We start from the raw sequence: 144,179 nt of genomic DNA, 5'->3' as shown, positions 1-144,179 counted from the left end.
ATATATCATAGTTGGTTGCGTTATGATATATCATAACTCTTGATTCTTCCTTTTAATTAGATGTATTTCACTTTGCTGGGGGAGTATTCAGCCAAATATTGGAGTTTCTCATATTGCTAGTCATCATGTTTTTGTCCTCTATTTTGTTTTTCCTCTAAAAAGAGTCAAATAAGAAACCTCAGTAGAGACTTTTTATCTTTAAGAAGAAATTAACACATATTTAATTCAGCTGACATTAAAGACTTGCTCTGTCTTCTAACTCTATAATGCATATGAATATTTACTTACATGAAAGAATTTCTCTAGGATAAATACATGTAGAGGAATTGCTGGAATATAGAAAATATACCTCTTTATTTTATTAGATACTGCAAAAGTGTTTTCTATCAGGTAGTTTTATCAATTTACGTTCCCTCGAGTGGTAGATGAGAGCTGCCAATAACTTCACATCTTCATAGCCTTTAGTGTTTTGTGATACAGCATGTTTTCAACCTGAAATATCTCAAATTCTATCTCATTTTGGCTTACAATTGCATTTATCTGATTACTAATGAGACTGAACCTCTTTCCATACAGTTTTTTGGCCATTTGCGCTCCTCTTCTGAGAAATGTCTATTAATAGTCTTTACTTATTTTTCTCTTTCTCCCTCTCTTTTATGTTGATTTCTAGGCTGACAACTAGTATTTTCTAAGATATGTATGTTGCACAAATGAAACTTTACTGGTTCTGTAGCTTGTTTCTAAAGTTTGTCCTTTTTTTCCTAAAAATATTTCATGCAGGTACATTTATCAACATTTTGCTTGTGGTTTGGCCTTTTTGCATCTTCTTAAAGAAATTCTTCCTTACTCTTCTGTCATAAATATGTCTTCATATATATACCTCCAAAAACTTTTGATTTTAAGATGTAAATCTGTACTTCATCTGGTCTTTAACATATGAAATGAGATATGAATCTGATATTACTTTTTTCTTTTTGTGTGGAAAACCAATGTTACTGGGACCGTTTGTTGTATGGTTCAAATTTTTATCTACTGATTTTCTAGTTCAGTCCTCTCATATACCATGTTTCCATAAATGAAAAGGTCAGTTCCATACTCTGAATTATTTTTATTTATTTATCAGTCCCTGTTACCGTATTTGTTTATTCTTTTATCAGTACCATACTCTCTTATTTATTGTGGAAGGGTAGTAAACACATATCTCCTTGTACAAGGGTCCCTTTATTAGTCATTAGCATGCTCTAGCTATTCTTGTCCAGTTAATCTTCCTTGTGAATTATTGGGTTTTGCTTATATTGATCTATAATAAAACTTGTTGGAATTTTGATGAAAATGTATTAAATGTTTAAATTTATCTATTTTAGAAAAATTTTATGTTTTTGATAGTGAATTGTCCTCTCGATTGACATTTATCCAAGTATTTTAGGTCTTTTTAATATCTCAATGTTTTCTGAATTATTTCATAAAAGTTTTATACATTTTTTAAAAATTTAATTCTAGGAGCATTATTCTTTTGTTTCCATTTTTAATTCTATTTTTTTTAATTTTAAACCAGTATATCTTCTAAATATTTGTACGTATGGGTACATAGGCAACTAATTGATTTTCATATTGTTCCTTTATCCAACAACTTTGCTGGATTCTTTGATCAATTCTGATTGTCTATAGAAGAGAAACAAATGTTTCTTGACCTTCTTAAGGTTCTGGCTGGGTCTGAAAATTAAACTAAAAATGATGAACAAGAGAAAAACATGAAAATTTATTTAATGTAAGTTTTATGTGGCACAGGAGCCTCCAGAAGGAAATGAGAACCCAAAGAAATAGTTAGGCCTGACTACTTTTATGCTAAGCTTGATGAAGAAGAACGGACAGTCATATAGAAATATGATAGATCAAAAAATATGAAGTGAGTGTAGTAAACTCAGGGAATCCCTGTTTGTAAGGATTCTGCTTGGGGTCCTTTGTCTTCAGAGATAAGAATGGTCCTTTCCTCTGAGTATCAGGAGGGCACTTTTCACCTGAGGGTTTTATGACCTGTTTCAGAAGAGAATCTTGTGTATAGGGAGGTCAAAGTGAGGTTTCTGCTTCTGCTGTTTTCTCAAATTCCTCAGCTTAACATATTTAATATGCTAAGGTGCACATTTTGGTGTGGTCTGTCCTGAATCCACCAGCCACTTTTCTTGTATATTCTAGGAAGACAATCTTATGGTTCTAAAAAATAAGAAAATATTTTTCTTTCTTTTTCAACCCTCTAAGAGTTGTTTGATAAAATTGAATTTTAGATGTAATTTTAAAATGATTTAAGTGAAACTGTAATATTTCACCATTAAGTATAATGTTTATTGTAGGGTGTTAAGTCAAGGAAGTTTCCTTCTGTTACTAAATTGGTGAGATTTTTCATTAATCGCTGTTGAATTATATTAATGTTTGATTCTATAAACGTGCTAATTTTGACATTTAATATGTTAAGAAGGAAAATTGCATAACTAAATGTTTTATGCTAAAACACTTGCATTCTTTCAAAAACACAGCCCCATTATGATGAAAGTTTATGGGTATATCACTGAATCTGCTTTGAACAGTTGTGAATTTTATTTAGCGTTTTTTTTTCATTTAGTTTTAAAAGATGTGCTTATAATTTGCCTTTCTCATAATCTATTTAATGTAGTATCAGATAATACTTTAATTGTAAAATAAATTGGGAAGTATTTCTTCAATTTCTAATTTCTGAAAAAGCTTAAATAACATTGTATAGAGGCGCCTGGGGCCATAGTTGGTTAAGCCTCCAACTCTGGGTTTTGGCTGGGGTCATGACCCAGGGTCCTGGGATGGAGCCCCAGTCAGGTTCCATGCTCAGCATAGAGTCTATTTATCCCTCTCTTTCCCTCTCTGGTCCTCCCCATCATGTGTATGCTTTCTCTCTCTCTAATGAATACATACATAAAATCTTTTAAAAAATAATATTAAGGGCAGCCCCGGTGGCCCAGCGGTTTAGTGCCGTCTTTGGCCCCAGAATGTGATCCTAGAGACCCGGGATCGAGTCCCACGTTGGGCTCCCTGTGTGGAGCCTGCTTTTCCCTCTGCCTGTGTCTCTGCCTCTCTCTCTGTCATGAATAAATTAAAAAAATCTTTAAAAAATAATAATATTGAGCAATCTTGTTCTGATATTATTTGTAGAATTTAAGTCTGAATTTGGAATTTGTGTGGTATTTGGGCCTAATGTATAGACATTATTACTGACTGATTCAATTCTTTGTTATAAAACTAGTCAGGCTTTCACCTATTCCTTTAATCAGTTACTTTTTTCACCCATAATATTGCCATTAAGGTGATTATGATATTCATGTTGTTTAATCTCTGTTCTAACTATAAGTGTTCAAAATTTTTCTTTGCTCATATTAATTTTAACATCTTTACTACATAGCATTTTACTTACATTATTTTTTAAACTCAATTATTTTTTGTTATTAATGCTTAAATTTTAATGCATCTATATATTTAGTAATTTATTTGTGTACCACTCATCTCAATATGTCTGTACTTCTTTCTGGGTGAGGTATTTTGTTTTTGTTTTTGTTTTTTTTCCTCACAGAAGTTATTTCTTTTAGAAGGTATGTTTTTGAAAATCTGTTGGAGAGGATGCTCAGTTACTGTGAGTTTGAAATCATTCATTCTACTATTGATCTTAAATGCTTATTTATCGGAATGTAGAATTCTGAGTTACTGGCTATTTTTTTCTTGAACACTGAATATATTATTTTTCTATCTTCTTCCTTTTTAAAGGAGTTAGTTGTAGCCCAATTTTCATGTCTTTTCTTTCTCTTTGCTTCCATGATTTTTCTTCTGTGATTTCTAGACTCACTTCTGTATTTGCTTAAAGGTGGATTTATTATACTTACCTAATTTGGTACTCATTGTCATTTCCAAATATATTTTGGACTCTGTGATTTCCCTATTTCTTCTATTCTGGAAATTTTTAATTTATTTTCACCTTAAATATTTACTTGTTCTCCATTAATTCTGTTATTTGACAACTCCTCTTGCAAATGTTGGAGAGATATATTCTATCTTCTATGTCTTTTAAACTCTATTTACATGTTTTATTGTTCTATCTCTCTGTGCTGCATTCTGGATAATTTCCTCAAATCTATCTTTAGCTCTTCTATTTCTTTTTCTGTGCCTATTATGCTGTTTTACCTTCCATTGAATTTTTAATTAATATTGTGTTAATATTTAGTTTTCTTGACAGATTTATTTATTCTTCTGAGAGTCAGGTCAAGGGAGTCAAGCTTCTTGGTGGTCTTCTTGTGTCAAGATAAAGATTTATTTTTACTTTCAGTCCACATTTATTCTGAGCATGTCATCCGTATGTGAGCTGTAAGACATAAAACCAATGTTTTATGCAATGGTATGGAGTTTTGCTCCCTAGATCTTTTAAACCAAAGACCTCATCTCCTGTTTCTGGGTGACATTAAACTCCAAATCATATATATATTTTTTTCTAATAGAAAATTCTCATTGTCTGCCACCTCATTATAATCCCAGTACCAGTTCACATTTATCATTGTGTTTTTGATTCCCTCTTTATGATTTTCCTCTTTATTCTCTTACTTTCTTAAGGATTCAGCTATATATTTAAAAGGAATTTGTTACATTTTATGCATCCTTTCTGAGTATTGTGATGAGCAGGATTTGATCTAGTCTTCATATTGTCATTCAAGCCAAGGAGAGAAAGCCAGAGGGATCAGTATTTATTGAGAACTGCTTTGTGCATGGCATTGTACTGGAACTTTCACATTCATCACTTCCCTTAATCCTTACAGGAAAATGAGAATGGAAGATATTGTTAATAAGAATGTGATAAGATGTGCCCTTTTAGAGAGATCATTCTAGAGGTTATATGAAGAACAAATTTGGGACTTCCTCAATACTTTTCGAGGTTTAATTTCTCTAATGTGGGAAGAGAATTTAAAATATGTTCATTTTATTACAATTCACAGAAACATGGCAAGATAATCAGTGTACCCTAGAGGGCTGTGAAAAAATAAACAACCCCTTATTAAACTGAACATATGTTATTAGATGACATAGTGAAATCTGATATGATAGGTTCATTCTACATTTGAGGGATTGTATTGTCTAAGTAGTGGGCCAAAAATGTTGACAAGGGAGTCTCACTTATAAGGCAGCCCTAAGATCTGAATCAGACATCAAAGCTGCACCATGGTCTTGATGGCTTCACCTAGAGCCGAACAGTCCTGAATCATATACAAATTGAACACATGTAGATAATTGTTACATGACTTTTAAAAATATTTTATTTCTATTTATATATCTGTACATTTTTAACACCTTAGGGGGAAAATGTCAGCTGGCACATCACTCAGCATTTTCTGTGTTTACTTTGATTTGTGACCACTGTGTATGTTTCCTGCTGATGAACTCTTTATTTCTTTGACCTTATCTAGATCATCTCTCTTTTGGCTAACTTCTATGGAAGACCTTTATTGAGCCTTTCACTCTAACCTCCTAATGTTTGTCAATACTTCACCTTGTTACTTTAGTATAGGTTCAGCCTCTTCAGAAGTTACTCAATATGGGCACATTTTTCTATCATAGCCTTTGAACTTTTAAGTGAGGGCAGGACCTATTTCCTCACATGTGCTGCTGCCTGAGTTATAGTGAAAATCTGAAGTCTGCAGCTGTTAGCTCAAGGACAACCCAGGGGAAGTATCATTTTCCTCCTAAACGTCTAAGGAAATTTCATTGTGCTCAGTTTAGGCAGAAGAAAGGGGGGAGGTAAAGGCACTATAATCAACCAATCCACTAAATCCACATATTTCAAGTCTGAAAACCTTTCTTACTTTCTCCTTAAGGAAGCAAATAACTGCAGGAAGGACATAGTATCAAAGTATGCTGTGGTTTCTCTTAGAATGAATGTGCATCTACTTTAAAACAAGATCATTACAAAGACTTGCAAATTCAGGCAAGGAAGAGATCTGAAGTCAATTCTATTCTTTTATAAATCCTTTGCAATTTGTATTCCTGTGCTTCAGAAAGAGAATGATTCAAAGTCAAAATAACAAATGGAAAAATACATCAGAAAGGGGAAGTTTCAGTCTCCTCTGGCAAATCAGTATACCCCTATGATGTCTGGTGACTATATAATCAGCATTTTCTATGTATGGATCACCTTTCTTTGAAGCCATTCTTTTACCCCTTACACTCAAAGAACCTTATTGAGTCGAGAACAAGTCCCATTATCTCTGAGAATGAATTCTACTAAAATGTTCCTAAAGCATTTAAGTTACAAAAGAATAAGACCATACCTTTGGTTAGTGATATGACCACCAGTATGTTCCAGTTCTTTTTCTTGGTTTATCTTCTCATGAAAAATAAAATATATAAAACTCTTTAAATGGTTAGAAATCTTACTATTTACAGCCCATAAGAGAATATGCTCATGTGACGTAAGGACTGGGAAGAGGGAAGAAAAGAATAGAGATTATTAGGCAGCTGTCAAACTCTCACGGAAAAGAAACTATTTATACACAGTTATCAACTGCTAAATTTCTTGTAAGAAGAACTAAGAGACTCTACAGAGTTGCACCAAGAGCTCGTAACTCTCAGTTTCTACTCAGTTGCTCATCTAGTTGGGGAGAAAAACAACTAGAAAAACCAAAGAAACAAACAATCCAATCATGAAATGGGCAAAAGACATGAAGAGAAATCTCACAGAGGAAGACATGGACATGGCCAACAAGCACATGAGAAAATGCTCTGCATCACTTGCCATCAGGGAAATACAAATCAAAACCACAATGAGATACCACCTCAAACCAGTGAGAATGGGGAAAATTAACAAGGCAGGAAACCACAAATGTTGAGAGGATGCGGAGAAAAGGGAACCCTCTTACACTGTTGGTGGGAATGTGAACTGGTGCAGCCACTCTGGTAAACTGTGTGGAGGTTCCTCAAAGAGTTAAAAATAGACCTGCCTTACGACCCAGCAATTGCACTGTTGGGAATTTACCCCAAAGATTCAGATGCAATGAAACGTCGGGACACCTGCACCCCGATGTTTCTGTCAGCAATGGCCACAATAGCCAAACTGTGGAAGGAGCCTCGGTGTCCATCGAAAGATGAATGGATAAAGAAGATGTGGTTTATGTATACAATGGAATATTACTCAGCAATTAGAAACGACAAATACCCACCATTTGCTTCAACGTGGATGGAACTGGAGGGTATTATGCTGAGTGAAATAAGTCAATCGGAGAAGGACAAACAGTGTATGTTCTCATTCATTTGGGGAATATAAATAATAGTGAAAGGGAATATAAAGGAAGGGAGAAGAAATGTTGGGAAATATCAGGAAGGGAGACAGAACATAAAGACTCCTAACTCGGGGAAACGAACTAGGGGTGGTGGAAGGGGAGGAGGGCGGGTGTTGGAGGGGAATGGGTGACGGGCACTGAGGTGGACACTTGACGGGATGAGCACTGGGTGTTTTTCTGTATGTTGGTAAATTGAACACCAATAAAAATTAATTAAAAAAAAAAAGAAAATCAGTGTGAGATCTTATTTGCTCTATTTAAGAGGAAATCACAAAGATGGAGGTAGCATTTTTTGTGGGCTTCAAGGAAGTCTTAATGAGACTTGAAGTGAACTTTTAAAGATTGATGTAGTTAAATTGCTAAGGGAAGAAACACATTTCAGATGATCGTGGGGTTTGTGTATATAGAGGGATGAGGTGAGTAGAGATAAAGCATCAACTAAGTCTTATTGGGAAATAAGCCTTGATGAGATGGAACATTCTCAGATATCTCTCTGAACACATGAGTGAATAAATCTTTATAGAGACTTGACCAAATCTAAATGCAGAATTCATTACTTCCCTATTGTTCTATTTAAATCTTTATAATGAGATTTAATATTAATTATTTCAATCAAGTAAGTACATTTTAGTTGTAAAGAAGTCTCTGCATCCCATCTCAACTTGGTAGTAGCTCCATAAGTCCAGGTAAAATATTTGAAATATTTGTTTAACTAACAATATGCCTGGAGCAAACCAGGTGCTGACTGAATATTTGTCAAAGCCAAAGAGGAAAAGGAGAGGAAGAGAGAGGAAGAATATTTACTGAGTACTAGACAATCACTACTACAGGGAAAACACTTCATAAATTTTTGGGTTTTTTTGTTGTTGGTGGTGTTCCTTTTCTTTCTTTTCTTTCTGTTTTTGTAAATGTAATATAATATATTTTCCATTCATAAAAGTGTTTTAGCCAAACAACCTTCTCCCTCTTTTTTTTAAAAAGTTTTATTTATTTATTTACTTGAGAAGGAGGGAGGTGGGGGAGAGATTGAGAGAGAGAGAGAGAGAGTGCAGGGAGTCTCATGTGGGGTTCGATCTCATAACCCTGATCATGATCTGAGCTGGAACAAGAGTCCAACACCCAACTGAGTGAGCCACCCAGGTGCCCCCAAAAACCTTCTCTTAAACAAAACAGAACTAAGCCAATTGGGAACATTGGTTCAGACAAACAAACTTCTGGGAGATTATTTCTTTTTCAATTTTCAACTAGATTATTTGTTTAATTGGTTCTCTGATGGCAGCTGCCATGTCTATCAGGTTTATTATGTATCTCTTGATTAGTATTGTATTGGGTCATTTTTGTACTAAACAAATGTGTTAATATTGTTAAAACTTTGGGATTTACTTTTTACTTTTATGGTATTTTGTAGAGGGCATTTGTAAAATACATTATATAACCCAAACTATGACATATTTAGTTATTATTATTAATAGGTTCTAACTAGGTAGTCTAGTAGCTGCGCTGAAGGGCTCAACTTTCATCCAGTCTGACTTAGAACTAATGGTGTATATCATTAAATTGCTGGAGTGTCCCAGTATCTTGGAAAAAATAAATTTTTGATACATGCTGTAACTATTACTGAATAATTTGTCATTCTCCACCCCTTAGAGAAATGAATAGGAGTCGATTAAAATTAACATCAATTTTTATCAACCCCTCTGCTTAATAAGCTGATGATGATACTTGACAGGCTTTGAAAGGAGTAGGGAGCTAGAGGTTACAGATCCCACATCACTGACAAGGCAGTGTTTCCCTGTTTTCTCTCTATTAACAATCCAGCTTCCTTAAAGACTGTTCTTAGGTCTTCCTTGCTTTAGGCTGAATAATGCCTGTTCCAATAACGAGAACGCAAAAGCCCTCGAGGGGGAAAAATGCCTGCCTTATGACAGACTCTGATAGGCTCTCTCAGTTCTTACTTAAAAGTCAAGGAAGCAGGTAGATTTTAAAGAACAAAAGTGTCAAACTGAACACTGTCTTTTTTGCAGTAAAAGGGAAAGGTCACTGGGAAAGAATGCTTAAATTAAAATTGAAATCCAGGGCTTCAGGATCTAAATATGGCTCTAACCTTTCACAAAATAAGCACAGAATTGTAATATGAAGGGTTCTTTAATACCTCCACCTTCCATTATCACCTCTTCAAGGAAAATGTCATATATGATATATAGATATTAACTCTTCTCTTTGGTTTAGTTGGAAGAGCTATATGAAAATGACCAGTATAAAAAGTAAGTCCTTAAATAATATCCCAATCTATAACAGGAAGGTGCTTTTCTGGCCAAGAGGTTATATCAATCTGTAAAAGTTCAATAACATTGCAGAGATGGTGTGTGGAGCCACAGAAAGACTCTGAAGACTAGAGCTTTTCTCTTGCTAGTGACCTGTATTCTTTTGGTAAAGTCAGTTTGATCATATCAGTGTTAGGATAGGGTCTCCACTGTAACAGACTCACTGAATTCCTGGCTCAAATTTATACAAATAAGTCCACTGATCACTTTGTCATAATTTTCAATTTGTCCTCAGTAACTTTCTCTTATGCAATTTCCTTAAGTAATTTATCTTAATAACAACCCAGATGTCACCATTGAAATGTTTCAAGCAGAATGTGAATACCATCACCAATATATTTTTTTAAATATTTTATTTATTTATTCATGAGAGACAGAGAGAGAGAGAGAGAGAGAGAGAGGCACAGGCAGAGGGAGAAGCAGGCTCCATGCAAAGAGCCAGACGTGGAACTCGATCCCGGGACTCCAGGATCATGCCCTGGGCTGAAGGCAGGTGCTAAACTGCTGAGTCACCCAGGGATACCCTTCATCACCAATATTAACATAAATTGAAGCAATGGAAATTCTGAGAAAGCAAATGTCTACCAGACAGAGCCATACTTACTCAATATATATTTTATTTTTTTAGTTAATTATTAGAGTACAGTAAAATTTGCAATTTTATATCAATTTTGTAAAGATATTGAAGACACACAGTGTATCAGGCTCACCTACAACAATAAAAAAAATAAACTGATAATAAGCACTGAGGATTAAGATCTCAGAGGCAATAAGACATGGAAACTACTCTTCAGGAAGTAAGAGGATATCCTGGTGAAAAAAAAGACATGACCACATCACTCCAAAGCACTGAGGTTACAATAAAATCACAAATATAATGCTTTGAGAATTCAGAAATTGGAATACTTGCAGCTTTTATGCTATGGAGGAGAGATAATAATATAAAAAGAAAAATATATTTTTCACTTATTACAATATGAGCATGACTGGCTCTTTCTGCAAAAAATGCACATTTACAAATACACAAAGTAAATTTACAAACAGCTGGATGTTATTTGGACACCAGTTGCATTTATTAGGCTCCCAAGTAAAGAAACCTGGCATATTCACTAGTGATTTATTGAATATTTATGACAGATCAGGCCCTGAGTGAAGTCAAGTAAGTACTAATTCCAGTTCTGATAGAGAGTGGAATTAGATTCTATGTGCAAAGGAATGAGTAGAAAAGGATTTGTGGTACAAGAATTTTCTGGTTAAATTGTTAGGTATCCATAATTTAAAATAATTCAGGGACTGTATGCCTTGTATACAATATAGTCATGAGCTTCCAGAACAGATGCTCTATTGGACTTGAGTAATGGCCAGCACAAGCTCTGAAGGTACTTAGTAAATATTTTCTGAATGATAAAAAAAAATAAAAAATATATAAATAAAAATAAGGAAATAAAATATTGTTTTAAAATAATTTATAGTTTTATTTTTAAGTTTAATAAATTTTTTGATAAATTGAGTCTGACATAGACTCATCCATGCAAGAGTGGCACGCTGCAACTAGTTTATACTGCCTCACAAGAACCAACTGTTAACATTCTTAGGAGTTTTTGTAGGCAAGTTGATGACATGACGGTAGCTTGGAACAAGCCACAGTAGGATATTTACACTATAGAAATCAGCAAATGTTACAAATGGTAAACATTTATCAGCAAACTTCTGACAGTGCATCTTCAGCATTGTGCATGTGCTGCCTCGTTCTGTAAGCCTTACATCTAGATATATTCATCTAAACTCTGGTCCCTGGGGAAACTTTTCTTAGTCAAGAACTATTTAAGAAGCCATTGTTTATGGTTCCAATCGTGAAACATCAAGCCAACTTTTCTTTATGCTCTGTTTTGAATTTTATATTTTGATTTTCTACCTTAAGATATATGAAGCTCTAGCCCTGTTTCCAAGACTGCTGCCTGGCTCTCAAACTTGTGTTTTCTATTAAGGGATCCATACAATGGGTCAAGCCATGTCAAGTTTTTAAAGATTTTATTTATTTTATTCATGAAAGACACACGGAGACAGAGACATAGGCAGAGGGAGAAGCAAGCTCCCTGTGGGAAGTCTGATGCAGACCTCTATCCTGGGACTCTGGGATCATGCCCTGAGCTGAAGGCAGATGCTCAACCACTGAGCTACCCAGGTGTCCAGTACTTTTTTTTTGTAAGATTGTGGTTTGCCTTTTTTGCTTACTCTTCTGGTGACCCAGAAGCTTGATGGGGAAATTTAGCTCTGTGATAGATCCTGGTTGTTAGCATCTTTGCATCATCTATTCCTTAGTCCCTAGGCAGCCTTCTGAGATAACAATCTATCACTCTTTCTTGATCTCTCTGACCCCAGCCTGCCCTTGCCTGGGCCATCCTTACCAGGGGTTAGTCAGGAGATGATGCCATGGTCTGCATGGCTGCAGTTCTGTTGCATCTCTGTGGTCTCCCCACCCTGACTCCACCACCCCCACAGACATACTAACACATTCCATTGACCTCACTCAATGACAGAAAAGCTTGTGTGTAGCCAAATTCAGAATCAAACGCTTTGATTTTTTGGACTCATTTTGACATTGTAATAATGGTGACATGACCAATTTGGTCATATCAGATTCATTAATTCATGTAAATCATGTGTGATCAATCAACAAGATGGCAGCCACATGTAAATAGCTCCTGGGCACTCTGCCGCATGTAGATATTATCTGATTATATCTGTATCAAATGTTCAAGCAGCAAGCATCTTCTCTGAGACGAAATGTTAAAAGGTAGTCCCCCATTCGATACATTTCAAATCTCATTTTTTACAGAGCTACTAAATATTGTGCAAAGAATTATCTGACTCATTGTATAAAGATTTGACAACTATTCATACAATAGAACAATAAATTATCCTTAATGGCAAAGAAATCACATTAACTAAAGCACTTGAAACTCTCTGCTTATTGATAATAGACACTAATCTAAAAAGCAGTAATCTCTCCACTTACTTTCATTTTGATATACATTTGTTTGAGCAGAAGTAGTGTTTCATCAAGCATGATAATATTCCACTAGCTCTGCCAGCTACAGAGTAAACCTAGAGCCATAAAATATTTTGCTTTACCAAAAGAAACATGCCGAGCCAAGGGGGAAAAAAAACCCCAAAAACAAAAACAACCTACTTTCCCCCCTCAAATACTTTGTATGTGTATAAGAATGCTAGATAGTTATTCAAAGATCTTTGAACTTAATGCTGCTTGGTTGTGGCAATTTTTGTTAGGGAGACACTCTTAAAGTTTATCCTTGAAAAGCCTTCATATAAAATGAGCCCCTTGTAACTGAGATTTTTAGACCAACTATAATCATGACAAGTTCAACACATCCCTCTCTAAATGCATTAACTGTGAGATGACATAGGAGGGACATGAACTAACACATATTGAACACTTAGATATGTCAGGATCTGTCCTTGTCCCTTGTGATATATGGGGTCAGAGGTCCAGGTTGAAGTTAGTACTATTCCTCTTACTGTTTTTTAAACTTTCCTACTTTTTTATTTTTAATACTTCCAATGTTCACAGGAATTTTGTAAGTTATGCATGACTAATATTAGGATTCTCATTTTAGAATTCCCAAAAATATATAGAGGAATGACTTATATATCATATGATCCATTTGTGGCAGGAAAAAGAGCTACAATAGAGATTCTCTGAGCCAGTTTCTGCATTATAGCTCTATCCAGAGAAAATGTTTTCCTTATAGTTTTTACTCACATATATTTAAAAGCTCTATTTTATAAGGAGATTAATTTAGAAGATGCAAATAAAAAATATGACTTATATACAGCTCCTTCTTTCAAGGAGTTTATAGTCTACAGAAGTAGAAAAAAATATATGTATAAAACAATGACACTTGAAGTGTAGTAAATCGGAACATGGCGGCCAGGGATGGTATCCAAGAGGAGGAAACCAAGTTTGTGTGAGACAATGTTCCTCATCAATTTAAGTGAGAAAAATGGAAGAAAGGATGGACGGCAGGGAAGGAGTCAGGCCAAGGGTCAAAGAGAGGTCAACACATCTGGAGGCCCATAGGCAGTTCAGAACAATTGGATCCCAGAACGTGAAGGATTATACATGAGACAGGCTGGAAAGGTAAGTAGAGGCCATGTGGAGTATAGGTTAATTTAATTTGTTCTGAGAATAATGAGCACCATGAATCCAGTACAAGTGATAAGACAACTGGTGTTGGCTTAAATGCAAAAATTCAGATAGATTTTAATGGTTTTTTTTTTAATATTTTATTTATTTATTCACGAGAGACACAGAGAGAGAAAGGCAGAGACATAGGCAGAGGGAAAAGCAGGCTCCATGCAGGAAGCCCAATGTGGAACTTGATCCTGGAATCTCGGGATCACGCCTTAATGGGTTTTCTTAAAAATGCCTACACTTCACTGTCAGCATCCTACTACTGTTAAAAAACATTTTTCTAAGCAAAATCTGGTCATATTGATGGAAGGCTCCAAACATGACCTCCATTTATAATTTGTGTTTCATTTTATCTCTAGAAATGATCAAAACAAAGAATTATCTACATAATCTATCCTAACACCTGGTCATTCTACTCTACTGTATGGAAAGAATTGTCTATTCGATGAATCAATTACTTCCCAGCTTAATTTAATGCACTGGTTTGCACTTCTAATTTTGACTGCTATAGCCATGATTTAAATTAAGAGCAAAACCACATCTTCCATATCCATTCATCTATGGATGGAAATCTGGTTGCTTCCATATCTTGGCTATTATAAATAATACTGCAACAAACATAGGGGTACATATACCTTTTTGAATTAGTGTTTTTGTTTTCTTTGGGTAAATACCAGTAATGAAATTATTGGATCATGTGGTATTTCTATTTTTAATGTTTATATGTATTGAGTATTCTGCATTGGTCCAAAGAACACTAATTTTGAAAGGTATAGAAGCAAAAGCTGACAGTTTACTTTGAGTATTACTATGCACTTAACATTAAGGTCATGTTCTTGGATTCTGGTCTTCAAAATAAATGAAATCTTGAATGTCTATTTAACCTGAACTTCTTAGTAAAAAAAAACTATGTCCCTAATTTTTACTATGGTGAAACCTGAAGATATGACAATCTTTCTGAATATGATAATCATATGAAATTATTTCTCTATAAACACAACAATGTACACTTGGTAACCTTGTACATTTTGTGGGGTTTTTCCTTTTTATTTTTTTTTTATTTTTTTATTTTTTTCTTTTTTTTTTAATTTTTTTTTTGGTTTTTCCTTTTTAAATGCTTGTTGTGCTCTTTATATTGTGAGCCAATCTTCTTAATGTCTGACTCTCTTGCATTTCTGCAGGAAACTTTTTCTCTCCCTTTCTAAATGATTTTGACTCTGAATTTACTCTTGACTAGGGGAAGGATTGCAAATACCAGAGGCAGGCCACATTCTAAATTCCAATAAAGTTGGTATCAGCAATGCTTTTGCAGCAGCAGCTACTACCACACCAACTTGGGCAGGAGGAGGAATGTCCACGACACTGGGTAAAACTAGGAAAACTCAAGACGGAGACAAACTCAGACAAACTGTCAGTGCTAACAACAGGAAGACTTCAGCGATGGTTTTATGACAATAATGGTGGGCAATAGAAGAGGTAGAAATTGTGGTAGCCGAATTCTAAAGGGTTCCAAGGCCAGTTTAGCCAACAGATTGTAATAGCATTAGGAGGTACCTTAGTTGTTTACAGATTCCAAAGACCAGGAACAATGAAAATGGGTGTCATATAAGGGGCAGGACAGCAGAAAAGAGGAAAGTCTCTGTGAAAGAAGATGCAGGATGTTGAGATGTTGCAGGAGGCAGGGCCACAACAATAATGCTCTCTCCCTATGCTAATAGTTGGCTTTAACATTCTATAAATATTAGTGAAAAAAATAGTAAAGTTGATGTATATAAGTGTTCAAGTAATATCCTTCAAAAGAATTCACAACCATGGCATTTGGTGGGAATGAATTCGTTATTTGCTTTATCATGGAATTTGGTCTGCCTAGAAAAGGAGATAACTTTTTCTAGTTTCACAAAGGTGTCATTTGGGTTAAAGGTGACCCTGCAAAAGAGTATCTTAAGAGCAAACTAAACAAGATGCCATTGTCCTTTCAGAACGGACACAGATGCAGAGCCAGCCAGTAAAAATTCGTCACTGAGGCTAAGTGACTAGTATTAAGGGTGACTTCTTGGGAGAGCCACCTGAGAGGCATTTTCACATAGTACCTGCACTCAGAAGGGCTGGGCCCTTGGTTTAATGCTCGGCTGTTACCTTTTTTTTTTTTTTAATTTTAAAAAATATTTGTTTGTTTATTTATGAGAGACACAGAGAGGGAGGCAGAGACATAGGCAGGGGGAGAAGCAGGCTTCTTGCGGGGACCCTGACTTGGGACTCCATCCCAGGACCCCGGGATCATGATCTGAGTCGAAGGCAGATGCTCAATCACTGAACTTCCCAGGTGTCCTATGCTGTCAACACCTTGAAATTTTTTAATAAAGTCATCTTTGATCTTGTATTTTATAAATGAAGTATGAGAATGCATCATGGACGCAGGCAAAGGGAAGACATGTAAGATGGATGTTTTTGCCCCATTTACATATAGCAGATGTGCTGCCCCACGAGCACAGAATTCCAGTGAACTCACAATGCAGGGCAGTTCGGCACGACTCAAGAGTATAAGTTAAGTGTGTTTACCTCTATGTCTGGATAAGCAGAGGCACTGACAACCTTTAGAGAGACCATACAAGACATTTGAACCAAATTTGCTTCAAACATAGAAAGGACAACAGTGTTCTAAGTAACACCGATGACCAAAGCATTTTATTATATCCTTTTTTTAACTCATATTACCTCCTTACATTAACCAACAATTTATTCTGAACATGATGACACAGAAGGAAAGGAAAAGATAGGGCAACCCAAGGTTCCTTTTCCTTTCAGTTTTTCCTTATTTATCAGTAAGCAGAAGGGAGAGAATGCTAGTAGAATACATATGTAGCAAGAAGTGGAGAAAACAACAATAACATACAGTTGAGTTAGTTCTGTGCAGCATTTCCACTGTTCTGGTAAAAATGAAATACATTTTGTATGCATGAGTTAGGAAATACAAATTGTGTAATTTTGGCAATTCTATGTATGAGCTAGACACTTTTATTTGCATTTAACACTGGCATTGAACAATATAAAGAACAACAGAATTCATGCTGACAATTTAAATTTTTAATTTTTCTTTAATTAGAATAAAATTAAGTGGTAAATAAAAAGCACCATCATGTATTGACAGATAACGAAGGAAAGAACAAACTTTACATTTTAATACCTTTAATGGCATTTTTCTTCTCGCTTTTCCATCAGGAAACTCCATATTTTCCTTTTGCCCTGGCCTTGCTTACTGCACTGATGAAGTCAGAGGAGAGACTTCCAGACTTTGAGGAGGATAGTTCTGACCTAGAGGTGAAAAGAAGGGCATGGGTTCCTTTCAGTGAGCTGAGAATTCAGAAAATTTTGAAGAGATGCACATATACCCAGGGGTGACAAAAGAGCAACCTTGCTTGCAGAGTGTAGGGAAAACAAGAAAAAACACAAAACCAATCTTTTAAAAGTGTGAAACATAACCCTGAGGGTGAAAAAATACATATAAAAAATATAGAAACAACTGAAAAATCTTTAGGAAATTATAGGGAAACTAACACACTTGTGCCAAATACTGTAAACAACCAATCATTTGTTAAAATTTTGCAGTAAAGTACAGTTGAAACTATTCTTAATCATAAGTAATGTGCTCATAAAAACATGTAAGTAATTTAGACTCATGAGAATACAACCTTTAATGTTCTCTAGAAGCAGACTTGCAATTTTCTATCTTATTTCTAATTAGGAGCTACATCACTATAGATTGATGAAAATTTGTTCTATCAGTGACCTTAAGTAAGCTGAAAGGGTGAACATCTCAGCAGCAAATAGTGTACAATGAGCCACAGCCAACCAAGACTAATGTTACCGCCACAGGGAAGGAAGGGTAGAAATGTCTAGCTTGTACACAGAACTTTTCTGCTCCAAAAGAATAAGAGACACTGAGAGAAATGAAACACATTCAGATTATTGCTTGGGGAAAAAATGAGTTTCCTGAAAGAGTACCACATATTGCAATGCTGAGCCTTGGCAATAAGTTTACTGCCCTTGTCTGGTCAGTTGGCCAAGAATCCCTTCAGATCAGGGTTGCAACGTTACGTGGGACTTTGGAGTCAGAAAAGCCTTAAGTGAAATACCAGCTCTCCCACTTACTGGCTCCGTGAGTAAGAACAAATCATTTAATCTGTGCAGTCCTTGGTTTCTATATGTGTAAAATGGGGATAGAAAGTACTTATGCTTCAGGGTTGATGTGAACTTTACATGAATTAATTGCCATGAGAGACTTAGCCTAATGGATAACATAGAATGGATAATTGCTATTATCTATATATAAACATACTTAATTATTATTCATCCACATATTACATGTGCATACTCAATAAATTGTTGTGATTACAGTTGCAGGATTACTGTATAGCTAAACAGGGTTATAGAATAGACCCCACATAGATAACAGTTAAAATTTGGAAAATATCACCTACAACATGATTAAGGGCACTGAGATTCACATTTCAAATTCTTTTCTCTGGACACCTGGGTGGCCCAGTTGTTGAGCCTTTGGCTCAGATCGTGGTCCCAGGGTCCTGGGATCAGGTCCCACATCAGGCTTCCCTGAAGGGAATCTGCTTCTCTTCTGCCTATGTCTCTGCCCCTCTGTCTTTCTCTCATGAATTAATAAATGAAATCTTAAAAAATAATAATAATAAATAAAATCCTTTTTGTTCCAGGTAAATGGGTAGTGTGTTACGTGGGTCAATTTAACAGCAGAGTACTTCTCTTCAAGGCAAGTTGCTGAGAGATAACCCCTTCAAATATATGTTTAAAACAGCAGGTTTTGACTGATGATAAGAATAAAGAAAAAAAATGAAGAAAAAGGAGAGAAGTTTAATCCACAGAGAGCTCAATGCCCAAACAAGGCACAGCAGACCTCAAGGAAACTGTGGTTGTTTGAGGGATCTGGGACTTCTCTAACAAACGGTGGTGATGGAGGGGTGAAAAGGTATAAATTTAGAAAGTAAAAGGAGAAAACGTCAAAGTTTTTGATGTCACCTTTATTTATTTTATTTGGATGTAGAGTGAGCTTGAGAATAGGAATTAAATTTGAGAGAGGAGAGTAGATTTATTTGAAAAGAGTAAGGGGTTACAATTTTATTAAAATGTGAATCCAATTTAACATTTAATAAGGTTAACCTTCAGTGAGTTTCCCCCTTCCTTCTTCCTTCCTTCCTTCCTTCCTTCCTTCCTTCCTTCCTTCCTTCCTTCCTTCCTTCCTTCATTTCTTCTTTATATCTAACACCTAATAGATAACAATCATTGTACTAAGTATTGAGCATAAGTGGAAAAGATAGTTCCCACACTGTAGAAGCTCATAGCTTGAAAGAGACAGTCAAAAACATAAACAAGCAAAATCTGTAGATACACAGCATACAGTAGAGGCACAAAGGAAGGATTATGGACTATTAAGAAAGGCTTTAGAGGAAAGGATGTCCAGTCTGAATATTCAAATTGAATTTTTAATTGTTGTTTGTTATATGGATAAGAGAAGAACTTGTATTTCAAGCAGAGAACACCATAAGAAAAATTAATTGATGTGGGGTGCCTGGGTGGCTCATTGGTTTAATGTCTGATTCTTGATTTCAGCTCAGGTCATGGCTTCAGGGCTGTGAGATTGAGTCCCAGGTGTGCCTCCCTGTTGGACGGGGAGCCTGCTTGATTTTCTCTTTGCTTCTCCCTCTTCCCCTTCTCCCCTGCCCAGCCCCACCCTGCTCTCTCACTCTCTCTCTTTAAAAAAGAAGAGAAAGAGAAGAAAGAAAGAAAGAAAAGAAAGAAAGAAAGAAAGAAAGAAAGAGAAAAAAGAAAAAAAGAAAGAAAGAAAAGAAAAGAAAAGAAAGAAAAGAAAAAGAAAAGAAAAGAAAAAAAGAAAAGAAAGAAAAGAAAAGAAAGAAAAGAAAAAAGAAAAGAAAAGAAAAGAAAAAAAAGAAAGAAGAAAAGAAAAGAAAAGAAAAGAAAAGAAAAGAAAAGAAAAGAAAAGAAAAGAAAAGAAAAGAAAAGGAAAGGAAAATTAATGGATGGGTGTTGCAGCATTCCACAGATGGGAAATACCCAAGAATAATATGACTTGAGCTTTGATAGGAAGGCAATTAGTTGCAAGGATGCTAAAATCAGTTCTCTCTTCATCATGGAGAGCTTCATTTGCTAGGCTAATATGTTTAGATAAATTTAGAAAAATAATATCAAATGATAAAAATTTCAGAAACATTAGCATTTTTAGGAATATATGCTAATCACTTCTGCTCTAAGGGCAGATATTTCTTAAGACATAAAAGGAAGTTGCTACTGCAAACTATCCTCTTAGGCATCTAAATATAGTTGCTTCTAGGGCATGCATGTGATGATTTGTTATATTTTAGGGGCCAGAAGTGGCTATAGTAAGTAGGCTGGACTCAGTAGCAACTGTCAATATCTTGCTGTGGCCTAGGACATACACATGAATGCTTTCACAGAAACTTAAATTATTATTTAGGTAGATAACCTCCAAATTCACTGAGTTAATGGCCAACATACCTACATAGTAACTTATCTTGTCTAATTAATTAAGAAATAAATTTTATATTTAATTCATAGACTGACTTAAAAAGAGATTATATTATCTTAAAGAAGACCTTCCATAGTAATATTATAGAAATATTTCGATGGCTGATATGGCTTCCTTTTATACATGAGGCGAAAATATTTTCTAAAACGTCTTGGCCATTGTAATAAAACAGTTGACCACAAACTTTTGACCATTGACAGGTTTTAGATCCCCAACATTCTTTTCTGCTCTGCATCCAGGCAACCAGGATAAGATAGTCAACATACGCACTTTATCTCTTCAGGCCAAGGTAATTGGCCTTTATTTTTTTCTCTAAGTTCGATCTTTAAATGGAGTTAACACAGTATAAATTCTATATGGAATCATATTTACTTGGATTCATGAAAAATTACCTTTTGTAGGTGTCCTTTTAATGTATTATCTTGGCTTTTATAAAACTCAGAATCTGTCATTTGAAACGTATTACTGTATGACGTGTAGAAATGCTGAGAACTCATTTACCACATTGATCCTATTACTGTCTCTAAGTGTATTAGTTTGCTTGGGCTGCGATAACAGAATATCACATACTAGATATTTTCTCGTAGTTTTAGGCTGGAAGTCCAAGGTCAAGATACTAGCAGAATTGGTTTCTTACCAGGACTCTTCCTGGTTCCTAAGTTCCATGGCTACATTCACATTATGTTCTCACATGGCCTTTTTTCTGTGTTGTACAAACTCCTGGTATCTTTTCCTCTTCTTCTAAGGATACCAGTTCTATTGGATTAGGACCATACCCTTAAGACCTCATTTAATCTTAATTGTCTCTTTAACGGCCCTATTTCCAAATACAGTCACATTGAGGGTTAGAGATTCAACATAAGGATTTTAGGAAGACATAATTCAATCCGTAACATTATGGTATTGCACTTTTGCTTTTAGATTTCCGTGTCATTGTGCAGCTCTGACCGCCTTAAAAAAAAAAAAAAAAAAAAAAAAACTATAGCTCTGTTCTATGAGAACCATAGCTATGACTTTTTGCCTTAGTTGTTAGTAAACATAGAGTCTAACGTAATTTAAAGCTCGGTAATGACAATTGTGTGGACCGTATACCCGAGGGCATGGATTCAGCTGGTTCCCTGCCGTGTCTTTACCTTCCACCTTCTTACCTCACCAAATCTACCCAGTAATGATTATTTCCACTTCTATTTTCCCTCATTTTTGATTCTTACTTATTTTTGCCAACATTGCTAAATGTTCTGGTTGCTAGATGCTTCAAATCTTTTCTGAAACAAGCAAAAATACATAAAGAAAAACACAAAATGTGTAGTCAATACAGTCAGAGAATTTGAATCATTTCAGGGACACAACCTAAGTCCATTACACACATACAAGCTGCGTACCTGCACCTGTAATTCTAGTTTACTGTTTCCGCTTTTTTTTTTTCAGTGTTTTCACTTTCCTTTTGAATTCCCCTATTAAGTGGAAAGTTAAAAGGTTTTTGAGGGAATACATTTCCATTCATTATAGCAAAAACATGTTGGGAGACTTTTATAAGCAGCTATCAAAAGAATCACACTAGTGCTAACAAGAAAGAATTGCATTATAATGTCATTTTTCAGTACCTACATGTTTTTTTCCCCCTAAAAGAACTAAGAGTATGTTGGGGACAAAGAAGAAAAATAAAAGGAGTGACCCTCTCATTCCCTGCATACCTTATCCATATTTACCACTGTGCTTGAAAGGTTTTCCAATTCCTGAAGGAAGACTATTATGCCAAGAATTTAAAAGTCTCTTTACTTCATTAAATATCTTCCAAAGTTATATAGGGCAGTAATGGAAAGAGAAAGAGAACACAGATAAAAATTGAAACCTCCTAATGGAATTTAAAGCTCAATAATATGTACTTTCAGGTGCAACTGATATTTGCTTAGAGAAGAACAAGGTATTTAGGGCAGATGATCTTCAATAGGTGGCTGTGAATGTGAGAGATCAAACACACTTTTTAGAGATGTGTGAGACTAGTGTTTGCTCTGGACTTCATTGGCTAAATTAACTCATTTGTGAGAATCCCAAAGAATCCAACTTACTCAAGGGGAGAAGCTTATTGGCCAGTTGATAATCTACTATATTTTTATAAAAATAAAAAGTGCATAATAGTTTCTTGAAGACAAATTAATTTTTTTCTGTAAAAGGAAAATTCACAATGAGAAAGGATATGATAAAAGAAAATAGAAGTGCCTATGACATATGTGGTTTAGGTCATTAATGAATTGGAGGACATTTCTAGAAGAGAATTGTGGGTTTTAACTGCAGATTTTATCAGCCACATTAATACATGGTCCTGTTACTGGTTGAAGTGAAAAGTATACCAGAAAAGGAAGTAGATAATGTGAATTTGAGCCAAGGTCCAACTTTTATTTGCCATGTGACCCTGAAAATCTTATTTAACTTTCCAAAGCCCCCAAATATTTTTCCTATCTGCCTGGCCCAGTTGTTTTAACAATCTAAGGATGAAGAAGCGAAGGAGAGATATGAAATTGTTACATATTCAAAAGATATTAACACTATTACTTTATGATTTGATATTAAACTCTTATTTTTCTAGTGTGCTATAATTGCCACACTTTAAGTTATTTCTATAATAATTTAAAGATGCCACAGATCCACCCATGCTGTCTGTAAAAAGCAGACAGCAAGGAATTTCATTGTTGGTGTAAGTAAAGGAGCATTTTAAGTGTTTTAATGTGCTATAAGCGAGGTTGAGAAGAGCAAAGCCATGCCTTCATGTATGCTAAGACTGCTCAGCACAGAAATAAATAATTCTGTAATAGCAGAAGCCACATATGTGCAAAAGACTGCCAGAGAATTTAGGAATCTTGAAGAAATGACCTTAAAGGAGTGATTTAGCTATTTCTACTTAAAGGAGTGGTAGCTATTTCTTAGCTACCAATGCCTTGCATTTATAAGAATCATTCCATAGAATATTCTAAAACAAACAAACAAAAAAGAATATTCTAAAACATAATTTGTAAAACTATCATCTGTAAGCCAAACCGGGCATGCTGCTGGTTGTAAATAAAGTTTTTTTGGAATATAATCTCGCTCATTCTTGTGGCTATTTTTAATGCTGTAATGACAGAGTTCAATAGTTGCAAAACAGACTGTGCAGCCTAAAATGTTTACTATATGGGACTTTATAAAAAATTTGCTGACCTAGCTCTAAATTATTGTTTCATTATTGTAATTGAGAACTTCTCAGAAGTCATGAAAGAAGGATGACTGATGGACGCCTGGGTGGCTCAGCGGTTGGGCATCTGCCTTCGGCTCAGGGAGTGATCCTGGGATCTGGGTTCTAATCCCACATCCAGCTCCCTGCAGGGAGCCTGCTTCTCCCTCTGCCTATGATTCTGCCTCTCTCTCTCTGTCTCTCATGAATAAATAAATCTTAAAAGAAAAAAAAAAGAAAGAAGGATGATTGAAACATTAAACTCAGATATGTAGTCATAGATGTAGGTATTGACTTAGGTTGTTAATGTAACAGTGCTTCTGAAATGTGGATTTGGGTACTAATTGTGCAATGTAAGGGGTAAAATGATAAGCTTTTTTTTGGAGAAGGGGGTCCACAGCTATCAGGTATCTCCTTGAGAATGTGAAGGGCCTGATCTAAAAGCTTAGGCTTTTGATTTTACAATGCAAGTTCCTGGGCATACTGACTCGTGGCACTGTGAGCATTTACCTCCAGAATTAGTTCAGGAGTCTCTCACAGGCATAGATAACACAATCACAAAGTTTATCCTCCACTCTCTAGAGACTAAGGGAAGTTTTAATTGTTCTCTTCTGCTTGTGTATAAATTTGTAAAATTCTGTTCAGACTTAGTAGTCACTTTCACATGAAAAGTAGCAGAATACACTACCTCAAAGTATGCCTTTTTGACAAAAGGATTATTTTGAGGTGATTATTTTTGAGAAAAAGCAAACATAGGAAAATCTCTGAAAACATAGTAGTAGTTACCTTTTGTAAGGGAAATTTGCATATATAAGAGAAACCTCTATTTTAAGAGGGACACTCTCCCTCTCTATACCAGGCAGTAGAGGGTCACTAAATGAACAGAAAGTTTCTCAATGGAGAAGACAAACATTTAAATCTGAATAACAACACTTATTCTTGTTTACTATGTTTTTCCTGATAACTTCCCATAACTGGCCTCCCTAGCCTCCCATATCTTTCTTTTGTCTTCAGCCAAAGATAGCATTTGAGATGGTGACTTGGGGCATTTCTGGGAATTTATTTATTTTTCTTGGTTATCACCACTGTATACATGAAGTATGCATATTATTAATCTTCTATTTGTTTTCCTCTTGTTAATCTTTTATTATGGGAGGTCTTAGACAAGAACATAGAAGCATAGGGAAAAATTATTTTTCCCACTGTACACACTAACTTACATGCATGGAACTCTAATGATACTTACACAATATTAAAATAGTGTCCCCCCAACTCATTCACACTCTGTCTCTCTCTGTCTCACTGTCATGCTACATCAATATTGAGCAGTCTTTTGTTAGAATGGTTTTATTTTCCTCGTGGTAGAAATCTGACCAAAATGCAGATCCTTCTTTATAAATTTGGTGTGGTGCCCAATAGTCTGCATTTCTAACAAGCATCCAGGTGATTGTTGCTTATGCTCTAAGGACCGTAATTTTGAGTTACCAAATTGAAAAAAAAAATGTGTTTTAGATTTTCTAAAAATAAACTAAATTTACCTTTAAAACCCCATTTTTATTCTCAGTCATTTGTAACTTAAAATTTAGTCTTCTTTGGTTAATGGAAGGGAGGAGAAATAAATTTCTCTCCACCCCTCTGAGTTCTCAACTGAGAACCCTGTAACAAAAAGATTACTAAGAGAAAAAGAAATGAAAGTTTATTAACATGTATATCTGATATACACATATATGAAAAGCAAGAAAAGGGGTGCCTGGGTGGCTCAGTCACTTAGGAGTCTTCTTCTGTCTTGGGTCATGATCCCAGGGTCCTGGGATTGAGCCCTGCATTGAGCTTCCTGCCCAGCGGCGAGTCTGTTTCTCCTCCTGCTTGTGTTCTCTCTCTCTCTCTCTCTGTCACTCACTCTGTCTCTCAAATAAATTCTTAAAAAAAAAATGGAAAGAAAGAAGAGACACACAAGGGAAAACAAATAACTCAAAAGTGGCTTAGAATTCAGGCTTAAATCCCATGTTCAACTAAAGACAGAAGAGAGAAGGGTGTGAAGGAGGCCAGTTGTGGGGAAATGACCAGGAAAGGTATAATAAACAAATGTAAGGTTTATTATGCAGATTTAAGGTCATGCCTTCTTCACCAATGAGTTTCCTTTGATTTAGTCATTCTCTTCCTGGTACAGAGAGGGAGATGACCCTACAAAAAGAGATTTCATATATATATATATATAGATATAGATATAGATATATCCATTATAAGAGCTTCTCTCTGTATCTGCTGTTTTTCAAATAATTAATTCAAAATATCCTTATGTCTCAAAGGTATATTTTGGGGTAGCATGCTCTGCTACTCCTATGTAACAACCAAGTCAAACACATAGCTCTCCTTTTCTTCCTTTTGGTCAAGGTGGTTTTACTCCTGAGGTGTAAGGGGAATTTACATGTGTCCTAGGTATTGTTTGCATGTTTTCTCTCTGTACCCTGATAGTATCTGGTGATATCTGATTTTCTTCTATTGCATTTTCATAAGCTTGGCTTCTTTTTCTTTCTTTTTCTTTTTTTTAAAGGCTTCCAACCCTCTGTCCCTTGCATCACAACCAGTCACTTGGTCCACCCTAAGTCTCCTTTCTCCCAGGCTTGAGAGATCTTTGTTTCATCTGGACTATTTCAACACTTCTAAACCTCAGAAAGCCCCAAGCTGTTTACCCTCTCCTCTCCGATGATGCAGTTTGGGACTTTAGGAGGCTTTCCTTGAAATCAACAAACTGTTCCTGTAGATGTACATGGCTTCTCTAGAACCATTAAGCTGCCCTGGACTATGATGGAATGAAGAGGGAGCTGCTACACAAAAGCATCCTACTCTCCAGGCCATTCTAAGCCCATATATGGTTTCCATCATGACCATCCCTCTCCTGAGACTCACCTAGAATAGAATTATGGCTTTTAGTCCTTGCAGAGACATCACTTACCCAGATGGTCCCTGTCGTTATTAAACCTTTTTTTTCCCATTTTGTTCATCATGGGTTATTTTTACATTAATTGTGATTTTTTTAAATAATGCATGAATATATTACTTATCTTGAATATTGATTTTTTTTGGTTCCCCTTAAATTCTGCACCTAATGCAAGTGTCTTGTGCACCTCATTCTAGTCTCAGCTATATCACCTTTTCCAATTCTCACTTTTGTCCTCTCAGTCAGTGAGCTATAATCCCATAACACTTAATTATTATGTGTCATAGTTAACCAAACTCATTATGGGTGATCTTACTACTCTGCTTCCTTTGGAGCTTGAATTTTTGTCTGTCAAATGCCTTCTCCTCTTTTAGGAAATAAAAAAGGAAAAGAAAGCCGCTTGCCTTGTGAATTAAATGTGTTAACTTTCATGGCTATTATTTCTTTCCATGAGTTTAAAAAAACGTATTTGACAACTCAACTGACTTTGTTGTTGTGTTATTACTATGGTGTTTGTCACCTTGCATCCAATCTTACTGTATATATAGTACATACCTAAAGCCATGGTTTTTGGCCAGTGAAGAAAAACAGAGTTAATATCTCAAAATATTACCTTACTATAATTTATAGTAATACCTAAATTAAGGTTAAACTACATAGAAAATTGAGTAGTTGGTCAGTATCTAGCTTCCACGGTGGAGATGAACTGATAAGAAACCTTTTTTTAAAAACACAGGAAGATAAAGAAAGATTTAGTTGACTCTAAACTCCTCTGAAGGTAGGAATGGTGTTTCATTTATTTTGGCAGATAGGGGAAAGTTAATACATATTGCGTGAATAAGTAAAGGATCATAGTTGACATTTTAATAATGTCATTGTTTATTTTCTCCTTATGATATTTCTTGGCATCTCAAAAAAATTGAGCAGAATAAGAAAAATCAATTGTGTGGATGTATGTTTTTCCTGATTCTTTTATACAAAGGCCATTGATTATTAAAAACTGCAGAAATAAAGACATTTTTTAAAGTGAGGAGTTTCTATTCAGGCCTAGTTGTGAAAAAAAAAAAAAAAAGAAATAGAATGTAAGTGAGAAGAAAGGAAGTGGAAGGCCAAATAGAGAAAATAAACCTTCTGAATTGATTTAGAAAAGAGATAATAAACTGGACAGAAAGCATAAAAATCTTGCTGTATATGGAACAACTCGATGCCAATTCCGGAGGAAGGAAGAGTCTGCAATAGATGTGTGGGAGGCAAAACAGTCCTCTGGGAGCTATGAGGTTAAGGAAATAACTGTGCAAGAGGCAGAGTGACAGCTGACCTCTGGCTCATTGAAAGAAATCAGCATGAAGGAGGATTTTGGAGAATGTCCTGAATTTCACACTATGTTCTTCAAATAGCTAGTAGCTTATTTTTATGAGAGCCCTGAGACATACTTTCAATGATCATTTATCCAGACAGTTGAGTTTCTTTAATGAAATAACATTACTCCTGTGGGAAAAGGATTTGAGGACAGGGAACAATCAGACCTCCTAGCAACTCCCACTATGCGAGGTGTTCCTTGAGAGCTGGCTGGCGGTCCGCTCAGAAATGAAGCAATTACCCTTACATCGGGATGCATTGCTGAGAGGAAGGGATTTCTTTAAGATATTTCTTTTTATGTCTACCTCTCCCTCTCCTCTCCCTCATCTAGATGAATAGAAAATAAATTTAAAGAAACGGAGAATCTAAAATGATGGTGGTGGTGATGATGATGATGATGACGATGAAAAAGGCATTGCCTTAACTGTACATTTTAATACATCAAGTTTCTTGATGAAAAGGAGTATTTCACAAAGTTTAGTGAATGTGACTAACTCCAGATGTGATTCATCTTGTTTTCCTATTTTAGGTAAGAATTTGCACATTTTTCGGTTATACATAATTTCCTTAGTGCTGTATCATTAAGCCACACAGAGCGCCCCTTCCATCTTTATCATCTTCATTCTTTTTTTTTTTAACATGATGAATGAATTCAAGATCAGACAGTAGATGGTGCTATTATTTCAAAGACTGTGCAATCCCACAGACTTCCAGATTATTTTAAGACTACAGAATCAAGTGAAAGAAAACTGTGGAAACTTGACACAGTTTTCTGGTTTACAAAGGTTATGGAGAGGGAAGCTATTTTTATGTAGTGACCTATTCTGTCCCTTTTGGGGGTAAAATGACAATCAAAGGTTTCCTTAGTAATTAATAAATCCTGGTCCCCTAGAAAAAGAAAAAACATACCCACATTTAATTTCCTTCTCTGAAGCAGCAACAGTCACAGATGCTGTTGCTCATACCGACTGCCATTATAGGCAGAAAGCAATTCACCAGCGCTCAGCAATGCACAAGAAGATATTAAAATGTAAAACACATGAATGTGAAGTTTCCTTAAAAATACTGAAAAAAAGATTTTTCTAATATAAAGCAATTTATATGTAAAACATCTGTAATCACAAAAGCACCTTAAATACAATATTCAAATGCAAGCAATAAAATCCTGTATCTGACAATGATAAATCAACATATTAAAAGCTTGCCTCCTCTGGCAGCAGATGCTCTTTGAAAGAGAATTGGTAACAGATGCATACCATAGAGGGGGTTCAAGCAGTGGTGACACAGGCGCGGGGCTGAGGGGAGCCAAAGCTACACTGTTGGATCATGGAACCTGCAGCTAAATCACAATCGCTGTGGAGGTTCCCGAAGAGCAACACTACAAGTTGTCTCTTTAAAACCCAATTACTCAAACTTAATGGCCATTGATGGGAACCCTTTACCTGTCTCAGTGGCAAAGGTTTAGGTTATTCTCATTTTTCATGCCCAAACGAAACATATGGTGATAAGCTGTCTTAAGGGTGATTCACATCCTCTACCTGCAGTTGCAACTCAGAATATTTAAATGTAAAGAAAAATTTAAACCCAATGACTGGTGATATTGTGCAAGTAATGACGAACACTGACATTGGAAAGATCTAGATAATGAATTGCATTGTTTTGTATCTGTTTGTTTGTTTTTTTGTTTGTTTTTGGGGGGCTTCTTTCTTTTTTCTTCTTTTTTTTCTTTTTCTTTTTCTTTCTTTCTTTCTTTTTTTTTTTTCATCTTAGGGCCAGCTGTGTTGTCAAATGTGTATTCCTAAGGAATTGCAAACTTTCTTAAATGGTACCTCGTTCAACCCTTAAGCTCCTCATAGGATAATTTTGAATTGAAAATATGGTTTTTAATTGTCGGTGATCAATTCTGTTTCTTGTTCCACCAGCATTGCTCATACCACATATCCAGTACATGACTCTTCAATCTGACTGTTCTAGAGTTGATGAGTAATGAGAAAAATAAGTAGTTTGCAATTTTTAGTAGACACTTTGGAAACAGTTACTGAAACTGCTTCAATTTGATAGCTAGTACATTTTTCTGTTATCATCTGTATGTGGCAGTTTTAAAGCTGATCTTTAAATTCTTGAACATTCTGACCATTGAGAGGTGATGCCTATGCTCCTATCCCTTGAATCTGGGTGATGGCTTTTATTGAAGTGAGAGAGGAAAAGAAATGGTGTAGCATGGCATGACTTTGAGAGAGGATTAGGAGCTTTGAAACTTTTGCCTTAGTCTCTTGAGACACTCTCTAGCTCACTGCTAGACCCATGTGTGCAGGACCCCACATTCTGAGAAGCCTGTGCAGAATGAAGACATATCTGGATTAAGAACTCTGATCCACCGTCCCAGCTGAGGAGAGGCTTCCAGTCATTCTAGCTCAGTGCCAAAATGAGCGAAAAATCTCCAAATAATTCCAGTCCCCAGATGTTGAATCACCCTAGACATTCAAGTCATTCCAGTTGAGCTTTTATTGTTCCCTTCGGAATACTTGACCCACAGAATCACTAAGCACAAGTTGTGGGTTGGTTTGTTACACTAGAGTTGAGTTATAAATTGCAATAGCATTGTCAGTTGTAAATTGTCAAGACATTCAGGTGAATATGTTTGGTTTTAGACATTTTCAGTATTCCAAGTCTCCTAATTGGTTTTCTTGACTTGACACTCTCCTCCCTCCACCAAACTTAGTTACCTGACATAAATATCCCTGATGTGTCACTCTCACTTCCCCCTCTCCTGAAATGCTATCCTCCTTTCCTTTTGCCATAGTCCACACTCCTTAGATGGATATTTGCTGACCTTTATTCTCTGTCACCTACATATACACATTTATTTCCAACTAATTCTACAAGTTATTTCTGAATCCTTTGGATTTCATGAGAAAAGAGCTAGAAGAATCATCACAGTTAGTTTCAAACTGCATGTCCACTCTTGTAAAATCCACTTCCAGACCAATCACTCTCCGGAAAATCACTGCTTTAGTTCTCCCGTGTTGTTGATGAATGTAAGGCTATTCTTAAAACATAATGAAGGGCATAGGTGTAATTAAGCACCTCTAAACTTTCAAGTTATAGACATTGTTTTTTAGTATGTTTGTTTTCCTTTCCTTACTATCTTGGATTTTGTCCTCTGGAGCTTTCTTTTAGTTCATCTGAGTCAAATACTTTTCCTGTCAAGTAGCATTTATATTCCTTCTCCCTAATGGTCTCCCTAGGATTTAGAGATGAAGCTCCTAGCTATCATATATTGGCCACTCACTAAATGCCACACATTCACCTTAGTTCTTTACATACATTATATGTATGTGTCACTCGATTTTCTCAAATGCTTTCTACACCAATCATTTAGCAATTTCTATCTTACTCTTCTCCCTTCTTTATTTTTTACCACTAATTTGTCCTTGAATGTTCAATATGACCCTTGAAGGCCAAGGATTTCTTTGGCTGTAGATGTGTTTAGAAAATCTTTTTTTTTTTTTTTTTTTTTTTTAATTTATTTATGATAGTCACAGAGAGAGAGAGAGGCAGAGACATAGGCAGAAGGAGAAGCAGGCTCTATGCACCGGGAGCCTGACGTGGGATTCGATCCCGGGTCTCCAGGATCGCGCCCTGGGCCAAAGGCAGGCGCTAAACCGCTGCGCCACCCAGGGATCCCCTCTTTTTTTTTTTTAATTTAACTTTCTTGCAGCTATAAAAGATAAGATGCTGAAGCTATAGAAGATAAAATGCAGTAAAAGAGAAAATGTTTAAGGAGATGTTTTTATTCGGGAAAAATAGGGAAGTAATAGGGAGAAGTTTTCATGCATTTATTAATAAAGAACATCTTAAAAGAAAAAAAAAAAAAGGAGACCTGGGGTTTTAAAGAAGCATGAACAAGGGAGCCATCTGTTAGTCTTATGGAAGTCATGAATATGTAGATAAGTCTTTGAGGAAAGGTAGAAGTGGATCTTATCTGGGAATAAAAAAAGGGTAGGATAGTTCTTTGCTGTTGGCCATTAATTGGAACACAAAAGGGTAGGAACACCAGGCTCAGATACAGTTCAACATTGTCTCAGGGAATAGGGATGGGAGCATGCTAGAAGTTAATACACACAACCGTGAAGGAATTTTGATGACTTTGTGGTAGAAAACAACAGATCTAACCCTGGGTATAAAGCCATAATGACAAATTATGGCTGGAGGAAGAAGTGATTTTAATTGTAGAAATTGGACTGTGGAGAATGTGTTTCTAATTCTTTCAGCTTCATTTTCTCCATCCTCAACCCTTAATTCCCAGTTGGGGATATGGGGTTATGGCTCCCTTAGAACATGAAAAACTTTCAAAATGGGAAATAGAGCAAATGAAGAAGTCAGGAGCAGAAATAGCATAGGAAAGTTCTGAAAATGTCCTTTGGAAGTGACTGTGCTGGAGATTGTTATTAAACTTTCCATAAATGAGACTAGGACTACAAAGACAAATGGAAGCATGATTCTGGCCTTAAAGTACTAATAAAGGTTTTAACATAATTTCCAGAAAACAGCCTGTACAGCGATTATTCCCTAAGCTCTCTTTCAAGTTAACACTGAGCTAAAACATCACACAGAGTCCTACTTACTGTCAGCTAACCCTTGCATTACTTATAGCTAACTGCTAATTAGCAAGGTCTCCAGACTACTAGTAAACAGAATTTGCCTCACAAAATCAGTGGGTCTTGGTCCTTGAGGAAAGCATATGAGAAATGGGAGCTCAAGTTCCAGCACCCACCCTGTCCCACCGTGACCACTATTCTGTATAAAATGTTCACTTGAGAATTTATATAAGACAAGCTTTGGACAAGTATGACAGTAATTGCTGGAGAATGCCATTGTGTAATTGTATAAAACACTGGGAGAGTGTATAAGACCACCTACTAGATGTTTCTTGCCAGATATGCATTTTGCATTTCTAGTTGCGCTGATTAATCTTCTCCTATCAGAAATATTTCATTCATACCACAACTGTCTCACTGATTTTTCTCTTCTCTCTCTCTCTCTCACTATAGCTTTCTCATGCTTTGTTCTGTTCCTCATCTACTCTTCTCTCTTGCGAACTTTCTTCTGCTCTCTCCATACCTCTCTCTGTTTCTCCTCTCCCTTACACACACATGCATGCACACACACACACACACACACACAAACACACACTTGGACTAAATGTTTCAGACTTTTAACAAGAACAGATTATTCTTCATAGTATCATCTTCACATCTAACTTATCATAGATGAGGAAATTGAACTATGGTCTAATGGAATGTTTTGTTCAAGATAGCTTGGTGACATCTAAAACTAGAATCCAGAGTTATAAACTATTACTGCTGCGTAGAAATTTGAAACTATATATATTGAATGCATGTCAGAAGGAAGTGAGTAAAGTGATATGTGGAGGATCTCTATCCATGGAGATAAAATTTAATGGAAAGAATAATTTATTTGGTATTATTAATATTAACTGCCTAGTGATGAAGGAAAAATGATGGCCAGTGAGGAAATTTTCAGTTGTGCTGATTGCTTTTACTCAATTATTATTTGTGATATTTACTTTTTTAATAATGAAAGTAGTATATGTATTTTTATAAAATATGTGGAATGTAAGTACAATGGAGTTAGCTTTATTGAAAATTAAGATTGAGTTTTCATTGCAAAATAAAACTTTGCTCTGTTAGAGTATACTTTATTTCAGTATATATTTTCTACCATTTTCTTTTTCTTTCCTTCTTTCTCTCTCTCTCTTTCTTTCTTTCTTTCTTCTTTCTTTCTTTCCTTCTTTCTTTTTCTTCCTTTCTTTCCTTTTCTTTTCTTTCTTTCTTTCTTTCTTTCTTTCTTTATTATTATTATTATTATTATTATTATTATTATTATTGAGAGAAGAGGGCACACAGAGGGAAATGGAGAGAGAGAATCCCAATGTGGGGCTTGATTTCATACCCTGAGATCATGACATGAGCCAAAATCAGGAGACAAACAATAAACCGATTGTGCCATCCAGGCATCCCTACTATCATTTTCAAACCTCAAACTCTGTTCTAAAATGTAGAAAACACTATTTTCTACATTTTCTACATTACATAAATTAAGTTATATAATCAGGCAATTTTTATCATTAATCTCAAATACGTTAAGGATTACAACTATCCTATAGTTAGTTAACTAAATAACTAGAGTATCTCATTATAGATATAAATATATATGTATGAATATTATGAAGTATCTTTAAATTTTATTCTCTGAAACTTCCACATTAGTGTCTCAAATTTAATCCATTTGAAAAAATAATTTATGGTGAGTTATTCGTCAGAGTAATATAAAGTTCTAGGTAAAGATTAACTATAGTCATTCTTAAAGTGCTTTTAAAATCACAACTGTTCAATTGGCAACCAATTCTCAGCATGGATCTTTGTCACCTTGCCAAAACCAACTTTTTCACTGTTCAAATATATTCATGATTTTTAAAAAATTTATTCAATTTTATTCAACACAGTATGCACTATGATGGGGTCAAAAGTGTATGAATGTCAGAAGAGACTTAACTAGGTCTTGGAATATGAGAAAGGTGTGATAACAATTTGAGGAGGACTAAGGGAATAAAATCTTATAAGCAAAAACATAAATAAAATCACAGTAAGATAGAAAAGTAGGTTCAATTTAAGGGATAATCTATACACTCAGATGACTGAAGTTAGGTAGGTTAGGGAAGCATTTGGTGACTTGATAAAAAAAAAAAAATACCCTTCAATGCCAAGCTGAATCTTCTGTATTTCACTCTCTATGGAATAGCACACAGTATAGGCATTTGATAAAGGAAATTGTCAACTTCACTCTCTAAGTAGGTAAGTATGATGGTGATATGAATCATAGCACATTGAAAAATAAGAGACTAGAAGTCAATACACCAATTAGGAAACTATTATAATAGTCCTGGACTACAGTTCAGGACCACTGGTTCAGCAGCTTTGGGAACAGAAGAGAGATGGTGAAAAAAAGTGGCATGGCTAACACAGAAGTGATAGAGCTTAAGAAGTGAATTATTACTCAAAATTGAGTAAAGGAGGAACTTTGGAAAAGGAGGTGATGAGGTCACTTCTGGCTGAGATTGTGTTGCTGGCAGCATAGTTGCATTGAGATATTTAGAAACTAGCTAAACAGTTTCTGTGGCTTGAGGATGCGGACTTGAGAATCATGATAGAAGGTATTCAGTATTTTTATGAATTAAGGTTATAAATACATCAACTGGAAGACCACTTGTTACTTCTAACATGTTTTATCAGTTGAGGAGAACTGGGGGAAACTGGTCGGCTGAGTGCATGGTGAAACTGTGGTGAAATAAATACTTTTGTTTTAAGATACTGGCAATAAAGGGGGAAGGTAGTTTGGAAGTGAAATAGAATCAGAGAAAGGAATATTTCAGCATAGAGAAGTCAGATTTGTGTCTTAGGCCAAAGAGTAAAGAGCTTATGGAGGATAAATTGGAGAAAGATGGAAAAAAAAGTAACTTCAATAGAAAGCATCAAGAATAATACAAACTCCACTTATAAATAAGGGATATTAATATTTAGTTCTGGAGCTGTTGTAAGTCTTGGTGGTTAACATCTATCTCCATAAATAGGTAGCAACTAATAAATGGCAACTATCATTATTATCATTAACATGAAAAAATATATAATCAATTTACATGCTATTAGTCAGTAAAGAGGTTCATGTAAATGTATTTGTAGGAACAGAAGCCTTCCTCCTGAAATGCTAAATATTTAGCTAATTTCTAAAATATACATCATATAAATTTCCCCTCCTTGAGAATGCGTATTTTATCTCTTCTCATTCATTCAGGAATGACATATTTTGTCTTTTCTCATCTTTCAGTGTCATTTGGAACCATCAATGGTGCATTATTATATTCTACTCTAATAGGAATACTAGCTTTCAAATTGTCCAGGTCACAGACAAATGAGATGAGCAAGACAAACATCATCACAGGGATAGGCAAATACCAATGAAACAATTCTTCTGGAGTCAGAACCACTGAGTTGAATAAACAGAGAGCCTGGTTTCAAGTTCTACTTGCAATAATGACTGACTTCACTTTTGTTGCCTCTTCTGCTTCACCTACCTGATAGGATCCGTTTAACCAGTAGATGAAAGTCCACTGAAATGATCTATAAAAATGCAGGGAAATACAGCAAGCTAGTTTTCAGAAAATTCAGAATAAAGGGCACAAGGCAAGCATAAATCAAACAGTTCCTTTCCCTGCTGTGTTTTCATATACCATTTTCAGATCAGCTATTTTTGAGGGAACTTATTTGGTTTTGAAATGATCATTCTAATGAAGAAACATGCAGAATTTTAGCTCTAAAAAGCAAATGATACATGGTAGAGAAATAGAAAGCTTGAATAACCCAAATAAATTATTTCTGTTGATGAGATTGTTTTAGGGTAGTCTCTCCTGGGTAATTGGATTGGCTTCCCACTCAACCCTTGAGTTTGCCCCTGTGCTCTTTAAATTCATTGCATGCTGTGATTCTCCCATGAAGATTTAGAGCACAAGTCTATTAGATTAGATTTGAGTGTGGTCTGATGCAGTGGTGCTCAAACTCTGTTCCTCAACACTTGAGGGTTTCACAGGAGGGATTCAGAGTCATGTGGTTAGTATGAAAGATTCTAAGAGTCCAAGAAAGTATTCTAGAAGGCAGAACTACCAAAGTTCTGTCCTTAGTTCAGTAAAAGTAACTACACTGACACCTGTGAAAATATCAGGAGAAGGTGAGGGAAAGGAAGGGAAGGGAAGCAGAGGGGAGGGGAGGGGAGGGGAAAGGAAAGGAAGGGAAGGGAAGGGAGAGGAACGTAGGGGAAAGGAGGGGAAGAAATGAAGGAAGGAAGGCAAACAGGCAAGTGAGCATTGAGGGGGGAGAGTTGAAAAAAGAATGTGATATGAAGGAGGATGCAAAATAACATGCCTAAAAATACAGGAACTTTTTCAGAATAAACAAAATGATATTGCATAAATTTATGTTAAATGACTTTATTTTTTAAGATTTTATTTATTTATTCATGAGAGGCACAGAGAGAGAGGCAGAGACACAGGCAGAGGGAGAAGCAGGCTCCATACAGGGAGCCTGATGTGGGGACTCCATCCCAGGACTCCAGGATCACGCCCTGCACCGAAGGCAGGTGCTGAACTGCTGAGCCACCCTGTTAAATGACTTTAATTGAAGCTGTTAATACTAAATAAAATAACAATAATATAAATTAGATTGGGGGCTAAAGAAGCATGGAAAATGTTTGGAAGAACAGAATGGGACTTAATAAGAGGTAATTATTAGAATTGGCTAACAACAGGGCTGCCCAGCACACATCACTTACTATATGAATCATGTAGTATCAAGGATCATTCTAAAATTTTACCCTCACTTCATTCTGCAAGTAGATTATACATAGAATAATGGAGAAAACACAGTAAGTCTACTCCATCTGATACTAAGTTGTGTAAAAAGTTTATGCTCTCATTCTTGTTATTGGACTCCATAAAATAATGACAACGGATTGGACAATGCTTCGATGTTCAAAACTGGGAGATATGTGGCTTTTGTTTCAATGTCCTTGTCCTCATCTGTTATAAGATTTTTCAGAAGAAATGATTTTTTTAACTAATGTTAAAAATAGCCAACTTTTGGCACTGCAGTTGAAATACTGGGTTAATTTTAAAACACTTAGGCTCATACCTTGGTTTGGATCTTTGTGTGCAAGGAAGGCAAAATGTGTACACATCTAGAGTTTAATCTCTAGGCTTTTGGGTCCTCGCTTTATTTATGACTTCTTAGTTTTGTGCATTTGGGCAGGGTACTTATCATCATATTTAAAAGTAGCAAATTCATAATCATTTGTGAGCATTAAATAAAAAGCTTCAATTAATGAGTAATTCTTGCTCCATTGCAAGTACTGCATAAGAGTTGACTATTCATAAAAATACCATTATTATTTCTGATGAGGGATCATAAATACTTTCAACATTTTAACATTCAACTTTCAAAATTAACAATTCTCTTAAGCCCTGCTACCTTGAACTCCTTTAAGTTTGTCTCCCACTTAAAAAGCTAATACCAGAATGTAAGTTTCAAGATGGAAGAAATTTTTACTCCATTCAATTCACTGCTTTGGAGTCAGGACTTAGACTACTACCAAGTATATAACAGGCTCTTAGTAAATATTTCTGAATAAATCTGTACAATTTTAGTGCTTTTATAATGAAAGATGAGGATACAATTGGATTGACACACTTCTCTCTTTTTTTTTTTTTCACTTCTCTCTTCTATCTTTTTGGTATCAGAAATAGAAAAAACACATTCCTTTCCAATAATAACAGCTAGTTAAATGATCAGTTATTCTATTAAATAAAATGAAGCCTATACAAAGATAGAAAATAGAACTGAGGAGCCTAGATAGAAATGCAGTTTTTATTGTCTGAACAAGTACTAATGAAATAGTTTGGTTGAACACATCTTGCCAATACAGAAGAACATGACACTTTGCCTCCAAGAGACTTGGGAGTTCATGTGTATAAGTGAAGGAGATGTGGAAATAATTCTAATGGGGAAAAACAAAACACTGGAATTTCTGCTTTATGGCTATTTAGGAATTACCAAAGGAGCCAGATTGTCATTTATACTAATACCAAGTAAAAATGTTTTTAATCTTAACTAATACAGTATTTATCCTGACATTGTTTCAATTCTCCTTTGATTTCCCAAGGAGAAATACTTGCCATGGTAGGATTCAGTCAGGAGAAGAATAAAAAGGCTTGGTGTAAAATTTCAGTGATGTAGATTGATACATCTACATCTTTATCAACATCTTTTGATAATTATATTCTGCTTGTTCCAAGTTTTCATGACTATTTGAAATGGGAAAGAATCTTTCTCTTATTCAAAATTTTGAGTAATAGGACTCTGTATGGTTATGTCTTTTCTGTGTTTCATTTATCAGGAAAAAAAAGACTCAACTACAATTGGTTTAAAAAAAAATAGCTTTCAAAAGCTTTTCTTCTCCCTTCTTCCCCAGCACATCAAAATTCATCTAGATGACAGATAATAGGACTGTTATCATGGTACAGGCTAGTGCATTGCCTTCAGCTATTGGATTTTTTTTTTTCCTTTTCCCCTTGGATTGTTTAAGAAGCAAAGCAATCATTTCACTGGAGAAAGTTCAGTGGAGGAAGGCAAAGTTACAGAGAAGGATCAATATTCCAAGTGGCAAAGAAACTCAGTCATGGAAATCTCATTAAAATATATCACTATCATCAAATCAGCCCTTGTGAGAGCCTTAGGTACACTTCCAAGAGGGATCTTATATTTGACAGATGTTACTTTTCCTCCTTGATGGGCCTACTTAAGTCACCATTACTTAAATACTGTCCCCAGATCTGTCATTTCTTTTAGGTGCTCTCAGCTAAAATCTGAACATTATCTGAAGAAGGGAAGAGAAAATGCACCAAGATCTGAAATCAAACTGAAGCTGTTTGATAATCAGCTTGGTTCTTCAGAGAAGATGACTCATGCCAGTATGATGACAAAGGTATGGGGAGAAACTCCATCTGCACCCCATCAACTAGTCTCAAAGTAAATAGGATTCCTAAGTGGAGAAAGTGGAGATGGTTCATTATCAACAGAGAAATTGTCCTTTGCAAAAGTGCTAGTTTGAATTGATTATCCTTCTCTGCTTCCCACTATTTCCTTGGTGCTCTTTTGTGTAAGGCAGTGGTTCTAACCCTGAATGTACATTAGGTTCTCCTAGGTAGCTTAAAAAATTACCAGTGTCCTGACTTCAACCCTACAGATCCTGATTTAATTGCTTTGGACTGGAGCCAGGCATTGGTTCTTTTACAGAGTGCCCTGGGTGATGTCGCTGTGCAGCATGTAATGAGAAACACTTGTTTACACACTAGTATTTTTTACTCATTCCACTTGTTATCTAACATCTGTAGATAAACTACCACTATTCCACCTTTTGTGGAAAAGTTCATAAAAGAATACTAAACGCAGGTGTTTAACCCTTCCATTACCATCTGACACGTGGTATGATAGCTTCCACATCTGTCCATAACATATCGTTATCCAGAGTCATAAACTTTGTCCAAGGCACTTCTATCTACTGCTTTTCCAAACTCCTCCCTTCTCTACCACCTTCTGCCCAATGTGCCTTCATGCTGTTCCTCACCTTCTGTGATTCTTCTTCCTCCAATTGGATTTGCTCCCTTGACCATGACCTCTACCACTGGATAACATACTGTGTTTCCACCTGTCTGAGTTATTTTTTTTTTTTCCTCCTACATGGGAGCTTGTAAATTGCTCTGGTAATTACACTTTGAGGCCTGAAAATTTTGATATACATAGGTGTGATTTATCTGTTCTCCATCAAGCAATGATTTATCACAAAGAAGTAAGAATTTCAAGTACCTTAGGAGGTCACTAGAAGAGGAATTTTATCATAGTATGGAATTTCACAAACTTGATTCTCCAAAACCCAGTCCCCCAAATGATTCTGAATAGATTAAAAGATTGTGATAAAATAAATCAGTTAAAAGCTGCATTATATATCCCTGATCTGAAGACTTCATGTATATACTAATATATTTAAAAGTTGTGAAAATTTCTTAAATAGACTTGTTTTTACTTTGTATAGTGTTTTCCAAAATTGCCTGATCTGATAATTCATGCTTTCCTTTTTTTTCTTTTTCTTTTTTTTATAATCCATGTTTTCCTTGTAAAATTTTCTCTTGTCACATTTTATGTAAAATTACTCATCAATAAATAGTCTCCATTTCTTTTGGGGGCTCCATCTGGAAGAGTTGGGAATAGATTCAACTCATATAATACCACCCAGAGTTCACTCATGAAAGAGCAAGGATTCGAAAGAAGAATAATATAAGGAAGATATCATTCTGATTATATTATTGTATTATCCAAATAGTCTTATAATTAATATATATTAATCATTAATTAATAATCAATTAAAATATAATTAATATATATTAATATTAATATATTATAAGACTATTGTAGTATATGTGTATATATACATCATACTATGTGTGTGAGAGAGGGGAAGAGAGAGTCACTGTGGTAAGAATATGTGTAAATAAAGGGTATATTGAATATTTGTTAAAAATATCACTACATCAAGTCCTCATTTAATCATAAAGAAGGTATGATTATAATTTATAATCTACATAATTTATAATCGCTTTATAGAAAAGTAAGTTTAGACTTTGAAAAATTAGGGCACATATCCAAGAAAATAGAAACTAAAACATTAAGAATCTGGAAATCAAAATCCTATCCAATTCCAGGTACATTTTTTTAACTATTATGCTATGATAAAAGTACGGGGGAAAGTTTTACAGTAAGGAAATGGTGGGCTGTCCCATCTAATTGCATAGCCCCTTGGATCACTTCCTTTATTAATATAAACAGATCAACTTATGGTATTTTTTTAAAGATTTATTTATTTTAGAGAAAGAGAGCAAGTCAGCGAGTATGCATGGGGGTGGCCCAACGGGAAAGGAAGAGGGAGGGAGAATCTCAAGCAGAGTCTGCGCTAAGCACAGAGTCCAACGTGGGGCTCAATTTTATGACCTTGAGATTACAACCTGAGTGGAAGCCAAGAGTCAGAGGCTTAATGGACTGTGCCACCCAGGAACCCCAGGTCATCTTATTTTAAACACTAATTTATTCTTACTCTCATTTGAACTAGAAGCAGATTATTTGCAACAACAATAACAAATTTAAAATAAAGAAGGCAACTCTGTTAAGCTTGTTAGAGGTAGGCATCAAAGTTAATTCTAAACTTTTTAGCAGGCAGTGCAAAAAGGGAAATAAAACCCACTGCATAATCCATAGCATCCAAAACATAAAAATGAAGTTCATCAACACAAGAAAAATTTTCTTGATACTAAGAAAAATATTTTTGTTTCCCAAGAATATTTATATTAGCATTGTGAACCATGTCCTCACAGTAGATATTATCCTATGCTTCATTGGATTGTATCTTATCAAGTTTTTTGGTTTGTTTTTTCTTTCTTTCTTTCTTTCTTTCTTTTTTTTTTTAAACATAGACAAGGGCAATGCACCAAAGTCTGATTCAGTAATAGCTGATCACCCAAGTAGTGTGGTGGTGGTAATATAGGTGGGAGGGTGGGTACAGAAGACATGCCAAGCAATCTAGGTATTCAGTTTGCTGTTGGTCTCTGCTAAATTCAAAGATAGATTGTTTTAAAAGACCTAAGAGAATGGATGGACTGTGATACATTCAGGCAATTTTTCATAAATATTGTTTCTCTCAACCCAATGAAATCTTTGATAGTTATTGAGCAGCAGAGAGTTCCAGGTTATATCCCTGGCATATACCTGGACAATCTATTATCTGACAGATAAAATCTGACCATCGAGCATCTGTCTTCCTTGATATTTCTATGAGGTCTATTTTAACTCTCTTCCTAGATCTACCTTCTCTGTATTATATATTTAAAAAGCAAGCTCTTTTTTTTTTCCTTTTCAATAATCTTTCCTGAGGAAACTAGACAGCTCCAAAATGTTAGCAGCCTTAAACTGTCATTTCCAGGTAGTTTTCTATCATCTTCATCTTTTGTTCTTGTTTGTTGTCTTGCCAAAAAGTAGAAAGGGGTTAGGTGATAATAAGGGAGGCCATGATACAGCCACTTATTACACTTCTGGAGCTGCTCCAAAGTCCCCATCCACTTCAACCCCAGGAGAGGTGCTTTTCTTTGGCTGTTTACCATATGGTGTGGTTTGAACTACATGGTTGAAACAAAGAAAAGCTCATTGTAATTCCCTCTGGGAAATCTTTGTGGCCACATGTTCTGGCACATGGCTGTGAGTCTTGTACTTGGCACGAGCAGCAGGAAGAGAATCCTCTTCCTCCACGAGCCCTGAAACTCATTTCCATGTCTGGAATTGGATCAATTCAGTCACTGAGATTAAAGAATTATACACTTTAAAGAGCTATCTGCTGAGTTGACACATGCCCATCACGCCCATGAGGAAGAGATGCCCACCACATCCATCACTCAAGTTTGTCTATAAAAGCAAGTTGTGGAGATTCAAGAGTTTTATATTTTCTTTTCATTTCTCTACAGGTCACTATGTGATGGATATTCCTGGCCCAACTCCGGAAAGGCCTGTCATTGTGTGGAGGGGTGAGGTGGGGTAGGGAGATGGGGAGAGAAAATTAGTTGATGATATTTATCTTGTTTGTTTTCTCCTAGAAATTCTAAAATTGTCTGGCTTCTTTTTACAGAGACAAGGAGCCAAAAACAAAACTATCTAATTTCTTGATTTCTGTAGTGGAAAAGATAAACAAGTTTTCTGGCTTTCAATGGTCTTCTATCAAATACTGAGAAGGGTTGTGTAAAGTCAGGTCATTGCATGTTAATTGAGCTTTTTTTCCTCTGAAAATTCCTGCCACAGATGCTCCAGAGAACATTTACAAAACAGGCTCTATCTTCAGAAAGCTTTAGCACTTTTTATAAAATCTATTTTTAGAGAACTTCGGCGCTAGATAGAAGAAAGAGTGAATATAGAGAACAGAAGAGAAGGGATGATCAGAGGATAGTTTATACTTGGAAAAAAAAAAAAAAAAGAAAAAACCCTCTCTGCATGCAGTGCCATTGTTGACGATGATGACAAGATCCAGGTTGCAATCCTGTGAGCAGATGGCTAGGTTGTGGTGGAGGGAATAATCTTTATTTCTAAGGAGGTCAAGAGAATTTCTACTTTTTAGATCATCTGCTTGATGTTGAAGTTTCTAAAACTGATGACATGATTGTGTGGGGAAGAGGATGTCTATCTGAGTGAATTAGGGAGAGAAGATGGACATAACAACAAAGAGAACACGTAAAATCTGATGACATGTTGAAAAGGAACTACAATTTGTGAAAAAGGGAGAATTTATTTAGGTGTAATGACTGGGCGTATAAAACCTGTTAGCCTAAGGTGCTAAAGTGAGGTGCATAAGTGGGTGCAAAAAGTGAAGGACCTGGAACCTCAGGACATGTCCCCAATAACTAGTTTAAGGATGGAGAAGTCTGTTGATCGCAGACCCTGAATCTGGCACCATATGGTGGTAAGGGTTTGGGAGGAGAGGAGTTAATAGGACACGGGTCATTGTAGATTATATTCAGAGCCTTATGGGAATAAGTGTGTATGTGATGACTAAGGATCCGGGAGTCTGGGGTGAAAGGAGAAGTTTGTTATTAAAAATATAATGGACCTCAGACCTCAACTTGTAGTAAAAGCAAGAAGAGAACAAATTTCCTTGTGACCAGGATGGTCCTCCAGATTGGCAGCGTTGGAAGATTACAAAAATATAAGAGGCAACAGCCTGTGGTAGGGAGGGCAGGAAACGCCAGTGTAGGGCCACTGCTCTGCTGCTCGACTACTATAGCAAAGGGCACAGTTGTTATCCATTTACTCTTACCATCTATCTTCAAAACTGATTAATGCATAGGTGTTATATAAAAAACGTATCATCACAACCACCAATGGTAATCATAACTACTACATATTAAGCACTTGATACAGGTCAGGTTATTAATCCTAACCTAATCGATGTTAGGTACTACAATCTTAATTTGCAGTGAGGTAATTTTAGCTCTTTGAGGCCAGGAGGGTCTTTGAAACATGAAACTAGAAATCTAGTCCAGGGTTTTTCAGCTTCAGAACGAGTCATCTTTCCTATCTTTCCAAATTGATTTTTAATGAAATCTATTTATCACTGTCCTCCACTAGTTCTCAAAGTGTTGTCCCAGAACCAGCAGCACCAATATCACCTATGACCTTGTTAGATTGTCAAATTTGGTTTGCCCCACCCCTACTGAATCAGAGAATCTTGGAGTGGAATTCAGAAACCTGCCTTTGATCAAGTCCTTTGATTCTGAGGCCTTCTAAATTTTGAGCACTACCATTTAGTCGTAAATCTCTGTAGAATGCACAGAGCCCATAATTAACACTACATCTTCCCTTTTAGTGTGTGCAGAGAATTTGAGCAATTGCTCAGTATAGTAACAGTGTGCAATTCTAATTTTCATTTTTGCAATAAAATCTCGTGAGAGACATTGTTTGGAAAAGAGTGCCTCAACTTTTTAATTGCTATGTTAGAGATACCCCAAACCTCAAGGATCTACCCAACTGAGGGTCAGGGCTTAAAGAATCACAAGTCGCCTTCATCTTTGGCTATCCTGTCAGGTATTTCTCATGATATTTCATCAGTTCTTTGACCTCTATTTTCAAGTTATTTCTCTTTCGTGCCTCCAAAGACTTAAATCTATTTCTATGTTTCCTTTTGCCTAAAGGAAAGGTGTATTCAAGGCTACAGTTTATTTCAGCAAGGAGCCTCAGGAAATCTTAGCCGGAAAAGGTCATCACGTCATTACCTGCCATCAGATGTTGGTGCACTGATAGGAAAGTTTAGGCACTGACTTGATAAGCACTGATATGACTGGCAAACACTCTCCGGTAGATAGCAGCAAACAAATTTATTCTGCGAAATCACTTCGTTGAAATAGTGCTGTAAAGGTTCTGACTCGAGTGACCCAACATTTTTAAAAATGGCAGTGTGCCGAGTATAGGGTGAACCATCAAAGAAGGTAAATCGAATCAGTGAATGAATGCATTCAAGAATCAGGAATTCAGCCTATATTCTGAGAAGAGAAGGCCCGAGTGTAATATATCCTCTGATCGCAGGTCTATGTGGAGAATTGATCAGTGCACTGGAGTGGTAGGGATACACATTACAAACATGACTATTAATAAAAAATAATTATCCTAATATTATCAGCATCCAATAAATAGGCTTGTGGCTGGTAACAATTAAAGAAGCATTCTTAGAAAATATTCTTTTTGTTTGCAGATGGAAGGATTGAGAACTTTGTCAAATTACTGCAATCTGGGATATGTATTTATTGCTTACATCCCCAAAGGTACAGGGATTCCACATCTCTACATATACAGTGTATTTTGAAGAATTCTAATTTTGATTTATTGAAAATTAACTGGAATGGGTTTGAATAACCAAATAATGAAGGGAAGTATGCTTCACGACACAGACTGCGTCTCTGATGGGCACGGTCTGATGCCCACCTCTGATGGGTCCCTCTCACTGTCTGGGCCACGGTCTTCACTTGGGCAACATGACCTGCATCGAATGGGATTTCTGACTTGCCTCGCTAGAGGACGTGGTCTCACCTCTCACTTACCAACTTTCTGATTTTTGAATTTCTTTTTGATTTGATAGCTTAAAAAAAAAAAAAAAAAAACGGGGATTGTTTCATCATGCAATAGGATATTCAAATCTCAGTGGAGTCCTGACTAACCTCGGTGCGACATAGGTCATTATGCAATCCTTTTGAAATAATAGTTGCTGACAATTTATCCCGCTCCTTAGTATCAACCTTGAGCCCTGAATATATACCAGTAGATGCATGACCCTTGATCTAATCAGTTTCAAATTTTCCTTTGCAACTTCATAACCGGTTTTTGATAGTCTCTACTGTACTTCTTCTCCTTCATTACTGACTACAAACCTTTATTCAAAATCCTATACAATTGCTTTTTAAAATACCATCAAAGGCTAATTCTCTGGAACCTGAACTTTTATGGTCACACAGTACTGTAAAAAATTAAGTTCACTAAAAAGTGTGACCGAACTTAGACTGAATTTTATTGCAGCACTGCTGGATAAATGAATATTGAATGGGAATTTGCATAGGAAAAATGGCATAACTACACCGACCTTTTTCAGAACTAGAGTTTGAAAATGTGCAGCCGATTTCAAGAAAAGTTTTACCATCACATCTGTGGTCATGCAGTTATCAAGTGCACGCTGCCCATACTTTATCAATTATCAGTATGTACATTCTTCAAGACTCAGATAGGTCAGACTTCGGCGAAGCCTTCACTGAGCACATTAGTCCCCAGTGATTTCTCTCCTCAGTAAACTCTAGTGTCACTCTCTGAATCACACTGCTCAATAGTATTTATATGCCGCTTTACTTTTTTCCATGTAGTCAGTCTTACTTAATGGACAGAATTGTAAGCTCTTCAAGGGCAGAGAGCAGACCTGCTTTGCATATATTCCCCCAGGTATTTAGCACAAGTGTCTGCCATGAAAATATTTTATTGAAGGATTCACTGAATCAAGTGTCATGTTATTACTCACTTTGGAATCTAGATAAACCTTGAGTGGGAAGAGACAGGCTCCAAAAAGGAAAGAGATTTGTCCAACAGAACAAATCAGTTCAACAGAACTGCCAAAACAGTCTGAGCCAAAATTGAGCCAAACATGGAACCAAATCAATGAGCATTTCTTACCCAGACTGCTACAGGCCACGTTGATAATTTTCTTCTCTGAACTTCTGAGAAGTCTTGTCTCCAATACTAAACACAACGCTTACTCTTGTGCTCTCTCAAACTCTTCTCTCACGATTTAACTGTTCTGGGTGTGTTTATCTTATTTCCCTTTTGTTAGGTTGTATTAGGTTGAATCCATTGAAAATTATTTACATTTAAACACTTTGATCTTCACATCTTTCAGCATCATGTGGATCTATCTAAAATATTCCTTAAAGCTGGATCTGTGTCGTATTTTATTAATCAACCAGTCTTTTCTCAGCCTGAGAGCTTCGTAGGTGTTAAATACTTATCCAATCAAGTCAAGCATAAAGCAAAGACCAAAGTCTTAGAAATTATGCTTTATGACACATGATTTAAGTGACTTTATGTTTATTATGTTATGAATTTTTATCTGTACATTAAAAGGCATCATTAGATTTATATCTACTGATATATTTATATGAGGATTAGCTTTGTTTCAAAAGAAACAATCAGCGACCTCTCTTGCCACTCAAAAATCAGAATATGTGAGAACCTATAATAGGTACAAAGGGACACATTCTCTGGCCAAAGTGCCAAATCTAGTCATATCACAGAAGCTTGGCTTCTAAGACGTCTATCATCTGAGGCAGGTGAGTCAGGAACCAGCTCTTTAGAGCATGTGGTCTCTTCAATGTGGGCCGATTTTTCCAGAATAGAGATTCTGCTAGCTGTACTGATAACCTATTTTAGTGACTAATTCTCATAGGCCATGAAGAAATTCTTTTGCGTGTCTACACAAATATCTTAGTACAATTTGAGTCCATTTTTTCCTTATTTAGCTCTCTGTAAAGCTATGTCACTATTGATCAACTGCTTCCTCCTCTTCCTTCTCTGCTAGGATTGTGAGAAGGCTGAGGGATCGCCATAGAGTTAACAAGCACCAAGGAACCTGCCTGCACCATCTGTGCTCATTTACTACCTACTTAAAAAAAAAGAAAAATCTTAGTTTAAGAGAAAGAAAATGTGGTAGCGTTTCAAAATGATGGAAGTAAAATATGTATGTAGTGACTAGGTTCAAAATACCAGCCTTAAGAAGAATTGTTATTATAATTAGTGTCAACGGTGATAGACAACCTTTTTGCAACTCTCTCTGAGAAACATTTGTGAAATATGTCCTGAAAACAGTCTGGCTACTGACTAACTGTCAAACACAGACTCAAATACCTGTAGCCCTCAAATACAGATTTCTGCCTTCTGAGTGCTTTTGCTTCCTTTCTGAAACCTGTCAAGCAACCTTGCCACTTATTTCCTTCTTCCCCTCCTCTCCCCCTGACCCAACATGACATATCCTTACAGAACAGTTTAAGACTCGTTCCTCTGTGAGGACTCTTCTCTTCTCTGATCTTTTGTGTTTGTAATCAGACTCTATAAGTGAGCTGTAGGTTTAGTTTGTTTTCCCATTGATTCATATGGTTTAGTCTTCTCTCCCTAGGTATACTGTAAACTTCTTTAGGGCCACAAAACACATTAATTGATTAATAGACCCTGACAAAATTATTCTTCTTTTATGTATTCAGGCAGAACAGAAGAACTTTTGCATCATAAAACATATGCATGTGTGCACACATTTTTACATCAGAAATCACTGGAGATTCAGACCAATATTATGAAAGAAGTCAGACTTCCTCCGATGTATCACTGTTGGCTTCTGGCTCCCCTTAACTTGACATTCTTGAGCTACTCCATTTGTCTGATCCAATTTTGGTAAGCAGCAGAGAAATAATGATGGCCTCCTAGATAGGCCAGAACAAGTTTGTCAAGGCACAATGACAAATGTTGAGTCTTTAACTCCCGCTTCAACCACATATTGAGAATATTTTAAAGCTTACTGCAACCACATATGGAGCATATCTTACTGGATTTTCTCATTATATCGGGGCAGAGTTTTCTTCAGCTGGTTGTACATAACTCCTTGTTTTAACTAACTGCCTCAACCATTATCTATTATAAAAACACATTAAAAAATAGAAACACATTAGATTGAGAATATGAGAAACAAGGACCCCTGATCCAAACTACAGAAAGGAGCTCCATCACTCACAGCATGGTTGTGGACAGGTTACCTAAATTTTCCGATCCTCAGTTTTATCACCTTTAAAATGGGGAGTGTAATAAAACTGCCAGCACAGGATTATATTAGTAAATAATTGAATATATATTAAGAAGTTAGAACAATACCTGGTACTTAGAAGTACTATGTAACTGTTAGCTATTAACTACACTCTAATATTTTAAAACAACTTTAAAAGACTCAGTGCATGCTCTGTGGGATAAAACATGTGGGCTGATGGATTCAAAAGGGGCATAGACAAGGTGAAGTAGAGGCATGCTGTGGAGAGTGCCTTGGTTGCTGAGGGAACCAAAAGACTAGAAATAGAGCTAAAGGTGATTTTTTGAATGCGAAAAGGAGTTTTTAACAAGCAAAGCAGAGGAAAGCAATTCTAGGCAAAGGGGACATTTATGTAATGCAATTATACTAGGAACAATGCACAGAGCACAGACCATCAAGAGGTAGTCTCTGCCCTATGCAGGCTTACGTGTAGGAAAGATGGGACACATAATACACAATCATAGAACTGGAGAGAGTAATACATTTCATGTTAGTATTGAAAAGTAGTAAATAGCCACACAATTATAACTGTTCTTTATTGAATATCACTTGATCCTCATACCAACTTTATATTGGTGGATATTTCTTCCATTTTACAAATAAAGCAATTGAGGTATACAAAGATTGAAAAAAAAAAAATCTACCCAAGGTCACACAACTAGTTAGTGGTAGAATGAGATTTGCAACCTAAATTCACTTATTAAGGTGATAAAATTAACAACAAACTAAGTTTGATTATATTTAACCATATATTAACTGAAGAATAGAATTTATAAGAGGGAAGTTAGGGTTTGAGGGGTGGTGTTAGGCACATGGTTCCCCAAAGTCATATTTTGAAAAAGCGATTCAAACTGAGAATCAGTTGATTTAGAGAGGACTTCTCCTCTTTTCTTTTAAATAAAGTGTCTCTGAAGTGGCTGTTTGATTATACAATAAATAATTACCATAATTACGCCACCCATGAATGTTCACTGAACATCAATTTAACTGACTCCTCCCCGCCCCCCTGAAATGACTTGACACTGAGGAGAACAGTAGATAAGTAGAAGAATATCTATCTATTAACATTTATTGAATAACTCTCTGAAATTGTCCTTAACAGACAGAGCTTATCGAAATAAAACTAAAACCTTGATAAACATTAGTCATGCTAGTATAAATTGTTGGTTTGAAGGTTCTAACTGAATTGTGTGCCTTGTACATCCTTCTGGACAGTCGAGATTAAAAAGGAAACAGCAAGAGCAAGAGAAATCAGGCCGAGAAAATTTGCAAGAACAGGTTTGTTATTTTTCTACCAATCACCTCAGTCCTATCGACCTTTCCTTCAATTTAAGCTCTTCTGGTCTATTCTGCTTTGCTGTTTACTCTCTGTGCTGATGCATTTTCATTTCTGCTCTTTTTATTGACTTTTGGTTCCCATTCCACTCAAGGTCATGGCTCCCTGACTACCTTCTCCCCCACCCTTAACAGGAGGCTGGGTCTTCATGTACAAAACTAAGAGCGCTAACCCAGTTATCCAAATAGTTGAGATAAAAGCATTTATGCATCCGAATCATCCATCTAATTGATTCTTTTTTCCACTTTACTTATCACATCTGTCCTGTGAATACTGTCAGTCACATTCCAGCTGAAGCCATAATTACGCCCATGAATGTTCACTCCATTCAGTCAAACAATCAATTTAACTGACTTTTCCCCCTCGCTGACTTGACTGGTCAGTGGGAGTGACAGATTAGTTGTTTCAGAGTCTTACAGGAACGGCCTTCGAATTTATGTTATAAAAGCATGTCTTAAAGCTAGTTCTGGGAGGTTCTCTGAGGCTTCTTGCATACTGTGCACTTATTAAAGACTCTCTCTGAGTGAGTGGCTGAGCCCCTTTAAAACAATTACAAGCATTTAAAAAGCAATTACCAGAGAATTCCAATGCAAACAAAATATCTATTTTGACTACCATGAACAACTCTGCACATTTTTTCTTTTCCTCTCTCTGTCTCTCTCTGTCACAGATGTAGCTATCCATTTCACAGAAGATTTAATTACAAATTTGTCTTCCTTATCTTCTGGGCCCACACTGTTGCTTGCAAAAAAAACAGAAATAACACAGGTGGTGGTGGCAAAAGAGTTAGAGTCCAGAGAGGTTGAGAATAAAGATTTAAGGTTAGGGAGGACTTTTTTTTTTTTTTTTTTTAATAGTAGTACACACAGCCTTGTAATCATTAACTTAAAAATACGTCATTTACAATTCATCGATAATTAACGTATTCTGAGAGAAAGTCGAATCTTCATAATATCATACACTGTACCACTTGTTGCTTTATAAGGAATATTTTTTAAATGAAGGACATTTTGGATTTAGTTTTTTGTTTGATTTACTCTCTTGTTTTGTTTCTCTTATTGAAGTAAGTTATACCATCACCTTTTGGAGAGAGTATGTATCTCTATAAATACAGGTGTGCAAATATAATATATCTGACATACATGCTGTTTTATTTTACATTCTATGCCTTTGTGGAACACAATCTCAAGACATGGGATTTTATGCATTTGTTAAATTCATGTCAACACTCTTCGAAAATACTCAGTCCTCTGAACCTGTTATGTAGTATAGTAGCCTTTAGCCACATGAAGCTGTCTAGTACTTGAAATGTGACTAGTCTGAATTGGGATGTGTTGCAAGAGTTAGTTAAAAGAAGAAAAAAAGACTGGAAAGCATCTCATTAGTAATTTTTATATAATGATTGCCTGTCGAAATGATATTTTGGATATAGTGGGTTAAACAAAATATATATTAATTTTAATGTCACCTATGCCTTCTTGCTTTGTCTGTGACAAGTAGAAAATTTTCAATTTCCTATGTGGCTGGCATTGTATTTCTATTTGCTAGCACTGCTCTAGATAAGGAAGGGCTGCCTCATGAATCTGTAAAGGCATTGGGAGATGAGATTATTCTATCTGTACAATTTTGTCCTCAGAGGAGATGGAAGTTGGCACTTCTGGGAGGAATGAAACTGATCACTGACTGCATTCTTAATTAGCCTTGGAATTAGAAGGCTTCTTAAGTCTGCAGTGGTGCCCACTGGCTAAATTTTTGGCAGAAAAGTACTGCCATTTCAGCTACAAGGAAAATTTGGTTAGAGGGAGTAGAGGAAGCAAAGAAACAAGAAAGGAGGCCGAAACATGGCTAAAACTTCACCATTAAACATAATAAATAAATAAATAAATAAATAAATAAATAAATAAATTGCCTAGTTTGATATTATTCAAATAGAACAAAGACAGCTAAGTAATTCAAAGAACAAAGACAGCTAAGTAATTCAATAAATTATGTACTTTCTGCTAAAAAGCAATCTGTTTTTCCATTTGTTTTCCTGGTAAGGACCCCCAGAGGCAATTTTATGGTTTAGCTTAACTAGCCTTTTGTGCTTGTAGCATATTTTTTGGAAATTTTGCTTTTCTTTGCCAAGACTTTCCTCCTGTTGATACCTTAATAAATAGAAGGCTTTCTACCACTATTTTTTATTTTTCTTTTTTACCCTACTTGTCAGGGCTAGAACTACACTCTTTGAGACTAAGTTATTCAGCAGTGAATTGCCTCTGTACAATAGCTAATGTCCTAGGAGAGAGTGTTTACCACCCACATGATAAAACAGAAAGTTCTCGTGTAGGAGACCAATGCCATATATAAAAGGAAGTTTACTCTTAAATTCTACGACTATAAGAGAACTTATAGTCGTAGAACTTTATAGTCGCAGAACTTTACTTTAAAATATCCCATCCAAAAATAGGCAGAAAATTAGCATATCCAATCAGTCAAATTGAAAGCCTGGCTCCTGTCTAACAGTCCCTTGTTTGGGGACCACCTTCCATTCTTTTGAAACACATGGGAGCATGGTTGTCATGAAAATGTAATGCTTCTCCTTGAAATGCTAATCTTGTTGCCACTTTATCATCCCAATGAACCTGAACCTTCTAATGGGAATTTTATTAAGATAATGGCATTCTTTGTGGTGTTTGGAAAGATGATCTCTTCTGAAATGGATAAAACTCTAAATCATTCCCAAGCATCATGATACTCTGCTGCAAGTCAGGCAATGACACATGTGGTCAAATAAATGTAGGGAAAAAAATGTCAATAAACAGTTATTGCTGCTTGTGCATGCAGACTGAGTCTGTACTGATACCGATATTTTCTGATCAAATACATTCAATAAACAGTACTTTCACACAATTGTAACACAGAAAGTTTTGTTTTTTGTTTTTTGTTTTGTTTTGTTTTTTAATTTACCTTTACTGGTCTATTGTAAGGGACACAATTTAAGAATAGTCAAAGGGCAGGGATGTATAGGGCAAATATGGGGGGATCGAGAGCTGTAAGTCTCCATGTTCTGTGTACATCACTCTCTCAGTGTTTCAATGTGTTCACCAATCCAGAAGCCCTAGAAGGTAAGTGTAGCACTTTAAAATATATTATATACTTCATCTTAGCAACATTTTTAATCATTTATTTAATCAGAATCACTATCTCTCACATATCCTCACTATCCACAGCTTCAACCTATATCCCATTCTAAGGGGCAGTCAGTATAACCTTGAAGTACCTGAATTTCAGGACCATCCTTGTCCTAACAGAAAGTGCATGCATCTCGCCTTTTGTCTCCTGAAATGCAACTTTTCATATGGAGACTCAGTGCAAGGAGATTATACATTTCCCTCATCTGGATTAGGAGATCATTTTTTTTTTTTATGCCTAGAACCCTGCATGAAGTTATTTTTCCACCTGGCTAACAATTGAACTAAGTTTCTCTTAAAATAGTGACCATCTGACTACATCACCAATACCTAGGACACTTAGAATATAGAAGGTGATTAGTACATTGTTGAACTTTTCACGAATACTGGGCAAATTTGATTTTTGCCTCAGCGGGAAATTCTCCCATGCTTTTATTGTTAGTGCTTTATATTGTGCTTCCAATAAAGCATTCAGTAGAAATGCTTCATATGTGCAAAAAATTTGTGCCAAAGGAACAAATGAATTTGGGGAGTATAGGGAAGAGAGAGAAACTACTTAGTGATTATGAGTTCTTCTAATAAAGCACCTAATGAACATTTAGTCCCAGAGTGAGCATGAAACGGAAGATGTACATTTGTGATTCCTGTAGTTTGCCTCAGTTTGCATTTATTTGCCTTCCAGAATGTGAACATCTTGCTATACAGATTCTACTATTTAAATATCTATTTATTTATCTATCATTTATCTATCATCTAATCTAAGGTAATGACCAATAAGAAACCCATCACAAAAGAAATAATGGTTTAATCCCATACCAAGGAAAAACTGCCTGGCTGTTAAGTATTGAAGAATGCTATTTTGATCCCAATTTGTCGTGTTTTTATTAGAGATTTAAGGGATAATCAAGAGTAATTGAAATGCACAAACTTCTTCTAATTCCTCATAGTAATTAAGAACATGCACTTTCATATCAGATAAATCTGGAATTGACACCTGGTCCTCTCACAGATTAACAGTTAAATTGGAAAGGTTATGTAATGTTTTTAGCCTCCAGTTTTTCTATCTGCGAAATGAGATAGTAATAGGGTTGTTGGGAAATCGATGAAGAATTATATTTGGAGAATGGATCATTCTACATAGCTATGCTAGACATAGTTATGACAATGCATTCAGCTACTAGTATTATTATTCTTCTTTCCAGTTGTTTTGCTATCCTGCTTTTCTGACTTATTATTCTTGAAACCCACCAAGCCATTCTTTCGTTGGTGATCACCTCTCTGGAAAGTCCCATTACCTCACAATGACAGTAATTTTCTCAAGTTTACAGTATAAATAAATGAACTATTCTGAGAGTGTTTAAATTCAAAAAGGGGATTGATTTTTGTAGTTATTAAGCATTTTCAATGTCAAAACAAGTGGCTAAATGTCATATGTATCTCCTTTATGTCATATTCACCATAGTAGCAATTTTTAAATTATTTTAAAATATTCTTTTTCTAAAATTCTGCAAATAAATAAATGAACAAACCCATCATTAGATTTCTCATCTTTTAGTTAACTGGATTATGAAATATGTTTCATTATCACTTTGGAATTTGTACACTATTGATCTGTAGAATCAACACAATAAAAGCCCTAAAATGGACTTAGAAGGAGAAAAATGCTATTTTTTATGTAAACCTCATATTAGTTATTTATGTAGTTCTTCACTGTACTCAGAATAAAGACATTAATTTATTTCTCATACATGAATGGTTAATATTTTTTAAACGTGAAATTTATCACTGGATATAATAGTGTATAAAATGTATTTGTAGATTAACTATATTTGAAAATTCTTAATTATAATTTTAAATTGAGTAAATGGTCATTAAGTTGGGTAATGACCATTTACAGAGCAATTGGTGATTGATACACAGTCATGTGAAGTTGCCATGTCTGATACTACTCTAATAAGACATTTATCTTAGATCTGTGTGTCTAAAATTAATGATTAATTAGTTTAATTTAGTATAATACCTCATGGAAGCCCTGTCCTCTGTTCTTATTTTTTTTTTTTTAAGAGAGCAGCTTTAGCATGGGAAGAACTATTCAAGATTCAGTTTCCTGCAAATTCCCAGTAGCAATCATCTCTTATTTGCAATATTTCTAGTGCACATATTAGTTACTTTCCTATTCCAAAGACATTTTGACATATTAGCATTATCCCTTGCTGAACATGTGAAATTAACATAACTTTTTTCCAATCTCTTTTGGGGAAAAATTATCTTTCATCTAAAGATCAGGCATTTAGTTGAATGCCATTCTACCTTACAGTCCAAAATGAACCCAATTTGAAGGGCAATTTCTTTCTTTATTTGTTAATAACAAAATAACTCATCCAGTTTATGGTCAAATCATTGAAATAAATCTCAGTTATAGTTCTTCCAATTGATTCACATTGATAACATCTCATTTTCAAGAATCACCACTGGTAGAGGGTTTGTCAGATGTTTCCATTTATGCTCATCACCTGTGCAGATGTCCTGATATCAAAAGGGAGAGGTAACTCCTTGGTAGGGGTTTATATGAAGTCATGCTGACCCAGGTGTTCATTAAAAATATGATTTCTTCAGTCCAACACCAGAGGTACTAAATATAAATATTTGAAGATAAGCCAACTAAATCTGCATTTTAAATATTTTAAAAATATTTACTAATATTTAGATAATAGCATTTACTAATCATTTTAAAAATCTTTTTGCTTTTTTTTTCAAAGATTTTATTTATCCATTCATGAGAGACACACAGAGAGAGAGAGAGAGATAGAGAGAGAGGCACAGAGACACAGGCAGAAGGAGAAGCAGGCTTCATGCAAGGAGCCTGACGTGGGACTCCATCCAGGGTCTCCAGGATCATGCCCTGGGCTGAAGTCGGCGCTAAACAGCTGGGCCACCAGGGCTGCCCCCTAATCATTTTCTTATGCACAAAGACATAACTGGTAAAGTCAATGGGTAGATCCTCATATTGACAGATATCCACCCTCAACGATGTTGAACATGAAACTAAGTGACTATCTGTCACTTACATTGGATCATGTATTTTCAGTTCTGGATTATGGGCAACATATACATTTGTTAAATATATATATCTGGGGCAAAACCTTTTTAATCATCAAGGCAAAGTGTCCCGCTCAGTGAAAATAGAAGCAACATTGGAAGCTGAGGAGAATGCGTATTCTAGTAAGTAGAGGGAAAATAATGTTTATAAAGTAAACAAGGCTGTAGACTGAATCACGTTCTGAAAAGTGAGGGGTATGGCAAAGGAAAGCATCAGTGTAATACAGAGAATTTAGGACTTAAGTGGAACCAGCTCCCTGAATGTTAGAGAACTTTAATACAAACAACTGGGAAGTTGGAGAACCCAGGAGAAACAGGCTTCCGCTGAATCATTTTCCTACATAGTACCATTGCTTCAGTAAATGTGCACATGGCTCAAAACATTTACTTTGAAGCTCGATGGAATCAGCCTTGCCTAAACCAGTTGTGGTTCTTGGACCAACAGCATCAGCCTTTCATGGGAATTCGTTCCATATGCAAAATCTCAGATCACATCCCAGACTGACTGATTCAAGTCTGCACATTAACCAGATGCTCACTTGACTCACGTTTCCATAAAAATCTGAGAGGCACAGGCCTGAAAATTTTTCAGTTCAAATATGAAGAAGTGACATCTACCTTCTCCTTGTTTCACTGATGCTTCTCTCTTGCTGGCATGCCCTTCTAATCCTACTTTTTATCCTGGAGCCCACTGTCTTGTATGAAGCTTTCCTCGGGCACCAGATTTCAGGAAATCCTCTCTTCTAGGATTCTATATAAATTTAAATTACGTGCTTCTTCTACATTAATTCTTATTTATGCTTTTTTAATTGAGAAAAAATATGATGTTTATGTATGCCTTCATCATTCAGCAGTGTGCTTGTCTTATTATTTATTTTTTAAGCACTTAGTTACAGTAGAGATGTTCTAGATTTGGGGACTGTGCTCAATGATGCACCAATCATATAACTCTCTGTATAACAAACAAAAGTTTGAAATTTTCTTTTTTTTTTAAGGTTTTATTTATTCATGAGAGACACAGAGAGAGGCAGAGACATAGGCAGAGGGAGAAGCAGGCTCCCTGCGGTGAGCCCAATGTGGGACTCGATCCCTGAACTCTGGGATCATGCCCTGAGCCAAAAGCAGAGCTCAACCACTGAGCCATCCAGGCATCCCAAGTTTGAAATTTTCAAACATGAATGTGCAGAAGTAAGAAGAAAGTCCACTGTAACTGTGTGGTTTGGGCTCAGAATACCTCTTCTAATTTTCTTCTAGTGTGGCTTCCCATTCCAATGGGGAGCAAAAAGCTAAAAACAAACACTTCTCCAACTCTTTTCGGGCTGGTGATCCAAGTTTGGTTCAGATTCTACATCAGATGCAATCACCTGAGATTTGACATTGGAATGGAGATAAGTGGGGTATTGAGCATGTGTTTTATCAATGTGGATTATAGCAAATATGGCATAGGTCTGGAACAAATTCTGTCTCTGAAGCTTGTTGATTTAGCAGAAATGGCTCCTTGATAGTAGAAAATGTGGCACAGTGTGGGACCCTGAAGCTATAATGGCAACATCCTGATTTTTGCACATGAGGTTTCCTGAGTGGAGCACAGTGATTCTGATCTGGAACCAGTTACTGTAGCCAATTTAGCAGCTCGTACTAAGGCAGTCCTTTATTGATGTGTGCAACGAGAGATGTCCCCTGATTTGATAAGCAGCTTCCCAATCACAGCAGGTGAAAGCAACTCCTTTGGAAGCCTGGTTCTGTAGTGTAGATCTGAGAATAGATCCTGGAATCTCATCCTACAGATTTTTATTCAATCATTTTAATAAGTCTATAAAGCCATCTGACATGCTGTAATAGATACTTTTATTAAAATTATCTAAAAAAATAAAAATAAATAAAATTATCTAAAGTGGAGGGGCAACTGGCTGGTTCAGCTGGTATAGCATGGGACTCTTGATCTTGTAATTGTGAATTCAAGTCCCACACCGTATGTAGGGATTACTTAAAAATAAAAAATTTAAAAAAATCTTAAAAAAATATTATCTAAAGTGGAATATGTTCCCTGCAGAACATTGACCAACATGAAACACCAAAGAGAATATATAGAACACATAAAAGGACAGTTTTTAAAGGCTATTTTTTTAAAGTAAATCAAGTAATCCAGCCAAATAGTATGTGACTCTGATAATAGGTCTCTCAGGTGATCTCTTTATTTTTCACTCCCAGTTAATTTCTGCTTTCTTCTCTCTATTCCTCATCTGTTGTCTTGCCATTCAGAGAAAAGGTAAGTGTAGACTATACACTTAGCCATAATAGCTGGGAGGAAATGGTTGTTTGAAATGCAATGTCATATATCTCATTTGCAGTGTTCGATTTCTCATTATGGTGCAATGATATTCATCCAAATCAAACTCAGTCTCCATTTTATCCTCAACTGTACACTCTTTTACTTTTTTTCTTTCCCTATAACAAAAATCCAAACCAAACTAAAATAAAAAACAAAAACAAAAACAAAAAAAAACAGCTAAATTCCTTTTTTTTCCTCATTCCCTTTTCTTGAAAAAATTGCATTTAAAAAAATTACTGAATTTACATAAAACAAAATAAAGCAACACAGTTTACTTATTTCTACCACCTTTCACTTCTCACTGCTTACAAACACCAATCTGTTCTCTATATTGATGAGCTTGTTTTTGGGTTTTGAGTTTTGGGGTTTTTTTAGGTTCCATATATAAAAGAAATCATATGGCTGACTTGTTCCACCTAGCATAATCCTTTGATGTCGTCGAGGTCCAGCTGTGTTGTCACAAATGGCAATACTGAGTTCTTTTTCATGAATGAATAATATTCCATTATGATTTATTCATTCATCCATTGATGGACACTTAGGTTGTTTCTATAACTTGGCTATTATAAGTAATGTTGCAATGAACAGGGGAGTGCATATATCTTTTTGAGTGAGGGTTTTATTTCCTTTGGATAAATACCTAGAAGTGGAATTGCTAAGTCATATGGTAGTTTTATTTTTAATTTTTTAAGGAACCTCCATTCCCTTTTCCATAATAGTTGCACCAATTTACATGCAGAAAGGTTCTCTTTTGTCCCATCCTTGCTAACATTTGTCAGTTCTTTTTTTTTTTTTTTTTTTTTTTTTTATAATATCCACTCTAATAGATGTCCTGTGACACCTCTTGGTGGTCTTGATTTGCATTAACCCAAAGATTCATGATGTTGAACATCTTTTCATGTACATGTTGTTGGCCATCTGTATGTATTCTTTGGAAAAGTGTCTTTTTAAATCTTTAACCTATTTTTCAATCAGATTGGGTATTTGGGATTAAGTTGTATGAACTCTTTATATATTTTGGATATTAGATCCTTAACAGATATGTGATTCACAATTATTTTCTCCCATTCAGGAGGTTTCCTTTTTATTTTGTTGATGATTTCCTTTCTGTGCAGAAGTTTTTTGTTTGATGTAGTCCCACTGATTTATTTTTGCTTTGCTATTTCTGCTCTTGGTAGCATATTAAAAAAAAAATGATCACCAAGGCCTATGTCATGGAGCATAGTGCCTTGTTTTCTTTTAGAAGTTTTATGGTTTTAGTGCTTACATTCAAATCTTTAATCCATTGTTAGTTAATTTTTGTGTATGGTACACTATATACCATACATGGTCTACTTTCATTCTTTTGCATATGGCTGTCCAATTTCTCCAATACTATTTACTGAAGAGACTGTCCTTTTCCCTTCGTCATAAATTAATTGACCATATATATGTAGGTTTATTTCTGGGCTCTCTATTCTATCCCATCGACCTATGTGTTTGTTTTTATGACAATACCATGCTGTTTTAATGACTATAGTTTTGTTATAATGTGAAATCATGGAGTAACTTTGTTCTTTCACAAGATTGCTTTAAAGTGTTTGGCATCTTTTGTAGTTCTATAAAAATTTTAAGATTACTTGTTCTATTTCTGTGAAAAATACCATTGGAATTTTGATAGAAATAGCTTTGAATCTGTTTATTGCTTCATGTTATATGGACATTTTAACAATATTAATTCCATGAGCATGAAATAGCTTTTCATTTATTTGTGTACTCTTCAATTTCTTTCATCAATGTCTTAGAGTTTTCAGAGTATAAGCCTTTCTTCTCTTTGGTTAAATTTATTCCTAGGTGTTTTATTCTTTTTATTCAATTGTAAGTAAGATTGCTTTCTAAATTTCTCTTTCTGACAGTTTACTATTAGTATAAAGAGACAGAGCAGATATTTGTGTATTGATTTTGTAAAATATATAATGTAAAAAAACATATTTATGTACATTTGTATTTTTAGCATTCAGCTGTGTGCTTGTCTTATAATTGGTAATTTGTAGAATTTTATGGATTATAAAAATCCAAATGGTCAAGTGATTTGGTCAAAAAATAGCAAATTGTCATAAAGGCAGGATTATGATGACAAATAAAGAGATATATGTAAATAATAACTTAATCAACATTAATTATTGGCAAAATTATATCATGATAATGATGATTGTTTTGTTTTCATTTCCAGTGACATAGCTGTTAATTGTTAGGCATTTTAAGCTGGTATGTGGACCAAAAGAAGAATTCCAAATAATTAAGCTAAATTTCAATATTTTCAGTCTTTATTTTGTATATTCAAAGTAAAAAGGAAATTATACTTTAAAATAAACAAATAAAGTCATTATGTCTGAAGTGGAAATAACTTGCATTTATTTAAATATATATATATTTCCTTTCTTTTCTCCCTAGGTCTCCTATGTGACTCTCACTGTAGTTAATATCTCTTTCCTGAAAATGCATAGCTAAAAGACTTTAAATTTTTTAGTAACTGAAAACTTGGAGATGAAATAACTTACGTATCTAGTTACAAATTTTATTTTAAATAACAATAACATGTGAGCTTATGCACAGAGTATTATAAAATGTCAAATTCCCTCTTGAGAATTCTTTCTCAGGAAAGTAATTATATTAAAGTAAAATAGTCATTTAAAAGGACCAGCCACTGGATTAAAAGTCACTTTTATTGTTGTTTTCTTTGTTTTAGTCTCTATAACAAAAAAGTATTTCTTTTTTAATAAAATATTTTAAATGGAATGTAAGAAAAAGTATTATCTAAAAACCAGGAAATATTCATTAGACTACACAATGTATAATAAAGACATAGCTTTGAGCTATGGCTACATAGTCTATGAATGAGATTATTTTGCCTCTTTAATGGCAAACTCAGTCAGATAAATGTCAAATTAGTAGTCATGTTGTCAAATCATGTTAAATCTAACCAGTTTAACTGACTTATTTTTACTTTATTTGGGTAGACACTATTTTCACCTTAGTTTTTAAAAATATTTAAATGCACAGGGTGAAAAAAAAAGGTACCAAAGGACTTGTATAAACACCATTCTCTCATCTTACTTTTCCCACCAACCTCTACCCCATCATTCTGTTTTAATCTTTGGTGGTTATTGCAATAATTTTATAGTGTTAACCTTACACTACTATTTCCTATTTTAGATCAAAGTCTCCTGCTACATAAGGTGATAATTTAACTTATAATGTCTCACCTTCAGTTTGCTCCCTCCTATTCCTCATTTGTACAGTTTGTCTAAGGTCTTATATAATTAAACCTCTACTCTGTGTTTCATTTACTTTCAGTATTATCACTTGGCTTCCTACTATGTCAGACGGAAATATTAGCACCCTTACATTTCCTCATTCCTCTCATTTGCTAGGTTTTTTTTTTTCTTCAGATTTATTTATGTATTTGAGAAAGAGAAGGGAGAGAGCATGAGTGAGTGCAGGGGAATGTGGGAGAGAGAGTTTTAATGGTACAGGACTCAGTCTCAAGATCCTGAGACCATGACCTGAGCTGAAACTAGGAGTCACATGCTTAGCTGACTTCACCAGCCAGGCACCCCTTCATTTGCTGGTTTTTATGAGATGGACCTGCTCTTTTTCATTTTCAAAATGTGTGTATATTTGTGTGTATTAAATTTGTTTTGCCATGTCTGTTTCTTTTGGTCAGACCTTTAGAGTTTAATCTATTTTGTTAGTATTTACGAGAACTAGATTCTGGATTTGTTTGACCTTTTGTATTGGGTCTTCGTTGGTTTTTGTAGCAGTCTTTCCTTCGATGATAGTAACTTGGATTTTTTTTTTAAGTTGTATTCTAGTTACAATAAAATCTTTCCTTCTTTCCAGGTCAATTGTTTTATTTCTTTGGTTGGTTTATATAGGTCTTTTCTCACTTATTCTGCTGGTGATCCATTGATATCATTCATATATAAGAACAGAAATCATGTTATCAATGCTAATATTCTCCTACCACCAGCCCTGATGTGGGGTATCTGGATCTGTGCTCTTGTTAAATCTCTCCTCTGATTAAGAAGATGAGGAAATGCCATATTCATGGGCAGAGTTTGATAAGCAGTATGAATTCAGCAGATGGAGAACTAGCCATTGCACTACTTTCTTCCAAAATGCTAGAGTAAAGAGAGTTTTATTTTTTGGTGTCTATGCTAACAGTAGGAACCCTAGTTCTCCATGGTTAGCTAAATATTTTTAGTTTAATGTCTCTGATTTTTGCTTAGGAGTAAGCACCAGGATGCTGGTAGCTGTTAGTAGAATTATCAGGGGGCTGGGGAGAGATGGTGAAAGGTAGGAGAAGAAAGTCCTAGGGCAGCTTTCCAGTGAAACTTCCTACGTCCAGCCCCTTTCTCACTCTATCACCTTGCACTGTGGACACCAACACTGAAGTCTTTCAAAGTTCATTAGTTAGAACCACCCCCCCCAAACATTATTCTAGCTGGCATATCATTGATCTTATTCTATTTTTACATTTGTTATCAGGCTTCCGTCAACATTTTGCCTTTTTGAGTGTGTCAGATATATTCATGGGCCTTTCTTGTTCTTTTTGCTGATGGCTATGGGATTATTTTGTTTGTTCTCTTCCCATTTGCTATTATATGTCAAGAATTATGTTCAAGTTTATAGTGTAAAATGATCTTTAATGTAGAATGCTGGTAAGAATCTAAAAAAGATCTAGAATTCCATGGAAAAACTCTTCCATATCTTTAATATATTATGCCATAGCTAACAACAGCAATACAATAATTTCCAGATACAAAAACTTAGGTAAGTATGTATTTCTCCGAGTTGGGCTGAGTGCCTTTCCTTCTGTTTCTCCAGGGTGATTCTTTGTATGAGTTTCATGTGCTTATTATGCTGATAAAAATGCAAGTGTTTAAAGAACATGTAAAAATATGCCCAGCCGCATCTTAGGGACACATACTTAAGCATTCTACAATTAGAAAATATAAAATATAGTAACATAACACTGTCTTGCACATGTTTAGCATGCCAAAGGATTATATGTTTCATGCCTAAGGTTATTTAATGTTGACAACACCCCAACTCGTATGTGGTAGGTAGGATATATGACCTCTTTTTACAAATGAGAAACTGAGACCCAGGCTTATTAAGTAATTGTATCTGTTAAGCCTCAGATAGTAGGGATTCCTCAATTCCACAGCTTTGGCAGCTTTGGAAAAAAAAGGCTCTGAGGTTGGAGGTGACTCTTAGAAGTTTCTGAGACAAGCTGAAAGAATAGAAGTGGGGCAGTGGGAGTGTGGCTATGGCCACCATTCTAACCAACTCCCAGAATGAGAAGCATGTTTTCATCCAAGTTCACAAGTATTTCATGCAGCTGATAACTCGTGGCCTGAACAGGCAAACCCACTTTAGACATAGTAAAACAGGGCCTGCAAGATTTCTGAGCAGAGCAACAGACTGGAGAGACTGACCAGACCACCCTGACTTCTCTGAATATAGGGAATGACTCAATCACAAAGATCAATCTAGAAACAAACTACAACAAACTATTCTGAACACACTGACTGTCCAATCTGCATCCACACCTAGCACCTAGCACTTTAGATACTTCCTGTCTTGACTAAAAGCCTAGGCTTCCAAACAATAGCTACAAAAAAATGTAGTCTGACGTGATACCACTTGTCTTATGTAGAAGATGATTCTCTCTTCTGCTGTATAATATAAGTAGGCTCATCTGGGCAGTTTTTATGTACTCACTTTAGCCAGCATCCAGTGATCATTTGAAAAGAACAACTACAAATGTATAGTCTCATGACAGATGACAACAGATCATTATATTATTTTTAAATATGTATGCATTTATGAAAATTAATTTACTTATCTGAAATTAATCTTAAATTTTGTAAAATATATTACTTGTCATATTTTGAAGTTAATTATCTACATAATTCCTGTAAGAATTTTATTAATTTTAACTGAATTACAAGAACAGATATTTTTCTAACAGAATCTGCTTATGCCCTTTAAAACATGTATTTAATCATGTATTGCTCTCTCAGACTTTCATTATTTCATATTGAGAGAAAGTAATAAGTTACATTTGAAATATGGAATACAACTGAGCAGTAAAGAGGAATGAACCACTGATACACACAGAAACTTGGATGGATCTCAAGTGCATTAGGCTCAGGGAAATAAAAACAAATCCAAAAGGTCACATAAGGCATAATATCATTTACATTATATTGAAATGGCAAAATTATAAGGATAAAAAATGAATTAGCAGTATCCAGGTGTTAGGAATAATGGCAAAGGTGAGTAGTATTATAAACCTTACTACAAGGGAGGCTTATAGTGATACACTATAGTGTATGTATAGTGATGTATGTATAGTGTATGTATAGTGATGATTGATTTTGTGTCTTGACTGTTTTGGTGGCTATAGGAATCTACAAGTGATCAAATGACATAGAACTTTACATACATATTGTACCAATATCACTCTCTTGCATTATAATTATGCAAGAAGTCGGTATTGGAGGGAAGTAGATTAAGAGCACACAGGACTTGGGACACCAGGGTGGCTCAGGGGTTGAGCATCTGCCTTAGGCTCAAGGCATGATCCTAGGTCCTGGGATAGAGTCCTACAAATCTATAATTACTCAAATAAAAGATGTTTAAAAATAAAAATTAAAAGATAACTAAAGTAAATATTTAAATAGAAAAATGTATTATGTTTGGAAAGAAGAGATTTGCTAGTATTATGTATATTTGTTTGGTATAACTGCTATAGAGGGAGCATAGTCTACCGCTTAAACATGAATTCTTGAGGTAGATCACTTATGAACTTCATGACTTTGGGAAAGTTACTTAACCTCTCTGTCTCTTAGTTTCCTCATTTATAGGATTTACATAATATTAGTACCTACCTGATTGGGTTGATGTGAGGATTACAAGTGCTTCAATTTGCAAAGCATTTAAACAGTGCAGAGAACACCATCAGGGGCTTATAAGGTAAATAAAAATACAGACAGTAGTATCATTACCATAAGGGCTTAAGTAATTTGTATAATGAATATGTACTATCTATTATAATGTAGACCATATTCTAGGTGCTGTAGATAGAACCACTAAAATCAATCAATCAATCAATCAATCACACATGTGATTTCATCCTGGAGTTCACACTCTAGAAGAAAAGAAGAAAATAATAGGTGATATAAAGGCAACTAAAGCCAAAAATAGAAGAGGAAATACAAAAGAAACCCAGCCCAAGGTTAGAGAGTTTGGATGCAGTGATCAGGGAGGTGTCCTCTAAGGAAGAAGAAATGAAGGGAAAGTGAAGAAGGCAGGAATATGTTTGATGTGTCCTGGGAATTCCATAGAGTGCAGTGCAGCTGACAAGGTATAAAGGAGGATGAAATAATAATAAAAGAGAGGTGGTAAGCACCAAACCATTGAGATTTTATAGGCCATGGTGTAGACCTTGGATTTTATTCTGAAATAGGGCGTCATTGGAGCATCTTGAGCAGGGGAAGTGAAATGACTTCATTTGCATTTTGAAATAAATATACTATGCACCTTATTATCAACAGATTATAAGGTCATGAGAGCATAAGAAGGCAAATGTATTAGTTTTCTGTTTCCACTGTATAAATTGCCAAAAGTTGGCATCTAAAAATAACAAAAATTAATTCCCTCACAATTCTAGAGACCAGAAGTTCAAACTCAGTTTTATGGCGCTGATGTCATGAGATCACTGGCATTCCTTGGCTTGTGACCTGTTTCCTCCCATCAATCCCAACTGTTGCTTCCATTGTTTTCTACTTCCTTCTTTGACTTTCCTGCTTCCCTCTTACAAGAGACCTTGTGATTACAGTTAGGTTTCAACTGGGTGATTCAAGATACTCTCCTTATCTCAAGATCCTTAATTCAATAACATCTGCAAAGTCCCTTTGGGCATATAAAGCAACATTCACATGTTCTAGGAATTAGAACATGGATAATTTGGCACTATTACTCAGACTACCACAATAAAATTCTTAGAAAGCTATTGCAGAAGCCAAAGTTAAATCTACATTTGTAGGTTGTTTGGATTAGAAGAAAGTAGAGGAGGTGAGGACATATTCCAGAAAAATTATCTTTGGAATATGGAGTAGATTTGTTGGGCATTGGATATAGATATCTGATGTAGAGTGTACAGGGGAATCAGGATGTCAAAGTTATTAACCTGAGCAAATGAGTGATTGTAGATGCTATTGAATGAGAGGGGTGTAATAATCTCTGAAATTATCAGAATAATCAAAAATGTTGATGCAAATAGTGGTAGAGGAAAAAATCATCAAGTTGATATAACTTTGCCAGATAAGAGTGACTAGGGCAATAATTGGCACCTGTTCTAGGAAAAGGCAGCAGGATTAGTGTGAAGTTATTGGTCCATAGGATCTGGAGTATTTTTTTTTATAGAAGGTAGAGGAGGATAAAAAGCAATGGTCTAGAAGAGACAGTGAGAAGCATGGTCTAGAAGAGAAGTAAGAAGTTTAGTCTGAGACTAAACTCAACCTCTGCTGAGAAGATGTATGTGAGCTAAAGAACAGGCATCACTTGCGAGGGATGTGTAGGATCAGGGTTTTTGGTTGCAGGTTTCAATTAGAGCAAAAACATGGAGGAATGACAAAGAAGAGACTGAATATTCTGTGGATGCCCCCCATGGCAGATGGGAGTAACTCCTCTATGCACGCACACGCACACACACACACACCCCTAAAATTTGTTTGAATGCCAAGACTAATTATGGTACACATGAGGTTCATGTTCAATGGGGACTTTCTGGAGAGATCAGAATAGGCACTCAAAAATCTTAACAGCTTAAGTGAAAAGAGAAGTGATGGCATTTGTATATACTGTGAAAGGGGGTGGAACTAGGTGACAGATCCAGAGCCTGGGCTGAGATTTGCATGGTTTGAACTTCCATGCTAGTGCCAATGGGAGCGTCTGGACTTTACTATTGTTTTGTCAGATGTGTTGCAAAAGGGGAAGGCAGGGGTGTTGGATCTGTAACCTGTCAGCAGTGAAACATTAACATGAAGTTGGACCTTCATTACACTAATAAGGATATAAAGAATTTTGCCAATGACAGGCCATGAGTTCCATACGGCACAGTAGACTGTTTACTGCCAGGGTCTGATTGGTGGCAGCTTGAGTCAATTTCAAAGATATATAGGCAGAGCCACAGAAATAAGAGTGACCTGAAAAGCTCTGAGCTTCTTGTAGTAATTGTGGTAAGTTGGGAGATGGAGGATGTTGAAACTAGTTCTAGTTATGGTCTCTATTTGGGAATAATAATAATAATTATTATTATTATCAATAATAATAATAATAAATGCCACATAGCCAGTATATTAAAATGACTTTTTTTTTAAAAAATAATTTTTTAATCCTAGTCTATTCAGGTATATATTTCTCCCCCTTTGATTTACGATCAGATTATTTATTATCGCTGATAAATGTCAGCTTTGAGAATCCAAAACAGGAGTGTGTGATTTTAGAGGCTATTCCTTTTCAATCAGGCTAGGCTACTTTCTTCAGATGGGAGTAGCTAATATCCACCATATGATTCCACCTAGTAATTTCATTCACTTAGCAGAGAGGCATCTAGGTTGAACAATTTGCTAATATTGATTTGATTCACCCAGGAAATTCTAGCCTGAAGAACTCAATATATTTTCAAAACATTTCTTGTTGCACTCTGACTGATGCCAAAATATCTGAATTAAAAGTAAAAAATGCAATCACAATCCATCATCTCCAGATAGTCTTGTGTCATGTAGCTACTGACTTTGACAACTACCAGAGCCACTCTTTGGATGGGTTCCTCCTCTAATTATATATACAAAGCCAAGAGCTGATAGTTAATCCTTCACTGCTTTCTATTGAAGGTTCCATTCTGCAGTGATTTATCACATATCAATTTTAATTCTTGTTGAACCAAAACTTGTCATGCACGATTTCTATTCTGTTGTATTTTCTGGTGAAAGAAAAATGCTTCTAAACACCTTTATTTAATATAATTTTTTTCTTTTTAGTTGTAAACATGAGAAGATGGATGTTGGTTGATTCCAGGGCTGGGAGTGAAGGCCTATTAGGCTCCATATGGAATCAGTAACACTGTCTCCAGTGATGTATGAATTGTTATGGTTTTGAGTTGACATCTTCCTGAATCTGAATGAGCTGTAGCGCTATGTATACTGTCACTTTTAAAAACAGGTTTCATACATCTGAACCCATACACTGAACAAATGAATAAAAATGGTTCTATAAAAGCAGTGTAATAAGGACTTGATTAACTTTGTCACACAAAGCTATTAGGGAAAAGCCTGAGGATCATGTCCTATATTTAACTTAGTTAAATACTTTTCTCTCCAATGTAAAAAATGGTCATTTACAATAAATACATTTAGATAATAGCTTAGATAATGTGAGGCCCCCACAACAGTATTTTTAGTCAATATTGAGGGAATAATTTTAAGAATTAAGGATAGATTTTTAAAAAGAAAGTTGCTCAAAATGATGGTATGTACTAGATTAGAAAGCTAATTACACTAAAATAATCAAACAATGGACATACATATTTATAGATGCTTCTTCAACTGAGACAGAACTTTTTAAAGTTATGGCCATATCTACTTCATTTTTTGGTTTATTTTCTCTATAACTTTTGTGATTGATTAAAGATAACAATGAATGTTCGCATACTCTTGTACACTTGACAAAGAATATTCATCTCTACTGTCTCAGGAAAGAGTGATTATGATCTTTACCTAATAGCTTAGATCACCAAGACTCAGAAATTAATAGATTTGCCCAAGATCACACAGCAATCTGAGACAGTAACACACATCATTTATTCCAGATTCTTTTCTTCTATAGCATTCTGTGAATTACAGAAACTTAATTGTTTTATTAATTATAGATATACTGCTACTTGCATATAAAGAAGGTACTTAGTAAATATTATTGTGTGATTACAGATTATTTTATGTTTTGATTAACTGAAGATAATATATTAATAAAGACTGAATAACCTTTTAAAGAGACAAAGGGAAAAATGACATCCCAAAGTCATTTCATATACTGGTACATTTAGTGTATAATTTATAAACATAAAGCACATAAATTTTTTGATTCATGGCTCACATTTATGTTTCAAACTTCCTGACTTGAATAGCAGACACCGAGTCCTCTCTTTCTTTATTCTCATTTACAGTGCCAAGAAACATGCACTATCCACAGTAAGTGCTTGTTGTTAGAGAACTTTCAGATCAGGGCCGATTCTGTGTCAGTGCAAATACACTAAGGGATATCGATCTAAAGCAATTTCATTAGAATGTAATGATGATGCACCATGCCATGAAAATTTCACTTTTATGCCCTCAATAGGTTGCGGTTAGCTCAGAAACTAAAAAATAAAGGTAAAAAAAAAATTGTTTTGTTAGGCCAATAGATTTTCTCATTGTTTAACTGAGACAACATTTAAACACAATGAGATGCAACTTAAGCCTGGACTTTTCGACTTTCCAGAATATTGACAAATGGCCCTCCAATGACCAAAATAGCATTACCTGGGGTAGGTCATGAAAAACAGCTGTCTCCTCTGAGCAACTCCTTTACCCTTCTGTTTGCTACTTTCCCTGTCTGACCTGGCCCTTGATTGTGGTGGTCTCCTGAGTTTGTAACTTTATGCCAGGGGAAGTGCTCCTTGACTCATACTTAAAAGAGAGGGATGTGGTAAAAAGAACAAATCATGAGACTAGTTTATTTTCTTTTTAATTTCAAAGAAATGAAATTAATTTCTCAATAAGAATACAATTCTACTTCATTCTATCCATTTTCATGCTGTTTTCCAAGATCAAAATCTCATCAGCTTATTTTTCTCCTCCCAGGAAGTCAGTACAATGATCTTTCCATAGATCTGCGTAAAGTACTAACATTTATTTTTAAGTAAGCAGAATTGCTAACAGGCACAAGTAAATTATTTTGCAGAGATAACCTGCACAAGTCCTTAAATTTTCTTAAAAATTACTGAAATACTCCTTGAAAGAAATGAATATACTTAGCTTACCCCTCTTCTTTCTAACTTTTGTTGCAAGATAATGAATGGACTATCAGCACTGAAGTTGGTATAATTTTAATGATGTTTAAATTTAAATTTAAAAAATTAAAATAATAGATTATTATTCTTGGTGAATCAAGTTAAATGTTTACATCAGTGGTTCACGTTTATGACATTTTTCAACTCATCTCAAATTGCATATAATGCTTTATAGAGTTTAGAACTTATTTAACAAGTGTTCTTAAGACTATAAAGAGAAAATATTGTTTTAAAACTTTGCTCATAGGTAGTAAAAACTTTAAGGTTTGGCTTTAAAAAAATGTGTATGCCTTCAAAATGTTTAGCTGAGATTTCATTCTTTTTAATAATTTATCTCAACATCACAGCCACATTGACTTACCCATATGAACGACAGAGTCTGTTCAACTGCAGAAAGCATGAGCAACTAGAATGCAGTTTTTTTACTCTATGAGGACACAAGATGTATTATGACAAGTGTGTTAAGAAAATGGGATTGCCACAATATTAAAGAAAAAGTTTATTACAAATAATTGCTTGCTCTGTTTATGCTCCTTCTGTAGAACTAGGATAAGCAATTTAGGTTACAGAGATTTATAACAGTTTTCATGAAGATGTATGAAATCCCAAACTTGCAAGCTTTTTTAATCCACCTATAAATCATTTTATACATTTAATTTCTCCCTGTATAAATTTTATGGGACCATATACAGGCAGAAAGTTTAAATTACTACATGCTTTCTGAAGAGGGAGATATCTCTGGGATTTTTTTTCACATGTTTCTTATCTAATACATGATATAAATTCCAAGGGTTCAGTTGTAAATAGTTAGCAAATACTATTTTATTGCGCAAACATCTGCAGTCCTGTGAGGTACTAGACAGACTCTATTTTTGACATAGAACTACCTCAAAGTTGGGTTTTTCTATACAACATGAGAGACTATAATATTATACATTCCATAAATCTCAAGAAAAACAAGTTCTAATCCCACATCAAACCAATATATTATTATTATAAGGATTTGATCTACAAGTGGGATATAACTGACTTTCAACTTGCATACTTGAATTCAAATCATTATTAAATCTATAGTGCTGTGCATTGCTAGATGTAGAAATGGTGTTTGCAATCTACTGAAAACTTTCAGACAGTTTTTCTATCATAGTTTACTAAAGGGAAGTCATGGGATCTTGGGATGTTGTGACAGGCCCTAACTGGGCTTAAGAAGAAACATTTTCACGGTCAGATTTTCAGTTGGTAACCTAATCTTTGAAAGAACATTAGGTCCCTGAGAAGTTGTATTATTATTTTACTACTGAGAGTTCCAGCAGTATTTAACCTAATTTTATGGAACTATTTGACTCATTCTAGGTGACAATTTGCCTATATACGATTTGATATGAAATGTGTGAATAGCCTATTTTTTTCATGTTGATTTGGGGTGGATTTTTGCGGGGAGGGTGAGGAGGTGATGATAGGTTTGATTAAGTAGAGCATATGTATTTCTGGCTCTTTTTCAAACAGATATTTTGACTCTTTCTTTGACCAAACATTAATAATTGGAGTAAAACTGAAAATCAAATTTGAACTCCTTGGGAAACCCCATGGATTTGACTTACCATTCAAGGTAATGAATCTAGTGCATGTGGTTTTGTTCAGATGGGCTCATTGAAATGGGACTTTGATTTATTTAGCTGGTGTCTTGTGCTTTCCCCAACAACGAGACCTGCTTTGGAAAATGCAATTTCCTTTTGGCACAATTTCAACTCTTTATAGGGATCTGTCTCCATTCATTTCTTCTACCTTTTCTTTAGGGAAACAAAGCTTTTGCATTGTGAACATTTTAATTTCTGAAGAATAGCCTGTCTATTCATGCAGATATACAAATTAGAAAAGGACTAGCTTTTATATCTGACTACACTAAGAAAAAAGTTATATTTAAATATTAAAGTAACTATTACAATTACATAAAGACTTTAAAAAGAATCAAATGTTTTATCTGTTTCTGTTTTAAATTAGGTATGTTTAATCAAATATATATGGGTTGGAATGTAAATTTTTTATTTTAAAACATCTTTGAAGAATGATTTATGATCATAGAGATTTTTTGCTATCTTTGCCTTAAATATTTCCCCACGTATAAATTATTTAATGAATATGATTGATATTGACCAAGCTCTTTGCAGATTTATGGCATATCCATGGCTTGGAGTATTAAGTCTTATTAAGTCTACCTTTTAAAATATGAAGTGGCATTGACTATTGCTCATAAAGTAATAAAGTTTAATTCACTTGAGAGGTCAATAAGACTTTCAGAAACTCCTTTAAAAAGACAATACCAGAATTACTTTACACATGCACATTTGAATGTGTGTGCCCAATTTTAAGTACACTTCTATGCTTCAAAAAGAAACTTTTATAAGACCAGAAGTTTAAAAATTAAGTCAGCTATGGAGCTGCCTTGACAAAGTCATTTAATCTTATAAACATGATCTAGAAAATGAGAACACTAGTTAGTTTCTGTTTCCATGAAACTCCAAAATTCTGCAAACCTATTTACTTTAAGGTAAATATTCCCTAATTTTAGTGAGCATCAGAATCATCAAGAAGCTTCATTAAAACACAGATTTTTGGGTCCTCCCCCAGAATTTGATACAATAGTTATGAAGATTTGCCAAAGAATGTACATTTCTAACATTTTCCAAGGTGATGCTCATGTAGATGCAGGGACCATGTTTATGGGAACTAATACACTAAGGATCTGACTGAGGTGTTAGTTCATCAACATACCAGACTTTTGCAATTGTGAACTTAAGGACAGGTGAATTTACCTGATTTCATTAGAAAAAGGGCAACAAGTTAGTGGGGGTCCCAAGTTATGATGAGCAATATTTATGAGCCAAATATATCTTCAAAAGCATCTCCTATATATGAGATCTTATTGTGAATTTGAACACTGATCTATGTATCCTTAATATCTCAGTAGAAAATGATATTTAATTGAAGATTAAAAATAAAGATACCTAGATAGTTGTATAGATAAAAAAATAAACAACATATCCTTCATGTAATCACTGAATATACTAGGGACTCTAAAGAAATCTCAATTTTATTTAATACACTATAAAAAATCAATGAGTTAAGTATCACTTTATTACTGTAATTCAGGTTACCTGTTGGGACATTCAAACACAAGTAGTTAGTTACTTGTGCTAAAATGAAACCACTGTTGATTATCACTTGCATTTTAAAGCAATAAGTTAATAAACTTGTATTATGCTTATTGTTGTCATCAAATATAGCAGGCAACATTAACCTTCTAGAATTTAATTTTGCTTTGATTTTAAATCCATTCTCCATTGCCACAGCGATTTATAGAATTTTTTTCATATTTGACTTCACAGTTTATGCATGAAAAAACAATATGCTACAGTACTAAGGTAATTTTCTAGTTGATAGTTTTAGTATCGTCCTCTTATTTTCCAATATTTTACATATAACAAAAGTTCTATGCTACTAAATTTTTATTTAGTTTAACAGAAACATGATGCCTCTAATATTTCCCTAACAAGATAATCAATTCAGCCAGACACACCACCCACCATCAACAAAAGTACTTCGTAGTTATATGCCAATATCTTATTAGAAACAATGACATTAATTAATCTAAATTTAACACTGATTAATTTTGAATGTGATGTTATAGTAAGTTGGTTACTCTAGGGACAAGACTAATTGCAGAAAGAACTGAATTCTAACAGGATGAGAGCCAGTTTTTAAACTCATAACAGTTCTGTTTCAAGAAGCTGTTTCATTTCTATTCATAAAACACTTACTGAACATGTATATTTGCAAGGCCTTGAAAATAAAAGTTAGTTCTAGTATGGTGAACTCAAAAAATATTACAATGTAGTAGATAAAAGACAAAGGCAAAGAAACCATGAAAATTCAGTGATAAAATGTAGCATCAAATCTACATATATAGTTTGGGATATTTTAGAGGTGGATTATTGCCTGGGTATGAGCAAAAACACTGATAGTTGATCTTGTTTTCAGTATTTTATTGTTTATTTTTAACTTATTATTATTATTATTATTGTTATTATTATTATTATAAACTCTACACCCAATGTGGGGCTTGAACTCACAATCCTGAATTCAAGGGTTGCATGTTTTCCAACTGAGCCAGCCGGGTTCAAAAGCAAGACCTGAAACCTGGAACCACCAACATTTATGGACAGAATTACAAGTGGCTGAAAGGGGAAAAAGAAACATCCACAGAGGGATCAAGGAAGCCTTGAAAAGAAAAGCCAAGATGGACAATTTTTGAATAAAAGACCTTCTCGTCCACTTATTTATTAATTCAGCATATATATATATATATATATATATATATATATATATATTAAGATTTTATTTATTTATTCATGAAGGACACAGAGGAGAGAGACAGAGGCAGAGACACAGGCAGAGGAAAAAGCAGGCTCTATGCAGGGAACCTGATGTGGGACTCAATCCCGGGTCTCCAGGATCATGCCCTGGGCTGAAGGCAGGTGTTAAAGCGCTGAGCCACCCAGAGATTCCCTAATTCAGTATATATTAAATAAGTGTTTACTATGTGCCAGTTACTACCTTGGGAATATATTGGTACACGAAATAAGTGTGATCCCTACCACCATGAAGGTTTAAGTTCAATGGGAAGGAAGAACAATTGTTTTTGCAAAGTTGTAATAATAAAGTACAAGGTGCAACATGAGCAAATAGGATGAGTTTCTGACTTTTCTTGGAAAAGATCAGAAAGGTTTTTCAGAATACATAACTTTAAGGTTAAAGCCTTAAAGGATGAACAATCACTAACTCAATAATAAGCAACATAAATTTTCCCCAGGCAGATTGACCAGCAGGTGTGGAAGCTCAGAAGTGAGGCAGACCATCGCATGTTTAGGAAGCTAAAAATTTGTATGACTGGAAAGTAGCATGGGTGCTCAAATGAGATTGAAGTTGTTACCTTACTTGACTTGTGAGGAACATCTGATGCTGGTGACTATTTTCTTCTTAAAATATTATTCCCCTTTGGTTCTCAGATAGCATATCATTCTTTATTTCTTTCTATTTCTCTGCACTCTATTTTCAATTATTTTAGTCAGGTCTACCTCCACTAGACAGCTTTTAAATCGGTCTTCACTATGTACCACCTCTCTGCACAATCTTACCTACTCCCATCACTTTGCTGGGCATCTCCTTCAATATCACACAACCATCCCATATATTTTACTGTAGCCCAGAGTTCTCCTCAGAGATCTAAACACAATTATATCCAGCTGCCAATTTGGCATCTTGCTTCACATATCTGTCATCTCAAACTGAACATGTACAAGATGAAACTGATCTTTTGTGCCAAATCTGGTTCATAGCCACTACTCTCAACTTGGAGACACCCAGCCATTCAATCAGACTTAAACCCAGATATATAGCAGACATTCTTGAGCCTACCATTTTCCTCAATGTATATCCAAGACTCGTAGGGCAATTTATAAGAAAAGTAGTTTGAAATATTTGAAATATTTGTTCTTCTATTTTTCTTTCCTGCCACTTGAAGCAAGTTTCTTTGTTCTATTGCTTAAAAAAAAATGTTTGTTCCAGGACTGAAAGTATAATTTTTTCCAAGATGATAGCTCTTTTTTCCTATGGTTAGTGGATGCATTGTGGTTTCAGACAAAAAGAAGAGAACACTACCAAGGAGGTGACCAATCTGAGAGCTTTATGCTGGCCCTAAGGAGGAGGGCAAAGAAGGAGATGGGACCTTATGTATGATAAAAAGGAAATTCTGGGTTTGGATAATAAGATTAGAAAATGGCCTTTGAGAATTGAGATTAGAGGTATTTCTAAATGCATGTTTATGGTATAATTTTTGGTATACACATTTAAGCATGCAAGAAATAGCCTCTCTATATTACCATACCCCTTCACAAATACCCACACAGACACTCACTGACAGGTCTCAAAGTCCAAGAGACTATCTATGTTGTAGCTGCCATATTGGGGAAAGAAGCTTTAATCTCCAATCCTTTGTCATCAGTTCTCACAACCTCATTGCACTCAATTTTCTCAACTATTTTTTTTAAGATTTTGTAAAATAAGGGTAGAGTACTTGTAGTCACCTGTAATGTGCCAAGAAATGAGTGTCTTATTCTAGGAACACTCCTGAAAATATCATCAATTAAAGTGAGTTATTGTGGTTTTGTTTTCATTTTGTGAGACTCCCCTGCTAGATGTCTTAGATGAACACATTTGTTTGTGGGTGTATTAGGGGAGTTTCTTAATGTGGGAAAAGATAGGTTATAAAAATATTTTTATCTTCTAATTTGAAGGCCCATATATAATCAGTCTTGAAATATTTATATCCCCTCAGTAACTGAGTGACCCAACCATCTGTCACTGAACACAATCCTGCAACAATAATAGGCTAATGCTGATACAGGAGAACTTGTATGTTTAAAGGTCCTTTAACTTATGCTTTATTTATACTTGAGAGTTTTGGGAAACTGGAACTCTGATAGCGTGTTATATATCTTTCTTCTTCCTCCTCTTTGTCCTTCTTCTTTTACTTATATTTAAATTTCAATAACCCAGACCTAAAATAAAGGGCGAATCTTGACCATTTCTGTCACTATCTATGTGACTTAAGATAAGTCACCTAATTATGTGAACTCTTTTTCTACTAAGTGGTAGATGATCTCAGGTATTTCCCTAAGTTTCACCATTTCATAATGCTATCTATGTAATTTTTTTTCTTTAACTATATTAAATATATGTATTTTTCTGTTTTATTTTTATATAATGTATATTAGAAGAGTAAGGTATATATATTAGATATATATTAGAAGAATAAGTTCCATTTAGAGGAAAATCAATCAAAGATGTTTGATATAAGGATAATCTAAGTATTTACTAATGTTTCCCTCATCTATGTAAAAATATTTGTGACTGGAAGCATGCTTATTCTTCACAATGTGTCATCATTGTTCTAGCTATCTGTCGCTGCATTATGAAATACCCCAATATTAGAGGCTTAGAACAACAGCCACTTATGTTTATTAGTAGTTCACAAGTTGAGTAGTGCTTATTTCTATTCCATGGGTCAAGACCTAGGGCAATGTAACTGAGGCTGGATGATCCAATTCCAAGACTGTTCCTTGCATGGAGGGCAAATTGGTGCAGGCTGTTGACTAGGAATCCAGTTCACACTGTCGCTTGGAGGATTCAATTCCTCCCCATGTGAGTCTCTCTGGAAACTGCTCAAGCTTCTTAACAACGTGATAACTGAGTTCTAAGTGTGAACATCCCAAGGAGGGCATCCTGAGAAGGAAATGTTCAAGAGGCCCAGTCAAAGTACCAAGGCTTCTTGTGGTCTGGCATCAGAAGTCCCAGAAAGTAACCTTAACTACATTGTTTTTAGTGAATCCAGTCACAAAATCAGCCACTTCAAGGGTGGGCTCCAGTTCCTCTCAATGGGCAGAGTTAACAAAGATTTTTTTATTCATCCTACTGCAAAGTGTCTCTCTCAGGATTTTTTAAAATATTTATTTATTCATGAGAGATGCAGAGGCAAAGATACACACAGAGGGAGAAGCAGGCTTCCTGAGGGGAGCCTGATGCAGGACTCAATCCCTGGACCCCTGTCAGGACCTGAGCCAAAGGCGGATGCTCAACCACTGAGCAACCCAGGCGCCCCTCCCTTAAGATTCTTTATTAAGAACTGATAACTGAGGCCTTTATCTTCTACTGCAATTATATTTTCTATCTAAGGTAGACTTGAGGATATGGTTAGGTTTATAATTTTCTATTTCCATCTTATGGATATAGACATAAAAATCATTATAATTCAAAATGAGAAATTTAAAAATAGAATGTGAGGTTCATAAAAAAGCTGTGGATATACAGAATTTTAATTTTTCTAGATAACATTGAAAAGATTAATTTAAAGTATGGGGTCCTGTGATGCTGGCTAAAGCCCTGGAGCAAAATATTTCTAGTGTTAATTTTTTAAAGAATTTTCTCTTTGTTTTTCAATAATTCAATCAGGTATTAAAGTCAGTGCTTTATTACCTCTGAGAAAGATTATGGCAGAGTAGAAAACAGAAGTAGCTAGGTTTGAGAACTTCTTTTCTCTGGGTATAGAGTAATAGGTACTAAATTAGGGAAATCTAAAAGAAGATTTAAAGAAAGAAGTTAATAACTTAAGTACTTATTTGTTAACCTTTATAATAATTTTCAAAGAACTTCATACAGAACCATCGCATTTATTTTCACCTATGTCATTCATTAGTCTTGTTTTTACATGGACTCAAGCCAAAAGAGAAAAAATTACACCCATTTTCTCCATTTCCACTCAGTTTATGGAAATGCAGCAGACTACATTGTGCACTTTAACTAAAATAGTCTTGCTGAGAAAGGCACTTCTCAGACAGGAATTTCATCTTTCATGCAGACCCCAGACACACTATATAAATAATGCATACATTACTCCTGCCTGGGTAGGGTGATCTTTCCCTTCTATGGCTGCCTCTCTGGGAAGCCATTGTTGTTTCACTTGTAGTCATGCTCTTCTAATTTTTGAAAAGGTTAGCACAGTTTTATCTTTAATAGCCACTTGATCATTGTAGAGATTAACAAGTCACGTTGGAGACATTAGTCAAGGAAGCCGTGGAACACATCGTGAGGTCTTTACATCCCCCTAGACTGTGCAGCAGCACACTGATGGGTATTTTCATGCTGCTCTCTCTAAATTACATACGGGAATTGAAAGGGTATGTTTATTAGATATGAGCCCACTGGTTCTTAATCAAATGGAGAGAGTTGCGAACAGAGCTATCCACCAATCTTTAACTTCTTCTCAGAGTAATGAATTTATCCTTCTTCTCATGACATTCCTCATAGGGATGCCACACTACTTTCTATTAGATTCTCCTTAAAGGCTTTGTGATGATCTAGGGGAGCAGTGACTCACTGTGGCAAAGGCAGAGCTACTAAATTAATGTTTGATTGTAATTTAAGCAACATTGACCTAGAATAAGGATAAGATACGTAAGGGATATTTTAGAGATTAGTTCAGATTGCTGGCATAACAATAAATAAAAAAATATAGTGCAAGAAATAATAAACTGCACCACTGAAATGTATAATACTCTTTCAAGATTCTCTCCTTAATGAAAATTTCCCAGACTCTTCTTCACTGACATTGAACTTAAATATGTCTCAATCCCCAAGATATACCAAAGCTTTGGTAACTATCTTACAGAAAAGGGTCAGCAAACTCTCCTGTGGAGCATATCTGGCACTCCACCTGTTGTAAAAAAGTCATCTTGGAACACAACCACACCCACTGCCTAAGGAATTTCCTGTGTCTTTCATGCTAAAACAGCAAAGTTAAATAATTGTAACAGAGACCAAATGACTGGCAAATCTAAAAATATTTTTTCTCTGGCCCTTTACAGAAAATGTTCACCAATTCCTTCAAAGGTATGAGTACTAAGAAAATAATTCTTTCTAGATAGGTGAATTTTGAAAAGAATTTATGTTTAACACTTCAAATGATTAATCTAAAATTCTCTTTTATAAGGTATGTATTTCACTAACATCCTAGAACAGTTGATACAGATATTTTTGTAAATATACATTTTTCTGTCATCTCTAACAAAGAACATGCAAAATGACTTTAGTTTTACCTGAAGACTATTTAAATCTAACTTGATTTTTTACTGTTAAGTGCAATATTTGTAGTGTGCAAGAGATTTTAGTCAGGGTGCAGGAGTAAATGAGCACTTATCCTAGAAATAGGCAGGCACTTACTTTCCAAAAATAAAGAAATAAATCCCCTGATGCTAGCTGGGTTTCTGCTCACTTGATTCTTTACACTAAAGGTAAAGTGAAGGACATAGAATCAGGTTTCACTCTAAGGCTGTATTTCTGCAAAAATGAATTTTATAATGAAAGATTGAAGTAGAGTTTTCCCAGGTGGTTTTTTCACCCTTCAGGAAATCATTATCATCATCACTATTTCTATCCCTATCCTTAGATTTGTCATTGGCATCCAAAACATTGCCGGTGAGTTCTACATCACTGGAACAATGAAGATAAGGTACCTCCTTGTCAGACTGTACCTGTTTGCCAATTTCACAAGGTGGAAGACAGACGTATCTGTTGCCATTAAAAAAAAAAAAAAAAGATAAGATATTTTGCTAAGGACTAATCTTAGAAAATCCTTACAATTTGACAAAGTGAGGTTTTATTCATATGAAAAGAGTGACCTTTCTTCTTTCAAGAACACTACAGGCATCCATATACACAGTAAAAAATGATAATGGTAAGAAGCAATGAATCTCATGTATTGTTGCATATTTTTTGTCAACTCTCATTTGTAATGGTATTTTATAGATTGAATTCTGCTCTGATTTATAGGTTAAATAAATAAAGCAAAATTAGCAAGAAAGAAAATGGTAAAATAGAAATCCTTAGTCATTAATCTTGCTTTCACAAAATGAGTTATAGAGTAATCTAGCAATAATTTTAGCTTTGCCAAATCATATGTCTATAAAATAACTTTCCAACAATGGAAATGCAATTCTGACTGGTAAAATTATTTTATTAATTATGATTTCTTAGATATAAAGAGAAGATTATAATTGTGCATACCTCACATGGTATTTGTGAGTAAAATACTTATTAATCAAGTACTGAATGGTATCTCGTACATAAGTAGACTCCATTAAGAGTAAACATTATTTCTGTTGTCAGTCCATCAGAGCGCTGTTTGAAAGAATAGATAAAAATAAGGTAGAATTGAAGATTTTTCGGTAAATTTCAATTAAAAATTAATTATAAATTTTATTTTGTAAGATTCTGAAGTAATAGAATATTGAAAAAAGTAGCATATAAATATTCAATCGTGTTCATGATTCATTAGTATACACATACACACAGAAGTCACCATAACAATTGAATTTTAGCAGTAATTTAAAACTGTTTGATTGATTATACAAAGAAATATTCTCTATAACACTGATATACACCAACTTGTATATAATTATAATATTTAACCATTTGTTTTGTTGTGTTTTGTTTTGTTTTTTGACCATTTGTTGCTAACTAAACATGTGACTACCACTATTCTAAGGGCTTATATTCATTAACACATTCAATCCTCAGGTGTATCTTATCATTTCAGCTTTCAGATGAAGAAACTGAGACATGAAGAAGTTAAGAGAATTTCCAAGGACAAAAGGATGATGATTGGGGGATCCATAATTTGAACCTAAGTAGTATAGAGCTAGACCTATGTTCCCTATATAAGCTCAATCACAAGTATCAATTCTATATTTAAGCCTATATTTATACTGTATATTTATACTGGCTCAATTTATGAAAGCCAAAAATAGTATCTTGGAGTGATGTCAGGAAAATGGAACTCTAGGGGACTCCTGGGCCTCTTTCCACATGAAAACATCAAAACAATAGGAATTTGAACTAACTTTATGGGACCATGAAAAATAGCCAAGCAAATAGTCAATCAAAAAAAAAAAAAAGACACTTTTAATAAGGTGAGAAATTTCATGGCATTTTTATTTGCCTTTTCTTTATCCCTTTCATGGCACAGCATATTTTTGATCTGGAGAAGTCATTAAGCTAGTTCCAAATTCCCTCTTTCAAAGAAAAGGGAACATAATCTACCAATTTTATGGAATGCAGCAAAAGTAGTGTTAAGAGTGAAATGTACAGCTATAAACACTTAGGGTAAAGGATACGAGAGGTCTCAAATCAACAATCTAACTTTATACTTTAAGGAACTAAAAAGAGAAGAGAAAACCAAACACAAAGCTAGCAGGAAGAAATAAATGTTAGCATGTAGATAGACAATATTAAAACAATAGAGAAATCAGTAAAACTAAAAATTCATTCTTCAAAAAGATCAACAAAAATAATAAGATTCCCTAGATACACTAAGGAAAAATGAGAGAATTCTCAAATAACTAAATAACTAAAATTAGAAATAAAGGTGAGGACATTATTGCCAACTTAACAAAAATAAAAGGAATCAAAGAAGAGTACTATGAATAATTATAAGCCAACAAATAGTTTGGCCTAGATGATATGCACAGATTTATAGAAACACAAAGACTATTAAGACTTAATCATGGGATCCCTGGGTGGCGCAGCGATTTGGCGCCTGCCTTTGGCCCAGGGCGCGATCCTGGAGACCCAGGATCGAATCCCACATCGGGCTCCCGGTGCATGGAGCCTGCTTCTCCCTCCGCCTGTGTCTCTGCCTCTCTCTCTCTCTCTCTGTGACTATCATAAATAAATAAAAAATTAAAAAAAAATTAAAAAAAAAAAAGACTTAATCATAAAGAAATAGATAATTAGAATAAAGTATAACTAATAAGGAGATTGGATCAGTAATCAAAAACTTTACAACAGGGATCCCTGGGTGGCACAGCGGTTTGGTGCCTGCCTTTGGCCCAGGGCGCAATCCTGGAGACCCAAGATCGAATCCCACATCTGGCTCCCGGTGCATGGAGCCTGCTTCTCTCTCTGCCTGTATCTCTGCCTCTCTCTCTCTCTCTGTGTGACTATCATAAATAAATAAAAATTAAAAAAATAAAATTAAATTAAAAAACAAAAAAACAAAAACTTTACAACAAAAAAAATCATGGGCCAGATGGCTTCAGTGGTATATTATACCAAACATTTAAAGAACAATTAGGACCAATCCCCTTTAAACCCTTCCAAATAATTAAAGAGAAAGGAAAAGGTTCTAGCTCATCCTATGAGGTCAGCATTATCCTGATATCAAAGTCAGACAAGACAACCTGTGTTTATGGATCACATGACAATATTGCTAATAATACAGTACTACCCAAAAGCAACCTACAGCTTCCATACAATTCTTATCAAATCCTTATATCAAGTTTTGCAGAAATATAAAACTCCAAGCTAAAATTCACATGTAATTTCAAAAGAATGTGGATAGACAAAACAGTCTTGGAAAACAACAAAGTATACGGATTTATACTTCCTTTTCAAAACTTACTATTTATGTTAGGGTATTCAAAATAATGTGTATTGTTCTAAAGACAGATACATAGACTAAGAGAATAGAATAGAGATTCCAGAAATAAATCTTTGCATATATTGTCAAATAACCTTTGATAAAGGTGCCAAGATTATTCAATGCAAAAAGGACATTCTTTTCAACAAACAATATTGAGAGATATGGTATCCTCATGCATAAGACTAAATTGGAACCATTACCTTACATTGTATACCAAAACTAAAATGGATCAAAGACAAAAGCATAAGAGCTAAAACACTTAGAAGAAAACCTAGGAGACACACCTCATGACAATGGATTTATCAATGACTTCTTGAATATGAAACAAAAAGCACAGGCAACAATAACAACAAAAAGAGAAAAATTAGACTTCATCAAAATTTAAAACTTTTATGTATCAAACACTATCAAGAGAGTAAAAAGGACATCTATAGAGTAATAGAAAAAATTTGTAAATCATATATCTGATAAGAAGTTAATATCTAAAATTATAAAGGACTCCTGCAATTCAGGAATAATAACACCAAACAACTCAATTGAAAAAATATTGTCAAAGGACACAAATAGACATTTTTCCAAGAAGACCCACAAAATGCTAATAAGTACATGAAAGTCCAATATTACTAATCATTATGGATATGCAAATTAAAAATCATACTGAGATATCTGTTCACACCCATTAGGATGGCTTTAAGGGAAAGAAAAAAAGAAAAGAAAGAAAGAAAGAAAGAAAGAAAGAAAGAAAGAAAGAAAGAAAGAAAGAAAGAAAGAAAGAAAGAAAGAAAGAAAGAAAGAAAGAAAGAAAGAAAGAAAGGGCGAGGAGAAAGGATGGAAGGAAAGGACAGCAAAAGAAAGAAGTAAAAACACCAAGTGTTGGCAAGGATGTGTGGAAATTTTAACCATATGCATTACTTGTGGAAATGTAAAATGGTATAGCTTCTGAGGAAAATACTATAATAATTCCTCAAAAAAATCAAACCTGAAAATTATCTTATGACCTAGAAATTCTACTTCTGGGTACACAGAATTGAAAGCAGGGACTTGGATAGATATTTGTATAACAATTTTCATAATAGCATTATTTATAATAGCCAAAAGATGGAAACAACACAAATATCCATTAATGGATTAATGGATAAATAAAATATGCATATCCATATGATGGAATATAATTCAGCCATACAAAGGAATAAAATACTGATACATGCTACAAGGATGACCCTTGAAAACATCCTAAGTGAAATGTGCCTGACACAAAAGGATAAAGATTGTATGATTCCACTTATATGAAGTACCGAAGAGTAGACAAATTCATAGAGACAGAAAGTAGAATGGTGGTTATAGTTACCAGGGGCTGACAGGAGAGAGAAGTGAGGAGTTATATTTTATGGATACAGAGTTTCAGTGTGCAATGATTAATTAATTGTTCTGGAAATGGGTGGTGGTAAGGACTGCACAGCAATGTGAATGCAAATGTGAATTCCCAGTACCTTATAAGTCCCCATCTGTTCATTTAGATTTAAAGAATACAAAGAAGGAAATAATATTCAGCCAAACAGCAGTTGAAAGAGACATCTCACATCTTAATGTAGTTTCCATGCTATTCCACTGCAGAGGACACACTGAGATGTAAGATGTGAGTTTGAGAAAGCTCCATATCCCTTCAGTGCAGGGTACACATTCTCTGATACACCACCTGAGAAGTTACAAAGTCACATGTCCCCAGTAAATCCCATCAATCATGAGTTTCACTGAAAAAAATGTTGCTATAATCAGTACAGCGTGGAGCTGATGACATTCCACATTATCCCAATTTACTAGTCTGTGGAAAGTATTAGAAGATAGATAAGGTTCATATCTATCTTCTCAATGTCTCTGAGTTTGGGTTACACTTTCACACCAGCTGTTTACCTGCAGATGTCATTCCAGATGTTTGACTCTGGATCTGGAGGTTGGATCCTCCAATTATAGCACTAAACTTAAAGGCCTAGAATACAATTCGGCACTTGGTTTTGCAGTGACATTTTAAGTAGTTTTTGCCTGTCAGTAACAAAGTGAGTCAAATCAGCCATAGCTAGACACTAAATAAAGAAAATCTACACAAAGTGGACTGTCTATGGTAGAATTAGCTGCGCACCTCTGTTGGGTTCCAGATAGACAGACATACTGTAAGAAGGGCAGACAGGAAGACAGCATAGCAGGCAACATACAACTATACAAGCAGATAGAACTTTAGAGTCAGGGGTTCAAGTAGATGGCTGGCAGGATGACAAGATGAGTTAGGGACAAATGGGGCTAGGCAGGGCTAGGTAGGGGTCCACAGAAGCAGACTCTCAAAAATCCCCAAAATGCTGAGGTGTAAGAAAGCCAGAGATAAAGGAACAAGCCAGATGACCCTGTCCTAGGTGTGGGCAGGGAAGGCATCTTTTTTGACAGTCATCTGTGATCAACAAAGAATAACTAGACCTAAAAAAGAAATAAACCATTAAAGATATTATAAATAGTCCTTCTCAATGGTGATGTCAATAGACAATGTTAAAAGATTTAGGTTCCCTGGTTGCTTTCCAATAAAAGACCAACCCTACAAGCCCTCAGTGGCAACCCTGTGGGGAACCCTCTCACTTCTGAGAGCTTTCTCTATATCTTTGTTTAATAAACTTCTATCCCTTTACTCACTCACTGTTGTCCACAAGATTCATTCTTCAACTATGTGAGACAAGAAGCTAGCTCTCTCATATCAAAGATATGGCAATGAGAGATTGGTAGCAGGTACTTTGAGGAAGCTTGGATGTTAGTCATCAAGTAAGAGTTAGTAGGACTCATTTCTTGATCTAAGTTTCTGAAGATCTGGGGAGACCAACATATCCAAGGCATGGTCCTCAACTCAGAGGGACAGCTTACCAATAGTAGGACTCTTATAGTATCTATGGGGAGAAAGACAAATCAGGATACCAACCCCTGGAACTGAGGTGCAAAGCAAGATGAAGAACATCAGTAAGACATTTAATGCTTAGTAAATAAGCTAACTAACATGTACTCTAAATTCTCCTCAACAGGATGAAAATATGTCCTTATGGTATTGATATAAAGATGGATACATAGACCAGTAGGATAGAATAGAGAGTCCAGAAATAAATCCTTGAGAGTCATACATTCCAACTGTGGTAATGACCCAGACCTGCTGATGGAGCAGTCTCCAACATCATCATTATTATCGTATTGTTAGGATACTTAGTTGTCTTTAACTTCCCCTCTACATTCACCATTGCTCACAGAGTTAACTGATTATTCAGGAGGAGCTGCATAATACTTACTAATTTTTAGTAAATTCAAAGAGAAGGAATGTACATGATATCAAGAATGGGAAAATGTACACTTTCATCTGCTTCTCATAGAATTAACTGATACGATATTTTTCAGAGGGCTGTTTAGCAGTATCCATCAGTGTTAAAATTCCTATCTATTTGATCTAGAAATTCCACACCTAAACATTTTTCCCGAAGATTGTATGAAGGTACAAGTCTAAAGACACTGATTAAAAACTTGTTAAAACCAAAAATTAGAGACCCTACATCATATAGTTGTGATGATGACTCAATATATTAATACTTACAAAGTGCTTAGGATAAAGTCGGGCATATAGTAAATGTTTGTTGAACAAAATACCACATGTAACCTAAAAGGCAGAATGGACAATAAATATTGTCTTATTTAAACAATAGAATGTATGATGCTCTTAAAAATAATGAAGCAGATATTCATAAAGATATGTTGAGTGGAAAAGTAGTTTACATAACCACTTATAATGTGATTCTATTTTTATAAATATATATGCACAAACTATGTAATATAATACACATAGACATAGTTATATTATAAGGCTGTTTTTCCTAATTATTATAATCAAATGTCATACATTTGAGTATTATGCTTGGCAAATTATTAATTAATTTTGAGTTAAGAATAAAGAATAAAGTTCTTAGCATTCCTTCCGTGTCTCTGAAGGACTAAGAGGACTCTGCATGCTTCATTTACGATACAAAGGTACAGTAGTACCAGATAATTCTCACTGAGCCTCCGGAAAACTGGAAACTTTGGAGCTCTAAAGAGTGGCACTGTAGCGAAAGAGACAATCTGTGAGGTTGTTGGGGACAAATACTAAAATCAAGCACTTGCCACCGTCTTTAAAAGAATATGACAATAAAAAGGCTCAAGGTTTCTGAAGATATTCCTATCATCCAAGCCATAGGAAAAGCAAAACACAGTCATAGAATTCCCCAGATGAAAAAGACCAGATGCTGGGTTGACCCTGAGAACGTGTGTGAGTACTTGAGATTGAGGGGAGCTGAGAAATCCTTCATAATTCCCTTAATTATTGAAGTTTGTTTTACTGAAGCCCTGATTTTACAAGAGAAGTTTCCTTTATGTAAACTGCAAGGTAAAATGCAATTTTTCAATTTTAGAATTTTTCCCCGCAAGCTAGTAATTCTGACTATTTTCTTTCATCTCACATATCCTTCTCACTTCTGTTATTTCCTATTATTGTATATAAAACTTAAGTTGATTGCCTCACATTTTCTAAACTGAAAACTTCTTGGAGTAGTGACCATACATCCTATTTCATAACTCCATCATAGTTTCTAAGGGCACATTTTCCATATTACTGTATTTCTCTAAATCTTAACTAAATGGGTAAACAAAACTCAGCTTTAATAGGATTAAAGAACAGAGAGTGAGGCCCAATCGTAGTGATGGATGGCATGATAATTATGATTTTTTTACCATAATAATCACTAGAATTTTAATGCAATTAGAAATCTAATTATTTATAATTGAAATTCCTGCTGTCCATTAACATACTTATCTGAATATATTTAGATTTCCCCAATGTGTTATTTTTATTTTCATATTTTCGGCCTAGAAAAAAAATGCATAGGGTACAATTAATGTTTGCCCATAGGAGGCTAAAGTCTCTATTGTACATGAAATTTTTATAACTAGAAACTTAAAAGCTTTGCCGTCGTTCTGAGATTTAAGAAAAGTACTGCATGTGGCTTCAAACATTCTTCTGTTTATATCTAGAAAACTATTACAACTCCTTAAAAAAACAGAAAACTATTAGCGCCACCAAATATTCAGAAAAAAACTACACTACAATCAAGTAAAATTAAAGTGCATCTTTTTTTTTTAAGGCTCAAATGTTAAGACAGATTTAGAATTTAGCTCAAGTAATAATTAGAGTCAAAGTAATGTTAGCCCTAAGAGCCTTCTCTATGCTAATATCAGTCCTTTAGAAACAAATGAAAACCATAAATGAGGAGTAAATAGTTTCAACTGCACTCCTCTTAGTCACTTTTAATAATGTACAGTTTGTATTTTTGTTTTAGAATTAGGTGAATAGTAGATATTTAGCGGCTCATACTTTCATTTCCTATTATACTTTGTTACCCACCCCAGTTCCTTCCAGAGTCAGTAACTTCCTCAAAAATAACTCCTCAGAGGAGTCACTATGAGACCAAGGTCACTGTTTCCAGTGATTCCGCAATTATCTGAATTATATCTCTAAGGCAATTTTGCTCTTTGATCCCGGTTTTCAATAACATTTCCTTGGCTTCTAACTGTATTAGTTTTTAAGAACTTGCATTTTCCCCCACAAGATCTAATGACCTCTATGTCCGCTTAGAATACCTCTAACTTTTGTTTAACAGCTTAGAACAATGCAAAAGATACTTGAGAAAAAGAAATCACTTAAAAAGGCAACAATAACAATAACAACAACAACAAAACATTGGTGAGGCTTATTCTGAAAATCTTGATTTTCATTGTGGTTATAAAGGTTTGAAAAGGTTTAAATGGGAGATATGAATGTGTTTTCAACCTTCTGGATCCCCCAGTTATTTTAGTCCCGCTCCCCTCCAGTATTATGTTTTACTTCTCTATCCACTTGGATATGTGAATCACTGACCTCCAAATAGTAAATCTGACGTGAGTTATTACTGCATCATCTTTGCTACGACTCTGTAGTTATAACATCAAAGACAGCTTAAATGTCACCAATTCTATCTTAAAATCATCACTATTAATTTTCTGACTGAAATAGATAGAGATGTTTGATTCTCATCACATATTTGGATAACTCAGCTGGATGTGTATACTGGACAATATAAGTCATTATTCTGAATTAGTTTTAAAATTTTGTGTATGATGCTTATTGACAATGAATATAGTCTCCATCACCAGGCAACCAGATTCTTGTGGAAATGGATCCAGATTTTCTGGGATGTGAAGCTTAAATTAGTATAGGGCCCTTTTAAAATAAAAGAACAAAAATGATAAATAAAAATTAAATATAAGCATGAGTGTTATTTAGAGTGAACAAATAAATATAATACAATGCAAATATAAAAAGAACTGTGATTTACTGAAAGTATCATAAAATCCTTAAAATAAAATTTTTTACTATTTGTGTTTAATAGAATTCTAAAATTCATTTTTATGCATTTTTACTATAGATCTTTAGTTACTTTTTGAAATGACAATTATTTTACAGCATCTTTTTTTCTAAGGAGAATATATATGTAGTTGAGGTTTGCCTCTAGAGTGCTTGATTGAATTTTTTTATTATTATTGTTGTTGATGGGATGCATCAACTGTAATTGGTAATTATAGCACTACTATAGATTTGGCTTACAAACTCATGAATCGTGATAAGTTCTACTGTGTGTGATCTTCTATCCAAAATAAAAATAGTGCGTTGTGCATTTAAAATGGCATATGAGTATATTCCTGACAGAATTTATGCCCTTAGTTGGCATCTTTAAGAATCATATCCTTTGCTTACAGTTTTATGCATTTAATGGTAAGAACAATTTTCCACTTAGTAGTCTGTGGTTCCATACATTTCACCTTATTTCATCTCCACTTCTCACATATTCTCAGTGGTGCCTATTACTTTTAAACATAATCATATTGCAAGATGACTTCTCATCTCTGCACTTTTGGACTCGATGCTGAGTGGGGGAGGGATCCTCGCAGTGGAAGGTAGGCATATTCCTGGAACCCACACCTAGTTTTGGATAGCTGCAAACAACATAAATATATTTCACTCAACCTAAACTAAAAGTATTTTAAATTCAACATCCCTTAATTGAATCTTAAAAATGCCTACCATCACATCACACCAATACACACAAGGAGGAGTTCACATTGTATGGGTCATAGCAGAAGGAGCAGTGGACTTAACTGATTGGAATAAACGTATCAGAGTCAGCAAAAATATATGGCCATGTGAGGATGTAGTTCTAGGGTCCATTCCAGAGTCCTGAAAGGAGTATATACAAGTGCATTTTATTTAACATCTACCTCTGCATATGCACAGTATTTTAAGCCCATGGTTGGCCATTTTACATATATCTCATTTTATTCTCTCAATCAAACTTGAAATTTTGGAAATAATCTTACAAGTAATAAATCACAAGAGTCAGTTAAGTAAAAAAAAAAAAAAAAGAGTCAGTTAAGTTACATGATTCTAAGACTCTTCAAGTAGTAAATGATGAAGCCAGAATTTAATTCAGGTCTGTATTTTTCTGGAGCTCATATTAGGCTCTTTATTCAGGTTGGTCATAGACATTAATGGGTAAAGTAATTGATGCTTTATAAAAAGAAAATTTCTGAACCTTATCCCAAGGATCCCAGACTATTCTGATAATGATGGAATGAGAACAACCCACTGAAAAACACTATTTTATATCATGCTACTCTAATATATTTTAATTCCTTAATGCTTACTAAAATTATGAACCAAGCATTCGCATACCTAGTTAGAAACCTTCCCTCATATACTTGAGCCCATATACTTGAGCCACACGGCTCATATACTCACACTTGAGCCACACACTCATATACTTGAGCCACACGGCAAATCTTTAGCTCTTCCTAAGTCCTATGGCTGACATGAGTGGAGGAAGATAATTTCATTTCAGTCAGGGAGGTGATTCTGGAAGTGAGCAGCAGAAAGACAATGAACTTCAAGAAGATAAATCAAAGGTACTCAGGGAGCCCATGAATAAGAAAATGTGGAAGACTAAGACAGGTGAAATTCATGCTACAGAAACTTAATCTTTCATTTATTTACATGGTATATACAGGACCAGTCACATAAGTAAAAGCTTCTGTGTTCACTCTTCCCATTTATTTTTAATTTGGTGGGAGGCAATAGGAGTAGCTATAGATATATTTGTTTGAGAGTGGAAGTGGAAGCCTATAGAACTACTTTTGACCCACCTGGTCATGGCGTTTTCTGACATAGATGAAAGTAGTCCATGTGATCTGCCTGAAGAATTGGTGGAGGGACGCCTGGGTGTGTCAGCGGTGGAGCATCTACCTTGGGCTCAGGGCATAATTCTGGTCTGGGTATAGGGATAGGGCTCCCTGCAAGGAGCCTGCTTCTCCCTCTGCCTGTATCTCTGCCTCTCTCTCTGTGTCTCTCATGAATAAATAAATAAAATCTAAAAAAACATAGCTGGTGGAAACCTTCCCTTTTGCAAGGCCAAGCAGATTATTTCACATATATTTTCTTAAAATGTATTTTCTTATTTATTTATATATTTATATATTTTTTTACATTATTTTAAAAATTTTAATAGGCTCTGCACTCAATGTGGGGCTTGAACTCATGACTCTGAGATCAAGAGTTGCATGCTCTACTGACTGAGCCAGCCAGGTGCCCTTGAAATGTGTTTTCATTGCATTGTAATTCTCATCATTATTATTAAAAACATTTAGTAAGTATTTTCTCTACTCAAAGTAATATGTTGACAGATGTAGTACTTGTCCTCTAGGCAGATTTGGCAATTAATTAAAACTACATGACCTTATTGAGCAGAACAGACTGTCCCTTTTCTTCATTTATACTAATGACTATTTTGCATACAACTGGTGAAATATAAACCCCAACAAACCAGGTCAGAGGCTTGCATACCATCCTTTTACACCTGGTGGGTTTTGCCCACAGTACACAATGAGTCAGGAAATAATAATGCTTTCTCTACTATAGTATATTATAATTCTATCTAGCTCCTACTGAGGTTTACAGGCCTAGTGAATTCACAAAGATGACCTTAGTGAAGAATATTAAAAAAAAAGGAAACAATTCACAGAAAATTTATTGGACCATTTGGTGTCCTCTAGATTTTTACAAAATCAGGTGTTTGACAAGATACGATGCTAGATCTACAGACTCAAAGTAGCTACAAACAAAGCACCCTTGCAAAAGTATTCTGTAGTTAATATACTGTCTTGATGGCCACATGGGGTTTGATTTTCTATACCATGTTGCCAGAAAAAAAAAGAGTTTGAAAATTTACACAGCTGGGTTTCAAACAAATCCTACTTTGTCAAGTTTAATTTACAGGAGTAAACTCCAAGCATGGACTAAAATTGAACAACATTCTTTTGGCATCAGATTCAGCAATAAATGTAAAGGCCAACAGCATGCATATACACATGTACAAAGGACAGGAGCACCTGCTCTCCACCTGCAGAAAAGACTACTGGAAACCCAGGTCAAGGATACAGAATGTGACTTACAGCCCACTAAGTCAATTTAATGAATTCTTTTTCCTCAAGAGAGAAGAAAATTGGTGTAGTTAAAATAACAATCCTTTAGTGTTCTTAGAACTAAATCTCTAAGGATCTCCTTAGGAATGTCTATCAGACTGTTCTAAATTAGTCATCATTAACAAATATTTATATATTAATATTAATCAACTTACTGTTAATATTATATCAATTTTTTTTACCATTGCATTAAGGTGTAATCAGCATATGACATATTAGTTTCAAGTGTACAATATAATGATCCAATATCTGTTTATGTTGCAAAATGACAAAATGGTCACTACAATAAGTCTAGTTAACATGTTACCATACATAGTCACTATGATGTACATTATATCCCATGTTTATTTACTTGTTTATATCTGGAAAATTGTGTCTTTTCCCCCCTTCCATTCATTTTGCCCATCCTTTTGGCTCTGGCAACCACCAATTTCTTCTCTGTATCTGTGGAGGTTTTTTTTGTGTTTGTTTATTTTTTAAGATTTCACATAAAAATGAGATCATGTAGTATTTGTTTTTCTCAAACTTACTTCTCTTAGTATCTTGCCCTCAAAGTCTATCCATGTTGTCATAAATATGTCAATTTATTATTAATCTACTTGAGCTCTGAAGGGGACAGGGGATATGCCATCCCAAAATATTCCACTTTGGCATAAGACTTATTTTGAGTCAAAGGCATTTGAGTTCCTGAAATTTTTTGTCTTCTACAAGCAAAACTTCCTCAAATAGCTCAATTTTCATAAATCCCATCCAAAGAATTCTTTTCTTGGAGACAAGAAGCCAGCATTATAGATGTGTGTGTGTGTGTGTGTGTGTATATGTGTATATATATATATATATATATACACACATAATATTATATATAATATAATGTATTATATTATTAAAATTATATAAATTTAAAATTATATAAATTAAAATTATATAAATTATATATATAATTATACACATATTTATAATATATATTATATTATATGTGTTTGTGTGTGTATATTATATATATAATATATACACACACACACAAACACACATACACATACTATATACACTACTATGTATACACACTATATATATAGATATAAATATATAGATATACAGATATGCATGTCTTAACAAACCCTAATGTATAAGGAAGACATATAGTCCAATGTGTTTTTAACATTTGGTATTATAATTCTTTATAAAGCTAAAACATAAAAGAAAAGAATGAGCCAACCTAATCTGATTTTTGGGTTAAGTAGAGAGCAAACTACTACCACTACAGTACTCTAATAATGATAATAATAATAGATAATTAATATTGAGTTTTGATTTATTAGGTGTTATGCTAAATGTTTTAGATATATTATACTTTTAATTTTTACACATGTCCAATGAAGTAGATAGAAATTGTATTTTAATGAAAAAGTTAAGTTTTAGGGATGTTTTGACACTGTATGTAAAGAAGAAAACAGCAACAACAACAACAAAAAACTACCTTTTTAGTTTCAATGGCTAGGGCCTGCCTGAACTGAAAACCTGAAAAAGAGACAGATAATATAACAAGAGGAAAACAAGAAAAAAGGAAAAAACAAAAACAAAAAAAGATTTAAGCACACACATACACATGGGAATTCACAAAGAAATACGGTTCAAGGAAGTAGCCAGAATTTGTGGGATATATACTTCACCTTAGGCCGGTCAAAGAAAAAAGGATTTGTGGGGCACCTGGGTGGTTCAGTGGTTGAATGTCTGCCTTTGGCTCAGGCTGTGATCCCGGGGTCCTGGGATCAAGTCCCACATCGGGCTCCCTGCATGGAGCCTGCTTCTCCCTCTGCCTATGTCTCTGCCTCTCTCTCTGTGTTTCTCATGAATAAATACATAAAATCTTAAAAAAAAAAAAAAAAGGAAGAGAAGAAAGGATTTGGGACTTCTGGGAAGGGGAAGGTAAATTATGGAAAGGGAACTAGAAAGCATGTTGTAAATGAGGGTTGTTTTGTAAAATTTCTTAAGCAGATTTAAATGGGTAGCTCTTCCACTGATGAGTTGTTAAGAGACCTCCTCCTGCCTGGTAGAGGAGAGAGAGACATTTTTTTTTGCAAATGGCAATTTCCTTTATAAATGTTCATTTCTTTTACAAAAGGGAAACTTATGCTCTCTTTTAGAGCTTTTCTTTTATCTGCTGCTCCTCAATTGCCTTCAGCTCAAAATGGTCCTTATGCCAAAGAAGTATATTTTGGTTCCTTCCCTTCAATACTTTACTAACATTATATAACTAACAAGTGTGGCACAAAGATTTGACATCTGGTAAGCTATTTCTTAATTAAGGACATTGTACAACAAACACACATAATAATCTGATACATTTAACAATACATATTCTATGATCCTTCATGGCCTTGAAACATTTATGGTGAAATACTTCCTCCAAATCACTATAAATTATAAATTGGAATGATATTTGTAAAGTAAAATCTCACTTATTTGCTAGGTTTCCTGAAAGCAATCACTTGTCTGGCTTATTCACACATCCACTGATACTAACATAGATGAGTCCATTAAAAACCTGGATAGATCTTCTCAACAACTTTCCCTCTCTATCTGTTCATGGGCTGTAGACATTTGGGGCTGGGTTCTGGTGTTCTGGGTTTCAGAAACGAAAAGGCAATCAGACTGTGGAAGGGAATGAGGAATTGTTTTTTTCTAGTAGGCCTCTACTAGAACAAGGCAGCTTCCAGAAAGGAATTAATGACAATAAGTGTTGACTAATCTGTTTCCCAGAAACTGCCTTTGAGCAACACCAGTCAAGACAACCAGAGCCCACTGACCACAAGGAGGAATAACATTAGCAAGAAAGAAGAACAAGAAAGATCCTAAAAATGCTATCCTAATGGCTCATTCCTACACAGCTTAGGTACCAGAATACTGCTGAAGGGATATAATTTTGCAGAGGGTAAGAATTTTTGTTCTGTTTTATTCTGCTGCTTGAATTTATTTTAATAGAAAACACCAAATCCTTCTATTTCTCAATTACTGATGAAGTACAGAAAGCAAAGTACCTAAATGTAAAGAAAACACTTTGAATTTTTAACCTGGAAACTAAACAGACCAGTAATTTATAAGTGTAAATAATACAATAGGCACCTTGAATAGTAGGACTTTGTGAACCTAAAGATACCGTAAACTAAAGCACTTTCACATTTTATTCAGATGCATTTTTATTCAGACACATCCTACACCAGAATTTGTGTATTATTTTCATTTTTCAGGGTGTAGAACATTATGAAACTTTTCAGTAATGCTGACATCATCAATTCCTCATCTCCCATAAAAACTCAAAATTAAAGAGTCTTGACATATTTGAGTATTCATCTCTAATCCCTCTGGCTCACATCCTGACTCAAAGCTTTAAAATTTGCTGAAAGGATTTTAACTATCAGAAAAGATTGTATGAAGTGCTCTTAAAATCTGGTGTATCTAAGAACCATCTGAGAAACTTGTTAAAATGAAGGTTTCTCTTATCCCTCCAAGTACATTGCCAAATTTAGCATGTTTCATGTAATTTAAATAACGAAACACCCTATAGGATAAAGGCCAACATTATTTCTTTTCTTTTCTTTTTTTTTTTTTTTGTATATTTTTTTATTGGAGTTCGGTTTGCCAACATATACTATAACATCCAGTGCTCATCCCTTCAAGTGCCCCCCTTCAGTGCCCATCACCCAGTCACCCTGTTCCCCCCCCCCACCTCCCCTTCCACTACACCTTGTTTGTTTCCCAGAGTTAGGAGTCTCTCATGTTCTGTCCCCCTCTCTGATATTTCCCACTCATTTTCTCTCTTTTCCCCTATAATCCCTTTCACTATTTTTTATATTCCCCGAATGAATGAATCCATATAAAAGGCCAACATTATTTCTATGAGAAGAAAACTATTAGGATTTTCTTTTTAAAGATTTTTTTTTAGTTATTCATGAGAGACACAGAGAAAGAGACAGATAAAGGCAGAGGGAGGAGCAGGCTCCTCACAGGGACCCCGATGTGGGACTCCATCCCCAGACCTGGGATCACACCCTGAGCAGAAGGCAGATGCTCAACTGCTGAGTCACCCAGGCATCCCTAGAATATTTATTTATTTATTTATTTATTTATTTATTTATTTATTGTTACTATTTAAAAAGATTGTATTTATTTATTTATGAGACACACACACACACACACACACACACACACACACAGAGAGGCAGAGACACAGGCAGAGGGAGAAACAGGCTCCATGCAGGGAGGCCAATGAGGGGACTCGATCCTGGATTCCAGGATCATGCCCTGAGCTGAAGGCAGATGCCTAACCACTGAGTCACCCAGGGATCCCTCCCTAGGATTTTTAAAAGGCTAAAATAAACATCTAGGTGAGAAACTGTAGCAGATACAATGCATTTTAAATGTACTTTTGGACAACCAATACCGAAAGCAATGAAAATAAAGACATTTTAATGGTGTTGGATGGAACTCTCTTAACATATAGAATATTGGACTAAGGAGAAAAAAAGCATCGTGGTGAATGAGAAGTGTAAAAAAAGAGAAAAAGCACATGTGGGTTTTACTAGCCTTTCTTTACATTATTTAGCAAAAAGAGTAAATAATGAAATATCAAATTAAAAATAGCACATTCTCATCTTTTATAACTTATCAAATTATTTCCCCACATCATGGCATAGGTAATATAGATTGGCTAGCAGTTTCAAATAACTTTTTCTAGAAAAAAAAATGTTGTCTATAAAATATAAAAAGTTGAAATGGGTATTTTTAAATCCCAGATCTCTTTTGAATGGATCACTGCTCCTCAAAATAAATCCCCACATGTAATGAATTTGTGTTATATATGATGCACACTCAATTAGTTGGATGACTGAATATTTTGCTCAGATGTTAAATATATGGTCAGTACCAAACTGATCATTATTTATATAGGAAATAAGATTTTTTGTGTGGAGTCTATAGAAATACCATGTTGGAACAGATCATTACCCAAACAATTTTTATTTCACAAAATAAATAGTATGATCATTAAAATGAACTCTAGGAATACAATACTTGGAGCAGGTAGTGTATTTCCTTATTTTTTAATCTTTGAAGAGCTCATTGGTTCTATTATCAAGCCTGAAAAATCTTAAATTATTAAGTGAGTCATGTACATTGAGGAATTACTTTCTCATGAATTACTGAAACACTTGATTGCATTAGTAACAAATTCATTTCACTGTCGTATTTCAAGCCCAACCTTAACTAAATCTATGGTGCAGAGATAGACCTGCCGCAGTACCAGATTTATTGATAGAGTTTTAAGAGGTCTCTGCAGTATTCAAATTACTTTATATTCATTTAACACATTTGCTCTAATTAAAAAGTAAGATTTCACTTTCTCCAAAGTCTCCCTGTGTGTATACTTGGGCCATTTAGCTCAAAAGAAAAAGATCAAGTGACAGATCAAAAGAAAATGTTAAAATATAAATTACATGCTTTAAGTTGCTTTCTCTGGATTTAGAAATGCTCAGATAAAAGTCGAAATTTTAGGGAATGGCTCTTGATTTTCTGTATTTTAATTTTCCAAGTCAATTATACTTTACATATAGGAAATGTCTCATGCATATTAGAAGACATATGGGTTTTCAATTAGTTCTAATTGAAGGGAAGCCCCCCATTGTCAAGATATTTGTAGAGTCAGTTGAGACTGTGCAATGTTAGTGGAATAATGAAATTATTTCAAATTCATTTACTTCTCAAGTTAAAACTAAAGATTTCCCAAAATGAGAGAAGATAAGACAAACTCTTCATCTCATCTTTGAAAATAGGAATTATGGGGTTGGATTCTGACCTAATCGTTTAGGCTTAACATAGGACTATCTAAGTATTTGTTTCATTTCATGCTTTTTCTAGCAAATTTCTTCTAATCTACATCAAGTTCCAAGGAACTTACGACTCTCTGAGTAGGTAGACAAAAAGCACTTCTGCTACACAGAGCTGCTACCCAGAGAGCTAAAGAACCTTAATCACATTAGGTTTCCTTCTAAAACTCCAAGTGCTCTAGAGAATTCAGTCATAAGTATAGTTGTTCAGCTTAGTGATAACAAATAGCTAACGAGATGAAAGAACTAACCAGTTCCCTTCATTCACCTACACAGCCACTGATTTCAGTTATTTTTTTTTCATTCATTCATTCTTTCATTAAAGCTCCATGATGTGTCTGGCATACTGTGATGGACACTGGGGTTATTATTATGTATAAAAGAAAAGTACCCATCAAGGAATTATGAGGGTGCATTACTTCATCATTTTGCAGATGTGACATCAGTTCTAGCAGAACATTAGAATCCAAGAAGATGTGCTGTTGGGCATTTTAAATATTAAATATAATGATAATAGTGAAAATAATCAAAGAAACAAAACCCACAGGTATTGGGCAGATAATAGAAGTGAATAAAGAGGTCAACAGGAATTGTGGTGGGCTTGAAGGTATGGCAAGACTGGAAGAATTCCTGCTCTTGTCGCCAAATCTGAGTTTTAAGTGGGGGTGATAATTGTGATTTCTTATGTGACTCTCATGATGTTTCATCTAATAATTGCTCAATTTAAAAACCAAGTGAACAGAACATTGTGGTAGCCAAACATTACTTGGCCTGCGCATTTGAACCAGCAGCCATCATTTATCACATTTCATCATAAGCCCCAAATCATCAAAATTATTGACATCCTATGTTGTTTCTTTCTCTAAACAGTAATAGTTTGGTGAGTGCTTTCAAGCAGAGTATGTGTTTCTACACATGTAGATCAACAGATTTATTTGTGTTTTAAGAAATACTTTTGTACTATATATATTATATTATTATTATTATTATTTTATTTATTTTTTTTTTTAGAGAGGGAGAGAGGCAGGGGATAGGGGCAGAGGGAGAGGGAGAACCTTAAGCAGGCTCCACGCCCAGCATGGAGCTCATCTCAAAGCTCAATCTCACAATCCTGAGATCATGACCTGAGCTGAATTCAAGAGTTGGACACTTAACCAACTGAGCCCCCCAACACACCCTGTGCACATTTTTAAAGGTTACTTTTAATAATATATTTTGGAGATCATTTCCGGTAAGTAGGAAAGTAGGTTAGTAGAACCTGCAGAAGTAGGTTAATTACACTGACTAGTGCATTCTGTTTCCTCATATCGATACATCATACATTGTTTTGACCATTCTCTTTTAATTGGTATTTAATTATTTCTAGATCTTATTAAAAGTAATGCTGCAATAAAATAAAATATCTCTGTATGTGCATTTGGGTAGTCAGGCTCCTCTTCCAGACTCTCTAGGTTAAAACGAATGACTGAAACTGTTCTTTACCAGTCAGCTAAGTTTGGGTTTCTAGGTGTGTCTGCTGGTAATGTGATTAGGCAGGTAGGTAGGAACTGCTATTTTGGTCTATTCTGGGTAAGGCAGCTGTTGTAGCTCTGAGGTTGGGGATTGCAGGGGGTGATATGCCTTTCACTGAGAACAGTTTGAAAGGACTCTTGGATTGGCCCCCTACCCAAATGCAGTAGGATGGGTACCACAGTTACCTGGATTCTTGGATCAGGCTTACTAGATGGTCAGGACTGAGTACTGTATTCAGTAATCAATGGAGTTATGAATTAGCTTTCCCTGCCCTTGCAGGGCTGCAGGATGGGACCCAGGGCCTGCATAGCTATTTGTCTGGGAACTCAAATCAGATCAGAGTGTATTCTAAATTCCCCAGCAGATGAATCCACCAGTTTCTCTGCAGATTGGCAAAAGCATAGGCTGGGCTGTGTGTTCTAGTGCCACTGTACATAAGGCTGTAGAATGGGTTCTGTAGCTTCCTGGGTGCTCTGATTAGATTCCCTGAGAAGATAGGTTGAAGGTTGTATTTAGCAATTAGCAAGTCTATAAGTTTGATTCCCTGCCTGAGTGCTGCAGGAGAAGCAGCTCTAAAGCCAACAAAGCATGTTACCTTAACTCAAGCCAACCCACACTCCAAGTTTCAAGCTGATCAGGTTTTCTTTGAAAAAGAAAATATTTACCACCTGCCCTTCTCTAGGCTCCAGTACCACTAGACTGCAGAGGAGTTGTCCCCAGCCATTTTGGTCAGATGGAGCTAAAGGACATTCCATGTGGATGGGGCTATGTCTCAGCTCCCTTGCCTGGGTGGTAGTAAGGCAGCAGGAGTTGGGGGGGTACAGAGTGAAGGGCTGCTCTAGACTACTCTCAATTTATCAGATAGGCTGTTTGGAAGACCCTGGTTCTACCCACAGATTCAACTGCCAATCCCATGGTGCAAGATCAGAATAGGGGCTCCCATAAAGCAATCCCAGGGATGGGGTGGGCTGGTAGTCCCTTCTCGGTTCTCTTTTCCCACTGGAGCAACCAGAGGTCCAAGAGAGTTCTCTCTGCATGGTGCTGACTGTTCTGGGGGAAGAACAACGTGGTCAGTGTGTATCTCTTCTCTTACCCCCTAATGCCAATGGGTCTTGGTCCCTGAGGAGCAGGGAAGTGTTTCTCAGTGGGGGTCCTCAACAGCTCTTACTTCTCCTTCTTCTTCTTGTGAAGGAAGCAAAGGAAGGAACTGTCTATCTCACTACTTTGGTGACATCACTCTCCACAAGCTTTCTTATTGTTTTGTTTATCTGAAGGGTGAAAAAATTATATGTCATGATATTTTTTTCATTGCTACAATAGTGTATGAGTTTTGAATTTTTTAATGTTGTATGTTTAATTTTATGTATATAAAATCCATATTTCTTATCTATTAATTTTCTCATTTTTTTATGGAAAATTTATTATACACTTTGATATTAATCCTCTTTCTGTTACATATGCTTCAAATACCATATACCAGAATGCTATTTTGTTCTTCGTTTAAAAATAAATAGTTATAAAATCTGCCATGAATTTTTATAATGGCATAAGGATTTTTGTTAATTTTGGAAGATCTTATCATGAGATTATTGTATTTTGCTTTAATTCTAAAATATCTTTATTACAATTCCATTTGAGATGTGTTTCCATACATTGTGTGAGATAAAAATCAAAATTAATTTTTTCTTGCAAATAGATTCCTAGTAATTCCAACATCACTTAGGCATTACCGTCCTTTCTTCATCACCTTAAAGTTCCTCCTTTACCATGTGATTTATTGTTAATATTTTCTGGTCTGCATTTCGGTGTGTTGCATTCCATTAACCTATTTGTCAATTCCCATGGTAACACTAAACTGTTTAAATAACAATAGCTTTTCCACATATTTTGATAACTTGTAGGGCCAGAATCAACTTTGCCCCCAGAGTGTCACATTTTCATTGAGCACAGACAGATTTCCCTACTTCACTCCTATTTTTGCCAATGCCAGTCTTTTCAAAGATAATTTCCTCATCTTACATGAGGGGGCTTATTTGGGATGCTTTCCATTCAACAATGCCTCTACTCCTGCTACTACTACCACTGGCTACATGTTATTGGGTGTGTATTCTGTGTCAGCTAACTTTCTATGTATTTTAAATATTGACAGTTTTCAATTAAGGCTGTGCAAAAATCTTTTCAAGTATTGTAGCAGATAGCAAGCACTCTAAGCATATTTTCTCAAATCCTCTTACCATTTTCTTGCACACTGGCTTCCCTGTGATTACTATCACCAGCCAACATCTGTATCTCTTTGTGACAAAGCTAGACTCATGTTGCCAGACTGTTTTGCCTTTGCACAGGGATAGGCAAGTTCTAGGGACATTCCTCTAGGATAGCTTTAACCCATGACTCTCAATGCAGAATATAAATTTTCTGGTTCCCTATCTCCATGCCAGCTCTGAGGTGAGGCTTCCCCTGTCACCATGGATCCCCTGTGGGACCAAAGCAAACCCTCCTCTGTATTGTAGTGGTAACTCCTCCTTCCCTTTTCTCCCCCCACCCCTTCATTTCCTTGCCATACTTTCCTAGGAATACTTCCTAATAAATCACTTTCACACAAAAACTTACCTCAGTATCTGCTCCTAGGTTACGTATTTTAAGACAGTTATAATGTTAAGTCCATATTAAAAAAGAAAAACCAAAATACTGAGAGTTTACAGATCAACTCAATGTCACATAGAAAGTAAGTGGCAAAAAGGACTAAATCTTATCATGAAATTATTCATAAATTCAAGATTTTTGGATTTAATTTACACTTGTCACTAAAAGTAATCACAGATCAGACTTCTCTGGGTGACTTCTAGTCAACCCACAGCTGCTGCCAGTGCACTCTGTAGTATCTGCTGTTACAGTCCCGTGGGTTCACTCTCCAGACAACAAGAACTAGAGAGTGACAGTGAAGAGTGTGCTAGATGGTGCCCTTTAACCGGATTCTCAGACCACAGTTGTCTGGACCTTCTTTCCCTTGTGCATCTAGATTAGAGTTGGCCACAATAGAAACTTGAGTAAGATCTGAAAGTCACAGTCATTGTTCTCAGAGAGTGTTTGCAGTCAGGTGCAATGGAGACAAATGCAGAGGGGCCCTTCTTTTCTTGTATGTCCCATCTGTGTCTCTCCCTTCTGCTGGCCAGCACGGACCCCCAGCTCACCTTGATGCTTGATGGAGGAGATCCGCCAATAGTACTAACAGAGGTAAAGTTCCAAAGACCTCTGAATGAGCTCTGCTTTTGTTACTCTCCTTTGGCTGCTGGGTGTACCTGGCTCCTTGGATTTTGCTGAAAGTTGAGTCATTCACCTGAACTGTTTTTTCAGGAGGATGGGCTAGTGACCTTTTTATTTATTTTTTCATTGCTTAAATACACCATCCAGATTTTCACCTTCCCAGCTTCTCCCATCTTATGCAATATCTTATTCCAAGTCACTTAGTCCCTTCCTGCTCAGTAGCCATGCTTCCCTGATTGAACTCTGACAGATGCAAAAGTGTTCCATATCGAGAAACTTCTAATTGATACTTTCTCCCAAAACACTTGAAATAACACCAAAAGGAGAAAATCCTTATAGTTTTTTTTTTTTAATTTTTATTTATTTATGATAGTCACAGAGAGAGAGAGAGAGGCAGAGACATAGGCAGAGGGAGAAGCAGGCTCCATGCACCAGGAGCCTGACGTGGGATTCAATCCCGGGTCTCCAGGATCGCGCCCTGAGCCAAAGTCAGGCGCTAAACCACTGTGCCATCCAGGGATGCCCTTATAGCTTTTTTATAGTCAAATATAGTTTATTTTCTTTATTCTGAGCATTTTAGAAGTATCTTCTCTGCACATGCAAGATCTCTTTTCCCAACAAAGGCTGTACTATTTCTCTTCTAACTTCCCTCTTTTCTTTTTTGCAAATGTAAAAATACTAAAGGAAGGAATTCTGAAGTAAAAACATGCTGCATGCCTTTTCCTCCCTAGATTTTTTAGGAAATTATATTGCTTTAATCTTACTTAAGAACTGACACAACCGGAAAATTAAGAATCTATGAAATCAACTCATGCCAATTCATGAGCATAAAGCTTGACAATCAAATTATGCAAACAAGGGAAATTTTTAAAAAATAGTCTGGGGTATATTAATAGTAATTTTTCTTTTACTGATAAGAATCTCACCATTTTTATGGGTTACTATGGAGTTAACTTAAGGCATTTAATGTTACAGTAAAAAAAAAAATCAATTTTAGATTCCTAACTGGGAGGAGGCAAATTTGAAGGATTTAAATTAGATATAAATAGTCAATAACTGAAATATTTCCATAATGATGAAAATCATTAAAATGATCTTAAAATGAAAAAAATAGGCTACTATCCTCACACTACCAATTGACCTAAATAAAAGGTTCTAATTTTATCACAGCAAAAAAAAGAAACTAATGTAAAATTTAGGACGTCATGACCCTGGAGGAAATCTCAGACAGGCAGCATATTGGGTTTCTGTCCTGTGTAAATAATTCTATAAGCACAAAAGCCCAAAGAGTTTCATTACAGCAAATTAATGTCAGGGGAAGAATAAAAAGTGACAGAAAAATGGAGGGAACTCAAGAAGTCTAGTACAGCAGGGACCCTTACAAGGCAGATTTATTGTGTCATAGAATGGAGGAAGTCACCTAAATGGAGGAAGGTATGGAAAGAACTGCTTTCTATCCTTACTTTCCAAAGTCTGGGGTAATTAAAATTGATGATAGTTTTCTCTTACTTTTCCTATCCATGAAATCTCAAATCCATCCAAAAACATTTAAAAAAAGGAAAAAAAAGAAAGAAGTAGCACATATAATTTCAGTGCTTGCAAGGAATATCCCTAAAGAAAATGCAGAAAATGTTTTGATAGAAACATAAATGGAGGTCACAGTAGGAGAAGTTGGGAGTAAAAAGTCATAAGAAAAGTTGGGGTTGGAATATAATGTTGGAATAAGTCAGAAATGATGGGTTGAAGTTAATGGTATTAGTTTACAGTGGAAGAAGATGTGCTTGACAAATTGTGGTGAGGGTTCAGGGTTGACAGATCATGCTCCCATCTGAAGCATTCTCTACGGGATCATTTTTTGTGGGTCACATTGTAGCTCTTCTTTTTCTTCTCCTATAATGACTAGTGAGGCAGTGAGTAGAGATAGTAAAGATTTAATAATAATTTTAATCAAATTTGAAGTTGAAGCATTAGCCTGGACTAGTGTAAGGCAAAATAAGAGTTTAAATGCAAAACTCAAGGAGACACTTACTCTCGGGGTCATGAAAAGGCTGGTCCTGCAATTGCACGATCCTGTCAGTGAGCTCTTCCTTAAATTTTGTGCATCAGGTCCCTGCCTTGCTTTGCCAGTACTCCTGGACCTGAGGATAGAGAGTGTATGGAAATTCGCTGAGAAAGTAGAATCAAAGGAAGAAATTTTAAGCTAGAGGAGAGAGATATACACACGTCTGTGGTCACCTGAAGCAAGAATTTGGGACACAGTATTAAGGGAGATGTTAATCAAAGCAGGTGGTTCACTTCAGAAAATTTAAGCACATAGTATTAGTCATGTCCTGAGAGATACATCAGAACGGGTGACCAGCAGTTTGAAAATAGTCATATATAGAAATCACAGGAATTGGAGTTCTAAGCACGATTCACAGAGTAAAGACAAAACTAACTTTAGAACAAGGTAATGGTTAGTTTTAAAGACATTAGGCCCCAACAGGGACTAGGAGAACTGAAATAGTGACACCAGTGTGAGAAATTGGCTATCCGGTGAGGCCTTGGTCAAAGACACAGGATAAGACCTCACCTGTCAGATGGTTGAATTGTTTAAATGCTAAAATTTGGGAGCCCAACTTATTCCCAATAATGAACAAACTAGTACTGAGATGTGGCAGTACTGAGCTTTTAGTCAGGTAATCCTAGCTGACCATAAAGAAGAATCTTAAGGATAGTGAACTACAATGGGCAGGATGATGATCTACCAAAAACTGTTCATGCTCTAGTTCTCAGAATCTGTGAATACAATAGATTACATGGAACAGGCAGTAAAATCATGGTAGCAGATGGAATGAAGATTGCTAATAGACTAACCTTATATTACTGAGACTATCCTAGATTATCTGGGTGAGCTCAAAGTAATCCCAGGTGTACTACAATATGCAAAAGAGACGCAGAAGAGTCAGTATCAGAGTGATGTGATGTGAGAAAGCCCCAACTGGCCATTTCTAGGTTTGTAGATGGAAGGGGGTAAATGGCCAAAGACTGAAGGCAGTTTCTAGAAGCTGGAAAAAGAAAGAAAATTATTTTTTTCCTAGAGCCTCTGGAAAGGAACATAGCCTCATTGACTCTTTGATTTTAGACCAGTGAGAGCCATTTCAGATTTCTGAGCTCCCAAACTATAATATAAATACTTCATTTTGTTTAAACTAGTAGCTTTATGTTAATTTGGCACAGCAACAACAGAAAACTAATACATGAACCAAGTCATTGGCGCAAAGTTGATACAATCCTTTCCTCCATCTCCTAACACACATACTTTTGGTCTCAAATTCAGGCAAAGGAAGCTGATAAAATACATAACATCTGAAGTGAACACAATCAAATTTCAAAATCCAAGAGACAAACTATGGGATTAAAAACTTTATTTTTTTAAGATTTATTCATTTGTTTATTTATTTGAAAGAGAGAGAGAGCTGGGGGCGGGCAGGCAGAGGAAGAGGGACAAGCTGACTGTGCTAAGTATAGAGCCCCACTCGGGGTTCGACCTCATAACCCTTAAATCATGACCTGAGCTGAAACCAAGAGTCCAATGCTTCTTAACAGACTGAAACACTTAGGCGCCCCAGAATTAGAAACTTTTTAAGTTTATCTTCTTTAAGAAGGCCTTACTTCATATGGAACACAAAGAACTGGTTAATTTTGGGTGAAGAGTAAAAAAGAACATTTCAGTTGAGGGGTTCTTCATAAGCAAGAGCAGAAAGTTGGGAATGGAATAGAAAGGTAATGGTGGGGATCCCTGGGTGGCGCAGCGGTTTGGCGCCTGCCTTTGGCCCAGGGCGCGATCCTGGAGACCTGGGATCGAATCCCATGTCAGGCTCCCGGTGCATGGAGCCTGCTTCTCCCTCTGCCTGTGTCTCTGCCTCTCTCTCTCTCTCTCACTGTGTGCCTATCATAAATAAAAAAAAATAAATAAAATTAAAAAAATTAAAAAAAAGAAAGGTAATGGTGAAGAGGACACACAGATCTGGAGGAGAGCGCATGTGAAGAATGGTCATTCAGAGAGACAATGACTGTGTTTTGTGTGAGTGGCACTGTCTCTTCATTGATCAATTGTCATTCATTGAAGGTCTATTATGCACCAGGCACCATTTTGGTGGTGGAGATACAGTGGTAAACAAGACAGTAAGGCACCTGATCTCCTACAGCTTACCTTCTAGCAGGTAATGTATTTTTTAGGAAGTGCTTTAATTGACTATTTATTTGTTTTATCTCATTAGTCACTACAACCACCAAACAAGGGGATAAGAACTAGGGCATTCTCATTTTACAGGTGGAGCACAAAACTGCTCATGGTTTTCTTCAAGGACACCTAACGGTAGGTGTTAGTACCAGAATTTGAACCCAAACTATGTAAATCAGAGTGTGCATGCCTAATTACTATGCTGCCTGCTAACAAGTAGAGAAAAGTTCAGGTGGGTAAGGTAGCCCAAATAGTTGGTGACTTTAATATGTTAAAGTTTTTTTTTTTAAGATTTTATTTATTTATTCATGAAAGACGCACAGAGAGAGGTAGGGGGAAAGCAGGCCCCCTGCAAGGAGCTGGATATGGGACTCAATTCAGGACCCAGACCACTCCCTGAGCCGAAGGCAAATGCTCAACCGCTGAGCCATCCCTGTGTCCTTAAAGGTGTTCATTTAAGAATGAAAACTACCATTTATTTGAGAGAGAGAGAGAGAGCACGAGTAGGGGGAGGGCCAGAGAGAGAGGGAGAAGTAAACTCCTCACTGAGCAGGGAGCCCGATGCTTAACCGACAGAGCCACCCAGTTGGCCTGGTAATGCAATCCTTTGACATTCTTCATTATGCTAAGTGTAGATGTTCTATAGTCCTCAAGGCAATCATTCAGGACTGGTGTTATTATACCCATTTTACAGATGGAGAAACTAAAGCTCAGAGATCTTAAATGATTGCTGAGCCAAGTGATTGCTGAGTGGCCAAGAGCACTCAGCAAGCATCAGAGATGAAATCAAAACCGTGTTTGTATATGAAGAGAAACAAAGATACTCTTGACACAACTTCGTATACTTACTCAAAACTAAAAGTGAAATAGAGAAGGCTCATTTGTTCTCACTATAAATATATCACTAGACACATATTTAAGTTTCATTTTAGCATAATATGCTGCTATGTGGGAGGAGGAAATAAAATGAAGTAGTAGTGGAGCAATCTAGACTCATGCATAACAGGGAGCAAATGGCCAGATCTCCGTGTCATTAGAGCCTTTACTTTATAGAAAAGACCTTTCTGTCTTCCCCTAGGGGGAAGGGTACAACCTTCTGGGTACGACCCACTTACAGCGGTTTGGGAAAATAAAGATCTACATAAAAGCTGACCTTAACTTTTGGAATTATTTAAATTAAGAAACTGATGCAGCATTGCAAGCGGTTATGAAGACAAAAATATTTTTATGTCCACTTGAAAAAATAAAAAAAAAATTGAATGTTATGTTTTAATAATATTTTTTCTCAAGGGTCAGAGAAATATTGTTTTTTAATAAAACTTAGAAGAAGAAAACTTTTTACAGTGCATTGTTAGTATATGATTAAGTTAATTGCTATATAAATGATTAAAAAAAACAAAAAAAAATAAATGATTAAACTCTATATAGTCCTTATTTCTAATTTTCTTCTGATTGACAGATGTACTTACCACAAAAGCTATTTTAAGACAAGCTTTTGAGAAGAACGGCATTTTTTAGCCCCTAGTCTCTTGCAGAATTCTGCATTTCGTTATGCCCTGCCGTCAGTTTAATTGGGAGCAACTCGTGAAAATATGATCTATGTATGTTTTATTCTGTAATGTAGACTTTGAAAAAAGGAAAACATTTTTATTACACTTGTGTCTGGTTTCTTAGCTCAGTGATATACTTTCCTTGGGGTGCATAATGCAAAACCAAGTGTTAAAAAATGGGAAAGAAAACCAATAATTCTGACTTTGGAGAATGTTATGGTGCAAATTAAATATATTTATTGAATAACACACTTTTTTTTAGTATTTTCTATGGGATTTCATCCAACAGAGAGTGACTTCTTTAAATGCAGGAGTTTTAGGAAGGAAAGTGCCAGTGGGCATGGCACTCTATGTGGTTAATCATGGAGTTTCATTCCCCAGCACGTATGCACAGCGCCTCCTAGAAGACACTTTATAGTTATCATAATCCACTCCTGGGGCCAACTCTTGTCCTGGCAACGTGGGATAGACTCACTCTAGGAAATCCATTCTCTGGTCTTTTCATATAAAGTTCACTGAAATCACTCTGGCTACTCATTTATTAAATTATCTTCTCAATCAGTCTCAGGCAACCCAGAGTGTGATTGATCTTAGAGAAAGATGCTGCTTTATCTATACCACGTGGAGCCAGTTTGGTCCTGGAAATTAGAATATCTTTTCTTTTGCCAACATAGTATATATTCATCAGACCACTAACTTTTCAGCTTTTTTTTTTTTCAGGTAAACATGAAATTACAAATACAAGACTACAGCCTCAAGTTCAGTGCTGCTATTAATTTTTAAAGCAAGTCAAAATTAAATCAATTTTTAAAAACGGCAGCACTAACACAAAGGTCTCAGTGGCCTCAGCTTTTATGGAGTGAGAATTCAAATGTGTCACATTGAAAGGAAAGCAACAATTCCATTAAAAATACCTGATTTCCAAGTGGCATTTAAGGAAACGGGAGATGAATACAAAAACAAATAAAATTGAAAAGAGGAGCTTGTTTCATAAATTATAAATGATGTACCTATTAGCAGAGTCATAAAACAAGAAAATAAGGTAATTGGACTGACGGCAGGAAGAGGAAAGTTATGTAAATGAAGAGAGCCTTGTTAAAATAATCAAGACAAAGAGATTCACTGATTTAGAAGGTAGCAGATTTTGAATTGCTGTTATAATTAATCCTTTTCTACTTTTTCAAAGGATCCCTTTTACTTGAAACAAATTAAAGTGGGTTGGACAAGATCAGCATAAGTTGAAGCTTCAAAGTGATGCTACAGCTAGCACTAGCTCTAGAAAGATGCTCTAAAAATTGCAAATCCTCAGAATATAAAGTAATATGACCCACTTCTTTCCCCCAACCACCTTGTTTTATGAAGTACTCTAACTGGTGATAGAAAATTGATAGAACTCGCTACCTTTAAGCTCTGCAATTGCTCACAGGTAAGACCTCTCTCATTTATGCTTCAAGTTTTCTTTATTAATCAATATGAACCCATTGTTAACACAACTCTGTGTTCCTCAGCTAGGTTTAATGGACACACTAGGGAACTCTCTTCTGGTGGAAAAAAAAAAAAGTTCTTGTCTCAAGGGTGGGATTATAATAAACTAAGAAATAAAAAGCAAAATATCTCCCACCTCCATCTACCTGAAAGTGTATATACATATAATGACACACTCACCCTTATATTTCATATAAGAAACAAAATAAGTTATACAATTCTAACAAAAATAATGAATCTATTTTCATCTTGGCAAAATTAATTACATTTATACATGACATAACATGAATGCTCCTTCCAAAGAACTTACTTATTCTGATGATGCATTTTTCAGCACATTTCAATATTCTTTCATTTATGGAACACTAAAAAAATCTGTATTTGATTTTTACTCTGACCTCATTTGTAGAGAATACACTCATCTGCATGCATAATACCTGCATCTGGGTGTAACACAAGTCTGAGTAGAGTATTGATCCTGAGAAACAGAGGCCAAGAACTGTGAAATAATTTGTCTAAGCTTCCACAGTTACTTCTGGAGGAACTTGACTTTGAACCATAACCTTAGCTACTACATTGTACTATTTCTATTTTTTTTAAGATTTTTTTTTTTATTTATTCATAAGAGACACAGAGAGAGCGAGAGGCAGAGACACAGACAGAGGGAAAAGCAGGCTCCAAGCAGGGAGCCTGACGTGGGACTCAATCCTGAGTCTCCAGAACCACACCCTGGGCTGAAGGCAGCGCTAAACCACTGAGCCACCTGGGCTGCCCCAACATTGTACTATTTCTTTAATATTTTTTCAAATAAGATATTGGATTTTCAATAATACAAAAAATTGTCTGTTTATCTAATCATATATACTTTTTCATTCACTGTATCCCTACTTACTCCTCATGCTTATGGACATGAATTGTTTGAAGATGCATGTTTGTAATCACTGCCTCTATCTTGGAAAAAAGAGCATTTGGTTATTCATGCCAACTTGATGGCTCAAATATTTTATTCTCTAGATATAGATGTTCTGGTATAGCCAGCACATTGATTATGCTTCTTAATTATGTTTTATTCTATTGAGCCACTTACTACAAATGAATAAATTGGACCTTATCTAGGCAAACCCATGATTCATAGTGCATTTTATTCTAAAAGTATTTCTTTTTTTTAGATTTAAATTCAATTAATTAACATACAATGTATTATGGGTTTCAGAGGTAGAAGTCAGTGATTCATCAGTCTTATATAATGCCCAGAGCTCATTATATCACATGCCCTCTTTAATGTTCATTACTCAGTTATACCAACCTTCCATCCACCCTCCTCCCCTCCAGCGACCCTCAGTTTGTTTCTTATAATTAGGAGTTTCATGGCTTGTCTCCCTCTCTGATTTCATTGTTTTATTTTTTCCTCTCTTCCCCTATGATCCTCTGTTTTGTTTCTTAAATTCCACATACGAGTGAAATCAGATTATAATTGTCTTTCTCTGATTGACTTATTTTGCTTAGCAAAATATCCTCTAGCTCCATCCACGTCACTGAAAATAGCAAGATTTCGTTTTTTTTTATTACTGAGTAGTATTCCACTATATATATCACTTCCTCTTTATCCATTCATCTGTCAGTGGATATCTGGGCTCTTTCCATTATTTGGCTATTGTGCACATTGCTGATATAAACATTGGGGTGCAGGTACCCCTTTGGATCACTACATTTGTATCTTGGGGATAGATACCCAGTAGTGGATTGCTGGATCATAGAGTGGCTCTATTTTCAACTTTTTGAGGAACCCCCATACATTTTTCCAGAGTGGCTGCACCAGCTTGCTTTCCCATCAACAGTGTACAAGGGTTCCTCTTCCTCACCAACATCTGTCATTTCCTGACTTGTTCATTTTAGCCATTCTGACTGGTGTGAGGTGGTATCTCACTGTGGTTTTGATTTGTATTTCCCTGATGCTGAGTGATGTTGAGCATTTTTTCATGTGTCTGTTGGCCCTTTGTGTATCTTCTTTGGAGAAATATCTGTTCACGTCTCCTGCTCATTTCTTGATTGTATTATTTGTTCTTTGAGTTTTGAGTTTGATAAGTTTTTTTTTATAAATTTTGGATACTAGCCCTTTATCTGATATGTCATTTGCAAATATCTTCTCCCACTCTGTCAGTTGTCTTTTGCTTTTGTTGACTGTTTCCTTTGCTGTGCAAAAGCTTTTCATCTAACAGAGCAAAATACACCCAGAATCTAATGTATGGCTGAATTCTCTTTACCTGTTTAGTCTAAGAGTATTTCTTAAAGTGAGAGACAGGTACACTAAACCAGCACTAACAAATTTTTAAAACTCTGAGTGCAAATATAATGCAAAATTTAGTACATTTTACAAAAATTGTGATCATGTTAAATGTATTTATTACCCTCTATCTTTCAGAATTTTGTTATTGAAACTGAAAAGTGATAGAATAGCTCAAAATATTCATTTATCCAAGTGTACTATAAAATGTAAATGTTGTAAAAGTGACAATGAGCCCATGTAATGGAAAGTTCATGACTATATTTCTTTTAAATCTAATTCAAAGTGGCATTTAAAAAATATTTTCCAAAAAAAAATAAAAATAAAAAATAAAAAATATTTTCCCAATTCTCTTAAAAATAAATATTCCATTGATTTCCAAATTACTATTTAAAACAAACAGAAACCCGTAACAAGATAAACATTAAGACTCAAATACGTAAATGGGTAAATGAGTATGCAGTTCACAGAACACAGAACTGAATAACATAATTTAAAAGTATGCTCAATCTTACTTATAAGCATAGAGATGTAAATTGCTCCCCTCCTTTTTTATTTGCAAACTAACATGATAACATTCGATGCTGGTGAACATGCAGTGAGATAGGTATCCTGATACATAGTAGGGGTATTATAAAAGTCTATGGTTTCCCAGAAATTAACTCAATGATATCTATGAATAACTAATAAATACTTGTGATTTTATTCCAGTAGTTTTACTTTTAGAAAACATTTCAAGAAAACTACCAGGAACATAAAAATGCCTACAAATACCTTTTTAAAAAATCCTGAAATGGCACTTTTATAAATATTTAAACATAGAAGGGGCTTAATTCCACAAAACAAAGGAATTATACAATAAATAATATTTTGGTCATAGAATACTGTATTATATAGCCATTAAAATTATGTTCATAAATGCTTGATTTAAAAGAAAATCATTGTTTTAAAAATAGTGTTAAGGGGATCCCTGGGTGGCTCAGCAGTTTAGCGCCTGCCTTTGGCCCAGGGCGTGATCCTGGAGTCCTGGGATCAAGTACACGTCCGGCTCCCTGCAGGGAGCCTGCTTCTCCCTCTGCCTGTGTCTCTGCCTCTCTCTCTCTCTGTCTCTTAAATAAATAAAATCTTTAGGGATCCCTGGGTGGCGCAGCGGTTTAGCGCCTGCCTTTGGCCCAGGGCGCGATCCTGGAGACCCGGAATCGAATCCCACGTCAGGCTCCCGGTGCATGGAGCCTGCTTCTCCCTCTGCCTGTGTCTCTGCCTCTCTCTCTCTCTCTGTGACTATCATAAATAAATAAGAAAATTAAAAAAAATTAAAAAAATAAATAAAATCTTTTAAAAAAATAAAAATAGTGTTAAAAAGAAAATCTCAACCCTAAAATATGTATATACACAGAAAAATCAGGATTGTAACAGCAGGTAAGAGTAAGTATCTCTCATTGGCAGAATCTGTAGATTATTTTTATTATCTTCTTTATTCTTTAAATATTTGAGAATGAATATCTACTACATTTAAAATTATATGTTTTATATATGTGTCTATGCATATGCATGCATGTATACATGCACATATATAAATGCAAACATTTGTATTTTATAAACCTCTACTACTTAAACATCAATTCCTTGTTACCTATGTATTCTTTTTGATTTTTTTAATATGAAACTTTGGCATTTGATTACTTTTTAAAAATTAAACTCTATGCCCAGTGTAGGGCTTGGACTCACAACCCAAGACCACAAGTCACACACTCCACTGACTGAGCCAGCCGCGTACCCTCATTACCTATATATTCTTTTGTCTTTTACACAGATATTTCATCTGCAGTTTTAGCTCAAAAGAACGCCACATTAACAAATAATTTCAAAAGCATACCATTGTTCGCTCAGTTTCTCAGTCTAGGATGTAGCTTTTGCTTATCAAATATTAATAAATGACTGGTCACTGGTTTCCCTTCTTTAAAATTTATAGATTCTTTTTAATCTATGCATTTTTTGGTCTCAGCAGATGAATGCAGTAATAAAAGATGTCATCCCACCAATTTGGAATGTATTTCAGTTAGGGACATTGATAATAGGATAATAACTTTGTCTACAATCAAACTGATTGACAAACACATAGCTCTGTTCTTAATTAGCACTGTAGCCTCTGATCTTATTATAGAAAAAAGCTTTAAACTTTCTACTCATTTCATATATATAATATATATATACATTATATATACAATATATATAATATTGTATACAATATACATAATATGTATATATTATATATATATTTTTGTTTTGCAAAAAAATTCAGAATGATTCTCCAAAAGCCTAACATTTCTATATACTAATGATTTCCCAATTTTTTTTAATGAAAGTAAAAGCATTTCTTAAATTGTATGCAAAACCAAACTGTTTGTTTTTTTTTTATGACTTCCACTTCAATTAGCCCCATGCCTCATCTCTCTGAAGGAAGCTTCTAAGACATTTACAAGGATCTCTTGGAATCTGTAGAACACATAAAAAATGTTGCTCTGGACACTTCACTTATCAAAAATAAAAAATAATTCATAATGCATCTGGACCAAATTTCAAGTAAATTATGTTTGTCATGTTGCTTGTGTTATATTTACCATGAGAAACACCACCACAAAACATTCTATCTGAATAGAGCATGTTTCAGGTCAGATAATTCTATTTAAGAACCCATGGGAGAAACTCCTCTTGGGTCTAAGTTTGAGGAAAACTTTAGCTTCCCCTGATATGCAGTTTTCTTTAAAGATATTGTGATTCAGGTGACAGTTTCTCTGCATTGGCTGTACAGAAATTTAGAGAAATGGACAAGTATAAGGATGTCATGGTGTAAATTCTCATGAGTTAATATTAATTCTGGTCTTGTTATATTCTCACTCTTTTTCGTTCATCCTCAATCATTTAATTTTTTTGAGAATATTTTGTGTCAATAACAATCAGAAACAAAATAGATTCTTTTTTTCCAGTTTTTTAGATATAATTGACAATAGCATTGTATTAAAGTTTAAAATACAATGATTTGATATACATAGACATTGTGAAATAATTGCCACAAAAAGTTTAGTAAATATCTATCACCTCAAAAAGTTATAATCTTTTTTTAAGATCTACTCTCTTAGCAAATTTCAAATACACGATACAGCTCTATTAACTATAGTCACTATGCTTTACTTAATTACAAGAACTTATTTATCTTATAATTGGAAGTTTTACTTTATGATCACTTTCATCCATTTCCCTCAACCCCAACTCCCACACCTGGCAACCGATAATCTGTTCTGTTCTTGTGAGTTCAATTTTTAAAAACACCACGTATAAATAAGATAATATAGTATCTGTCCTTTGTCAGAATTATCTCGTTTGGCATAATGCCCTCAATGTCCATTTATGTTGTCAAAAACAGCAAGATTTCCTCCTTTCATATGGCTGAATGTAATATAATATATATATATATATATATAATATAATATAAACACACACGTAACTTCCCTTATGTATATATCTTTTACTTATCTATTTATCCTTCAATGGATACTTAGATTGTTTCCATTATTTCCGTTGAAATAATATTGCAATGGACATGGGGGTGCAGATCATTTTGAGATAGACATTTTCTTTCTGATATATACTTTCAGAAGGTAATGGATGGATCGTATGACATTTCTATTTTTAATTTCTTGACTAACATTCATACGTGTTTTTTACTATGCCTGCATTAGTGTATATTCCCATCAATAGTGGACAAGTGTTCCCTTTTCTCCAGACCTTTGCAAACTCTTGTTACCTCTTGTGTTTTAATTGATAGCCATTCTAATTGGTGTGATGTGATATTTTGGTTTTGATTCTCATTTCCCTGATGATGAGTAATGTTGTGTGATTTTTCATGTCTCTGATGGTCATTTGTATCTATTCTTTGGAAAAAGAATGGGCAGCTCCTCTGCCCATTTTTCAATTGAGCTGTTTCTGTGGGTTGTTTTGTTTTTGCTATTGAGTTGTATGAGTGTTTTATATGTTTTGGATATTTACTATTTATCAGATACATCACATACAAATATTTTCTTCCAAATCTTTCATTTGGTTGATAATTTCCTTTGCTGTGCAGAAACTTTTTAGTCTGGTGTAGTCTTTTTTTTTTTTTTTTTTTGTCTCACTTTTTATTTTTGTTTTTGTTCCTTTTGATTTTGGTGTCAGATACGAACAAATCATTACCAAGACCGGTCAGGCAGCCTACACTCTACGTTTTCTTTTAGGAGTTTTATGATTTCAGGTCTATGTTCAAATCTTTAACCCACTTGAGTTGATTTTTCCCTAATGGTATAAGATAGTGATCCAATTTCATTCTTTGGTATGTGGCTGTCCAATTTCCCAACACTATTTGTTGAAGATACTGTCCTTTCCCCATTGTATATTCTTAGTTCCTTTGTTATAAATTTATTAACCAAATATGCTTGAATTTATCTGTAGGCCCTCTATTCTATTCCATTGATCTATATGTCTGTTTTTATGCCAATACCATATTGTTTTGATTACTATAGTTTTGTGATATAGTTTGGAAACAGTGAAAGTGATTCTTCTGGCTTTCTTCTTTCCCAGGATTGCTTCAGCTACTCAGGATTATTTTTTGTTTCATACAAATTTTAGGATTTTATTTTCTATTTCTTTTCTATTTTTCTATTTTCATGCCACTGGAATTTTTATAGGCAATGTATTGAATCTGTACATTGTTTCAGGTAGTATGGACATTTTACCAATATTAATTCTTCCAATTCATGAGCATGGAAGAAAACCCTTCTATTTTTTGTCTTCAATTTCTTTCATCAATGTCTTAGAGTTTTCAGTGTACAGATGTTTTACATCGCTGGTTAAATTTACTCCTAGGTATTTATTTTTGATGCAATTCATTGGTTCAAATAATGTTTCTGCCCCCTTTTCTCTCTTTTCTCCTTCTGGGACTCCTATGACATGAATATCAGTCCTCTAGGTACTGTCCCACAAATCCCTTAAACTATCTTTGCTCTCTTTTATTCATTGTTCTTTTTGTTCCTCTGATTGGATGAACTCTACTGCCTATCTTTGAGTCGCTGTTCCTTATACTTATTTTAGTATGCTGTTAAATCTCCTTATTGAAATTTTTAGTGCAATTCTTATATTCTTTAGTTCTGTGATTTCTGATTTCTGTTTGGTACTTTCTTATTTTTTTCTGTGTCTTTGTTAAAACTCTCATGCAGTGTTCTCCTGACCTCAGTGGGCATCGTATTTATTTATTCATCCATTTGTGGATTTGTTCAGAAAATCTTTATGGTACAACCTAGATATGCCCAGCTCTTTGATAAGGATTGCAACAGTGAACCTGACCACTTCTTCACCTAACAAATTTAAGGGAGCCCATTTACCAAAATGATTAATTATTAAATGCCATATTTTACCCATAGCCCATAGCCTTCCAATGGTACTCTTTAATAAATTTTAAGGTGCTCAATGAATTAAAGTCAAAATTGAAATCTATTTAACTCAGATAAGTAAATGGTTTTTAAAAATTATGCTAATATAATTTCAAATCAATAAAACCTATAAGCATCCTTTTTGGCCTCCTTTTAAATACAGTGTGTGATTTCATGTTCTCTAGCACATTTTGTTAAAAACCATTCAATGAGATATATCTCACCCAAAATTAGCCCTGATGGAATAGTGTAGCTTCTTCATAAATAAAAAGATTTATCTCTTCCTAAACCATATAGTGTACATTGTCTTATTAAATCAGAATATCAATATCAATATCAATAAGCCATAGCAATGGATTTGCTTGCCTGGTAATGGCATGAACATCTTTAGATATAAACTATTTATTAAATAACTTTCAATGTAATTTTAAGTAAAATAAAAAAGAGATGATTAGTAAATTAAAATATTAAAGCAATCAGGTTTCAAATTTAAGTCTTGAGTAGTATTCATTTTTTAAAATTTCATTTTAGAGAAGAAAATAAAAATTTGATGATATGATTGCAAATGACAAGATCAAAAAGTAAACCATGTAGGTTTTAGAATCAATATCATCAAAGCAATTTCCCCTTCAAAACATAATTACCAATCTTTATGACATTATCTTGTATTTTAGAATTGAAGAATGGAGTTGCACTTAAAATTGAAATAACAATGTATATTATTATCTGCAAAATTAATTTCAACATAAATTTACTTTTCATGTCTCCTAGGAGTCTCTATAAGGAATAAAAATTATGAATAAAGAATCAATCTTTTCTACTTTGAGACCATGAACATACTATTCCCCCTCTCAAAAAATTTTATTTTTCTTTTTTTTTTCCCTTAAGAACAGAATTTTGCAAGTTTTAAAGTCTTGAAAATGTAGTAGGATGGGTAAAATTTGGACTCACTATTGCTTAATAACATTTGTATTATTTAAATTAGACTCATTTAACTTCAGTTCAACTGATTATTTTATACATTTATAAAAGTTATTACTTCTTATGGTGCAATTGGAATGGCTTTTCCATATCATTTACCAAATCCCAAAGTCCCAGAGTGCACTACTTTTCAGTAGAGTCATTACTAAGATTCAAAGAACTGACATAAATTACATCAAAATCTAATAGCAAGGCTTGATACCTTCTGACAGGGGATTTAACAAATCAAAATGTACAAAAATATGCCCATGCAATTTTACATAGCAGAGTGGAGAATGCTGTATCAAATAAGTCCTTATACTATAATTTGTTGGAATAAAGACCTGCTTTGTCCAAATAAACAGATACCATTGCAAATGGCAAGACCACAGGGATTATAGTAAACTGACCATTCATATATATTCTTATTTGCCTTTGGCTGAGGTCATGGTCTCAGGGTCCTGAGACTGAGCCCCACTTTGGGCTCTCTGCTGAGCAGGGAGAGTGCTTCTCCCTCTCCCTCTGCCCCCCCCCAACCCCCATTAGTGCTCTCTCTCTCTCCCTCAAATAAAATCTTGAAAAAATACAAAGAGAGACTTATTTAGAGTAACAATTTAACAAATTACAGTTTAATAGAATGTTAATGATAGCTACCATTTATTGATCTATTATTATTGTAATATCCTAGACTTTATGTTAACATTTTAAATATATTGTCCTATTTAATCTTTATAAAAGTACTACAGAGTAATTATTAATATTCACATTCAACAAATGAGGAAAATGTTCAGAATTTTTTAGCAACTTGCTCCAGTTCTGACAGATTCAAAGCCAGCACTGAAAGCCAGATGTGGCCACAGAGCCAGGATTTTATCCTCTATTTTACGTTGCATCCCATCTAAGTTTCAGAAATCTAACAGTTCACATAAAAAGAAAAAAGGTAAACATATGCAAATAAGATATAAGATAAAAATATTTCCTTACAGTGAGGTCAATATAAGTATCATATACTTGCCAAAAAGATTTAAAACATTGAAGACCTCAATTATAAAAGTGAAGTGTAAAGAACAAAGAATACAATAGTTCTTAACTGATGACCTCAATGAACCCTACCTAGAGTTCTATGTTAAATTCAGAGACCTGTGCTTTCAGAGGAACATTGATGGGCAGAAGAGCTGCCATAAAACAAGGGTAATAAGAATGTAATGACTGTTATTATTATAGTTGCCTTTCATTTAACACATGTTATGTACCTGGTGCTATCTTTGTACTTTACAAAGTTCTTTCATTTAATCCTCACAATATTCCTGGGAGCTGGGTGTGATTTTCCTTATTTTGCAAAAGAGAATAGTGGAGCTAAGAAAGATTATGTAGTTCTCCTGAGACTACCAAGCTATTATATATCAGAGTTGATATTTATCTAACAACAAAGTCAAGATACTTCCTATTATACACTCTTGTAATGTTGAAAAGAAACGAGGAAGTTTGGTATTAATGAGCTAAATGTTAAGAAAGATAAGCTTATATTATTGCACAATTCTAAAACACTAAACTAGAAACAACTGGAAGGTGGTAAAGGAAAGTATATTTTCCTGAAGTAAAGATTTTCTACTGATCATGCAAGTTGTAATATGTAATTTTAAGCCATCCCCAAATGATGTCTTGCCATTTGATGTTATTTCCCCCCATGTTGTCTCATCTCTAACTTAAGGAGTTTTTACTTGCAGTTCTCTTAGCCTGGAGTGTTCTTACCTTGTATTTTCTCTCTGAGGAGGTAGCATTTGAGCTGAGTATTAGTGATAAGAGGCATCTTTGTTCTCAGAAGAATAACCCTTATCTTATTACCACATTGCCCTTGTTTATTTATTGTTAACTTGTTGGTTGTCTTTCTCCCTGACTAGAATGAATGTTCCAAGAGAACATAGATGAGAAGTGTTGTAAGATACAGGGCAGACACTTAGTGAATATTTGTCGAATACTGAATAAATGTTGTTAAAGCTATTATGCCTTAGATGAAGTATCATTAGATTAAATTCTCATGCCCTCTAAGATTCTATGGTTCTCCTTTTAGTATGATAAATAATAAAGGCAGCAAATGGGAGATGGTATGCATAAGGACTGTATGTGCTCTCAAAACAGCTTAAACTTTACAAAACTACGCTAACATAGTGTTTACGAATGCATATGGACAAACAAATGTACAATTATATCATAGCACTTGTAAGAAATTCTAAAGAATTATGCAAGAAAGTTCAGATAGTCTTAACATAAGTTGATTTTTAACTGATTTCAACATAAATTTTCAAAACCCACACACCGTGCTCCTTGTATGACAGTATGTATAGACAACATTACAATAAGATACTATTCCTCATGCTTATATACAAAAGAAATGAGAATATGCTAGCACCATAATAAATGATATTTTCTTAGTGTTTCTGATGTGTTACAGGTAGTGCAGAACATTACAAATGTATCTTCTTTTTAAACATTCAAAACACAGGTATTTCTTAGATAGTTTTTCTAAATAACAATTCTTTAATTTGGCAGACACGGGTTGTGAACCATAGTGACTTAAGAAATTTGCTCAGAGTTAAACCGTTGATTAGCCTTGAAGTCATATTTAGACTTTAGGTCAGTCTGACCCCACAATCTCACTCCTGAATGCTAATCATTACACAATCTCATCCTAAATGTCATTAAAGCAAAAAGGAATATCTCCAATATCTCTCAGAGTAGAAACATAAAACTGAAAATCATATTTGTTTCAAAATTTAAGATTTATACATTAAGAACTCACTTTTCAGGACACTTTGAACTAATTGTTTCTTTTTTTTTTTTTTAGATTCTAACAAATACTTGGGGAAATATAAGGAAAAGAGAGCAAACTACACCTCTCTGTGGTAAGCAAGTGATACATCTACTATACCTCAGTTTCCTCTTCTCAAAAGTACCCCACTGTTTGAGAGGCTACTCCGTAGAAGAGGAACATCTTATGCTGTGAGGTTATGGGGAAAAAATGAGGATCAATGGATGATGTTACAGGAAAAGAGATTCTGTCTTAATGTGAGAGAGAACTTTCTACTAGGTTGGAAAAACAGCTCCCCTGAGAGTTGTGACTGCCACATTAATGAAGAGATACTTTTAGAGGCAAGGAAACTATTATCAAAGTCACTAGAAAAGGGTTAGGCAAGATTTTTCTTTGAAGGTACAGACAGCAAATATTTTAGTCTTTGTTGGCAGTACAATCTCTGTTGCAACTACTTGGCTCTGCCTTTATAGCGCAAAAGTAACCATAGAGATTACTGGAAGTACTTATGGAAGTAAGTGGGTCTGGCTTTATCAAAATGAAATTTTATTTATACAAATAGGCCACAGGACAGAGGTAGCCTGGATGAAGTTTGCCAACCCTTGTTATAGAGTGCATTAATCTGAATATGCTTATGGCTATTGCAAAACCTCCAAATTTCAGTGGTATAAGGATTAGCAAACTAGGGCCACAGGCTTATCTGTCCCACAGACTGTAAATGACTCACAAGCTAAGAATGATTTTTACATTTTTAAAGGTCTTAGAAGGAGATGAACAGGAAGAGAAAGAAGGAGGATGAGGGAAAGAAAGAGAAGTGACAGACATGTGGTTCACAAACCCTAAAATACTCACAAAGTTGGTCTTTTACAGAAAAACTGTACCAGCCTGAACAGATGTGCCATATTAGCTTTCCTCCAACCAGACTCAAGGATTCAGATGTCTTGCATTTTATAAGGCTGAGCTCTTCCACATGGGGCCAACAAGTTTTCCATGGTGTGGGGGAAAGGCATGAGAAAGACACATAGACTGTAACTCTCGTATTGAAGAAGTGATAGTCATTACTTTTGCTCACATTTTATTAGCCAGAGTTAATCATGTCTCTGCTTAGATACAAGATGGCTGAAAAACACATGCTTGGCTGGACAGCTTTATTCCAGCACTTGTTTCAAGCCATGAAGAGAGCATGAATCTTGGTGATCAGAGTTGTCTCTACCATATAGAAGCAATATGTAGATCAGATCTGCAGCTTGGAATAGATATAATCCAATAGGCATTTCGATTATGAGCCATGATATTTCTATGTTTCTACAATCCTGAAAGTTGTAGACATATAACATTTATGAGCTAGACAGAGGTTGATTCTCCCCAACACAGTCCTCCATAACTTCTTGCTTTTCCTTGATTAGAAATGGCATGGTAAGATTCCAAAAACAACATCTAATAACTTTTTTCTCATAAAGCTCTTCTATGTATTTATATCTATATAAAGAATCTCAGTACTACGTACTTATCTGACAGATTTACAAGTCTGAGTTTCATTAGATACATATTTCAAATAAATTAGGATTGATGCAATCATATATTTTTTTCTCTGGATTTTGAAGAATTTGATTTTGAATATTTCAATTTAGCCTCTATTTTCTGAATTTTTACCTCATTTCATCATCCTTGTTTACATATTCACTAAGTCATGGCTTTTGTGATTCTGAGTTATTAAGTTTCTACAGATATCAGTAGCAAATACAGGACCATATTTTTTAAAGATAATTTTTTCATCACATTATTGTTTCAGTGCTCTTTGGCATAGACTTTTATCAGGAGAGAGAGAGAAGAGATCGAGAAAAAGAGAGAGACTGAAATCTGAAATAAATCTTGCTACTTGTTGTAGTAAACATCATTAAAGGTGTGAGAGACTAATTGACAAGACTTTAAAAATTAATCTCTATTTTAAGAGAAAATGGTGTAATCACTCAAATAATTAAGTGAAAAGAACAGTGACAGTAATAGAAACTGCAGGCAAGTGATCAACAAAATAGTCATTAAATCAGACAAAATAAGGAATAACAGAAAGAACCAAGTCGTCTACTGAGAAGAAAATGAAAGAATCAAGTTAATCTTCAGAATTTTTCAAGACAACAAAAGCAGTAACAAGTACACTACCACATCATCAACTAAAGTTACTTTAAAAGGGAAAGATCAACCAATAATTTAAGTCACCTATACTGTATCTGTACAATGCAATAGAAAAGTTGTTAAGCGGTAGGCTTAGCTGAATTCTTTGAAGCACAAAGTAGAAAAGGAGGCAAATCAAGGTTAGAAATACCAAGTGACTAGAAATAAACACAAGGAAGTCATTGCTGTATTTTTTAACTATATTAATATGTATGAAGCACTGTAACATTTCAGGTATCTACATTAAAAGACAGTCTTACCATTAGGTTTTGAAAACACTATACTTAAGTTAGAAGGATTCCCAGGAAAATCTTTCTTGACCTCAGTTTCTTAGTTTTTGTTTTTGTTTTTGTTTTTGTTTTTTCATACATCATATTGTCAGAAACCCCAGAGATAGTCACCGGGCAGTCAAACACCTTCTTGGAAGGTTAATCATTTTGTTATAATGATGTAAGTGTTGGCGTGAATGTTAAATTAGTGGTCTTACTTGCTGGAATAAAATGAAAAATCAAACATCTGAGAATTATCTACAGTCAATGAATGAGAACCTTAGCTCCATTCAATTGTACCAAAGGAAAATTACTGGATTTTGGTTTTAGTGCAATCTTGCCACAATGAGGGTAACTCTTCAGCAAAGTCATCATTGCTGTACTCATGAGGCTCCTGTAATGGAAATGCTGCCCTTCTCTCCTCTTTTGGAATAATTACCCAATATTTCTGGGACTCATAAGCTGTTGAAGATACTGTCTTCTCTCAAAAATGAGTGTGTGGTGACTATCTCTAAACCTTAGAGACATGGGTTATGTCATTATGTCCTCTCGCTGGGGACATGGTTTCTTTTTATTTCTGATACTGGAAGACTGCAGTACAATGATTTGTGTTGTTTTCATTAAGTTATATTAGTATAAATAAAAATTAAAAGAAAAAGAACATAAGATCAGCATGAGGTTTATAACCTTTCTGGCAATTCATGATAACTTTGGGATAGTTCTACCCATCAGCAAAGTCTCCTCCTTAGAAATCTCCGTACCTTCCCCCAGCATATACTTACTCTCTTTTCCACAAGAACTTGGTCGTTACTGGAAAAAAAAAAAAAAAAGTAAAGTTCAGCTTTAAGCATAAAAGAAGGCAAACATAAGAAAGTCAGGTATTTGACTTTAGCTTCTTCTTTCCACTCACCTGAAAGAAATCTCTGCAATCTTACTGTTTTGGTATATCCCCTATATCTTTTCTGTTCAGGATACAACCAGAGGAGGTCACATTTGTATTTTACACAGACTTTCTGTGGTCGTTATTTGTTTGTTTGTTTGTTTGTTTGTTTGTTTTGGCTAATTCATGATGAAGGTCAAGTTCTATATCTATAGACAGTAATAGTTTCTCTTTAGATTCTGACCCAGCATGAAGTTAAGTTAAGAACAAGTTTTAAAATCCTATACATAAATCACAGAAACTATGTAAACAAAACCACTCAAAGAGATCTTTCAGTCAAACATTTGGGAACTGAAATCCAGTTGATTAGCAGATACTTGGTACTGTAATCATATTCTCTGGCCTTACTCTAAAGGCTTTGGGATCATGAACATAGAGCAGGAAAGATGTGCTACAGAATTAACATGGGGCCTGTCCACAATGGCAATCGCAATGTACTTTTGACCTATGTGCTGACCTGGAGTCCCCAGGGATACATATTGTTCCAAAATACTGAGGCAAAAGCAGCAAAGATTCTTGTAGTTGGTCTCTGTAATTACGCAGCATCACTTCTGTCATACATTTCTACTCTACTCTTCGGTCGAAGCAGTCATCACCTAGCTTTCATCAAAGCAGTCATAAAGCTAGCGAGTGAGTAGACCTCATTCTTCACACACACACACACACACACACACACACACACACACACAAGTCAGAGAATTTGAGCTCATCTTTCTTCCGCCACTCCATTTTCTTGGATCACATCCAAATGAAATACATGTATCCATATCCTTGACTCTGGACCTGCTTTTTTGGGGAACCAAACTAAAATGATCTGATCTTTGTTGATTTCTCTTTGAGATAAGAGCGGTGCTGGGAAATATTGGTGGAGCAGTAGCTTTCATGGTGCCAGGCTGTTGGTTGAGAATCAGTTATTCGGAAACAAAGCTTAAGCTATGTATTATCCCCTTGCTTGTGGGATCACTTATGTTTCTCCAATAATACCCAATGTTTTCTCATGAAATAACAAAGATGGGATTTTTTTTGCATTTTATTATATAATTTTTCAGAAATAAATTTGCATGATCTCATTGCATAATGGCAAAAATTAATTAGACTCCTCCGGTAACCAGTAGCTATTAGAAAAACTTGATTTCCTCAGTTGCTGGAGTAGCCAATGAATAAAAATGTCCATTTTAGAAATATTACAATGTTAGAATATAAGTTCCAAAAATAACAGTAACCTGCCTATTATGTATTATTGCAAAAACAATTCTAGAGATAAAACCGGAATATGTAAGGGCTAATTTTGTTAAATGTGTGCATAAGAGGGCTCGTGGGAAAATTGGAAATGTGTTCAAGTTAATAAGTACACTCCTAAGATAAGCAGCAAACAGAAGTACCCTGTGAAAACCTAATAATACATTCAGGGCAAAATTTCCCTGATTCATGGGGAAGTTATAAATTTAATACATACAAATACTGCTGTAGCCCTGACCCACACAGTTCAGACCTAGGGCAATGTTGCAGTTAAAATGACACAGCCCCTGAAAACAGAACAAATTCAAAATAATTCAAGCCCTTTATTCGACTTCTACCTCTTAGAACACCATGAAGGTGACAAATAGTCCAGAGCAATGGTTTTTAAATTTCTTTTTATTTTTCTCTGTCTTTGACAGACCTCCGTATGCAATACCTCCCTCATTTCTCACTTCGAAAGCTTCTCTTTGAAATCTCTATCTACAGCTCCTAGCTTGCATGTCTTATATTCACATATTTCTTCTCCTTTGCTTTTCTTTTGTTGGGGGGTAGGGTTTGGAAATAGACTAAATATCTTTTGCTAGGACCAAAAAATGGAATCTGGTTAATTTTCCATGGATATTAAGATTACATGTAACAGCACACATTCAACTTGCATGTTTATCAAAGACAATATGTGTTAATATTTACTTACCTTCACAGAGTCTGAAAGCCCTGTATGCTTTAGTCCTACAATCATGCTATTCTCCAATTGAGAAGGTATGAGAATAGAATGGACTTGAGAAGGGTACATGGTAACCAGATATCTGACGTGCCTCATCATTATTCAACTGTGACTTAGAAAGATAAAACAGAGGACTGGTCATATAAAGACAAAGTCATATAGAAGATAAGCTTGTAATGAATATGTAGCCAGCCTCTCACACTTTAGGCCAAAAGTAAGAGGTTCACTTTGCCTTTGTGAATCTCCCATTGTATTAGTTCTGAAATTTAAGTTAGTGTGCATTTGACTTCCCTAGGCAAAAGTCATCCTGGCTTACCACATGTACAAGTGTCAATGGAGAACTATTAAAGGAATAGCAATGGAGACAATAGCAAGAGGACAATACTGAGGTCCCCAAATTTATTACATTTAAAGGTTATTTTCAAGGTTTTTGTTGGGGTGGGAGGAGTGGCTGCTGTGTAGGTAAAGCTCCTTCACTAAGGGTGGAGGTGGGGAAGGCAAATAATAAGGGACATGATGAACATGTTAATAAATGTCAATCTGTCTCACTTTCTCTCTTGCTAATCTTGGCAGGGCCCTGGCTAAAGACACTGCGTATTCAAAGATATTACTCATAATTTACCTAAAACTGTATCATCTTCTCTTGATGAAGTATTTGAAATTCTGCTTGGATCTTAGTGCAAAGCTTTCTTGGATGGAGATACCATAGCTTCTAGAAAATCATATACTTTAGCAGGGATAAATCTAGAGTATGAAGTCAAAAGGATAAAAAAATATAGGTAAGTTAGGAAGTCAACAGATACTTCTCTTGTGATAGTGGTATTCATAAAGCTTTTAAAACTGTGATTAAATATCTTCTTTAAAAAATTTTTTTCCAAAAACAAAAGACCTTGTGAATATACTACCAGGATGCTCTCTTAAGTGAAATCCTTTAAGCTTTAATAACTTCATGATAAATTCATGTCTGCACATTAGTCCTAGCATTGCATTCCTTTCCTGTCCTAAAACCAATTCATCCTCTATCCTAACATGCAAATATCCAGGGAGGAAAAAGAGATTGTGAAGAAAAGCAGCCAACAGGTACTTTTTTTTTTTTTTTTTGTCACAAACAAATCAAGTACCAAAGCATCTTTCTGGGTGTATAACACTCAGATTCAGACATGCAGATGAATTGGGAGGTAGCTGCAGTTTTGTCACATAAGGCACTGGTACAAATGATGTCCAGTCTCTACCTGGACCTCAGTCTGACACGGGTTTTCCAGGGCTAGGTGAACATGACTACCTACAAGGACCATATTTGTCAGGAATTTGCCTCTTGGCTTCCTAAATTCCCTTTCTGCATCTCATTTCTGCTGAACAAATGTTTGCAAGTCCTTTTTCTAGTCTCTGGTTGACAGCACATTGTTGTATTTATTCTAATGGGAAAATGCAGTCACAATATATCTTTCTGGATTGCTGACATAATGGCTAGGAGTCTAGCACTTGAGTTCCATTTAGCACTCAGGCCACTATACTCTTCTTCCAGGGAAGTGATTCAGTCCTGCAGAGTCACCACAATTTATTGCAGAGAATCCAAGAATGTCCCTTTCTGTATAATGTACATATTAAAATGTGTGATATAAAGAAAGCCACATTTAAAATAAATTTTTAGCCATAAATTAATATGTTAGACAAGAAAAAAGGCTGATAATCAATGAGCTAAGTGTCCATCTCAGAAAAGAACATCAATTTAAATCAAAAGAAGGTGGGGTAAAATAAATAATTCAGATGAAAGAAGAAATTAATGAAATGTAACACAACACACAATAGGAGAAATTAACAAGGGTGATAGTATATTCTTCAAAATTAGCCATAACATGGATTAGTACTTAGGAAAACAAATAAAAGAAAATAGAGAAAGCAAAAATTAGCCCATTTCAAGGATGGAAAATGGGAGATCCTCCAAAATTTAAAATTTAAAGATTCAACTTAATGTAATTCTATTTGAAAATGTAGGTAAAATTGGCAATTAATAAAAAAACTTATCTAGACACAAAAGAAATAAAACAACTGTATATTCTACATCAATTAAAGAAATTGAATTTGTTATCAAAACTCTTTCTACAAAGGAACTCCCCATAGCACAATGGCTTCATTTGTGAAATCCTCTACACAAATAAGAAAGAAAAAAATACAATCTAATAGAAACTGTACAGAGAATAAAAAAGTTGGGAACACTTTCAAACTACTCAACTCATTTTATGGGAGCAGTATAACCTTAATATCAAAATTTGACAAAAATGTTAACAAAAAAAGAAAGAAAATTATAGATCAATCTCTTGTATGAGTAAAAATAAAAAATTACAAAATATTAGCAAATCAAACCCATCAATACATATAAAGGATAATACATAATGAATAATTATTCATTCCAGAAATCATTTCAGGAATGTAAGTTTGGTTTAATATTTTAAAAATCAGTTAATTTATTTCTCTACATGTTTTCTTCTGCAGTCATAATAATCATGACAAAATTAGTGGTGTAAAACAATACAGATTTATAATTTTGTAGTTCTGTGTCAAAAGGGCGGGTACAGTGCAGCTCATCTGAGTCCTCCGCTTGGCAGGTATCAAGGCTAATATTATAATATTTGACATTATAATAGAGAGCCTAGAGGCTCTAGAGATGAATCCACTTCCAAGCCCATTCTAGCTCTTGAGTGAATTCAGTTCTTTGCAGTTGGAGAACTACCATCCTGTTTCCCCACTGACATCAACCAGCACCTAGTACTAGAGACTTCTGGGGCTCTTCATGCTTTAACACGGCCACCCTCAGGAAATGACAGGGTGATCCTTTCTTACTTTCCCAGCCAGAGAACGTTCTCTGCATTTAAGGGTTCATGTGTCAGATAGAGATGATCTGGATAATCCTCTCTATTTTAAGGTAAATAACCTTACTTATAGCTGCAACGTCTCTTTAGCCATGTAACAGCATATTTATAGTTTCCGGTTGTACCATTTTTCTGCCTACTGCATTACATTAATGGAATAAAGAAGAAGAAAAATATATGATCATTTTAATGCAGGATCTTAATAAAAATTCTGGACCCATGTATCATTTTTTAAAACCTTAGAAAAATAGAGACAGAAGAGCAATTCTTTATTCTGTTAAAATGTCTAGAAAAACTCTTTTATAAAATTTATGAGTGAATGAGTGAATTCTGGAAATTAAAAATTTGAATCTAATGTTTATATGGAAATAGGTAGGCCCAATATAATATAATAATCTTAAAAGAGAATAAATACTACCACATTAAAAAAAAAACTTACAAAGCTACAATAATTAAGACTGTAGTACTGGCAATAAAATACACTTAATAAAACAACGGAACAGAAAAGCAAACACCTAGCAAACCTACACGTATGTAGTCCCTTGATGTAACAGAAGGTGACACTACACTGTGGTAAGGAAGTGGTGATCTTTCTAATAAATGAGTGGCGCCTGCAGTACTGAAGATATTGACAGAGAGAAATTGGCTAACTCAACATTTTGAATTTTTTTTTCAGTTCCATTGGTAACATGGTTTGCTTTCAAAGGTACATTAGGTGACAGTGTACCAAATATTTTACCATTGTAACAAGTGTCACTAGCTTTTTATTCTGCTATGTCTGGGTTTTTTTTTTAAGATTTTATTTATTTATTCATGATAGACAGACAGACAGAGAGAGAGAGAGGCAGAGACACAGGCAGAGGAGAAGCAGGCTCCATGCAGGGAGCCCGACGTGGGACGCCATCCGGGACTCCAAGATCAGGCCCTGGGCCAAAGGCAGGCGCCGAACTGCTGAGCCCAGGGATCCCCCATGTCTGGTTTTTAATATCCATCTCACCACTTGTTCCTTGAATCAAATCCACGTGGCAAGTTCTATTCTTATTCTATTCTTTGATGGAACTTTTTTAAATTATAAAATGAAACTCGAGTAACAAAACCTGCCCTCACAACAAACAAGAAACAGTGGTTCAAATAAACCAAGGGTTTTATTTTTTCATCATATATAAGCCATTACTGTATGGCTAGTTGTTGTGGAAACACAATCTATTCTGGTGACATAGAGTAAGAAGGGATTCATTAAGGATTATCATATATATACATAATATATATCATCATATATCTGATAAAAGAGATGCTGCTAACCCATGCTTTAGACCACATAATCATGTGGTGATTAGAAAGTGGCCACATCAAGAAATCACTGCCACCACGTCTAGATTTAGAATTAGTTTGGTGACATGTTTTCCAGAAGTCTTGGTCTCCCCAGACTAATGCTTCTCACCTTCTCCACGTTTCACGTGTATATCTGCCTAGTAGAACATAGTCTTTCTAAAAATCCTAGCTATAGAGGAATCTAGGAGACATAGCCCATGCTAGAAAGAAGCTGGAATGAAGCAATCAAAAACTGAATAAACAAAAAGTTACCAGGTTTTAATAGAAATACATCCAAGGGGCACCAGGGTGGCTCAGTTGCTTAAGCATCAGACTTCGGCTCAGGTCATGATCTCAGAGTCCTGGGATTCCCTGTCCTTGGGGATCCCTGCTCAGCAGGGAATCTGTTTGTCCCTCTTCCTCTGCCCCTCTCCCTGCTCTGCTCTCTCTCTCTCAAATGAATAAACAAAATCCTTAAATAAATAAACTAATCAATAAAACAATAAAAATATATTTTTAAAAACTTTGCCCAAGCTCACCAAATTATGCAATGAAAAAGCACAGAACCATTTCAGTATGACTTGAGTAAAGAATTCTTTATACCATTCCTTATTTCTCTCAAACCATTATTGTATCACTATAACTTAAGGTTTTTATTTTCAAATTTTATGAGTTTATTTAAGGGTGGACTAAAGTAAACTCTGGGATGTATGAAAAAGTTGTGTTAGTTTTAAAAGATAGATAAAATCAATAAAAACAAACAAACAAAAAACAATGAGTGACAGGATGCCTAGATAATTCAAAAGGAAAAACATAAACCAACCCAAAAATGTTAATGCTGATGTATTCAGCGAGCCAGAATGTGAATGTAATATTGCAGAAAGTTCTGACTCCATTTAATTGATATGTGCTTTTGGCAAAGTAAGTGAGGATTTGGCCCAAGATAACAGCTTAGACATCTGTGTTCTAAGACCTCTGAGCAAGTGCTCCATGTCATCTATATTCAGCATCAGAAAATTCTGTTATATCCAAGTTTCTCTGTCAGTCATGCAATTTAAAATATGACAGAAATATCTTCAAATAGGACAATAATGAATAGATCTAGAAATTATGGGCAATAATACGATTCTGAACATCAATTATGTTTTTTCATTCACAGACTTAGCAAAATAAATACTCTTCTTCTAAATATTCTTTATCTTATTAAAAAAAATGCAGGGTAGGGGGAAGTACCTAGGCTTAAAATGTAGGTACAAAAATGAAGAGCAAATGACAAAGAGTACCCCATCCAGGAAAATACAATTCATAAGGATTTTGCTTTTAGTAAAGCTGAAGACAACTGAGAAACTAAATAATGTAAAAATTTACCAAAGACCTTGAGGGTTGGCTGAAATTTTACCCAAGAACTTAGAGAACTTAATCAAAGTCGCCTTTGTTGAAAAGTAGATTTACATTCCAAATGAAAACATTCAGAGTGCTGGATCAGAAGAGTAGAGGAAGAAGGAAACTGAAGGTCACCCCATATATTTAGCATCATTGCAATGTTCTCGGCCTTCTGTTGCTCAGCTAAATCACAAAGAGAGGTATTTGGCTCAGAAAACTCTATTGTGGTGTAGGTAGTAAAAGCAGTACAAAGTGCAAGTAACCAATATCCAGGAAATAAAAGATGGGGAAATTAACATAAGTCAAAACTTAATTAGAAGATAAATGGAAAAAAAATTAACTAGTAGATCAATAGAATCATTAATGCACTCTACAAACATAACTGTAACTCAGTGGGGGTAACTACAAATGGTTCAAGTAGCTGAGATATGGGATCCCTGGGTGGCGCAGCGGTTTAGCGCCTGCATTTGGCCCAGGGCGCGGTCCTGGAGACCCGGGATCGAATCCCATGTCGGGCTCCTGGTGCATGGGCCTGCTTCTCCCTCTGCCTGTGTCTCTGCATCTCTCTCTCTCTCTCTCTGTGTGACTATCATAAATAAATAAAAAATTTTTTAAAAAAAGTATCTGAGATATATCTAGCCTTTACTTTTGGCGTAATACTCATATGGTTATCTGAGCACAGCTATAATTCTAAATTATTATTATTAAAAAATTTTTATTTACACTTAAATATGTACTGGGCATTCTGCTAGGTATATCCCACACATTACCCTCTTCTTTATTTCACGTTGATGCACAGAATTTTCTGAAGGGCTGGTACCATGCCTTTTAAATTTTTTACATTGATTTAACCTATCTGCCTAATAAGAATTCCAAAATTTATACCTCAATGTAAACGTTTCTTAGGGATTCCACTTTCTTCTAGCCAACACTGGATTGACATCTGTGCTTGGTATATGTCATAAGCATCTCAAATTCAGTATATCCTAAGCTGATCTCTTGGTTTTCCCATGCAAGACTAGTTTACCCCTAGTCCCTCTTCCCCAAATCAATATTAATCCATCCTCATTTTCTTCCCTCTACTTGTGCTAACATATCTAAACTATTGGATCTTTCAGTGTTACCTTGCTTCTCTATTTCAAGTCCATCATCTTCTCTCCATCTCCACCAGCCAGTGACTTTGCTAAGCCTACTGTAATGTCTTCCTTGGACTCCTGCCTTGGAGTCTTTCCTGATGTATGTGCATCCACAGGCATTCTCCCCACTTCTCATTTAGAGTGGTCACAATGATTTTTTAAATAGGATCATGCTCATCCCCATTTTAAAGTTTTTAGACTGTAAGAAGGAGAAGAAAAAGAGTCTTAATCTCAAACAGGTCTTTGGATATTCTGAGCTCTTAAACTTCAGTTAAATCTCAAGCCAGTAGGAAGCTTGGGAGCAAGGATGACAAAGAAGTGGGACCCAGGAGAGAGAGAGTGTGTATTTTATTCCTCTTCCATATCAGTGCCTAGCAAAGAACAAGGCAAATGATCTGATTTCAGATAAAGTTCAGTAAATGAATGAGAATCACCAAAAAGCAATCTCATCTGGTCATATTCTAAACCAAGGTTAGTGCTCTTTTAACATCAAGATCGAGGATGATAATATGTCCACTTATATAGTACCTTATTAATTTACTGTGCACAGTAACACTATGAGGTCCAATCTAGTTAATCTCGTGCTATAAAAAATAGAGTATTAAAAAGTTAAATATAAAGCCATGTGGCTATTGGCAAATCTGGGATTTGCCCCATGTTTATGTGACTCCGAATCTCATGCTATTAATGTCTTTTCTTGGGCAAGAATCAAACCAGCACATGTTAGAATCACAATAATGCCAGTAAAAGGGTCTGAGCTTAGATGTGTGGCCTTTGCTTAAATGAATGTACTCATACTTTTATGAATTTTGTTGAGCCTTATAATTTTAGTCATGTGACAGGAGCTGCTGTTTGGTTGACTATATGGTTTATCTTTTTTTAATGAGACAAATTTTGCTATACTTTGAATGTTCATACTATGTTTCAGCTTTTTTGAATATGTCCACACTAGAATAGAGTTATATTTGTGCTTTAAAACATCAAATTCTTTTTCTTTTTTAAAGAGTGAAAATACAAGTTCCAAGCACTTTTGAGGAAGGATTTTAGAAATTGGACTTTCTATATAATTGCAAATACAGAAAATAAACAATTGAACCACACATGACTACCACTGACACTGAGTGTCTTCAGGATGAGCAGCATGAAGTCCAAGAAGGCCTTAGACTTCAAAGAGACTAAACTGGATTTGTTTATTATTCTGTCAGTTTTCAGAAGTGTCAATTTAGGCCATTTTTTTTGTCCTCTGTAAACCTCAAATATCCTCACCTATGAGACTTTGATGATAATATCTAACGTGTAGTGTCCTTTTAAAGATTAGGAATGGCAGTTTTCATTGCTTGTATTATCACCGATGTCATTATCACTATCACCATCATCATCATTAATAGCAGAAACAAGAGACATTTTTTTTCTCTTAAATTATAACCTTCACTTTGTCCTTCTTTAGGTTTTGTTTGGGTTTTTTTTGTTGTTGTTGTTGTTTTCTTTTTTTTTCTCAGAAAAACACAAAGCTTTTAAGATTGATTACATACTTTGCTTTTCCTTCTAGCCACCATTTGTCACTGTTATAAGTAAACAGCAGAATAAAATCTTCTCTTCCTCAATGAGACACCATACAAATCCCACACAGTTTGTTCTTGCTGGAAAAAAGAAAGGTCTCTTCTCCAGGTGTCCAGATTTTATCTTTCTATATAAATCAATAGTTACCTATGTACACCATTCACTGATCTTAGACATATACCTTTAGTTACACAGTATAGAAAATCTACATACATACTTTGGGGGTAGGGGAGGGATCCTTTCACAATAGGAAAAGCTTATATTTGTGTTTTTGAGCTTCTGGTATACTAAGCGTGTTCATGCGTACTCCTCTCTCCTCCCAACCTCCCTGCTGTCATCCCCATATTATGGATGCCGAAATGGGGACTTAGAGAGGTAGCGACCTCCTTCTAGTCACACAGCCAGTGAGCCCCCTGCTCCTGCAGTCAAGCTTGGGCTTGACCCTTCAGCAGCAACTGGCACTCACTGGCGCCTATTGTCTTAGTCCAGTAATGCCACAGACTGGGGCCTTGTAAACAGAAATTTATTTCTCATGCTTCTGGGGGCTGGAAGTCTGAGATCAGGGTCCAGTGAGGGCCTGTCTTTGGAGTTGCAGACCACTCGTTGTATCCTCACATGGTGGAAGGGGCCAGGGAGCCCAGTGGGGTCTCTTATAAAGGCACTAATTCCACCCATGATGGCTCTCCCCTCATGACTTAATCACATCCCAGTACCATCACAGTGAGGGTTAGGATTTCAACATATGAATTTTAGACAGACACGAACATTCAGATCATAGCACCTGCTATGTACTATGTGTTTTACACATATTATTTGGACCCTTTCAATAAGTCTGTAGAGAAGGCATCATTGCTGTGATACACAGATAACAAAATCAAGGCATAGAGTTGTTACGTGGCTAAGCTAGGATTTGAACCCATGACTGTCTTGACTCAAAACCCTACATCTTTTCATTTTAATAATGACAATAGCTAACAATTAAGGAGAACTTACTGTTTTCCAGCCACGCTTCTAAGGGTTTTATTGTTATTGACTCATTTAATGTTTATAAGAAGACTATGAGGTAGGCATTGCAAACATCCCCGTTTTACAGATGGAGAAACTGAGGCATAAAAGGATAAGTGACTTACTAAAGATCACACAGCTGGAAGTGGGGGGAACCAGGGTTTGAATTCAAGCAATTTAACTCTGGGAACCACATTCCTAAATACCACTATGTCCACCTCAGCACAATGCTAGCTCGCATGCTTCAGGCCCGTGGGTATGGCTTAAGAAGGTTCTTGTATAAACCCATTTCTTTATGACTTTGGTGCCATTCCACTCTCTATAGAGTCAATACCAACTCCCGTATTAGTTTCAAAACTACCCCAAGCCTCTAGGGTCTATTTTGGATCAGATATGACTAGGCGCCTGCTACTGAAAATGTCATTGCTGACTAGCAGCCTCATAATCTACTTGGGAACTTCTTAGAAATGTAGAATCTCAGCACCAGAGCTACTGAGCCAGAGTCTGCACCATTAGCAAGATCCTCAAGTGATGCAGGAATGCTGAAGCTTTAGCACTGTTCTAAGCGGGAACTGAAGCCTTTAAGGGCGTAGTTCTGAATCTCAACCACATTTTGAAAGCTTCCCTGGGAAGCTTTAAAAAGAATTGACGCCTGGATCCCACCTCTGGAGATTCTGACTTATTTGCAACCTGGACATTGGGAATTTTAAAAGCTCTCCAGATGATCCCAAAGTGCAGCCAATGTTGAGAGCCACTGCTCTGGGAATGCCTTGTCCTCAGCAGTTCCTCAGGGTTTGCCCGCATCCCTACACCCAGACACCTGAATCTGCTTCTAGGCTTGGAGGATCAGAGAAATCATCACAAGGCTGTTTGCTACATAGTTTATGATCATTAGTATCATCAGTAGAGCAGTAATTGCCATAGAACTAGTACCATTCAGGCTAGACTGGCCTGGAAAGCTCTCTCTGATCCCATCTCAATGATTTTTCCTCCTTTTCTTTCAGTCACACAAGAAATATCTTACCCTGAATGAAGAAGAGGAGGCGTCAGATGCGATGCTAATTACCCTGATCCTCCATATTTGCAAGATTTGTCATCTGATCACAAAGCCCAAGTGTTATTTCTACTGCGCAGATGCAAGGCCTGTGTGGCAAAGGATTTGACAGTTGAAGAAGAGCTGAGGTTTGAAGTAGACACCCACCATGGCCTTGAGGCAATCCACTGTGCAAGAACCTCTGATTGCCCATGACACTGACCTTATAGTAGAGCCATGGGTTGTAATAAAAATGTAGAAACTTCCTCTCCAGGGCAGAGAGCATCTTTATGGTCTTATTTTCACACAAGACAGTAAGTTCCAAGAAGGCAGGGGTTTTGTTACACTCTGTGGTACCTTTGGTGCCCAGTACCCAACACATAGTAGGTCTTTGTAAGTATTTGCTGAATGAACAACTGGAGGAGATCACAATAATCAATACCATTTACTGACATTTTATAAACGTTTTCTTGCTTTGTCCTATGACAATCTTAAGAGAAAAATTCTTATTTGTTCATTTGCTTTAATTGGTCACTGAGGTTAAATAATTTATCCATTGGTTGTTACTTTCTAGTAAGTGGCAAAACCTGGATTAATTCATTCAACATGTATTTATTAAGTGCCAGACACTGTTCTAGGTATTTGGACTATATCAGTGAACAAAACAGAAAAGATTCCTTTCCCTATGTAAATTTAAGAGGGAGAGGCATACAATAAATTACATAATAAATAAGTAAATTGTATAAAATGTTAGAAGATGTTAAGTGCTGTGGCAAAAATAATTAAAGAGATAAAGAAGATCAAGGTAGCAATTAGGAGTATCAGAGGTCTAAAGTAGTGGTGGGCAGTCTCAATGGTTATTTTTATGTGTCTCCTTGGCTAGGCTATCGTATCTAGTTATCTAACCAAACACTAATCCAGGCATGAGGTTATTTTGCAGGTGTGGTTAACATACAGAATCAATTGGCTAAGTACAAGTGATCATAATTGATAATGTGAGTGGGTCTCACCCAACCAGTTGAAGGTCTTAAGAGCAGAAACTGAAGTTTCTAGAGAAGAAGAAATTCTGCTCAAGACTGCAGCCTTAACTCCTGCTTGAGTTCCCAGCCTGCTCGCCTGCACTGCACATTTTGGACTCAAGACAAGAAACAACACCAACTCCCGCTTGGGCTTCCAGCCCACGCTGGGTTTTAGATGTGCCAGCCCCCTAATTCCTTAAAATAAATCCCTGGAAAACCCTGACTGATACAGATTTTGGTAGTGAAAGAGGGGTGATGCTGTAATAAATGCCTAAAAATGTAGACGTGGCTTTGGAATTGGGTTATGGCAGAGGCTAGAAGAATTTTGAAGATATGTGATAGAAAAAGCCTAGATTGTCTTGATAAGATGATTGGTAGAAATATAGACATTAAAGATAATTTTGGTGAAGACTCAGGAAGAAATGGGGAGACTGCAGAGAAAGCTTCTATCATCTGAGAGAATGCATATGCTGTCATGAACAGAATGTTGCTGTAGATGTGAATGTTAAAGGTTCTTCTGGTGAGGTCTCAGCTGGAAGTGATGAACGTGTTATTGGATATTGGAGGAAAAGTGTTCCCTATCACAAAGTGGCAGGAAACTTGGCTCAGTTCTAGAGGCCCAAAAGACTCTGGGCTAACATATTATTTTAATGTAAAATAAGATTGCGTGCAAGCCTGTGCCAGTGGGTTCTGTATAACCAACACTTCTGTCCCTGCAATTAATAATTCATGAAAAAAGATAAGGGAAGGGAGGTAGGACGGGATAGTGGTTAAACATTACTATGGTTAATTTTATGTGTTAATTTGATTGGGCCACAAGGTGACCAAAGATTTGGTCAAACATCATTCTGGGTGTGTCTGTGAGGGTGTTTTGGGGTAACTTTAACATTTATTTATTTATTTATTTATTTATTTATTTATTTATTGACATTAACATTTAAATCAGTAGATCGGATAAAGCAGATTGCTCTCTTTAAAGTGTGGGCCCCATCCAATCAGTTGAGGGCATGAATAGACCAAAAAAGCTGACCCTCCCCTACCCCAGATAAGAGAGAATTCTTTCTGCCTGATTGCATTTGAACTGGGATATTTGTTTTTTGTTTTTAGGGTTTTTTTTTTTCCTGCTTTGACTTGGACTGAAATATTGGGTCTCAAGGCTGCCAGTCTTTGGATGGTAACTACTCCACTAGGTCTCCTGTTTCTCAGACCTTAGTCTTGGACTGGGACTCAACCATGGGCTCCTGGGCTGGACCTAACCATGAGTCTTCACTTGTTAACTTACCCTGCAAAACTTGGGACTTGCCTGTCTCCGTAATTGTATGAACCAATTCCCTATAATAGATCTCTTTACACACAGGCGTGTACACACACACACACACACACACACACACACCCTGTTGGTTCTATTTCTCTAAAGAGCTGTGAATAAAGACAACAACTGGCCCTTCACACAGATAGTTTGTGGATTCTCTTGGTTTAGTGCTTCTCCAAGTTCAATGTGCAAAGGAACCTCCGGAACCCTGTTAAATATACAAGTTCTGACCCAATCGATCTGGGGTGGGGTTGGAAGTTCTGCATTTCTGACAAGTTCCTGGGTGGTGTTGATGTTGCTGATCCTCAGGTCACTATGAGTGGCAAGGTCCTAGGTAACTTCTATTACCAAAGATTAATTAATGTCCTATCTTTTTACAAAATGGAATTTGAGAGCATGAGAAAATTAAGGTGACCTCTGAGGTCTTCTAAAACTGTCATTTCTGTGGAATTTTTACACACTATGCTCAACTTTTTTTTTGAAGAGTTTTAATACGATAATTCAGGTAGGGTCACCATGCATATTGTTTTCCATTTTTATCTGGAAACATTGAGGCTAGATAACTCTACTTGAATCACTAAGTATTCCACATTGGGATTATAGGAATGCATTTCTGTATAGTTTGGTTCAGGCCAATGATTTTTTTTTTTTTAGGGAGACAAGTTATCCAGACCAGATGACCTATTACTCCAGTTAGGGTATCTGTCCTTCCAAAGTCAGGGATTTCATTTAGCCATTGAAAAGGCCACATGCTAGACTCCTGAACAGTCAGCTAACAGACTTGACCTTACTTAAAGCATAGAATATAAAGATCCAGAAGGAAGTATAGACAAAAGGTGACCAATAAAATGCTTTAAAGTGTATGTGTATGAGTAGGAGTGGAGGGGCTTGTCACTTTTCCTGCAGGTTCTAATTACGGAATTTGCAATAAAAAAAGACCAGAACCTGGCCTTCATAACATGAAGCGGCAGGAAGTGGGAATGGCACTGCTGGAGCTTGAGCTTCAGAGGAAGGGAAGTGCTTGACAGCAGCTGTGGCCACTGAACCTGGCCAATACCAGCATCAGAGCAGGCCAGGTGAGGATGCAGAGGGAATAAACACACTTACCTCTCTCCTACCTTTCATTCTCCGTACTGGTGCCTCCTGTTGAACCAACTGGCAGCCAGATGGCAAGTGACCCTGAGTTTTGCCATCTGTGGACACCACTCTCCTGGGGCACAGAACCAGGCAGGGAATGGTGCAGAATGGGTTTAGAAAGGCACATGGAGAATAACCAGCACAGATCCCGTATTCTATAACCTGACCCCCTCACTCTTGGGTTTCTCATAAATTTCATACACACATACACATTTGAAACTCCTGCCAGACACTTAACACACCACATTGTTTTGGGGTCAAATAATACAAAACATTCTATGGAGGAGTTGTTACATTTGAGTGGGTTCAATCCAAGATAACTTTGTGGAGGTAGTGGCTTTGAGATGACCTCATATAGAGCCAAGAGATATGAGTTAGGGAAAAAGAGAGAAAGACACTCAAGACAGAGAATAATACTGTCAGTAGGTTTGTAGGTGTGAAGAGGGGTGCTAGGAAATGAATGCCAAACAAACCCATCAGAAGGGGCTCCAGGTGCTGATGTGAAGCATATGGAGGGAGCAATGAATGGCCCTTGAATATAGGAGTGACAGGGGGATCCCTGGGTGGCAAGGCGCCCATCTGTGGTCTGCAAATGAGAGCAACACAGCTCCCACTGTGAGACATTGGCATCTCGACTTGCCTTTGTCTGCAGGTGATGGGGCTGGTGGCACACAGGTGGATGCACACATGGAAGGCTGATTAGTTCCTCAAGTTGGGTGTGCCCCCAAACTGGCCTCATTTCTCCTCTGCAACTCCAATCCATCCTTCCTTCTGTATACTGGCTCTGAAGAGGTATTTGGAAATGTGGGAGTGGGTCACTTTTTGGCTGCCATAATGGCTAGGAAATGTCACTGGAATTTAGTGGATTGGGGCCAAAGATGTCAAACATTTAAAAATGCACAAGAGAGTCCCACACAGAAAGGCTTGTCCTGTCCAAAATGCCACTAGTACTCTATTAAGAAACACTATGTGAATGTCAGCATTGGATATCCAATTGCCCAAGAGAGAAACCTGGACGTCATCCAAGATCCCTTCCTCTCTCTTCCCCTCCCTTCACTCTCTTAACCTGCCACTGAGTCCTGTTAATTATACCTCCTAAATATTTCTCAAATCAACATCCTTCTCTTCATTCCCACTGACCTATATTGGCCTCTAAGTTTTCGTCTTGTCGCCACACTAGGCTTCAGGCTCTAGCTGACAGGAGCCCTCCCTGCCAAATGTGCACCAGGCACACAGAAGATGCCTAAA

The 144,179-nt window shown here is 35.4% G+C and overlaps 1 long non-coding RNA gene across 2 annotated transcripts; it reads left to right on the top strand.

Annotated features, from left to right (window-relative positions):
• Window positions 1–50,782: 50,782 nt before the first annotated feature.
• LOC140596345 (uncharacterized) lies at window positions 50,783–141,935 on the top strand. 2 transcript variants are annotated; one of them, XR_011998373.1, is made up of 5 exons: window positions 50,783–50,852; window positions 97,149–97,320; window positions 109,158–109,251; window positions 123,858–123,915; window positions 139,435–141,935. It is a non-coding gene; the product is annotated as an uncharacterized lncRNA (long non-coding RNA). The 2 variants fall into 2 exon arrangements; XR_011998374.1 differs by lacking the exon at window positions 109,158–109,251.
• Window positions 141,936–144,179: the final 2,244 nt, after the last annotated feature.

The sequence above is a fragment of the Vulpes vulpes genome, unplaced genomic scaffold, assembly GCF_048418805.1.
Source record: "Vulpes vulpes isolate BD-2025 unplaced genomic scaffold, VulVul3 Bu000000627, whole genome shotgun sequence".
Lineage (NCBI taxonomy): Eukaryota > Metazoa > Chordata > Mammalia > Carnivora > Canidae > Vulpes > Vulpes vulpes.
The sequence above is the reverse complement of the archived record's forward strand: the minus strand, read 5'-3'. Positions and strand labels throughout refer to the sequence as shown.